The 117,087-nt window shown below is 47.8% G+C and overlaps 1 protein-coding gene across 1 annotated transcript; it reads left to right on the top strand.

Annotated features, from left to right (window-relative positions):
- Positions 1-45,733: 45,733 nt before the first annotated feature.
- F8 (coagulation factor VIII) lies at positions 45,734-114,956 on the top strand. Its single transcript, XM_077825545.1, has 28 exons — positions 45,734-45,882; positions 54,582-54,706; positions 56,912-57,034; positions 57,754-57,966; positions 59,022-59,093; positions 62,030-62,125; positions 63,754-63,975; positions 65,493-65,760; positions 68,111-68,285; positions 75,039-75,132; positions 75,557-75,559; positions 78,162-78,373; positions 80,968-81,118; positions 81,472-81,681; positions 87,468-88,134; positions 89,038-90,849; positions 92,497-92,662; positions 95,949-96,161; positions 97,381-97,609; positions 97,847-98,029; positions 99,064-99,180; positions 101,630-101,701; positions 102,687-102,772; positions 105,575-105,730; positions 106,542-106,686; positions 107,670-107,818; positions 108,912-109,088; positions 114,801-114,956. Exons 1-28 carry the CDS (start codon positions 45,734-45,736, stop codon positions 114,954-114,956), a joined length of 6,441 nt encoding a protein of 2,146 aa, XP_077681671.1.
- Positions 114,957-117,087: the final 2,131 nt, after the last annotated feature.

Here is a 117,087-nt window from a genome sequence, read left to right as displayed (position 1 = left end):
TGTTCAGCCTCTTGGCACTGGGTGCCGGCAACAGCTTTTGGCGTCCCTGGGTGGGCCAGAGGCTGCAAATTAGCCTTCCCTGGACCCCTCCTGGAGGTCGAGGATTGCGGCGAGAACCGACGCCCAGTGCGCACCAGTGAGTTCACCGTGGCCTCAAAGGAGACGCGATTTGATTGACCCCGGAGGGCACAATGGTGCAACGCACTCATATAGTGGAGAAGCAGTTGTGGACGGCGGTGAACAACCGGTCCCTTAGACATGGGGGAGGAGCAGCTGCAGGCCACAGTGAAGAACTGGTCGCTTGGATAAGGTAGGAACCTTTTGAAATCCGGATTGTATGCTCTGTTGGAACCTGGGGACGCCCAGAGTTGCCCTGTAGGTATGGGACAGGGACAGAGCTCAGGGGTTAGGGCACGGTGTACGCCCCTAGAGTGCATTCTAGCAAACTGGAAGGTATTTGGTGCGGATCCGATGACTAAGAGCCAATTAAAACGATTCTGTACAGTTGACTGGCCTCAATATCAACTAGAGGACCAGGAGTGATGGCCACCAGGAGGGTCAATTAATTACAACACGATCCTCCAATTAGTTTTGTTTTGTCAGTGAATGGGTAAATGGAATGAACATATGTATGTGCATTGTTTCTGACTTTATGTACTCGACCAGATATTTTACAGCACTGTAATCTGACTCTGACCGGTTCGGTAGCAGCTAATGTTAGTCCCCAGACCCCCACCCTAACTGTAATGGCAGAGCTGGTGTCCCCTTCGGCCCCTAGACCCACACCTTGTAAGTCCCCCGAGCAGACTCCAGGTGGATCCAAATGATCAAAGGGATATGACCCGCCTTACCTCCTATAAGGAGTTGCTTTTACATAGACTCCGTTACTCGGCTGTCCGACATAATAATTGGGCAAAGCCATATGAAGTAATGCAGGATTTAAAAGAAAGCCCAGGGGCCTTTCTACAGCGTATTCGGGACACCATTCTACAGAACACTGATGCAGACCCCGATGATCGGGCAAATGAGTCAATTATTAAGGGAATTTTTACGAGCAGAGCAGCCCCTGATATTAAGAGAAAGTTACAAAAAAAGGAGGATTTAATGGGCATGACCACGGCACAAATCTTAGAGACTGCAAACCGAGCTTATAGTCTGAGAGAGACAGAGAAGGAGAGAAACCAAGTGAGATTGATGGTAACAGCAGTACAGGCCGGCACTAAGAGAAGTGGCCGGGGAGGAAGGGGCCGTGGACGCGACCGTCCGGGCCCGCAGGAGAGACGACTGGGTCGCAACCAGTGTGCCCTGTGTCGACAGGAGGGACACTGGAAAAATGAGTGCCCAAAGAGGAAAGAAAAGGGGGGTTCCCCTATGATGGCAATGGCGGAGCAGGAATAGGGGTGTCAGGGGAGATGGACCACTCTACCCCCGGAACCCCGAGTAAAGATGCGGGTGGGAAGCTCAGAAAGAGATTTTTTAGTGGACTCTGGAGCGGCCCGAACTGCCGTAAATCAGCCTCTTCAGTTGCCAGTAGCAGATTCCCTTACTGTGGTGGGAGCCAAAGGCAGGGACACCAAGTGCCCAGTGTATGCCCCAGCGGAATGCGCTTTGGGAAACAGGACTATATCCCACAAGCTGGTATACCTCCCTGAGTGTCCAACACCTCTGCTGGGACGGGATCTACTTTGTCGCCTCGGTACCACCCTGTATTTTACTGAGGACAAAATAACCCTTACCTTACCCCCTGAGAATGCATGGATCATGACCCTTGCAGTTGAGCCCTCAGCCATGGAAGCCCCAGAATGGAGCCCGTGGGAAGACCAGGTGTACCCCCTCGTGTGGGCATCAGGGATTCCAGGAAAGGCCACCCACCAGACCCCCATTACTATTCAGCTCATACCAGGGAAAGGCCCAGTGCAAGTAAAACAGTATCCAATCAAGAGGGAAGCCAGAGAAGGTTTACAGGAAACTATAGATCGATTCCTAATGTATGGTATTCTCCGGGAATGTCAGTCAGTCTGGAACACTCCCATTCTACCTGTACAGAAGCCTGATGGCACGTATTGGCTGGTACAGGACCTAAGGGCAGTCAATGCACGGGTTAAGATTCTGCACCCTCTTGTCCCTAACCCATATACTTATTGGCTTCTATAGGGGGACAGTATACCCATTTTTCAGTCCTTGATCTGAAAGATGCTTTCTTTACCATCCAAGTTGCCACCCCATCACAGGAGATCTTCTCCTTCAAGTGGGAGGACCGAAAAAGGGTTAAAAAGCAACTTTGCTGGACAGTGTTGGCCCAGGGATTTAAAAACTCCCCCACCCTCTTTGGCCAGGCTCTGGCCAGGGACCTAGAGGAGTGGGATAATGAGGAGGCCCTCCTTCTGCAGTATGTAGATGATTTGTCAATTGCCACTGTGGGCCAAACACCCTGCCTTAAAGCCACCATGAGCGTCCTGAATTTTATTGGACTCCGGGGATATTGGGTAGCACGGAGTAAGGCTCAAATTGCCCTCCCAGAGGTACGGTACCTCGGGTTTCACATACGGCAAGGGGAGCGTCAGCTTTCAAGCAAAAGAAAGGAAGCTATCTGTCAAGTTCCTACCCCAAGTAACCGTAAGCAGCTCAGGGCATTTCTGGGTATGGCAGGCTTTTGCAGGATATGGATCCCAGAGTTTGGAGTATGGGCTAAACCCCTGTACGACTGTGTAAAAGGAGCAGATCATGACCCCTTCTATTGGACCCCAGAGGCTGACAGGGCGTTTAAAATCCTGAAAAGAAAATTGATGGAAGCCCCGGCTCTGGGCCTGCCGGATCTCTCTAAGCCGTTTCAGTTGTATGTACATGAACGAAGGGGGGTGGCCCTAGGAGTGCTCACACTGCTGTTAGGAGCATGGAGACGTCCGGTGGCTTATTTGTCTAAGCAATTGGATCAGGTTGCAAAGGGGTGGCTGGCATGTTTATGGGCGGTCGCAGCTACTGCCCTAGTGCTTGAGGAAACCGAGAAGCTGACATTGGGAGGGGTTATGCAAATCTATACTCCCCATATGGTCCAAGCCTTATTGGATGCAAAGGGAGGGCTTTGGCTCACCCAGGCTCGGATTGCTCGGTACCAGGCTAAGCTGTTAGAGAACTTTGAAGTCACCTTGCAGCCTTGCCCCTCCCTTAACCCAGCCACTCTCTTGCCAGAAACAGAGGAACAGAAACATGACTGTTTAGAGATCATAGATGTCCAGTACTCCAGCCGTCCGGATTTAAAGGATGTACCCCTCCCAATTGCAGATTATGAGTGGTACACTGATGGTAGCAGTACTGTAATAGATGGGCAAAGGAGGGCGGGTTATGCTGTTGTGACCCTCCATGACACTGTGGAAGCTGAAGGTTTGCCTCCTGGGACCTCTGCCCAGCTTGCCGAACTAATAGCCCTGACCCGTGCACTTGAACTGTCAAAAGGAAAGCGGATCAACGTTTTTACTGATTCAAAGTATGCTTTTGGTGTGCTGCATGCTCATGTTGGCCTATGAAAGCAAAGGGGAATGCTGACAGCCCAAGGCTCCCCAGTCAAGTACGGGCCCCAAATCCTCCAGCTCCTAGAAGCCGTACAACTTCCCTCGGAAGTGGCGGTGGTACACTGTAAAGCCCATCAAAGGGAGGATCAAGATGTGGCCAGAGGTAATGCCTGGGCAGATAGAGAGGCTAAGTATGCTGCCACCCTGCCATCCCCTCAGACTGAGAACGCCCATATGCATGCCCTTATCCCATCAGTAGGGGAGCTTCCAACCCCTCAGTACTCTGGGGAGGAGAGCTAACTGACAAACTCGGTCTCCAGGAAAAGGAGGGATGGCTCCATTCCCCAGAAGGGAAGGTCTTCTTACCAAAGGGCCTAATCCGGCCAGTGCTGCAGAAACTACATCAAACCACTCATGCTGGCAGGGAAGCACTTATCCAACTAAATGGGAAAATAATTTATCGCTTCCGGACTCCGACCCCTGTCTGCCCAGGTACAAGCGGACTGCTTAGTCTGCCAAAAGAATAACCCCCGACCGGGACATCCTGTGCCACCAGCTGCCCTAGAACCCACTCCGGGCCCTGGACAAGTGTGGCAAATAAACTTTACTGAGTTTCCCCGGACCCAAGGGTTCAAATATCTCCTTGTTATAGTGGATCGGTTCAGCGGATGGCCAGAAGCCTTCCCATGCCGTAACTGCACTGCCAGAACAGTGGCCCTCAAGTTTGTTAAGGAGATCATTCCTCGCTTTGGACTCCCCCTGTGGATGGAATCTGACAACGGGACACACTTCACGTCAAAAATCATTCAAAGCATCTCACATGCCTTACAGATCCCCTGGAAACTCCATACGCCCTGGAGACCGCAAGCCAGTGGGGTAGTGGAGCGTACCAATCAGACCCTTACACGGCATCTCTCAAAAGTGTGCCAAGAAGCCTCACTGCGATGGCCTGATGCTTTGCCCCTCGTCCTACTCCGTATCCGCGTTCTCCCAAAGGGTAGATTAGGGCTCAGTCCCTTTGAAATTATGTTTGGAAGGGCATGGCCTATGAATGGCACCCCGGTTCTGTCAGGGGAATGGGAGTTGGATAATGGTTTTTTGTCACAGTATATGTGTTCCCTGTCTGCTGTTCTCTTGTCTCTTCACAGGTATACCAAGGATTCCCAGCCTCTCCCCTTGGACACTCCCGTCCACTCCTTACAGCCCGGAGACTCTGTGCTTGTTCGCATCTGGAAAGACGAGCCTCTCCAGGAAAAGTGGAAAGGACCCTATACCGTCCTGCTGATCTCCCATACAGCAGCAAAGATCGAGGGACACAAGAACTGGATCCATCACTCTCTTCTGAAGGCAGTACCCGCCCCCTCGTCAGCAGAACAGTGGACCGTCCAACCTGCTGACTCCTCATCTAGTGATGATTTTGGGCTAAAGCTACTGTTTAAAAGACACAAATAGCAGGCACCTTAATGCTAAAATGGGCCCACCCAGGTACTGGAGACCCTGGGTTGGGAAGACTCTGGAGATAATTAATTGGGTAACATTGTTATTCTCTGTATTGGTATTTCCAAACTGTGCATATCGGGAGCATAACTCCTTTGTTTCGCTTGCGCACCATGTTGTTACTTTAACAAACCAGATTGATTGTTGGGTATGTGCTCCAACTCCACTGTCCCCCAAAACGGGAATGCCCCTTGACATGCTGCCCTTGACCCTAGCAGAATTAGCCACCACCAAAGAGCAGGAAAGAACAGACTCGCCATTCTGGAATAAGACCTCTTTACAGCAGGCCACCTATCAGGACCAGGAGTATTCAGTTGCAGTACTCACTGAGGGAGTGTTATGTTTTACCCGAAACCAATCTTATCACTATGGGCGTCCTGTGGGAAAGAGCTCCTGTGTTATTACACAGTGGGCTGATGGGTATTGGATAAAGACCAAAAGGGGAGGCCAGCAGTGTGGGTGTAATGGTTCCTCCCCTTTTAGGGAAACTCTTACAAATAATCTTACCACAAAAAAGGGGGTTTGGAAATGTAACTTGCTGTCCAGTTAACATCTCCAATGTAGCAAGCCAATGGTGGGTTTGTAGTGGTCCCTATGGCGAGTGTAATTTGAACGGCACAATTAGAAACGCCCCCACTTGTACCCAATCAGAAGGATGGAATGCCCCCCTAGGGGCATATGAACTGTTTAAAACAGCAGCCTTAAATATCCCAGGAATCCCCTTAAAAAACAGTCCTTACTGGGCCCTACAGGGTCACTATTTTGTATGTGGCCAAAAGGCTTACAAGGTGCTGCCAGCCAACTGGACAGGTAGCTGTTATATAGCTCATGGAGTTCCTCATCTGTCAATAGCTGCCACACTGCCCAAAGGAAAGATTAGAAATGCCCGAGACACCTCTGTTGAGTCACGAGAAAAGACCCTGTGGCGACTGACTATGGCATTGGAGGGCAAGATGAAGAATCCCCTCACAACCGAGAAGCTTGTAGGGTGCTCTGTACTGGGAATAGCGCCACTGGTTTCCGGGCCAGCCATGGCATGCATAGGCCGCTATACTGTAAGGCTGCAAATGGTACTTGAGAAAGTTGCCTTAGAGTTAGAGGACTCGGTTAGTGATTTAGGGTCAGCAGTAAAAACATTAAATAAAGAGGTACAGCAGCTCAGGATGTTTTCCCTCCAAAACAGGCTGGGTTTGGACTATCTCTTGGCATCCCAAGGAAGGGTTTGTGCCCTCGTCGGGCCCCGATGTTGTGTATATGTAAATGGTAGCAGTTATGAGATCTGTGAAAAGGTGGTACAGGCTAAGGCCCATGCCCGAGCCAGAGCACAGGTTGCCTATACTTCCCAGAGAATGATTGGTTGCAAACCTTGTTTTCAGGCTGGGGTTTGTCGTCTTGGCTTGGTGGTTTATTTAGCCTGCTATTGAAAATTCTCTTTCCTGTATTGCTTGTATTACTGGTATTATGCTGTGCAGTATCATGTGTTAGGGCCCTTTTGCAAAAGTTAATAAGTCATTCTCTTCAGGCTATCACAAAGTGCTTATGCAAAGTCCTATTGTAAAGAAATAAGTAGCCCAAGTGAGAAAACTCAGAGCCAAGGTTGTTGAGTGTTCTCAAAGGGAGGAGTTGTTGGGGACACTGGGGCATGGCCACTAGGTAACTCGAGGGGATGGAAGACCACGAGTGTCGATGAAGCCCCCTCGCACTAGGCCCAGGTGTCCTTGCCCCACCCTCCTGCCTGGAGGCACTCGCAGCAGCTCTGCGTACTAGGCCCAAGTGTCCTTGGCCCCCCCGCCTGGAGGCACACACAGCAGTTATGCTGAGGATCTGCAACAATATGCTGCAGAGTCAGACTGCCTGAAACTAAGCAAGGCCAAACAGGACAGAGATGGAAGAACAATGCTGAATAAAGCAGCTTTATGTATAGTTTAACCAATGATACAGAGAACCAGGGAACTAGCTGGGAACTGGATTGGCTGGCTATATGGATACTTGGGGCAGCTTGCTATTGGATAAGTATGCTGGGAAAAAGGATGTATAAAAGCCTGTGTGACTTCCTGCTCTGGGTACAGGATTTGAGATTCAAATCTCCCTGTACCTATTTGAAGCTTCAAATAAACTTTTCTGCTTCTCCACCCCGTTGTGATAACTGGGTGTAGCACACCGGGTAACGAACCAACTCAAGCTGTTGTTCAGCCTCTCAGCACTGGGTGCCGGCAACAATAACCACCCCCCCACCCCCCCACAGACACAGCTACAGCGCGGCATGTGACCCAGGCTCTGTGGGAGGCCCCACCTCAATGGGTTCTAATGGGAATCCCCCGCGTTCCTGCCTCCGCCCAGCACTGGAGGATGCCCTTGGCCTCTGCCCAGCGCCTGTGGGTGGGGGTAGGCTCAGTGATGAGCTGCCAAAATCTTAACAACCGGTTGGTTCCCTCCTCACCCCACAAGGGGATCCTGCTCCACAACCCGGGACTCCTGCCCCATCCAATCCCCTGTGTTCCTTGATGCCCCCCACCGGGACTGCTACCCCATCCACTCCCATCCCCTGTCCGCCCCCAGAACCGGGCAGGAGGGTCTCGTGGGCCACTGTAGTAGGTGCCCGTCCCGCCCCTAGGAGCCAGAGGGACCTGCGGAGGGACGAGGTCGGGAGTCCCGGCGGTGTTTATCTGGGGCGGCTCCCGGGAAGTATCCGGCAGGTTCCTCTGGCTCCTAGGTGCAGGGTAGCGTAGCTGGGGGGAAACAGGGGGAGGAGCCACTCCCCCCACTGATCACATCAAAAGTGGCGCCTTAGGGTGCTCTGGGGCTGGAGCCCCCATGGGGAAAATTTGGTGGGTGCAGAGCCCCCACCGGCAGCTCCCCGCCCCGCGCCCGGCCCCAACTCACCTCCGCTCCGCCTCTGCCTCCTCCCATGAACGCGCCACCCCGCCCTGCTTCTCTGCCCCCTGCCCCCAGCTTCCCGCAGATCAGCTGTTCACGTGGGAAGCCAGGGAGGGCTGAGAAGCAGGCAGTGGCTTCACGCTCAGGCCCAGGGAGGCACAGGCGAGCTGGGGCAGGGAGTGGTTTCCCTGCGTGCCCCCCGAGTTACCTGCTGTGGCGCGGGAGGCCCTCCTTGCGCCCCTCTGCTCCAGCTCACCTCTGCTCCACCCCCGCCTCCCTGAGTCTGAGCGCGAAGCTGCCGCCTGCTTCTCAGCGCTTCCTGGCTTCCCGCGCGAACAGCTGATTCGCAGGAAGCCAGGGGGGTGGAGAAGCAGAGAGGGGCAGCACGTTCAAGGGCGGAGGTGGAATGGAGGTGAGCTCGGGGCGGGGAGCTGCCGGTGGGTGCTCTGCACCCACCAAATTTTCCCCATGGGTGCGCCACTTTTGGCCGGTTGTTAAATTTAGAAGCCCTTTTGGAACCTGTTGTCCTGCAAGGGACAACCGGTTCCAAATGGGCTTCTAAATTTAACAACCTGTTCCAGCGAACCGGCTCCAGCTCACCACTTGGTAGGCTTAGCTTGCTGGGGTGGGCCCTGCCTGCGCCTAGTTCCAGGGCCCCAGGCAGGGCGGGTGGTGCCCACTGTGGGAACTGGCCCTCAGGCCTTCGCACCCGCCTGGGCTCTGGGTTGGGTTGGAGCTGGGCAGGCTGGGGCCGGGCAAGGCTAGGGCCTGACTCAGCCCCACAGCCTCTGCCTAAGTCTGCTTCCTATCCACGGAATGGGGCTTGTTTTGTTAAAAGTGGCTTTAATGTTCTGGACTCTAAGAGCCGTGGGGTTTGGGGCTTGTTTTATTTGGAAGCTACTTATTTGGGCTTTTTGTAATTGGTGACTTCAACACAAAGTTATGAGGGGGGGTTGGTGATTGACTGACTGATGTCAATGTGCCCCTCATTAGAATTTTAAAATCCTCCTATCCCCACTCCAATTCAATTAAGAAAACACACCCACATTGGTGAAACTTCTGCCCCACCCATATGACACATCCTATGTTCCAGTTTTTTGTTTGACCTGGGATATGTGTCAATAGTTCAGCAAGGGAATGTATCACACTGAGGATGGAAAGAGTGAGGATTTTGAATAATGTAAGTACACACAAATTTATTATTTTAATATTTTTATGTATAACAATGTTGAATGTAGCAAAACTAGAACTACTAAAAAAAAATAGAATTTGAATAAACACCCCCACTCTCCTCCCTTTGAAATGGGCTTGTTTTGAAAGGCAGTGCCACTTTTTTTTCTCATGAGACTTGTATGATGAAGCGGGACTGTTCTTAATGTTTCCTCTGAATAGTGTGGGGGTGCCTCAGTTTCCCCTATGCAGTTCTTAAGTATCTAGGGGGTGGGATAAGGGTGTATGATCGTTGCAGAGCCCTAGAGGGCAGGTGTGTGCAGCGGTCTGGACACAGAGAATGGCCAACACCCTGTTTCCTGGCAACTGATGGCCTGGCTCTTCCCCCCGCAAGGTGAGAGCTAAAGGGTTGAAGACAAAGAGATCGGGTGACCTCCTGGCCCGGGAAAGGGACAAAACCCAGAGGAGGAGGGGCTGGAGAGAGTTTTCAGTTTGGGGCTGGCTGGGGACATGGAGTGAAACGCAGATGTGGTTGTCTGGCTCACTGCCCCCCAAAATGGACCCGGCTGAGGGGTCCTGTTCTCTGCACCTACAAGCTCTGTTTTAGACCATGTTCCTGTCGTCTAATAAACCTTCTGTTTTACTGGCTGGCTGAGAGTCATGTCTGACTTCAAAGTTGGGGGACAGGACCGTCTGGCTTCTGGGAAACGCAAGGAGGGGCAGAGGATGCTGAATGCTCCGAGGTCAGACCCAAAAAGGTGGAAGTTGTGTGAGCTGTGTGTCCTGAAGACAGTCTGCTCACAGAAAGGAGACTTCCCCAGAGTCCTGACTGGCTTCGTAGGGAACATTTCCAGAGCATCGCCCGGGGACTCCGTGACAACTGGTGGAAGTGGTGAGATGTACTGCACCCCGTGGATGGCGAGAACAGGACCCCACAGCTGGGTTCATTTTGGGTGGCCCTGGGAGAGAGAAGGACTTTTGCAGTAACAGGGTTCCCCTGGGGATTGCAGCGAGCGGTCCCGGGGCGGAGGAGTCTGCAGCTCGACCCTGGCAAAGAGGTGGTGACCTTGAGAAGGGCTGGCACACTAGGGGTTCTCCCTGGAAACCATGGGGAGCTGAGAGCACACAGGTCTCTGAGTCCACAACAACTTGGGAAGAGTGGAGTGATGGCCTGTCACCATCTCCTTAAGAAGGACATTGTAACCCTGTGCAAAAAGAGAGGGTTGCGCATTGGAAAGTTCACCAAAGCACAGTTAATCGTGCAGCTGGAGGACGATGACCGCTCTAAGGAACATGTTCCTGACCCAAATGGGGCTATAGTAGGATCTGGGAGCAGCTGGAGTGGTAGCCAGGCATTCCCAAGACTCCTGTCCCTGACCAGACGGGGGTCTTCACGATCAGGTTCCCCATCGGGGGATTAGAGACGGACAGGATTGGAGCTGAGTCGAGAGAGCAAGAGGACTGTGAGAGACAGCGAGAGTCCAAGAAAGAGCTGCAGAAGCAGCAGCAGCATGAACTGGCGATGGTGGAGCGGTGAGGCTTAGCGGACCTCCCAGGGGTGAGTGGGGATAGATCACAGGGTGCCAGTTCCGCAGGGAACCTCGAGACTAAATTGCTGCCCCTGGTTAAGGGGGGGGAGGATGTAGATGCCTACCTCACTGCCTTTGAGCAGGCTGGTGATTTGAACCATGGGGACCCTGTGGAAAAACCCCAGTGTCTACCTCCCTTGCTGGGTCCCAAGGCTGTAGACTCCACCAGCCAGATGGGTGGGGAGGTGGACAGGCTCCCACTCCTGGTCCCAACCTGTATGTCTGAGTGGAGTTTCCTGGGGTCACGCCTCTCGGACCTCCAGTGGTAGCGGAAGGTGATGGTCAATGGGGAGACATTCCTGGGGTGGTGAGATCCTGGGACAGAGAGAACAGGACTCCTCAGCCGGGTCCATTTTGGGGGTCAGTGAACCTGACAACCACATCTGCACTTCACTCCATGTCCCCAGCCAGCCCCAAACTGAAAACTCTCTCCAACCCCTCCTCCTCTGGGCTTTGTCCCTTTCCTGGGCCAGGAGGTCACCCGATCTCTTTGTCTTCAATCCTTTAGCTCTCACCTTGCAGGGGGGAAGGGCCAGGCCATCAGTTGCCAGGAAACAGGGGGTTGGCCATTCTCTGTGTCCAGACCCCTGCACACACCTGCCCTCTAGGGCTCTGCAACGGTCATACACCCTTATCCCACCACCTAGATACTTAAGAACTGCATAGGGGAAACTGAGGAACCCCCACACTATTCAGAGGAACCATTAAGAACAGTCCCGCTTCATCACAACTTGATCCGTAGAATGGCTGACATAGGACAGCGGGAGATGCAGGCTCTTAGTGCCTCTCTTGATTGCACCCACCTGGTATCGTCTGCCCGTGTAGACTGATGCCCAACCCCTGCTCCTGTGCACTCCTCCCTTGGCTGTGCATTTGCCCAAACACCCATTCGTTCTGCCAGGGCACAACATGGAGAAAAATAAAATAATCAGATTATTAATAATAATTCCAGTGAAGTAATGTGACTCCTGCTACTGGGCCTCCCAGTGTAGCCTGTCTAAATTGTACTGACTCTGGGGCAGGCTAGGTGTTTGTCTTTTGTATAGGGCCAAGCACACTGATGGTACTTAACTAATAAATATAAAGTAGTGTAGGAGCAGCACCGCCAACTGGATGGCTGCATAAAGTGGGAAGGAGAAAATAACACCTAGCTCTAATATAGCATTTTTCATCAGTAGATCTTCAAGTGGTTTACACAGGAGGTTAGTATCATTATCCTCATTTTACAGATGGGGAAACTGAGGCACAGAAAGGGGAAGTGACTTGCCCTGGGGTACCTGCTAGGCTAGTGGTTGATTTGGGAATAGAATCTACCTCTTCTGAATTCAGGCCAGTGTGTGATGCGCTTGGCCATACTGACGCTCTGGAGATAATTTTTTGCATGGCTAACATTTTAACATGTTTTGTTGTATTCGTCAGTCACTCCAAAGTGAGCATTTCTTAAAAACTAAGCAGAAGTGCTTTGAAAACTAACATGCAGCAGCTCACTGTGCACCTAGGTGGCGCCTAACTGCTATGTTAAGAGGTACATTATTGCTTATAGATAGTAGGGCCCTACCAAATTCAGAGTCCATTTTGATCAATTTCACAGTCATAGAGTTTTAAAATTGGTAAACTTCATGTTTTCAGCTGTTTACATCTGAAATTTCACCCCCCACCCTGCCATGCAAGGGAAGGACAAGTCCTGTCTCTCCCCAGCCCTGCAGGGACTCACAGCTAGGAGCTCCCTGGCTAGGCTGCTTCCAGGAGCAGGGGGATATCAGACTCGCCTCCCCAAGTCTCCTCCAAAGCCAGGAACCTCCTCGGGTGGAGCTTCCTGCAGCGGGGGCGGCACTTGGATCTGGTCTGATCTCCCGCTGAGAGCCAGAGTGGGGAAGGACAAGTCCTCCTCTCCCTCCCCAGCCCAGCCGGGACTTGCAGCTAGGAGCCCCCTGACTGGGGTGCTCCCAGAAGCAAGGGGGAGATCAGATTTCACAGGGAAGGGCGTATTTCAAAGTCCGTGACGCATTTTTCACCTCGGTGAAATTGGTAGGGCCCTACTTATAGATAGCTTCTGTGAGTTGTTACAGGGTGTCATCCTTTCTCTGGTTGTCCTGCAGGTTTTAGTGTGGTCAGGGCAAAGTGACAATTGTCAGGTTTTTGAGCAAATTAGCAAAATAGATCAAAGATTTTAACCTTGTAGAAGTCCTCCAGCATTTCTGCTTGAGTTTACTGGTTCCTTATTTTTACAGAAGATCATTTTCCGCTTGCTAATGTTCTTTCTTTGAAGAGCAAAAGAACAGCCATACTGGGTCAGACCAATGGTCCATCAAGCCCAGTATCCTGTCTTCCAACAGTGGCCAAAGTCAGGTGCTTCAGAGGGAATGAACAGAACAGGCACTAATCAGCTGATTTATCCCCTGTTGTCTTGTTTATGTTACTTATCACAATTGGTGCCTACAGACCCAGAAGACATCCATAACAAAGAAGTTTATAGTTTGACTTTTAGAAGAAAAAGTTAAAACAGAAAGAGCAGCCACCAGTTTATTTGCACAAATTCTAAGGGATATGGATTTTATGTCTGGCTCCTCATTTGTGCTAAGAGTAGTGTTTCAAGGGAGGATGTGGTCAGTTGCGCGCGCGCGCTCTCCATGTGAGTGCGTGCGTGCAGGAACGTATGCCATTCCTGGGAAGTGGTTTTAAATGCTTTTCACAGATTCTGCATTTTATTTTTGGTGGGCCCAATCGAAATTATAATTATTTTTTCTTAGCAGTGCAAAGGTAGGCATAAAAAAAATGAGGAAATTCTGCATTAGATTAACACCCCCGAATACCATTGTTCTTTGTCTTTGAGGGTAAAGCTGCAGGACTGGAATTAATGGGGCGCTCTCTTGGGCAATGGTTGAAGAGGGAATTATGACTCTGATCATATTATTCTTGCTGGCAGTGAAGTCAGTGGAGCTACAGCAATCTATATCAGTTGATGACTCATGCTTCTACATATATCTTATTTTATGTTGTTAATTTAAAATGAATTTAGTACTGGTGAAAGGTCCTGGATTTAGATCTGGACCTAGAACAAAGTCCCCTATTTCAGTGTGGCAAGCAGCTCTATTCTGTCCGGTAATTTGCATCCACCCTAACTTGAAAGGGTCATCAGTAGGGGTGAGCTTGCCTAGTCTATCACCTTCCCTCTCTTAGCCCTGGTCAACACTACAAGGTTAGATCGAATTTAGCCACGTTCGGTTGATTTTGTAAGCAATGTGGCGACACAACCAACTCCATTCCATCAACCTAAAGGGCTCTTAAAATTGACTGCTGTACTCCTCCCCAATGAGGAGGGGAATAGCACTAAAATTCACCTTCCTGGGTTGGTGGTACTGGAGATTTGAGGTACTGTAGATGCAGCACTGTGAAATTCGATGGTATTGGCCTCCAGGAGGTATCCCAGAGTGCTCCACTGTGACCACTCTGGACAGCACTTTCAACTCCGATGCACTAGCCAGGTACACAGGAAAAGCCCTGGGAACTTTTGAATTTCATTTCCTGTTTGGTCAGCGTGGGGAGCTCAGCTCCACAGGTGACCATGCAGTGCCAGAATCGCAAACGAGCTCCAGCATGGAGCGAACGGGATACACTGGATCTGATTGTAGTATGGGGAGAAGAATCTGTGCAGACAGAACTCCAATCAAAAGGAAGAAATGCTAATATATATGCCGAAATTGCACAGGGCATGGTGGACAAAGGCTACACCAGGGACACACAGCAGTGCCGCGTGAAAGTTAAGGAGCTCAGGCAAGCCTACTACAAGACAAAGGAGGCAAACGGTCACTCCGGGTCAGAGCCCCATACATGCCACTTCTATGATCAGCTGCATGCCATTCTAGGGGGAGACCCCACCAGTACCCCACCACTGTCCGTGGACACCTGCAAAGGGGGAGTCTCACGCAATACGGAGGAGGATTTTGTGGATGAGGAGGAGAATGTGCAGCATGCAAGCGGAGAATCCGTTCTCCCCAGTAGCCAGAACCTTTTTATCAGCCTGGAGCCAATACCCTCCCAAGGTGGGTTCCCGGACCCTGAAGGCGGAGAAGGCACCTCTGGTGAGTGCACAGTTGTAAGTACGCTACAGGAGTTAAAAGCAATTGTGTTGAATGTTTGATTTGCCCTGAAGAATTGGGATGCATTCGTGGACAGTACAGCTACTGGAAAAGTCTGTTAACGTGTCTGAGGATGGAGCAGGAATCATCCAGGGACATCTCCATGAAGCTCTCCTGGAGGTAAAAGCCTTTGCAGACTGTTTCTGGGGAGGGCTGCCTTATTTCATCCTCTACGGTATGATGCTTTACCACGCCAAGCCAGTAGCAAGTAGTCTGGAATCATCGCAGCACAAAGCATGGCAGTGAATGGTCCTGATTTTTGGTCGCATCCATGCAACATTCAATCTTTGTCTTTCTGTGTCAGCCTCAGGAGAGTGATATCATTCACTGTCACCTGGTTGAAACAGGGGAATTTTTGTACGGGAACAGTAAGAGGACCCCGCTCACGCTGGGCTACTTTGCGCTTGGCTAAAAGGGATCATCCCGGAGAATAGCCACGCGGTGGGGGGAGGGGTGTGCTGCACATCCAACCCAAAACCGCAGCCCCTCTTTTTAAATGGCAAACCCAACCGGCACCGCTTGCCATGGGAAAGGAGGGCGCTGCAGTTTGAAACCATTGCCACATGTTATGAAGGCGGAAGAAGCCAACCCCACGTACCCTTTGGCTTACCATGGCTGCCTGGAAACCGAATTCTGTTGCCCAGCTGTGTGTGATGTGTCACCATACGGGCAGGCAAAGGACAGTGGCAAAGGACCATCCTTAAAGCGCTGCCGCAGCAGCACTTTAACGTCGCTGCCCCTCCCTCCCCTGCCCCCCCCGACAGCGGCTCTGCTGGTAGGGTCCGTACCGGCAGGGCCGCTGACAGGAGGCAAAAGGGGCAGGGTCATTAAAGCATTGCTGCGGCAGCGCTTCAGGGATGGTCCTCTGCCATGGCAGCGCCTTGACGTTGCTGCGCCCCCCACCCCAGTCAGGACCCTGCAGCGCTTTAACACCCCTGCCCCTTTTGCCCCCCCCAACCGCCAATGGGTGGGGTTCCTTTAAATTGCCACGGGAGCCCCGCGCAGCATGGGCCAGGCTGCCTGGCCCATGGCTGGCTGGGAGATGCTGACCCCCACCCCAGCCCCGCCCCTTCCGCCTGTGGCCTGGCCCCGGCCCCGTACTGGTAAGTGTCCTGAGTTACTTTCACCCCTGGTTCTGTCTATCGCCCCACCACAGTTAGGGAACCGTATTGCAGAAAACCATCCACTATGACCTGCACAATTCCCAGAGTCACTACCCTTGTGAGCAGAAGGTCACTGATTGCCTTGGCTACTTGGATCACAGCAGCCCTCACGGTAGATTTGCCCACTCCAAATTGATTCCCGACTGACTGGTAGCTGTCTGGCGTTGCAAGCTTCCACAGGGCTATCGCCACTCACTTCTCAACTGTCAGGGCAGCTCTCATCTTGGTATTCCTGCACTTCAGGGCAGGGGAAAGCAACTCACAAAGTTCCAGGAAAGTGGCCTTACACATGCAAAAGTTTTGCAGCTACTGGGAATTATCCCATACCCACAACACTTTGCGGTCCTACCAGTCTGTGTTTGTTTGCCGGACCCAGAATCAGCATTTCACTGTATCAACCTGCCCCACTGCCACCATGATGTCCCAACTGACACATTCTGTGCTTTCAGGAACATCTGTGTCCATGTCCTCCTCACAATCGTCCTTGTGCTGGCGTCTCCTAGCCAGGTCCTGCACATACTGCAGGATAATGTGTGAGGTGTTTACAATGCTCACAATGACAGTGCTGAGCTGAGCAGGCTCCATGCTTGCCGTGCTATGGTGTCTGCATGGGTAACCTAGGAAAAAAGGCGCAAAATGATTGTTTGCCATTGCTTTCGAGGAGGGAGGAAGGGAGGGGAGACTGACGACATGTACCCAAAACCATCCATGACAATGTTTTTGCCCCATCAGGCATTGGGAGCTTAACCCAGAATTCCAATGGGCAGCGGGGACTGTGGGATAGCTACCCTCAGTGCACCACTCCGTGAGTTGATGCTAGTCACGGTATTGAGGATGCACTCAGCTGACCTACTGCGCTTAGTGGGGCGTACAAAATCAACTGTATAAAATCGCTTTCTAAAGATCAACTTCTGTAAAAATCAACCTAATTTCGTAGTGTAGACATGCCCTTACTGAGACAATCAGCATAGGATGGCGATGACCATTTTTGTCTCCTAGGAATCGATCCGAGCCCTAGCAGCCCAGTTTAGATAGTTCAGCAAACAAGTAATTCCTTACTTGAGTTCTTGCAGCCTTGCTCTACTGGGCTCTGAGAAATAAAATCCAGCACATTTCACAGAAGAGTAAAGACTCTTGGATTAAACCCTCAAGAAAACAACAGGGATTGAAAAGAGCCTGTGTATTGTAACTTGTTCTGAAAACAAATTAAACCAAAGCACATCAAGCACGTATGCAGGATTGTTGGCCCAAGAAATCCTGCTAATGAACAATTTAACATCATGTTGCCCCTCCCAGACAAACACAGGGACGTGTTCAGAGAAGTAGCAGGTCATTTAGGCTGTTGTGCACAAACACATGTGTTTCCTGTGATACTGATTAAGGGAAACCAAAATAATCTGCACATGGGGCCAGCTTTGTGAAACCAAAACTCTGGAAAGCAAGAGGAGGCCTGTGCTGCCTGCACAGTGGCAGGTGGGACTGGAGCCTGGGGGACTGTTTCTGGGGGAGTGGGAGACTGTGACTGTTAACCATGAGCATGCTTAGTTAAAGAGTGAGTCTTACGGACCTAACAGCTCTCCCAACTGGCTGACATGCAGAGATGCCAGCATTTGCAAGCTGCTTCTGGTGTGACTGCTCTTCTTCTCTTGTACAGATAGATTTCATGTAACAAACCTGGAGGTTTCCTAAACATAAGTCCATGTTAGGGATGCAGGGAGAGGGAGCTGACGCCCATGTAACCTGGCTTGCACTAATGAATGTATTGGAAGGATCGAATGACAAAAGATGACATTTTTGCTGCAAATACTGTACAGTAACTTACCCTCCTCAACCCAAAGGCTGGATCTTGTTGGGGGGAGGGGAGGAGAAGGGTAAGGCAAACACTGCTTCCGTTAGGCTCATTCCCACATTGGGCTCTGGGTTAGACTTGATTCTATACTCCTGGCACAAAATGTGCCAGGTAAATCTATCTACTACAAAACAGTTAACTCTTCTTCCTTCCATTCCAGAGCAGTTTCTACTGCAAGACAAGTATCATTATTTCTATTTCACAGATGAATCTGGCTCACAGACAGATGACATCAGTTACCTGAGGTTAGCTAGCAGGCCAAGGACAGAGCCAAGAATAGAAACTAGGTCTCCTGACTCCTGTCCTGTCATCTGACCCAAGATATTTCTGGCTCAATATTAACATCTCAATTAGATTAGAGAGAAGACAGGGATCTATGTGAGACTTCTTGTGCCCCAAACAAAATCTTTGAGGCCAGATGAAGGATCATGAGCAGTGTGGGACTTCCATCCTGTCTTGCCTTACGAGTGATCAAGAGGACAACGCTGCAATCTGATTGGCTTGGTCCTTACAATGGTAATGAATAGTGTTTCATATTTACTATTTTTCCTTTCAAATGCATGTACCAATAGGAAGTACAAGGCTACAGCAGCTCTGGACTGAAGTAGTACAAATGGGTCAGAACTATAAAGTTCAAGTCCAGAGCCAACTCCCCTCTAGCTCAGGGGTGTTGATGTCTGGTTGGATTCAGCTTTATCATGAGGCAAGTATCCTCAGGCATAACTGGTAATTTAGTTAGCAAAGAACAGGTTCCATTGGAGACCCTCTGCCCTCCTGCCTTTTCTTCATGAACCAGGTTGTTCGGTTTTTTTATTAAAGTTTTCAGTATACCTAGAACATAACCTGTGTTTAGCTAGACCTGCCTTGCACATGTCTCTGGGATACATTGGGTTGAAATAATCTGTTAATGTCAATGGAGCCCCAATAACGGGGCCCATTCATATACACAGAAACAACAGTGAAGCTGTTAAGTCCAGGAGCAATATAGGTAAAAATATGGAGAGGCTAAAAATGTTTGTGAAGATGGAGAAGGGATTGCAACAGTGTGTGCACTGGAAGGAGGAGGATGTATGCAGGGCGTAGTACTTTATTTTTTCCCCTGGTAAAACTCCACAATTGTTCTTGCACAGCTCCCTAGAATAGGATGCACTGGGTTAGGTACAGCTGGTGTAGCATAGATGCATCTCTTGGGGACTAACAGGTGGGGCATGCTGGTTGCAGAAAACCCTGTCAGAATATCAGGTGCCCCTGACATGGTACAGCCAGGAATAACATGTGCTAAATATACACCATTGGGATGAAGTAGAAGAGTGAACCACATCCCCAAGGAGCCAGCACATAGTGCTCTACCCTTGCTGCTCACACCAAGGAGAGGGAGATCCAAACTAAGACAGTTCAGGTTGTCGTTGGATCAAACGAACAAATCCCATATGAAACAAGTATGTCTAACCATTAACAGGATTCTGTTCAGTTCTCTGTTCTGACCAGAGGGCTAACTGCAAAATGAGATCAACCCAAATAACCCAAAATGTGATATGGGAAATTTATTAGCTCCTTTTCAGCTTAGAAAGCTACTTGTGAAATTCCCACCAGGCACTGTACGTTTAGACACACTGTGGCGTTTAGAGACACTGGCCCAGATCCTCAGAAATATTTAGGCACCTAACTCCCATTGATTTAAATTAAATGGGAGTTTGGTGCCTAAATACCTGTGAGGATGTGGGATATGCTGCCCTTTAGAGTCAACAGGCTTGGGGTAAGCTACAAATGCAAGGTCAAACTCACACATGAACAAATGCTCTCAGCCTTGTTCTTTTCCCCCCTCGCTGGCTTTCTCTGTCGAAGAGCTCCAGTTGGCTGCAGTTTGATGATGCTATCAGTGACCCAGTAATCAGATGTAGCTGTTGGTAATAATGTCAGACAGATCCTACACCGACTACTGAGCAGCCAATTGCATCTAGGTTCTCCTGCTTCTCCATATCTCTTCAAGGGAAAGAGATGACTCCAAGTGGGACTTATTGTTAGCGTACTATCTTCACCCTGTGAAAACAAGACATGGTCCCAGGAGGGTGGTGACCACATGCAAAGCAGGACGTCGGATGAAAAGCAGCTATACAGGCACCTATGTTCCTGAAATGCACCCGTCTCTGTGTAAAAATACCAGTGTTGCAGTACAAAGAGGTTCGCGTGAAGCCCACACATTCAGGAGTTTCAGATCTCTCTTTTACACGGGGATCAGCCAGGGTCTTGAGAACCCCAGTTCACACCTACACCTCCCTCCCAATTCGTCACTGCTTTATACTGCCACCCACATTGTAGCCGCTCTCCTGGCCAAGGAGGACGAGTCAGGCTCTCTTTAGACCCTGTTGACAACTCTTGTTATTGGCCTAGTGGGGAGTGCCTAGCTGAGTCACATGAGCTGCTCCCAGCCTCTCCTGAGAAGGGAGAGACCAAAGCCAGACTTGGCCACTACCCTTTGTTTACCTCAGTGGGCTAAGGAGCGAGGTCTGAATTTCTTGGCTTTGGTAGGTTTTGGGCCAGCCATGTATGTCGACCCTTGGTATTTAATCCTGCGGTAGAACTAACTTACTCCCCTTCTGCCCCAGGAAAAGGGCACAAGTTACTTCGAGGCCATTGCTTTTCAGACTGTGCCACAGCACTTGGGGAAGGTTTGTGTTGGGGGGTTGACATGGTTTTGGGACCAGATTGGGCCACATTATCAAGAAAGAAGGGGAAGGGAAGGACTGGAAAGGGGGAGCACACAACAGCCAAAGTCCCCAGAGCAATCCTAGCTAACACAGCAAGAATTCCTCTAGGCCTCTGGGGACACGCAGGTCAGCCTGGACAGTCACTGCCCTTCCTTGGATTTTCTAGCAGGGCCCCTTTAAACACAGCCAGGGGTCCCCTAAGAGAGCCACTGAGAGGAAGCACTAGATCATCGCGGCCCTCACCATGCCCTCTTGCTGACCAGCCTGCATATTTTGCACACTACTGACTCTCTGCAGCCTTGACATAGTAGAGGGTGTTGCCACACCGCACCCTGCTCCACCGTTGTGGCAAGCTGGTGCAAACTCAGCAGGAAGTGGGGCCGATGACATGCTCAGCTTGCTTTTTCAGAACTTGCTTTTCTCTTTTAGGACAGAAGTGGCTGAAGACGAGCCACAGAGAAACCTGGGCTGTTCTGCATTGGTTCTTGGCCTCATCAACTTACCTTCGGCTTATCTTTCTCATCAACCCACCCACACCTCCCTGTCTCTTGTGGACACCTGCTTTCTCCCACTGCTGCAATTTCTCTTCCTGCTCTTCCTATCAGGTCTCTCACCAGCAGCTGCAGTCATCCCCTGGCTCTCAGCCTTACTATTTCTTTTGTCATTTTTGTAAGTAACAACGAGAAATCTCTTTTCCAGGCTTAACATACCTCTAATGAGCTGGGATCCTGTGAAACTCTCTAGGGAGAAGCTGATTGAACATTCCCAATTGTTCCAGTACCAACTTGAAATTCAGGGCCAGCCACCTTCCACTTAGAGCAAAGTTGTTCTGTGAAATAAACAAGCCTGAAAACACCTGTGTCTCTCCCAGCCCTCATGCAAAGCTCAGATAAGTAGGAGATGTAACTAGGGATCAGTGTGGGAGGGTACCTGTTCCATGCCCCTGGCATGGCCCTCAGCAGCTGTGCAGCCATATTGCTAATGCCACTGTAGCTGCAGTTGGAGCCCTATGTGGGGAGTTTATCCCTAGGGGTCTGCATTGTGGCATGCTCCTACCCCCCACTCTTCCTCCTGTGCTACTGGAGAGAGAGAGAGAGGCTCTGGAGTGCATGCGTGAAATGTCCTGCTGTGCAGCCTCTCCAGCCTGGCCACAATGGAGCTAGGGTGGTTCCACTCCCCTGAGGGTCTTCCCCAGCTGCATAGCAGAGGCAGTGTTTAGGAGAGGGACTCACCCGGAGCTGTTCGGGGCTCATACTGCACCTGTTTGCACGAGTGCTCAGCTACACATCCTCCCAGGCAATGTGGCTACCCCATCCTTCCTGCCGCACCGAGCCGATGAGTGAAATGTGTACAATCGCTGTGAGAGATGAGCACAAGGTGATCACGCAACTTCCTTCTCTGGGAAAAATAGGGGGTGAAATGCTTTGAATAGAGTTATACAGAGGTGTGCAGCATTGCTCTAACAGAAAGGCTACAGTGTTCTCCAGCAATACATCGGAATGCTCCAGCTTACTGCTATGCTTGAAGCATGACTGCAGAGCACTGTAGCATGATTGTTATTGCAGGGATGGTGGCTCATCACTGCAGATCTTTGTGACTTCTGTGCAATAAAAGGGAGATACATATTAACTGAGCACACAGGCACACTCAGATAGGGACAATATAGCATTTAAGGCATTCAGATGGAACCCAAACGCACACTTGGGTACACACATGCACATACAGATTGGGAATGGGAGATCTTATTTTTGCCAAATGTAGAAGCCACTTAGAAATAGTGGATTCTAGATTTACAGTAGAACTCAGGCCTGGCAAAAAGCCATCTCTAAGCTGCTGCTGCTGCTGTTTTTCTTATAGGTTATTCCACAATCACCCTCAAAGTATAGCAAGACTTTCAAACAAGAAACATTTTCCTAGCATAGATTAGAAATACTGCACAAGGATTTCTCCCCCTTTCAGATTAAATTTTCACTCAGAAAACAATGGTTTGCAAAATGCAAAACTTTGAAAGATGAACAAATCTGATCTTTAAAAAAGAAATAAAACCTCAAAAACTACTTGTTCCCTTAGCAAGTCACCGGCCCCTCAACCTCCACTTTAGCATGTGCTTAACTGTAAGCACATTAGTACTCCCATTGAAATCAATATGACTACCAAAGTTCCTTAAAGTTAAGCATGTGCTTAAGTGTTTTGCTCAGTTGGGCTACAGCTCAGCACGGGGGAGCCATTAGCTATTATTAAGAAAATAGCCTTTGAACCTGCACCTTATGGCTCTGATCCAGCAAAGCACTTAAGTGTGTGTTTAGCTTTAAGCAAGTGAGTCCCATTGACTTCAAATGGGACTGCTTAAAGTTAAGAATGTGCTTAAGTGATATGCTGGATCGGGGCCCCAGTGCTTAGCACCTTACAGGGTCGTCCCTATGGAGTAATCAGTGCACCGTCAGACGTGGTCACCATACCTTGCCATTTCTCTCAGTGAATCATAAAAAAAGTTTGCTCTTTTACAAAAGCAGGAACCAAAATGTTTTTTCCAGATGGGGCTCAGCCAGGTGAGGGTTACCCTTTGTCCACCAGACATGCTGCTCCTGGATGCTTTCTTAGAAAATGAAACACATTTTTGCTAACCACGTGTCCCCAGCCCAACTCCAGACTCAGCATTTTTAACAGAAGAAAAAAATTAAACAGAAGTGAAGAAAAAAAAAAGGAAGAGACAACAAGGCTTTGTAGAGCTTCATTTTCTTCCCCTGGGCTTACAGCTTCTTCCTCAGAGTAAAATCCAAAGGTAGCAGGGCAGCTGATGAAGTGGGAAGGAGGCCTGGGCACAACCCATGGTCTGAATCCCCAGTTTGGGTCATTATTGTGCTCCCTTCTTCGTGAACCTCTAGCCATCGAAGCTGCTCTCTGTTGAGCCAGGATGTAGGCAGAGGTGCTGCCGCTTTTATCAGTACTACAGCAAGCAGCTTCTGAATTCCCCTTCCCCCAGGATGGGACATTCATACTCTTCTTACTCACCTCCAGCAGGGACAGTCCCTGCGCCACAGGTTTGGGGCAATGACGAGGGCTCCTCTTAGATCAAACAAGAAACTGGGGATTTTTACTGGGTTTTCTCCCCTCCCCCCTCTCTTTCTTCTAATTTTCTGGAAACGAAGCACACTCAGTCTCCAGTTTTTCATGCCATTTGGCGCGTTTCACTGCTTTGTGGGGGCGAGGGCTCGTCTTTTTAGCCCTGACCACTTTCAGATAGGCTGTAGGGACTTTACAGCCTAGTTTGTCTCTTTCCCGACTTCCACTCAGCAAATAAAGGGACTTTCTTCTCCTCTTGCACTGACAGCTGGAATTTCTGATGATCTGGTTTAGTGAAAGCTTCGTGGCCATTTCCCAGTCAGGCTTTTCCCCTGCTCCTCACTGTACCTCGGCTGGGGTGACCAGATGTCCTGATATTAGGGGCTTTGTCTTGTATAGGCAGCTATTACCCCCACCTCCACCCCCAACCCAATTTTGCACACTTGCTATCTGGTCACCCTAACCTTGGCAAATCCATATAAAGGGTAGTTGTTTTCATATAGAGCCTGATCATATCTCCCATATGCTCTTAGTGAGCAGTTACTCATGCAAGGAACCCTGGGGATTTCAATGGGTCTACTTGAATGCATAGCTGCTCATCCAAATGAGTAAAGGATTCCTGCAAACTGGCCCTCAGGCATTACAAATAGTAAATAATAATAATCATTTATTATTAATCGAGGCAGACCTGAGTTCTGTTCCTCGCTGTGCTGTTGGCCTGTTAGGTGACCTCGGGCAAGGCCTCTTTGTACCTCAGTTTCCCTATCTGTAAAATGGGGATAATTATAATCTCTTTTGCCAAGCATTTTGAGATCTAGAGTTGAAAAGTGCATTATTAATTAAGTATAATTATATTTACATGTACTATATATGTGCAAGGGATATCCATGTTATAGTCAATATTTTTCTAGAAGATATGCTGTAGTTCACGTATAGCTAAAGGACCTGAAGCAGAAATTGATACAGGAAAATTCTGTGGCCTGTGTTATTCAGGAGGTCAGACTAGAAGATCACAACGACCCCTTCTGGCCTTAAAAATCTATGACAAAATTGCTGAGTCATGTGATACTTTGTATCTGCACCCTGCATCTTTGATCAGTTTCACCTGCACTTTGCCCACTGGAACTACTTCAAACAGTTGCTAAATGCAAAAATAAAAAAACTTGCCACAAAATCCAGCCCTGGACTGATGTGATGAAGTGGGAATTTTCTGTAATATTTTTATGAAGCCTATATGTGACTCAGTTTCCCCTAAATGCTGCATTGTTACCAAGTGGGGAAAGGGACTGTTTGCTCTCAGGGCATGCTAGGAGACATGGGCATGGATGTCCCCTAGCTGCCTGGCCTTAGTCACCATATCAGTGGCGCACCTGAGAAGACAATGACAAACCCAATAACCAGGACATTTGACACTTAGTAACCAATGACCCAGAGGGATATTGATTTTCCTCACCTCTCAGCAGGGAAGCTGAGCAACATCCCCAGCTGGAGAAAAAAGGACAGAGGTGAGAGGTGAGGGATAAGAGTTGGCTGCTGGAAGGAGCCAGGGCTCTCACTGGGAGTCTGACCAAGGAGGGACCAAAGCTAGAACAATGGGGTTCACTACAGCTTGCCTGGGCTCCCCAGAGTGGACTATGCATTAACCTTCATTCCTCTGTGTTAACCTAAGAACTTCCTGTGCTGTGTTCCAGTTCCTAATAAACCTGACTTTTGGCAATGCTATAACGTCACTGCAAATGCTGGGTGAGCTGCATTAATCCCCGCAGAGTGTACAAGAGTCTATTTCAGTTGGACTCACTGAACAGAGCTCACAGTATGAAGCAGGGACCTGAAGGCCCAGAAGCAAAGTCTAAGGAGGTGGTGAACCAATATGGCCTACCCTGAAGGAAGAGTGAGACCCCTTGGGGGTCTGGCACACTAACAGGGTTCTTCCTAGAGACTGTTCCATAGCTGGGGGCGTAGCACCAATCCTGTAGATCCTTGACAACCAGCGACAGATTTAAAAACTGAATATCTCATGAACAGATCAGGCTGGCAACAGGTGTTTAATCACACTGGAAAGAGACTGGGATCCCCCTTTTAATGTCTAGTCCTGGTAGGTTCCAGCTTATCAGTTCTTAAAATCATGAACCCCAATAGCTATTAGTATAGGTTTACGCGTGTGCACGCTGTGACACTCTGTACCTTGAGGGAACACCCAGCACCCCCTTGTTCATCCTTATAAAATGATTGCATGGTATCCAATGCAAAGTTTGTCTTGTCAGGTGTCTTTGGAAGGCTCATGATGTACTGAGCATTGTTGTTATAGTGATGTTATAGGTTATAATTTCACGTATATAGTTATGAGACTGAAAATGTATCCTCATGGCTTAAAGCAAGCCCAGACAAAAACTCTCCAAGAGCAGAGAGGCAGTTCATCATGGCAGGTATGGGACAAACCAAGCCCAGCCTCACAGGAAGAAAAGACGCTGGCTTAGGCAGCAACAAAAGAATCTGTTAGACTCTTGAAGGAGTCACCCCCCTTCCTTTGGTCAGTTTGGAACTGCAATGAGGTAATGCTCACCTGACTCTGAAGTGGGGGGCAAAGCCAAGAGGGAAGAAAGGACATGAAAAAAAGGGAAAAACATTTGCCATGCTCTCTCTCTCTCTCTTCCACCTACATCTACAGACACCACCACCAAGCGACTGAAGCACTGATCAAAGGGGAGAGCCTGGCTGAAAAGCAACCAGCCAGCCTGTGGTGAGAAGCATCTAAGTTTGTAAGGACATTAAAAGTGTTAAAAGCAGCTTAGAATGCATTTTGCTTTTATTTCATTTGACCAAATCTGACTTGTTATGGTTTGACTTAGAATCACTTAGAATCTATCTTTATAGTTAATAAATCTGTTTGTTTATTCTACCTGAAGCTGTGCGTTTGGTTTGAACCATGTCAGAGGCTCCCCTTGGGAGAACAAGCCTGGTACATTTCAATTTCTTTGTTAAACTGACAAACTCATATAAGCTTGCAGTGTCCAGTGGGCATAACTGGACACTGCAAGACGGAGGTTCCTAGGGTTGTGTCTGGGACTGGAGACATTGGCTAGTATCATTCGCTTGCAAGTAGCTGGGAGCAGCTTACATGCCAGAGGCTGTGTATGAACAGCCCAGGAGTGGGGGTCCTCACAGCAGAGTGAGGTAAGGCTGGCTCCCAGAGTCAAGGATTGGAATGGCCTAGCAGATCATCGGTCCGGATAACACCGGAGGGGAGCATTTCCCTCTGTCTCTCATAAACACACACACTCTCTCTCTCACTCACTCACTCATTCTACCTCCTTTATTCTCCTTAAATATTGGTTGGGAATATTTTTTTTCTGGGACATCCAAGTATCTTTGGAGCTTCTTTCCCTGTGGAATCACATTAAAAACCTGATGTTAAATACAGCCCTTTTTCGGCTTGCTGAAAACTAAGTTGGTGAGATGAACTGCCTGGCTCCCCAGGTGCTTGGGTAGTGCTAATAATGCAAAGAGCAGATTTCACCTTTTGCAAAGGGTAAGTTAATTCTCCTTTCAGTATGTGCTAGACACCAGGATTAAAGATAAAGGGCTTAGTTCTCAGTTACTCCATCCCTAAGCCTGGGGCTGTCTAACAGAGCAGGCTCCACTATCTGTCATAGAATCATAGAAGATTAGGGTTGGAAGAGACCTCAGGAGGTCATCTAGTCCAACCCCCTGCTCAAAGCAGGACCAACACCACCTCATCATCCCAGCCAGGGCTTTGTCAAGCTGGGCCTTAAAAACCTCTAAGGATGGAGATTCCACCGCATCCCTAGGTAACCCATTCCAGTGCTTCACCACCCTCCTAGTGAAATAGTGTTTCCTAATATCCAACCTAGGCCTCCCCCACTGCAACTTGAGACCACTGCTCCTTGTTCTGTCATCTGGTACCACTGAGAACAGCCTAGCTCCATCCTCTTTGGAACCCCCCTTCAGGTAGTTGAAGGCTGCTATCAAATCCCCCCTCACTCTTTTCTTCTGCAGACTAAACAAGCCCAGTTCCCTCAGCCTCTCCTCATAAGTCATGTGCCCCAGCCTCCTGATCATTTTCGTTGCCCTCCGCTGGACTCTCTCCAATTTGTCCACATCTCTTTCTGTAGTGGGGGGCCGAAAACTGGATGCAATACTCCAGATGTGGCCTCACCAATGCCGAATAGAGAGGAATAATCACTTCCCTTGATCTGCTGGCAATGCTCCTACTAATGCAGCCCAATATGCCATTAGCCTTCTTGGGAACAAGGGCACACTAGATTCCAGGTTCTCATCCACTGTAATCCCCAGGTCTCATCCACTGTAATCCCCAGGTCTTTTTCTGCAGAACTGCTCCTTAGCCAGTTGGTTCCCAGCCTGTAGCGGTGCATGGGATTCTTCCTTCCTAAGTGCAGGACTCTGCACTTGTCCTTGTTGAACCTCATCAGATTTCTTTTGGCCCAATACCCCAATTTGTCCAGGTCCCTCTGGACCCTATCCCTAGCCTCCAGTATACGTACCTCTCCCCACAGCTTAGTGTCATCCACAAACTTGCTGAGGGTGCAATCTATCTCATCGTCCAGATCATTAATAAAGATGTTGAACAAAACCCGTCCCTGGGGCACTCCACTTGATACTGGTTGCCAACTAGACATTGAGCCGTTGATCACTACCCATTGAGCCCGATAATCTAGCCAGTTTTCTATCCACCTTATAGTCCCTTCATCCAATCAATACTTTATTTAACTTGCTGGCAAGAATATTGTGGGAGACCATATCAAAAACTTGGCTAAAGTCAAGCTATATAACATCCACTGCTTTCCTCATATCCACAGAGCCAGTTATCTCATCATAGAAGGCAATCAGGTTGGTCAGGCATGACTTTCCCTTGGCGAATCCATGTTGACTGTTCCTGATCACCTTCCTCTCCTCCAAGTGCTTCAAAATGGTTTCCTTGAGGACCTGCTCCATGATTTTTCCAGGGACTGAGGTGAAGCTGACCGATCTGTAGTTCCCCAGGTTCTCCTTCCCTTTTTTAAAGATGGGCACTATATTTACCTTTTTCCAATTGTCTGGGACCTCCCCCGATGGCCAAGAGTTTTCAAAGATAATGGCCAATGGCTCTGCAGTCACAGCCAATTCCCTCAGCACCCTTGGATGCATTAGATCTGGACCCATGGACTTGTGCACGTCCAGCTTTTCTAAATAGTCCTTAACCTGTTCTTTCACCACTGAGAGCTGCTCACCTACTCCCCATGCTGTGCTGCCCAGTGCAGTAGTCTGGGAGCTGACCTTGTCTGTGAAGACTGAGGCAAAAAAACCATTCAGTACTTCAGCTTTTTCCACATCATCTGTCACTAGGTTGCCTCCCCCATTCATTAAGGGTCCCACACTTTCCCTGACCTTTTTCTTGTTGCTAACATACCTGTAGAAACCCTTCTTGTTACCCTTCATATCCTTTGCTAGCTGCAACTCCAGTTGTGTTCTGGCATTCCTGATTACACCCCTGCATGCTCTAGCAATATTTTTATACTCCTCCCTAATCATCTGACCAAGTTTTCACTTCTTGTAAGCTTTCTTTTTGTGTTTAAACTCACTGAAGATTTCACTGTTTAGCCAAGCTGGTCGCCTGCCATATTTGCTATTCTTTCTGCACATAGGGATGGTTTGTTCCTTTGCTCTCAATAAGGCTTCTTTAAAATACAGCCAGCTCTCCTGGACTTCCTTCTCCCTCATATTAGCCTCGCAGGGGATCCTGCCCATCAGCTCCCTAAGGGAGTCAAAGTCTGCTTTTCTGAAGTCCAGGGTCCGTATTTTGCTACTCTCCTTTCTTCCTTTTGTGAGGATCCTGAACTCAACCATCTCATGGTCACTGTCCTGCCATCCCATATTGTTACCAGATTTCCCTGTTACTTTGGGGTATGCTCATTTATTAGGGTTACTCTTCTGGGAGAGGGTGCTCTATAATTCTATCAATGTACTGCTTGTGTCACTTATGTTCTCATATGGAGCTCTACTTCTCCCTTCTGCAGGTTCCCTCCCAATGGAGCTATCCTGCAGGACCTAGGTTCCCCAGGGCTGGGTTCTTCGAGCCCCAGAATCAGATGAACACAGACATTAACAAAGGGCATCTGAGAGGACTGGGTTAATCAGCACTCGCAAGCTGACCCCTCATATGCCCCTGGACTCAGCAGAATGGGTCAAGCAGCAGCTCCAAGCTGTCACCCTCAGAGGCCCTTGGACTCAGCAGGTGGGTCGAACAGCACCTCCCAGCTGTCACCCCCGTGTGCCACGGGCACCGCACTGGCATAGAGCACGCCTGAGCAGGCTGGGTCGAGCAGCACTTTCAATCTGCCTCCCTCATATGCCCCTGGACTCAGCAGACTGGGTCAAGCAGCACTTCCAAGCTGCCACCCTCATATGCCCCTGGACTCAGCATGTCCCTATCCCCACTTTCACATTACAATCGTTCTGGTAGTAACCCACTTGATGAGCAAATTCCCCAGGGTTTTTGGGCACTACAGGGATCTTAAGCTTAGGTATGAGGAGCATTGTTGCAGAGCGAATGAGGAAGCCAAAAAACACCCACAATGGGGGTGGAGGGGAGGGAGAGAGAGAGGCAACCAGCTTAACCATGAAAGTTATTTATTGCCAGGTAATAACCATACAAAGGGAGGCAAACAAACAAAACAGTGATAATATTAAATCTAACTTACATTTGATTATAAAAGTCAGGTTTAGAAAACTATAACCTGATCACACAAGTCAGGGTCAGAAGGCTATACCTAGAGAGAGAGAGAGAGAGCTGGGTTCTTACCACTCCGTGAATCTTGAATCGATCGGGGGTCCCAGGTGGTGCGGAGGGTCCGGAGTGCTGGAGACAGGCAGAGCCTCCAGCATGATCAGTCAGGAGAAGATGAAGTCCCAATGAAACTGATGCAGATTTTGGATCCAGGCATCAGAGCACTTACTTGAGCATGGGCAGAGATTTTTGTAGGGAAAGAACAATGGCTCAAGGGAGAACACTAGATTTGTTTATAGGTAAAGTGATGGTTTAAGGGAGTACACCAAAGGTGTTTTGTTCAGGCTAGACAATAGGAGCTGATCATTCCTGGCTATGGGTGGTGTTTCTTTGAGGGAGCTCACAATGCAATTAGGCAACTTCAGTATTTTGGATACCAATAAAGGATTTATTACTAGAATTGGTCTGATAACTATTGAGCTGGGTGTGTGCAGGCGTGGGTTCATTAACATCTGGAGCAGAGATCCCCCATCATGCAGTGCTTTCCTGGTCCCATAGTTCAGTGCAGATCTTGCCTTGGAATCTCTGTTCTCCATTCCATATGCTAATGGGGATGCCTCCCTGTCCCATCTCCAATGCAAATGAGGCTAGGGGAGTTTCCTTAATCCTGTCACCCTTGTCCAAGGGGTTTAGGTGTGTCTCTTCTTGCCTTTTCATTGCTTTTTGTAATTCTTTCTTCTGATCAGCTTTGGTTCAAGCAGAGGTTGTTGTGGGGAGGGGGAAGGTCTTTTGTGAGTCAGACAGGCTGGGTACTGCGCCCTGGTTCCCCAAGAACACAGAGCTGATAGATAACAACACAGTCTTGAATTCCTCATTTGTTAATGCCTTTATGTGATGTATTCATGTTATCACCACCATCACAGTCCCATCCAGCCTTTTTATCTGCAACACTCTATCAGCCCTTTCTTCAGGGAACAGGAGAGCTCTCATCCTTCTGCGATGCCCTTCTCCCTCTACATTTGCTCCTGTGCTTTTTTAACTACTAGTCCCAGCTGATGGGACAATTAGCTCCTTAGAGCCCCCAGTCCACAATCTGGTCAAGTAATTAAGTAGTCCATTCCTCAGTCAAGTTTTCTCTGGGGTGGGGAAACTAACCAGAGCTTAAGTGACCAGAGTGCTGGGACAACTGTTAGCTCTCAGCACTCTGCCAAAAGCAGAGATGGAGGAAGCAAATGGGGAGAGCAAAGCTATTTTTGTACTTACTGTATTGTGAAGCTGTGCAGGCTTCTTCCTGGGCCCTGGCATAAATTAGAGTAGCCTCAGGAATTTAAAGATTATTATTTTGTATTGCAGTAGCACATAGGAGCCCCAATCATGGGTCAGGACCCACTGTGCTAGGTGCTGTACAAACACAGAACAAAAAGATAGTCCCTGCCCCCAAAGAGCTTACAATTTAAGTGTATGATGGGAGGTATCAGGTTGATACAATGAAACAGGCCAGAAGAGCACAAGGTAAAGGTGAGAAGAGTATGATTAGTGTAATAAGCACTGGTCACAGAGCACCAGCTGAGTCTTTTGTAGGCATCCTGGCAGAGGTGAGTTTTAAGGAGAGACTTGAAGGAGGAGGATGCAGTGTCATTGTGGATTATTACAGGGAACTACGCCCAGAGATAGGGGGCAGTGTGGGAAAAAGCATCAAGGTGATTGTGGGAAAATTTTCCTAATGGGTTGGCAACACTGGATAGCCATTGATGATCTGCACTCCCATATAAAAGTTATCTGCATTAATCTTACATTTTATGGGACAAGTCCAAATTAATAGGGTCCTTATAAAATAAAGCAAAGCACCACACCATCTTCTCTCCCCAGAATGCATGTCCCATCTTGCTTCTACTGCACAATACACTTCTGTGGGTTAGAAAGTATTTTGTCTTGAGTTTTGTCTTTGTTCTCCACCTATGTCATCCTAGGTATCTATCTGCCTGATTCATTCAGAAATGCCACAGATGTGAGAAAAAAAACTAGAAAGGAGAAATTACTGATCCAATTACTGTAGTGATTCAGAAGAAAGCACAGAAAGGACATGGCAAGTTTTAGGGGATTTTAGTAAAAGATAACACTTGATTAAATGGCTCATTCATGGTTCAAGCCAATATTCAAAGAAGTCAGGGAGAGTTCTATTAACTTCATTGGGTGTTGAAGAAGGTCCTGAGGTTAGAACATTGGGTCACAATCAGTGTAGCTCCATTGAAAACACTGAAGCACCTGAAGATCTGGCTTGTTGTATGAAACCTCCTGTGAGTTGGCAGGGAAGATCCCAGTCTGGGGCTCCTGTAGAAGGCTGTAACAATGATAAGTGGGTGTTAGCCAGCATGGTCTGATCTGGGGATCTTTCATGTGGAAGGGGGGAGGTAACCCATACCTGGCAGAGAATATATTTTTGACTTGATTAGGGTGATCTTTATAGAACACTAATGAACTAATGGCATTGTCATCATTATTATCTGACCGTTTCCTTTTGGTCCCCCATCAGTGTGGGGCATCCATCTGTTGTGTCTTGGATCACTCTGAGGCCAATCAGCCTCACTTCCATCCCTGGAAATATCATGGAGCAGGTCCTCAAGGAATCAATTTTGAAGCACTTTGAGGAGAGGAAATTGATCAGGAACAGTCAGCATGGATTCACCAAGGGAAAGCCATGCCTGACTAACCTAATTGCCTTCTATGATGAGATAACTGGCTCTGTGGATGAGGGGAAAGCAGTGGATGTGTTATTCCTTGACTTTAGCAAAGCTTTTGACACAGTCTCCCACAGTATTCTTGCCAGCAAGTTAAAGAAGTATGGGCTGGATGAATGGACTACAAGGTGGATAAAAAGCTGGCTAGATCGTCCGGCTCAATGGGTAGTGATCAATGGCTCCATGTCTAGTTGGCAACTAGTATCAAGCGGAGTGCCCCAAGGATTAGTCCTGGGGCCGGTTTTGTTCAATATTTTCATTAATGATCTGGAGGATGGCGTGGATTGCACCCTCAGCAAGTTTGCAGATGACACCAAACTGGGAGGAGTGGTAGATATGCTGGAGGGTAGGGATAGGATACAGAGGGACCTAAACAAATTAGAGGATTGGGCCAAAAGAAATCTGATGAGGTTCAACAAGGACAAGTGCAGAGTCCTGCACTTAGGAAGGAAGAATCCCATGCACTGCTACAGACTAGGGACCAAGTGGCTAGGCAGCAGTTCTGCAGAAAAGGACCTACGGATTATGGTGGACAAGAAGCTGGATATGAGTCATCAGTGTGCCCTTATTGCCACAAAGACTAACAGCATTTTGGGCTGTATAAGTGGGAGCATTGCCAGCAGATTGAGGGATGTGATCATTCCCCTCTATTCGGCACTGGTGAGGCCTCATCTGGAGTACTGTGTCCAGTTTTGGGTCCCACACTACAAGACGGATGTGGAAAAATTGGAAAGAGTCCAGCGTAGGGCAACAAAAATTATTAGAGGGCTGGAGCACATGACTTATGAGGAGAGGCTGAGGAAATTGGGATTATTTAATCTGCAGAAGAGAAGAATGAGGGGGGATTTGATAGCTACTTTCAACTACCTGAAAGGGGGTTCCAAAAGGGATGGATCTAGACTGTTCTCAGTGGTGCCAGATGACAGAACAAGAAGTAATGGTCTCAAGTTGCAGTGTGGGAGGTTTAGGTTGGATATTAGGGAAAATTTTTTCACTAGGAGGGTGGTGAAGCACTGGAATGGGTTACCTAGGGAGGTGGTGGAATCTCCTTCCTCAGAGCTTTTTAAGGTCAGGCTTGACAAAGCCCTGGCTGGGATGATTTAGTTGGGGATTAGGTCCTGCTTTGAGCAGGGGTTTGGACTAGATGACCTCCTGAGGTCCCTTCCAACCCTGATATTCTATGATTCTATGACTAAGATCATAAGCTCTTTGGGGCAGAACGTTCTGTTGTTCTGTATTTGTACAGCACCTAGCATCATGGGGCCCTGGTTCATGACAGTCCCCTGCTAGGCACTACAGTGATAATTAACAATACTTTCCAGTGGGAAAGGCTCTCCCAGCAAATTTCCTCATAGTATGGTCATGTATCTCAGCTGAAAGAGAACAGGCTCTCTCTCTCTCTGAAATCATCTGGGTTTACTTCCTTTACAGTGTAGAACCCCAAATGGATTTACTTTTCATGCCAAAGGGAGAGAGAAAAGAAACAAGAGACAAAACTTTTTTATTAATTTCCAAAATTGAAAACAACTTTTTAGCTAACATCACAAGGGAGAATTCCCTTGTATTGATTCTGTGCTCACTAACTAGTGAGCATCCATTTGCAAAAATCTCATTTCTTTCTTTATTGCTCAGCTCAGAATTAGTCAGCAGGATCCAAAATTGATTCCTCTAAGGTAGGTAGTAAGGGTTAGAGCCTCAGGTAATGTAAATTGGCATATGTCCATTCACGTCAATGAAGCAATGCTGGCATACACCAAGCTGAGGATCTGACCCTCTGTATGATAAACATCAGCTGCATGAATAAAATCCCCCTTTGGACAAGCCTGGGGAGGGGTGGGGGCTGACAAGATCCTTAGTTACATTGTTGGAAGGTATCTGGGTTGAAATGAAGCACGAGGTAGAGACTGGAGCACAGTGGAATAAAGGAAAATGAGTCAGGGCAAAACCTTTGAAGCTTTGCTATTACAGTGCACTCCTTTTATAGGAATCACATCCATCCTGCATGATTTGATTCTTATAAGCAGAGTATTTTAGGTGTAGGAATAATTTTGTCCCAGTGGTTTCAATCACTATATGTGGTTGATTCTTATATCAATGATTCTTATAAACGGAGTGCACTATTACAGTAGCACAATAGTTTGCATCCAATTTCAGGGCCCCATTGTGCTAGGCACTGTTCATAAGCATAATTAGAGACAGGCCCTGACTCAAACTGTTCACAGTCTGTACAGACAGAAGGTGGTAGAAAGGGGCAGCCCCTGAGTCACTTACATAGAAGAGATTAGACGTGGTTCACTTTTTTCTGAATAATGTTTACCCTACAAACCCTCTGTGTAACTGAGACCACACTCTGCAGGGAAACGAGCCGGGCTTTCTGTGCATACATGGGTACTGGGGTCTGTGTCTACGGTTAATGTCGCCCTCTTTGACATTGGTGCATGTGACTGTGCTCAGTGAGCGGCACTGACTCAGACAAAAAGCTTCCAGAACATTGTGCTGGGAGCACTGGCACCTCATTAAAGGCACAGTTTCAATGGGCATCTTTTCAATGTTGTCCTTAAATGTGTTTAATTAAGAGGGCAAAAATCAGGTGAGGGGTATGGAGCCTCTGGCCAGTTCATTCCCCCTTTGCGATCTCCAAGAGACATTGCTGGTGAGCTGGTCGCTGAACACAGCAAGCTGAGCCTGAAAGTGGCCAGGGGGTGTGAAGAGAAGAGGGGAACTTCCCTCCCCCAGACCAACTGGATGTTCTGGGTCCGGGAGACTCCAGACCCACTGGAACCCTTTCTGCTCACTTGGAACACTGGGCAGGCCCAGTGCTGCAGGACCCCGCAGTGTTGATCACCATCAGAAATTCGTGGTGATGAGCCTGTGTGCACCATCCGGATCCAGATTTCAATCACCCTAAACACTGAGGCTGGAGCAGGGCTTGGTTCAGACCCAGCTTATAGGAGGAGGAAGGCGAAAGAGCAGGAGCTCTACTCCTGTTCAGACAGCAAAGTTCCTCCACTGTCTAGCACTTCCCAGTGAGGCTTGCTTTAAGTGGCTGTGAGTTGCTAGAATTTTCCAGCTCATATAAAATTTGCCAGTTAGGTTGCAAATTCAGGGCTAAATCCCTGGTCCCCGTACTCCCATGAGGAGTCCCATTGATTCCACCCCATCCTGCTACTCAGCTCTGTGCAGGGGCAGAGGTTCAACTCCAGCACAAGCCAGCACAGTTGAATGAGTCTGGTCTAACTAGCCTCCCATACTAGCCTTCTTTCTGTTGCTTGCCTGCCCAACATCTAGCACAACGGGGCCCTGGTCCTTGGTTGGGCTCCCCAGGCAGTACTGATATACACATAATGGATCTTGGCTAGAGTTGTGCAAAACTACCAGCTCTGCCCCATTTTAAGGGAATCCATATGTTCCTTGCTGAGGCACCTTCTGTCCAAGGATCTCAAAATGTTTTACAAGCATAACAGCTAAGGATTAAGATCACCTCAGTGTCACAGATGGGGAAACAGATGAGGCACAGAGATGTTAAGTGACTTGACGAAGGCCAGAAACTGAGTCAGTGGGGAAGGCAGGAACAGCACACTGTTCTCCCAACTCCACAGTCTCTCCCTTAACCACAAGAGGACCCCTTCACGCTCCAGCCTTTAGTTGCTATTATTATTATTGTTTTATTTATTTGTGCAGAAGGGCCCCAATCAGAGATCAGGAGTGGAGCTCGGAAAAGTTTTGCAGGTTGCATTTTTTTGGAAAATTAACTATTAGTTACAGGGTGCGTGCAACTATTCACAAATCCAAGTCAAATTCAGCCAAGAGTTTCAGCTGAGGGGGAAAAGAAGAAAAAAAATCAAAACCTTTTGTTTAGACATTGTCAAAATGATCTGTTTTGACTGTTTGTTACAAAATGATCACTTGTTTTGAAATTTTGCTAGATTTATTTAAAAAGAATAGACAAAAAAACTAAATTAAATGAAAAAAGGGGCAAAATGTTTTGGGTCAAACAATTTTTTTCATTGTGGTCGAGAAAAATGAAAATATTTCATGTTGAGTCAAACCCAAACAAATATTTTTCCAGATTTTTCCATTTGATTCTATTTCTGGCTTAGCCAACATCACCCAGCAGGCCAGTGGCAAAGTCACTTTCTTGCTCCGTGCCTCAGTTTCCCCATATGTGAAATGGGAATAATGATTCTGCCCGCCTGTGTAAAGTGCTGAGAGATCTATGAATGAAAAGTGCCAGACAGCTGGGTATTATTCTTAGTTGTTAAAAACGCTTTACAAGAGATATAACACAGACAGCCCTCGCCCTGGAGTATATACAGCCTCACCAAGACAGATGCAGAGTTGACAGGATGTGTGGGAATGCCCACTAAATGCTTTTGCCCTAGTCAGATGTTTGCTGCAAAACATGTTTTTTAAAGAAAGCAAACCCCTTGGACGCAAGGCGAAAAGCTGCTGCAGCTTTTACTTGAACTTGAGGAATTGCTAGTTTTTAATTTCTCGGCTTTGAGCTGTGGGGAGGGTGTTTTCCGCCCAGGTTGTGAGCTTGCTGCTGTGTCAGCCATCCCCTTAGATAACGAGAAGGAAGGAGTGGGCAGTCCCCCAGAGGGCTGGGTTTTTTCACTTGTTAAAGGGGAGAGTCCCTAGAAAATTTTGCATCCGTAGCAGGAGCCCTGCTAGATAGTATCGTTGCTTGGAAGGTTTTCCCCTAAAGTGGCCAAATTCAATGTACTCACAATGGGAGGGAGTTATGCTGGGAAGAGAAGGGGTTCTCTGCCCCTCCTTCCTTCCCCCTCCCCCTCCCCCCTGAGATGCCTTGGGTGGCTTCTTCACTCCCACAGTGTCAACAGTGGTGAAAAACCACGGAGGGACAGAGCAGCTGGGGTAAATTGACATTGCTCCATTGACTACGGATGGGGCTCTGCCGAGTCACTTAAGCTGAGGGTTTTGCCCAGAGCACATCATGATGGGAGCACACAAGGATGGGGGAAGGGAGCCAAATGACATCAAAATGCTCTATATTGCAGAGGACAGGATAGCAGAATGGGGGAAATGGTAAAGCAAGATTGAGCCCTACCCAGCAGTTCCAGAAGCAGCTCAGACCTGGGGAACAATCACAGCAGCACCTGGAGTCTGAAATCCTTGCTCTGATGTCAGCTTTGCTGTTTAATCACTGTGTGGCCTTGGGCAAGTCACTTCCCCAATCCGTGCCTCAGTTTCCCCAGCTGTAAAAGGGGGATAATGCTGCTATGCCTCTCGGAGGGGCTGCAAGGCTGGAGCCCAAGAGGTGAATTCCCAGGTCTGGTCAGCAGAGGCGGATTAAGGTTTCCTGGAGCCCTGAGCCAGAATAAGTGGAGGGTCCCTCCCGACCCCTTCCACCTGCAGCCCTGCCCCGCCCCTTCTGCCTGCAGCCCTACCAATGGCCCCACCCCTTTCTGCCCCTTCCCCGGGCAGCCCTTGTTCCAGTTAGTGTCTCCCCCGCATTCTGCCCCCCTCTGCAGCCCCGCAACCCCTTTTGCTCCTTTCTGCCTCCCCACCCCACCCCATGCGGCCCCAAGACTGGAGAAGCTATGTCCCCATGCCGTGGCCCTGGGGCTGCAGTGTGGAGTGACAGCTCCTCCAGTCCCAGGGCTGCAGCAGTGGTTTGGGTGCTGGGGCTTCCCCCTCCACCCTCTGTACTTCTGCGGGAGACCAGGGAGGGGGCGCTGGGGCTTCTTCCACCCCACCTGCCCGACGCTTCTGCCGGAGAGTGGAAACAGGCACGGGGGCTTCCCCTGCTGGGGACAGGGTTGGGGGTCACTGAGGGAGGCTTCTCCCATCCTGTGGTTTCTGACAGGGAGTGGAGTTGGGGCGCAGGGGCTTCCTCTGCCCTGCCCATCCGGCGGTTTGGACTCCGCGCTTCCGCTGCCTGGTAGCAGATTTTTGCCAGGGTCCCCCAGTTGGCCAGGGTTCCTGGGCACAGGTCCCGTCGGCCCAGTGGCTAATCCACCACTGCTGGTCAGAGACTCATGTTAATTTCCTCCTTCCCCCTCTCCCTAGATTTCCCTCTTTCTTTCCTTCTTTCCGTTTTTTATTCCCTGCATTTCACTTTTAGAATTTGCATCAGTGCCAAGGAGATTCAAAGGGTGACATGAAGGGGAACAGAAAACGGAAAGAAAGAGGAAGAAAATATTTTCCATTGGGGAAAAGGGCAAGTTCTTGGTGTCTGGTGGGGAGACAAGGGCTGGGCTGGATTCCTGTTCCTTCCACTCAAGGAGCTGGGGCTCAGTGCTGTGAGTGCTGCCATGGGGCTCAGCTCCTGGGAGGAGCTCCATCCAGTGGCTTCTATTGGCTCAGTACCCATGAGCAGGGCCTTAACGAATAAATATGCGTGTGACTGAGTATAAAACCCACACCTACCACGGACTGTGGGATAAATGCTCTCCCTGGCTCCCAGGGTCCCCAGGGCCAGCCAAGCTGTGATTGACACAGGACCTGAGGGACAAAGGTATCTCTCAGGGCTGCTCTAATTTATTCTAGGGTGGGGGGAGGTGGGTGGTAAGTGGTAAGTGAGCCCTGAGTGTTGGACCTATCCAATGGGGACATTGTGTGCACCTCGATGCCATTGCCAGGACATGGAGTGCGTAAGTGTGAGCCAGTGTACCCCACAACTGGGCTCCAGTCCAGGAAGAGCCTGCACTCCTGTCATGGAGGACAAGCTCGGTGGCCCTCAGAGGAACAGCACAGGAGAGGTCAGCTCCACCCCACACTGCTCGCCAGAGATTCCCAGCCTGGCTTCTGTGTGTGGCATTGTTCAGAACTGAGCCTGTAGCACTGGTGATCATTAGAGGACAATGAGATGTCTTTCTTTGAGGGAGAAGAAAGCAGAGATCTGTCTTGATTAAATCTGTTGTGCCTTTGTGAATACAAATTCCCCCTGTGGCAGGCTAGCCCCTTGTGGGGCACCCTCCAGTGTCAGGCTGCAGCACAACAGATAGACCTGCCTCAGTTTCCCCTTTCTTCCACCCACAAATGGACCATATCTTTCAGTGTCTGACACAAAGCCCGCCTCAATTTATTCAACTACACCAGAGCAGTGATTCCCAAAAACCCCTGTAGTAAAACCATTCTCCAATTCCCATCATAAACATACCAAGATGCAATAGGTTTTCCATTCCCCTCTCTGGGGAGATCACCTGACGTCACCTACCCAAGAGTCAATTGCAGCATTGTGTTCCCAGGTCCTTTTCCTCCTCATGCAGGGCCCCACTCTCGAGGCTTCCTTGCCTGAGGGATCAGTCTCACAACTCCTTTACTACACAGTCCCCAAGTCAGGTCTCCTGCAAGAGGGCTCCCCACAGCATTCCCCTCCCCACACCTCCTTGCCTGTGCATCCTACCCTGGCTCAGGGATCCACCCTTCAGCAGCCATCCTCTTGCTTCCAGGCTTGGCTTCCCTTGACCAAGATGGCTCTTCCCCTTTTCCTGGGGGCTGCTCATCAGCTCCCCCAGCTGTGGCCAGTTCTCACCAATACTCCCGTTCCAGCTCTTGTGGGAACTCAGCTCTCTCTACTGGGTCTCCTACTGCTTTCTTCCAAGCAACTGCTGCCAGCTCTTCCTTGCTGCATCCTGTCTCTGAGTCTCAGACACCTCCTCCTTCTGGTTCCTCTCATGCTCTGACTCACCCCAGCAATAGATGCTGGAACGAGGGATGCGGGGGGTGCTGCAGCACCCCTGGCTTGAAGTGGTTTCCATTATATACAGGGTTTACAGTTTGGTTCAATGGTTCTCAGTACCCGCACTATCAAAATTGTTCCAGCACCCATTTTGGTTCAATGGTTCTCAGCACCCACAATATCAAAATTGTTCCAGTAACCATGACCCGAGCTCCTTCCCTCTAGGTCCCAGATGGCCTCTCTTAAGCCTAACTGGGGTTCAGCTGAGCAGTCAAGGTGCACTGGCCTCTTCCCTGCAGTCCCCCCACTCCCTTAGGTGCCTCAAGGAGCAGCCAAGGAGTTGTTCACCTTGCACGTGCATTACTTCAGAGAAGAGGCTTCCTAGGAATGACTCATGGAGCATTTCCCGCATCACCTCATTTGCATAGCAGAGGACAAAGCAAGGCAGGACCCTCACTCCTCATCTTCCTGCCTTTTTATTATTTGTTTACAGAGAGAAAAAAATCAATGAACTCAGAGTGGGGGGAGAATTTTCTGGTCCTTAAAAACGAGAAAGAAAAATGTGAACTTAAAAATAGTGAAAGATTTGCATAAAACATTTTGGTGAATCATTTATGAGCTGCTCTCCTAGACTCAGAGAGAGGAAAGTTGTTTGCTTTTGCCATGCAGAAGGTCACTAGGCATTGTGGCATGGGGTGTTTCCAACTCTCTTTCATTCTGTCACTCCATTTGGGTCCAGCCAAGTGGGTGTGTTCATAATGGATTCCCCATTGGGGGTGATTTTAAAGAAAGTGTGTGGTGGAATGGAAGTGTTTAAAGAGGGGTAGATGACTGTGTGGCATACATGTAGGAGACATTTGTGGATCGTCTTGTGGTCCTCTGTAACACCCAGAAAAGGGATTTCCCTTGAGCCTGTAATTGGGGTGGATGTGGTATGAAGCTAATCCACGTGATTTTTGCCCATGTTGGTATGTAGGATAGTCCATAGCAGAGGGGTGGCCAACCTGAGCCTGAGAAGGAGCCAGAATTTACCAATGTACATTGCCAAAGAGCCACAGTAATACGTCAGCAGCCCCCCATCAGCTCCCCTCCTCCTGCTCCCAGTGCCCACTGGCAGCCCCGCCAATCAGCGCCTCCACCTCCCTCCCCGTACCTTCCAATCAGCTGTTTTGTGGGGTGCTGGAGGCTTGGAAGGGGAAGAGCAAGGGCATAGCGGGCTCAGGGGAAGGGGCAGGAAGGGGTGGAGTGGGGGCAGAGCCTGTGGCAGAGCCAGGGGTTGAGCAGTGAGCACCCCCCTGGCACATTGGAAAGTTGGCCCCTGTAGCTCCAGCCCTGGAGTCGGTGCCTATACAAGGAACCGCATATTAACTTCTGCAGAGCCACAGGTGGCTCCGGAGCCACAGGTTGGCCACCCCTGCTATAGCAGTTCAGACTATGTAGACCAGCATCCAACCTGACTAATGCTCCAGAGGAAAGTGGAAAATAAATCCAGAGTGTACTTACTCAATAGTGCAGCCTTATTCCATGGACAGAAATGTCCTTTATGGTGATTAGCTGATGCCCAAAAACGTGAAGTTTGATTAGCCTTGTATTAGTATGTATAACCCTCTGTGTAGGGCCTGGTCCTGCTCCCACATAAAGCAAAACTCCTGTTGTCTTCAGGACCGGGCTCACTATTATCAGGCATAAACAAAGCACATTGTACTGGGAAGCGATTTTTATTCAGGATATTGTCAGACAGAGTTGATACCCAGATCTTGGCACATGTGCTCCGGCACACACACACCTTGGCATCAGGAGGTATCAAGGTTAAACTTCTCATAGGCTCATAGACTCATAGATATTAAGGTCAGAAGGGACCATTATGATCATCTAGTCTGACCTCCTGCATAGTGCAGGCCAGAGAGTCTCACCCACCCATTCCTGCAATAAACCTCTCACCTATGTCTGAGCTATTGAAGTCCTCAAATCGTGGTTTAAAGACTTCAAGGTGCAGAGAATCCTCCAGCAGGTGACACGTGCCCCATGCTACAGAGGAAAGAGAAAAAACCCCAGGGCCTCTTCCAATCTGCCCTGGAGGAAAATTCCTTCCCGACCCCAAATATGGTGATCAGCTGAACCCTGAGCATGTGGGCAAGTTTTACCAACCAGATACCCAGGAAAGAATTCTCTGTAGTAACTCAGATCCCACCCCATCTAACATCCCATCACAGGCCATTGGGCCTATTTACCATGAATAGTTAAAGATCAATTAATTGCCAAAATCATGTTATCCCATCATACCATCTCCTCCATAAACTTACCGAGTTTAATCTTGAAGCCAGATAGGTCTCTTGCCCCCACTGCTTCCCTTCAAAGGCTATTCCAGAACTTCACTCCTCTGATGGTTAGAAACCTTCGTCGAATTTCAAGTCTAAACTTCCCGATGGCCAGTTTATATCCATTTGTTCTTGTGTCCACATTGGTACTGAGCTTAAATAATTCCTCTCCCTCTCTGGTATTTATCCCTCTGATATATTTATAGAGAGCAATCATATCTCCCCCTCAACCTTCTTTTAGTTAGGCTAAACAAGCCAAGCTCCTTGAGTCTCCTTTCATAAGACAGGTTTTCCATTCCTCGGATCATCCGAGTACCCTTCTCTGTACCTGTTCCAGTTTGAATTCATCCTTCTTAAACATGGGAGACCAGAACTGCACACAGTATTCCAGGTGAGGTCTCACCAGTGCCTTGTATAACGGTACTAACACCTCCTTATCTCTACTGGAAATACCTCGCCTGATGCATCCCAAGACGACATTAGCTTTTTTCACGGCCATATCACATTGCCAGCTCATAGTCATCCTGTGATCAACCAATACTCCGAGGTTCTTCTCCTCCTTCGTTACTTCTAATTGATGCGTCCCCAGCTTATAACTAAAATTCTTGTTATTAATCCCTAAATGCATGACCTTACACTTCTCACTATTAAATTTCATCCTATTACTATTACTCCAGTTTACAAGGTCATCCAGATCCTCCTGTAGGATATCCCGGTCCTTCTCTAAATTGGCAATACCTCCCAGCTTTGTATCATCTGCAAACTTTATTAGCACACTCCCACTTTTTGTGCCAAGGTCAGTAATAAAAAGATTAAATAAGATTGGTCCCAAAACCAATCCCTGAGGAACTCCACTGGTAACCTCCCTCCAGCCTGACAGTTCACCTTTCAGTAGGACCTGCTGTAGTCTCCCTGTTAACCAATTCCTTATCCACCTTTCAATTTTCATATTGATCCCCATCTTTTCCAATTTAACTCCCCAGGTGGCCACCATATCAAACGCCTTACTGAAATCTAGGTAAATGAGATCCACTGCATTTCCTTTCTCTAAAAAAATCTGTTACTTTCTCAAAGAAGGAGATCAGGTTGGTTTGGCACGATCTACCTTTTGTAAAACCATGTTGTATTTTGTGCCATTTACCATTGACCTCAATGTCCTTAACTACTTTCCCCTTCAACATTTTTTCCAAGACCTCGCATACTACAGTTGCCAAACTAACAGTCCTGTAGTTACCTGGATCACTTTTTTCCCCCTTTCTTAAAAATAGGAACAATGTTAGCAATTCTCCAGTGAAATGGTACAATGCCTGAGTTTACAGATTCATTAAAAATTCTTGCGAATGGGCTTGCAATTTCATGTGCCAATTCCTTTAATATTCTTGGATGAAGATTATCTGGGCTCCCCAATTTAGTCCCATTAAGCTGTTCGAGTTTCGCTTTTACCTCAGATATGGTAATATCTACCTCCAGTCGTCCCATTCCCATTTGTCATGCTACCATTATCCCTAAGATCCTCATTAAAGACTGAGGCAAGGCATTGGATCAAACTGGTGTGGGATCGCTGAGAATCAAACAAGCTTCAGTCATCAAAAGTCACAGATGATCTGGGATTTTAGATACCCCAACTTTCACCCACTCCCTCACACACTGGAGGCAGCTGTCGCCATGAACAAAGGATTTCCCCGATAAGCAGTGGGGTTGGTCTCCATGGCCCATTCATTGTTTTGCTTCCCTATTGGAACAGCAGCTGTTGGAATGAGAGACCTGTAACTGTTGTGTATAAGCTACTCAACAGTCATCTGATGGCAATGACTAGTCTGGAAGCGTTTGGATCTGGAGCTTTGCTTTGGGTCCATCTTTAGTGTGGTTACACTATATGATGTCAGCAAGTGGTTACACTGTATGATGTCAGCATGTGAGGCTATGTTGATCACTAGAGCTAGACAGCCCTGCCTATCTGCAATAAGCCATATGTATCAATACCATAAGAGTGATGTTGGGAATACACTGTCCCCGGAATCTGCACTTCATGAACTTTCAGAGGCTGCAGAACCAGAACTTGGCTTTGAGTCCAAATTTCCTTCTTGGCCCCTGAATCTATAATGGGCTGGACCAAGCCCTGGATTTGAACAGTTTCCATATCTAGATGGAATCATAATTTTGCAGCTCAGGCTAGTCTCTGCTGGCTGCTTATTGCTATGAGAGAGTAAAGCACCTTGCTCTCTATGGACTGTGAGAGACTGAACTTGACCCAAGCCTTGCTTTTTTCCTTTGCAGCTGAGAGAGTAGGCAGAGACCACACCTAAATTCCCCTGGCCAACAAACCCCTCCCTTTCACAACTCACTCCAAGATTTTGACTCAGTGGATGCCTCGGAATACAAATAAACACCCTGCACCTGGAGTGCTGCAGACCAGGAAAAGTTTAAGTTTTGCTTGGCCTCCCTTTTCCCTTTGTTTTTTCCTCTCATCCTGTTGCTACTACCCAGAAGGGAGATCCCGTCACTTACGCATGTTCCCCTCTGCACTGCTCCGGTCACAATGACTCCGTCTCCTGATGTCCTCAGAAACCTTTCCAGAGGTTTGACTGAGCCAGTGGGGCCGGTTTCCCCTCATTTTTTCCTGTGGATTAAAGCTGCTGGATGGAAGATAAATCTTTTTCTTGTCAGAAATTTATTTTTTTAATCAGAAACTCTTCTGCCTCTCCAGTATGAGGGGCACCATGCCGGGAGGAGTCCTGTGCTGCTTTCTGCTGGGTTGTTTCTTTCAGGAGAGCTTTGGAATCACCAGAAGATACTACATTGGTGCCGTGGAGACGTACTGGGACTATGTGCACAGCAGCCTGCTCTCTGTGCTGCAGGCACCAGCTGGGTAAGGCCATTTGTACTGTAAATGTTCCGACTGTCATGTGATGTCCGTAGGGAGCTCTCATCTTGGCTTTGAGGAAGGTGGCACCCTGCATCACAGAGGTGATGGTGGCCCCCAGGGAAATATGGCAACTATAAAATATGTGTGTAAATGCAGCTGTATGTACATGAGTGTGTGTGCATCTGTTTGTGGGGGTATATCTGTTTGAATGTGCATGAGTGCATCTGTGCATGTGTGATTTAATCTGAGTGTGTGCATGTGTGTGAGGGCATATTTGTTTGTGCGCATCATATTGTGTGTATGTGTGTATACATGTGGACACACAAAATCTGATTCTCCCAATGCCTTGCACATTACATCATCACTGGTGTCTATGCAAAGTGGATGTAGAATGCTCCCAGCGGTGCAGGTGAGTGGAGAATTTTGATTTACTAGAATCCTCACACTTGCTTTGCACTCCACTTTCACAGGTGTAAATCATTGGACATGGTTCAAGGCAGGGAGAATCAGGCCCACAAACTCACTCTCGCACACACTCAGACATACACATACATTCATCCAGGCACACACACAGTGTGATTAGACATATGGGTTAATTCTGCACATGTAGCCAGCGAGAACTGCTTTGATGTTGGAGTTTTAGGTCGCGGTCATGTAGGGTAATTATTATTAACTATGACTTTAAAAACTATGCATTTTTCCATCCCAAATCTAGTTAATTTATTTGTGACTGAGACCTTGTATGATAAGATAAGAATTGCTTCTCCGGCTGGTATCAGATGAGTAACCCTTCCCTCACTCTACCCTAAGTAGGGTTCTGATTTGCTTTCTGATGAGTTAATAGCTGTGGACTGTGCTTTCCATGTCCCAAAGGTTACAAATGATATCGTCGTGACACCTTTAGGTAAGGTTGGCCAACACTTCCCATTAGAACTGTTTTCAGTTGCTTATAATTTTGCCAGACTGTAACTGTTTGGGCTGAAGTTTTCCATGCGTGGTGTCTGCCTCAAGTGGAATATTTTTAAACATTTCAGCAGAAGTGGTTTGGCCATTTCCAAGAATGAAATTAGGGGAAAATATGTTGTTTTGTCCATGTGAATGAATTGATTGTAAGAATTTTTTTGAGAAGTTCTAGCACCCAGGTACTTTGCAGCAGGACAGGACATTTGGCGGGGGAGTTGCCCTGAACTCAGGGATGTGCCTTTTTGCTTTTCCTGGGAAAATCTGTCCAAATTTGGCCAAGTCTGAGTCTTTGAAAAATTGCAGTTTTCACATGTTCTGTAGAGATTTGTTAGACTTTGACAGCTAAATTATCCGATGATGCCATCTGCACTGAGCACGTTCCAACCCCTCACAACTCCTACGTGTGACTGGACTGCATATGCGCCATCCCCCTCAGAGCGACTGAGCATGCTGCATCTGGGGGCTGCAGGACTCTCCCCGCAATTGCTATGCCAGGTTGGCCTGGTACCAGGCACCACAGCTGTGAGCAGGGAGGCTGTGCCTCCTGTTGCCTCAGTGTTCCCCCCGCTGGCGCCCAGGCAGCATGGAGGAGGGTGTGGCCTGAATGCAGAGGGATGAGGAATTGGGGTGGAGAATGGGGGAACACAGGAAGGGGGGATTACAGGAGCCAGAAAGTGGGGAGAAGTAGTGGGAGACAGGAACAGGGGAGGGGGATTGGATTGGATAGGAGCAGAGAGAGGGGTGGGGGCAAGGAAGATAGGAGCAGATGGGGGTGTGGAGGATAGGGGGCAGAAGAGTCTTCCATCACTAAAGCACACTCCCTCCAGAACCTGGAATTGAACCCAGGATATCTAAATCTCTCCAGTCCTCCACTCTCAGCAGATGTCTGTAAAACCCACTGGCAGAGTGTGTCTCGTCCCCCTCTGATGCCTGGTCCAGATACTCAGCCTGCTATTACTGTCAATTACTCTACTAGCTCAAGTAGCAGAGGTCTGTGCCAAGGAGCTAAAGGTCCGAACTCTGCGGCTGACCCAAACTGTGGGTCAATATGCTTTCAAGCTGTTTGCACAGTTTCTTTTAAATTGGGTCCTTGCTGCAATATAAGACTATTGCTTCTTGTCCTATCCTCAGAAGTTAACTACAACAATTTTTCTCCCTCCTCCTTGTGACAACCTTTTATGTACTTGAAAACTGTTATCATGTCCCCTCTCAGTCTTCTCTTCTCCAGACTAAACAAACCCAAACTTCAAACTTTCAAACTTCCCTCATAGGTCATGTTTTCTAGAACTTTAATCAATTTTTGTTGCTCTTCTCTGGACTTTCTCCAATTTGTCCACATCTTTCCTAAAATGTGACACCCAGAACTGGACACAATATTCCAGTTGAGGCCTAATCAGCGTGAAGTAGCATGAAAGAATTACTTCTCATGTCTTGCTTACAATATTGCTAATAAATCACTGAACGATGTTTGTTTTTTTTTTGCAACAGCATTACACTGTTGACTCATATTTAGCTTGTGATCCACTTTGACCCCCAGATCCCTTTCCGCAGTACTCCTTTCTAGGCAGTCATTTCCCCTTTCCCCTCAGGGGGACTGAGTCATCTACCTGTTGCCCCGACCGGGAAAACCGAGAAGTCTGCTGCTTGCCAGGAGCTAGGATTCATGATGTGACAGAGAAACTGCTGAGACTCATCAAGCCCTCGGATCGCTACTCCTTCCTGCTTCTCCACGTGGGCACCAACGATACTGCCAAGAGTGGATCACTGCAGACTATGTGGTTCTGGGAAGAAGGATAAAGGAGTTTGAGGTGCAAGTGGTCTTCTCGTCCATCCTCCCTGTGGAAGGAAAAGGCCTGGGTAGAGACCATTGAATCATGGAAGTCAATGAATGGCTACACAGGTGGTGCTGGAGAGAAGACTTTGGATTCTTTGACCATGGGATGGTGTTCCAAGAAGGAGGAGTGCTGGGCAGAGACGGGCTCCACCTAACGAAGAGAGGGAAGAGCATCTTCGCAAGCAGGCTGGTTAACCTAGTGAGGAGGGCTTTAAACTATGTTCACCGGGGGAAGGAGACCAAAGCCCTGAGGTAAGTGGGGAAGTGGGATACCGGGAGAAAGCACGAGCAGGAGCGCGTGAGAGGGGAGGGCTCCTGCCTCATACTGAGAAAGAGGGACGATCAGCGAGATATCTCAAGTGCCTATACACAAATGCAAGAAGCCTGGGAAACAAGCAGGGAGAACTGGAAGTCCTGGCACAGTCAAGGAATTATGATGTGATTGGAATAACAGAGACTTGGTGGGATAACGCACATGACTGGAGTACTGTCATGGATGGATATAAGCTGTTCAGGAAGGACAGGCAGGGCAGAAAAGGTGGGGGAGTTGCACTGTATGACTGCTCAGAGCTCAAGTATGAAACTGCAGAAAAACCTGAGAGTCTCTGGATTAAGTTTAGAAGTGTGAGCAACAAGGGTGATGTCATGGTGGGAGTCTGCTATAGACCACCAGACCAGGGGGATGAGGTGGACGAGGCTTTCTTTTGGCAACTAATGGAAGTTACTAGATCGCAGGCCCTGGTTCTCATGGGAGACTTCAATCACCCTGATATCTGCTGGCAGAGCAATACAGCGGTGCACAGACACTCCAGGAAGTTTTTGGAAAATGTAGGGGACAATTTCCTGGTGCAAGTGCTGGAGGAACCAACTAGGGGCAGAGCTCTTCTTGACCTGCTGCTCATAAACTGGGAAGAATTAGCAGGGGAAGCAAAAGTGGATGGGAACCTGGGAGGCAGTGACCATGAGATGGTCGAGTTCAGGATCCTGACACAGAGAAGAAAGGAGAGCAGCAGAATACAGACCCTGGACTTCAGAAAAGCAGACTTTGACTCCCTCAGGGAAATGATGGGCAGGATCCCCTGGGAGAATTACATGAGGGGGAAAGGAGTCCAGGAGAGCTGGCTGTATTTTAAAGAATCCTTATTGAGGTTACAGGGACAAACCATCCCGATGTGTAAAAAGAATAGTAAGTATGGCAGGCGACCAGCTTGGCTTAACAGTGAAATCCTTGCTGATCTTAAACACAGAAAAGAAGCTTACAAGAAGTAGAAGCTTGGACAAATGACCAGGGAAGAGTATAAAAATATTGCTCAGGAATGTAGGAGTGAAATCAAGAAGGTCAAATTAAACCTGGAGGTGCAGCTAGCAAGAGATGTTCAGAGTAACAAGAAGGGCTTCTTCAGGTATGTTAGCAACAACAAGAAAGTCAAGGAACGCAAGGAACTGAATGTGGGTCGCAACCTAGTGACAGAGGATGTGGAAAAAGCTAATGTACTCAATGCTTTTTTTGACTCTGTCTTCACGAACAAGGTCAGCTCCCAGACTACTGCACTGGGCAGCATAGCATGGGGAGGAGGTGACCAGCCCTCTGTGAAGAAAGAAGTGGTCCAGGACACATATAGAATCATAGAATATTAAGTCTCTTCCCCAGACTAAACAATCCCAGTTCCCTCAGCCTCTCCTCATAAATCATGTGTTCCAGTCCCCTAATCATTTTTGTTGCTCTCCGCCGGATGTTTTTTCAATTTTTCCACATCCTTCTTGTAGTGTGGGGCCCAAAACTGGACACAGCACTCCAGATGAGGCCTCACCAATGTCAAATAGAGGGGAACGATCACGTCCCTCAATCTGCTGGCAATGCCTCTACTTATACATCCCAAAATGCCATTGGCCTTCTTGGCAACAAGGGCACACTGTTGACTCATATCCAGTTTCTCATCCACTGTAACCCCTAGGTCCTTTTCTGCAGAACTGCTGCTTAGCCACTTGGTCCCTAGTCTGTAGCAATGCATGTAGCAGTGCAAGGGATTCTTCTGTCCTAAGTGCAGGACTCTATGCCATTATCTAAATCATTGATGAAGATATTGAACAGAATCAGACCCAGAACCAATCCCTGCGGGACCTCACTCATTATGCCCTTCCAGCATGACTGTGGATCACTGATAACTACTCTCTGGGAATGGTTTTCCAACCAGTTATGCACCCACCTTATAGTAACTCCATCTAGGTTGTATTTTCCTAGTTCGTTTATGCTTCTGAGAGTGCTGATTGGCAACCGATGAAGTTACCCCTTCTGGAGGCAGGATGACTGGAAGTGTTCACCAATTACACTGGTGGCTTTCATGGCCCATTTGGGCGTTTGAGTGGGTCCCTGAAGATGGGTGTGCTCTGTCCTCTCCCAGCTATGTTCCTGAAGGACTTTGATGTCTGAAACTGCTCAGATACACTAGCCTGCTGCTATCTAAACTAACTTCATCTAATGGAAACACACAGAACTTCTTATCTGTTACTTATTTCCCTTGTTTCTAATTCCTTTCCTGCATTCCAAGAGACTAAATCTATTTGGTGACTCCTGGTGGGTGACAGGCATTCCCTTTCCTGGGGTTGAGTGGAGTGGGGAACAGGGTCTCTGTGTGTCCTATCAAAGCCTTGAGAATCTCTTCTCAGCCTCCAAGCCTTTTGGCAAAGGAGGACTGGGTGGTAATTTAGGTCTTTAGTATGACAACAGTGCAGAGTGTTTACCTTGGCTGCCTCAGAACTCTGAAGAAATTAATAGATAAGGAAGCCTAACAATGCTGATGAAATGTTCCAGGCACTATCTGCCTTCACTTAGTCTGCTCTTAGGGTAAGAATTCCACTGTGATTTGATCTGATAAGAAGTCCTGGCAAAAATGCTTGGGCATCCAAACTCTTACTTCACCTCTGATCCAGAGCCAACCGGATTCTCCTTTGAATTTCTGGATTCTGCCCTGTTAACGATGCTTGCAGGGAATGCAAAAGGAACATTTGTGCAGCAGCAGCATCACCATGCATAACTGACTCCCCTTGGGCACAGTATTTAAGGACCAGAATCTATGCTAGTTTCCTGCTGGTGCCATTCCTTTGGCCTAGTGGAGTGGCTGCTGTCTTACAGTAGTATACATGAGATTAGAATCAGGCCCTACAGCGCTGAATGCTTTTTCAATTGTCACCAAAACCAGATTTTCTTGGCATAAAGATTCAAATAATCTGACTCATTTCAGTGGAATGACCAAAGCCTTTTATCTCTGAGGTACCAGCTCAAATCTGGGACATATCACCCAGTGAGTGCAAAATGGTACAATCTAATGACAGTACTGTGGCTAATGTGAAATGAGTTTGGTGGTCTCAATTGCCAGTGGTCAAGGAGCAACAGAAATCACAGCTATAACTGGAACTAACTGGCCAGTTCAGTAAAGAGGCCATTGACTGAATAAACTGTGGAGACTAAATTCATCTAATTTTCTCCAATCTGTCCAGACCAGGTTACAGGCATATTGGCTGGGTGGCATGGAGATGCTTGCACTGCTGCTATCTTGTTCTGTGGATTCAGGAGACAGTCACTCATCAGTAGAGCTTGGGGAAATTTTTCAGACGTATAGTTCATTGAATGTGTCTATAATCCTGGCCCTTGCCAGTTTTCTGTGTCACTCAGTCCCCCTTCATTTCCCCTTTAGGAAAAATTAAGCCAGCTAATGTTATTACAAATGAAGTATTAGTCATAAGGGAGAGAAATCTCTTCCATTTCTTCAAGGGGAAAAATAGCAACTGGCTTGTGTTCCAAAGAAAACAGCCTGCAGCAATCAGTGAGAGCATTCATTACTGGAAATGGTCTGTGGGCTGAGACTGATAAGGCATCCTCTACAATCCCTGGAGAAATTCAAAGCTTTGTTATCCTGAGAAATTTACTGGATTTCTCCTATATAATGAGTTTGTTAAGCAGCTTAAAAAAAATCAATAGTAGGTCTAGGTGGTGCAGTCAGTGTACTAAATCATTAAAGCTGCCTTCCATCTCACAATGAGATCACATCTCATTGCTAAGTGACCAGGGTGCAAATCCTAGTTCGGGTATAAATTAAATGAATTTCAGGACCTCACTCTAATCCCTAAGCAGAAATTCAAAAATCTATCCTGATCTCCCTGCCAGAGAGGACGAGAGCTGGAATACTGTACTGCCAAGGCACTGGACACAGGGCATGGCTATCTGGGGTGTCAAAGACTGCAATAACAGGGTGCTGCAGGTCAGAAATGACGTGCATCATTAACAGACTTTGATATCTGAATACTCAGCATCTAATCTCCCTCTCCTGAGCAAGCTCATTGGGAAGCTCGCCAAAGCTCACCTCCCCATGAGAAGGTCTGACACTTTGCAACCAGTAGAGGGCAGACAACCACATATATGTGTTTTGGCAAAGTTCACCGTGTGGAACCGGCAACGAAAAATTCTGTGCCTGACAGCCCCGATTGCAAATCAACCTATTTCTGTGCATATACTGGTCACAGGGGCTGCAGCTCCATGGCTTAGCATGTGGGGTTTGCAAGGGCTGCAGTATAACAAGGCTTGAAAGAAGTTGATCTTTCAAAAAATAATTTTGACAAATAATATCAATGTTTATTTTTAATGCATTTTTTCTATTTTTATCTATTTACATTTTCACAGGAAATTATGGGGTGAGAGTCTGGCAATAATTATTTAATGACGGTAGATGTTGAGAATAAAAAATGTTAAAGCTTTATAAACGTTAGAACACAAATTGTCAACATCATATGTCAAAATATACAAAGTAAATAGCCTTAAATGAAACTCTAATAAGTTCTCAAGCAGCATTTTTTTTACTTTGCTTATATGTACATTTTGATTATTATCAATGGAAATATTTTGGTGTTGGTTTGTGTGAGTACGTTGACATTGACATTTACTGACATTTACAGATAAAAATCTAATCCTTCCAACCCTAATTATAACCCAGTGGTAAATTCCCAGTCAAACTCATGGCACTGTACAAACATAGGAAGACAAGGGCTCTGTCCCCACAACCCTATAGTCTAATGCATGAAGGAAATCCATGATTTTAATCCACATGTCAGTCATTGTGAGGTTCTTTCTCTTTGGATGAATAAGGTACTTATGAAAAGCATTCCACAGCTGAGCAGGTGCATTATGAACTTCACTTTTCTGTAAAGCAGGAGAGACTGGCTCCTACAGATAAAAGGGTGCTAGATTAGATGGGCTAGGTGCTCTGAGCTGGTACAGTATATCTGATGTGCCTGCAGTTGAAAAGAGGTAAACATAAATGTCTGAGGAAATTGGGTCCTTGTATTATGCAAGATAATGGACCATATAGAGGATATGTTTCTTATCAAACTCTTACCACCTCAGATAGATAGATTCACATGTTCACAATCAATCGATCAATCATACTCATCAGTGGATCTTGTCAGCAAGTGTGTATTGTATAAAGTGGTAAGAAGTCTCATTATGATGCATCTTAATCCAGAATGACACATCATGTTATGTTATTACAGATAACTTAGTAATAACAGTTTAAAAACTCATGCAGCGGGTATTAGGAAATTTACAGGGTGTATTAGGTTTCAGAGTAACAGCCGTGTTAGTCTGTATTCGCAAAAAGAAAAGGAGTACTTGTGGCACCTTAGAGACTAACCAATTTATTTGAGCGTAAGCTTTTGTGAGCTACAGCTCACTTCATCGGATGCATACTGTGGAAAGTACAGAAGATCTTTTCATACATGTATTAGGGCAGGTATTGACTAGAACCGACACAAGGGTGTGATATTTTGGGGATGAGGGAGGAAAGGGGTATTTGTAAACACCTTATAGATGGATCTGTACAACCAGTGCTAATTTTTTCCTTCTTTAATGCAGAGATTCAGGGGTCCAAGGTCAAAAGTCACCTATGTCTGGCATTTCCACTCGGTACAAGAAGGCGGTGTTTGTGGAATATACTGATTCCTCGTTCACGCAAACTAAGCCCAAACCAGCCTGGATGGGTAAAGAGAATGATTGTTATCTATAGTCTAATGATCAATAGCTTGAAATACATCTAATGGTCTTTATTTATACTAGATTGTATGGTGAGGAGAGTGGTACAGGAACCTAGACAGATATAGTTTTAACTGGGGATATACTATATCATATACTACAATGATGAAGATAGATAGATAGATAGATAGATAGATCACCTTTCATCCCAAAGACTCCCGAAGCCCCTTACAAATTATACATAGCGATCACTTCACACACCATCAAAATGCAACCATCTCTGTTGCAAAATATAGTAATGACTTGCAATGCACTGCAGCATTAGTTTTGCAACGAACCGGCAAGTTCCCATGATGAGGCAATGGGGAAGAAATTACCCAGGGAACCAAGCTACCATCTGAACAACACAAACCTGGTACAAGGAGATGCAGTATCTTCTCAACTCAATTTTCCTTGGTCCAAGTCAACATTTCTACTGTTTTATTCCTGTATAGTAACATTTCTGAACTATCACAACTTTCAGTTGCTTAAAAAGAAACAATTATTTTAAACCTTAAGATGTTTATTTCTTAGTGGAAGAATGCATTTCTTCCTCTCCAACTGATCTGGTTTTTGCTCATCCTTAGCATGATGGACAAGCTTGGCAAGAAATCTATTCACATGCCATGTCTCGCTGGGTGCAGTGTTACTATAACTGTGTTGATCACCCACTTTGTCTCCCTCTTATCTTGCTGGAGTCTTTTGGGGTCTTTTTTGACACAGTATAGGTTGAAGTCAGTGACATGTAGCCTCTAAGGTTATTAAAAGTGCTCAATAAATTGAAGCCTCTACAAGCATATTGCTAAATTATATTCCCTTTACAGCGGTGCTGATATTGCTGTTATTTTAAAGAGTGTTTTTTCTTTAAAAAAAACCCTTCAATGTTTATTTTCAGATAATTTTTTTCTAGCTCCAGAGGACAAGTGGGATCTTGTTTCCTTTGGTCTTGGGGGTCAAATCTTCAAAAAGCTCCAGCCCCATTTTCAGAACTGAGTTAAGCACTTAGGAGTCTAGGGGTCTGTGCTCACTGCAATCAGAGGTGCGACTGCAGTGCGGGTAGGCATATCCAAACTAGCTTTGGTCTAGCTAGCTCGGACACCAATAGCACTGAAGCCGCATCTGTGCGGGCTGTAAAAACCATCCTGCAACTCTGGGTATGTATTAGGCAACTAGTTGGTACTGCTGCAGCATCACTGCTGTTGGCATCCAAGCTGGCTTGATTACAGCTAGCTCAGGTATGTCTACACATGCTGCAATCACACATCCAATTGCAGTGTAGATAGACCCTAAGTCTGATTGAAAGTCTATGGGACTTAGGCTCCTAAGTCAGGTGCTTTTGAAAATTTTACCCTGCGTCTGAGCTTTATATGCTTTTTAAGGGCACAACTCCTTCAATTCCCTCTCAGAGCCACAAGGATCACCCTGAATTTGCTTTTAATTTCTCCAGTCTCCATAAACACCTCAGGATGCTGTGACATGTGCTCTGGCTCTGGAAGGCTGCACATGGCTTCCTGCCAGTGTCCTCCCCCGCACACCACCTTAGTAACTAGGGAAGATTTATACCACATCATCCTAACTGACCGCTGCCTGTTGGGACAGTTTGGCTTGGGACCTGCAGAGTAACTCACATTCTGCTCATGGCATGTTCATTCATAGACTCATGAGTACTAGCCGGGATTGCCTGGCTTTGCTTCAACAGCACGTTACGCCATTGTAGTAGCATCATAGAGTCCAAGACCAGAAGGGACTAGCAGATCATCTAGTCTGACCTCCTGCATAGCTCAGGCCACCATCCACCCAGTACCCACACACTACACAGAATGTCCATCCAAACAACGTACAGAACCGGAGGCTGCAGGAGGGTAGCCTGTTCAATTCCGTCTGGAGAGCTCTGATGACTCCATGATGCCTCCATGATAAGATTATGACGGGTTGCATGTGATAGTAGGGACTGGACTTGTTGATTCAAGCGGTCCCTTCTCCAGTCCTAAGTTTCTAGGCCTCCCAGCGTGATGCCCCCACACCTCTAGCTATTTCTCCAGTTATCAAGTACCACACACTCCTGGGCCTCTGTGGTCCCTCTCCAGGATATGATCTACTCCCCTTGTGTCTCTGTTTTTAGCTCAGCTGCTTGTGTATACAGCACTTACCCTGCACTGTTCTTGCTCTTTCAGGTCTCCTGGGCCCCACCATCCGAGCCGAAGTCTATGACATGGTCGTTGTTACCTTTAAGAATCTGGCTTCCCGCCCTTTCAGCCTCCATGCTGTGGGTGTGACATACTGGAAAGCATCAGAGGGTAGGTCTGTCCTCTTATCTCTGGCTCTGTAACAGCTGTCACAGTGCTTGTTTGCAGGAGGGCAGAGATGTGGGAGCAAGGAGCAGAAGAATATTGTGCTGCATTCAGAGCTAAATGGAAAAGCAACCTCTTTGCCTAGGTTTTCCCATCATAAACCTCATTCTCATGGGTGCATTAAAAACAAACAACAACAAAACCCCACCTTACGACCCAGCCAGATTCCTGGTGGCAGGGAAGAGGGAAAGAGAGAGAGCATTGTCATATTTTTAACTTCTGGTGGGTGTTCAGAGACCACGGTGATTAGGACCATAGGCAGGTGGGTTGGGTAGATATATGGATAGGTGATTGGATGGTTAAAGGAAATTATCACAGGATTTCTAGTGCACCAGTTTGAAATCAGCAAATGTCAAACAGAAACTGTCCATCCAGTAACAAGCTGGTTTAAACTAAACAAGTATTCAGATAATGAACTAACCCATTACTTGGCTATTTAACACTGATATTCTGTTTGCACTAAACTAGCTGTCAGACAGAGGTATCAGATAGTAACCAGCTTCATGAATCTGGAGAGAGGCACAGAGAATGAGATGAGCTGCGGGCTGCCCAGACTGTTTTTAAGAATGATAATAATAAAACAAAGGGCAGTTGTGTGGTGACAGGTCATTGGTGCAGTGGAGATGAGGTCATCAGTGATGAGTGGGCTGCTCTTTTGGCTTTAGGGGCAGGGTATAAGGATGAAACCAGCCAGGCTGAGAAAGAAGATGACGAGGTGGATCCTGGTAAGACCCACACATATGTTTGGGAAATCCTAGAAGACCAAGGACCAACAGAGTCTGACGCGTCATGTCTGACCTACTCCTACTTCTCTTACACTGACAGCGTGAAGGACATCAACTCTGGCTTGATCGGAGCCCTGCTTGTCTGCAGGCCAGGTGAGGGGCATGGGGAATCGGAAAAGTAAGTGGGTGGTTTAATCCAATCAACCGTTTAGTATTTGGTCATGACTGAAAAGAAAACTGGAATCTTCCTTAAATTGGGTATGAAGCAAAGGCAGGACCCCTGGGAGAAACAGCATCTGTTGTGGACTGACAGATTTTCTGGTTGACACATTTTCCAAAGGGTGCCTTTATCCATTCCCAATCCAGAAAGTTAACACATTTTCGAGTGCCATGCTGGAAATAACTTGGTCATCTGTTTCCCTCAAAGAATTTCTTGTATTTCCCAGAGATTCCTAAGCAGTTACTGAGGCAATGGTATCAGGGTGTGAATGTTTGTCCACCTTTTTAGATGCTTTCACCTATGCCATGATTATTCAGTGTAAGTCTAGGTATTTTTTCACACAGATAAGTTGATTTTGGAAGACCAAATACAGATGGGGCCATGCCAGCATGGATTTAAAGATCACACACAGATGATGTAGGATGTGTAGTACCAAGCCAAATTTAGGATACTCTTGCCTATTCTATGCATGATCCTTCTGCCAGAATGGAGATTGACTAAAACTTGGTTCCCAGTAGTACCTGAAGTGCATAGGAGCAAAAAGTGATGCCAACTTAGCACAGATCTAGATAAGATGGGCTGTTTCAGGTGATTAAATAAAATCCTGTATGGTACAAGAGGGAGTCAGGATAGGACATATTGAACTATCCCTTCAGTACCTAGACCAGGGAGCCTTCGTGACAGCCTTTGCTTTTCCCCTAGGAGCCTTTCTCCTTAGGATCACCAGGCCACAGCACTGGCTCTTCAGATAAGGGGACTTCCTTATCACTCCATGCACTGGACAAAGACCATGAGCAATGGCAGGCAAGAATTAGGCTCCCTCCTGAGTACCCCTCCCAGATCAGCACAAACCCATGCAAGCCCTGGCAATGGCTTTGCTACCTCCAAGAGGTTGAACAAAAGGTCTCCAGGGGAAGAGCGAGATACAACACCACCCTTGCTGTTTCTTTAACAGTAGCATCATCTCTTTCTCTCCTCTTGCTTGTAGGAGCCCTGACCAAAGACGGAACCCAGGGCACATTGCAAGAATTCGTGTTGCTCTTCTCGGTGATTGATGAAGGTAAATGCATGGTATGAGGGCAGCCAGATCCTGTATCCTGGCTTAGGGTAGTCAGATTCTGCTGGTTGGGAGAATTTGTGCCACATCTGGAATATTACAAACAAAGCCAGCATGGCCGAACGCACCTTAGCGTAGCTGGAGTTCACGGTCTGGGTATTTCCTTCTTTGATGTATTTATTTGCTTTTAGGCTGGCAGAAGGTGCTGGATGGGCGGCCCTGGAGAACAAAGTCTCTTTTTTTTGATTGGCTGCAGAGCTGCCTCCTGAGCTGAGTCTGAACACACTGGGTGTGTTGACACTGCAATCGGAGGTGTAACTGCAGCACATGGGATAAACCAGAGCTAGCTTTGATCTAATAAGCAATGAATCCACAGCAACACAGGCTTGCTGCTTGAGCACGTACTCAGGCTCCTGAGTGAGGTTGTACAGCCCAAGCTGCTACCCTGGCAGTTGTGGATTCACTGTTATTTTTACCCGAGCTAGTTAGACCAAAGCTAGTGTGGGTCTGTATCCCTACGCTGCAGCCCCACCTCTGACTGCAGTCTAAACTCCCCACTCTGCCAGAGGGGTGAGACACCAGGACTGGTATTTGAAATCTGGTCTCCTGCATCACAGCTCTGGAAGATAACCTCCACCTGGCCATGAGGTTCAGTGTACTGGGACACTGGTTTTATTCTCAGAGCTGAACCCTCATGACTCTAAATCACTTGAAGATGTCCAGGTGCAAAGAATTTTTGCCAGCCCCTGCATTCCCCCTAGCATATGGAAAAAACAGCCTTCAGACAACAGGGCAGTCAAACCCATAGAGGAAATCTAGATTGTGATGAGCTTTACTGGTGCTGAGCGACCTCAACTCCTGTTGACTTCAGTGGGAATAGAGAGTACTTAGCACTTTGCAATGAAAACTGAGCACCTCTCAGGATCAGCCCCTTACTATCCCAGGCACCCCCATATCTATCTAATCTAATTGATCTATCTATCTATCTATCCCCTACAACCCCTCTATGTATGTATGTATGGATGGATGGATCTATCTGTCACCATACACACCCACATATCTAATCTAAGATAATCTAATTTTATCTAATCTAATCTATCTATCCCCATATACACTCTCTATGTATGTATATATGGATAAGTCCGTCCATCCATCCATCCATCCATCCATCCATCCATCCATCCATCCATCCATCCATCCATCCATCGCCATACACACCCACATATCTAATCTAATCTAATCTAATCTAATCTAATCTATCTATCCCCATGCACCCCCTCTATGTATGCCTGTATGTATCTATCCCCGTACACCCCCTCTATCTATCTATCTTAGCTAGTGCCATACACCCTTGTGATAAATGAAGTGTGGGGGGGCTCCCTTTTATGGACGCAGCCAACCAGTTAGCTATAAAATCCCTCTCGGTTGCCGTTCTCTACTTGCTTTACCTGTAAAGGATTAAAAGTCTCACTGCGATGCATAGGTAAAAGGAAGTGAGTGGGCACCTGGCCAAAAGAGCCAATGGGAAGGCTAGAACTTTTTAAAATTGAAACAAGACTCCCCTTTTATCTCTCTGTTGTTGTTCTTGGGGAGAAGCAGAGAGGGAGCAGTGATGCTGTAAGAAGCTTTGGGCCAGGTATGAAAAATCATCAGTATCATACCTAGAAGCTACTCATCTAAAACCCCAGATATGTAAGTAGATTAGGAAGTGTCTAGAAAGACGGGATTAGGTTTATCCCTTTTATTTTTTATGGCTTGTGGATTCCTCTGTGCTAACCCCACGTGTTTTTGTTTTGCTTTTAACCTTTAAGCTGGACCTCAAGAGAGCTATTTTTAATGCTTAATTCTTGTATTTGCTCTTTTTAAATCTAGCAATAGCTGGAGCTTTCAGATGTATTTTCTTTCTTTCTTTTTTAATAAAATTTACCTTTTTTAAGAACCGGTTTAGAGTTCTGTGTCTTAAGAGGTTTGAGCACATGTTGTTGTTTTTTATTAGCTGGTAGCAACAGCTGATTTTCTTTGTTTTCTTCCTCAGCTCTTCCCTGGAGGAGGGTCTGAAAGGGCTTGAGGGTACCCCACAGGAAGGAATTCCCAAGTGCACCTTCCTGGTTTATCAGAGTGGTTTTGCACTTGGGTGGTTTACCAATCCAAGGTCAGAAAAAAGCTGTAACCTTGGCAGTTTAATACAAGCCTGGAGTGGCAAGTATTAATTTTTAGCGTCCTTGTGGGCCCCCACCTTCTGCACTTGAAGTGCCAGAGTGGGGAATCAGCCTTGACAACCCTATCAAATTGAATCTAGCTATCTATCTAGTGCCATACCCCCCGCCCCCCCGCCCCCATACACTGCCTCTATGTAATCTAAGTATCTCGCTATCTCAGGGAATTGGAATCCACACATCATCACAGTATCCAAGTGCTAAGGCCCTGACCCAGCAAAGCACTTTGGTACATGCTTAACTTTAACTTGTCCCGCTGACATCACATGCTGCAAGTCATGCATGTCCTTGAGTTGCTTTGCTGCATCAAGGCCTCTCTGATTAGCACCCAGAACAACAGTGTGTAGGTGCTGTGCTGCAGTCACTCCAAATATACTGAAGGCAGAGCTCTGAAGGAGCCCTGTCCTTCACAGAAACACGCTGGACCCAGCACATCCAACCAGACAGGATAAATCAATCAGAATAAAAAATAGTGTTTGACCAGCAGCTTGATTGTGACCTGGAAAGGCCTGGCCGCATGACCTGGCGCCCCCAGTTTAGGAGAATGAACAGTTGAGGGACTGAGTGCCAGTGTGAGGGGCTCTCACCCGAGAGCACACTGCTGCCCGCTCCAGGATTCCAAGGCTCCAGACGCTGAGGCCTCAGCTCTCGCAGTAGATCACACACCATGAATTGCATTTGGCTAAAAACTCTCCAGCTGAACTTCTTTGTCTCTCTCCCCAGGGAAGAGCTGGTACCCAGAGCCCAACCGCACAGGAACTCCTCGGTCCTTGGCTCAGCTGCATGCTATCAACGGCTATATCAACGGCTCTCTGCCCGGTACTGGATGCTGAGGAGTGTGGGAAGTGAAGGGAGGATGAGGGAGAAGGAGGGTCTGGGAGCAGTGCAGGAGGGAGATTGCTTAGAGTGGCACAACAGGATTATAGGGTCACCTGAAGAGAAGGGATATTTAGACTGGAAGCCAGGAAAAAATTCCTGAGGGTGAGACTAGAGGGAATGATAGCTCAGTGGTTTGAGCATTGGCCTGCTAAACCCAGGATTGTGAGCTCAATCCTTAAGGGCGCCATTTAGGATCAGGGCAAAAATTGGGGATTGGTCCTGCTTTGAGCAGGGGGTTGGACTAGATGACCTCCTGAGGTCCCTTCCAACCCTGATATTCTATGATCTGCTAGGCTGTGCATTAGCCTCCCTAGGGATCCCTTTGTCTGTCTTATTTACCCTGGGAGCTCTCCAGGGTAGGGACTGTCTCCTACTAGAGTTTGCACTGAGTGTAGCACACTGGGCCCTGCTTGTAGTCTTTCCGCACTATACTAATGAACGGGTGGCAGTCTCAGCGCTGGGGATCTCTAACACTAGCGTAAAGGGAGCACTGAGGAAATATATCAGGGGATAATCCAGCACTGACCAGGGATGGAGTAGACAACACAGCAATATTTTATCTCGATTCCATCTTGAAGGGCCCAGTCACACTCCCATGGTAGTTAGCGGCAAAGTGCCCAGGTGTCTTTACCGATGCAGAGTCAAGAATTGTATCCCAAAAGTCTGCCTGAGGAAAAAGCAGGGGGAGAAGTGAAGAGGAACAACAACTGTTTCCAGATGGAGAGTCCTTTCCATCCCTAATTCCTACGGGCCAGAACTTGAAGTCCCTAATCAGGGCCTGACCCCATCTCCCATTAAAGTCAATGGCAAAACTCCCATTCACTTCAGGATTGGTCCCTCTTTTTTTGCTCAGTCCTTGCTCCCCTGGGCCAGATTCTGAGAGGTGTTGAGCATCTGCAGTTCATAGAATACCAGGGTTGGAAAGGACCTCAGGAGGTCATCTAATCCAACCCCCTGCTCAAAGCAGGACTAATCCCCAAATTTTGGCCCAGGTCCCTAAATGGCCCCCTCAGGGATTGAACTCACAACCCTGGATTTAGCAGGCTAATGCTCAAACCACTGAGCTATCCCTCCCCCCTGGTACCCTGTCTCCAACAGTGACCAGTACCAGCTGCTTCAAAAAAATGGTGGCCGGCAATGCATGAGCTGATCTCTGTGTGATTGCAAGGGTGGTCAGCAGGAGGGAGGAGTCAAGGAACAGCCACTTTATGTGGTATGTTCCCCTTGCTGGACAATGTGCCATATGATGCAAAATGAATCATAAGCAGGGCCCCATACATTTCATGATTGCAGAGTTTTCCCTTTGCTGGATAACTGCTCCAGAATGCAAAATTTCTTTAAAAGAAAAAGTGTATAGATTTTAAGGTCAGAAAGGACCATTATGATCATCTAGTCTGACCTCCTGCATAAGACGCAACAGAAGTCAGAGATCCTGGCACAACAGGTTTCCAGAGCTTAGCACCTGTCAGGGGTTGGCCCATTGGTGTCTCTGGGTGGAGTGGAGGCTATAACTGTGTGATTCTATGAGCTGTTCTCTCATTGGTGCATTTCCCCTCCCTTTCTGGCAGATCTCCAATTGTGCCAGAAAAGACCAGTCTATTGGCACGTCATTGGGCTGGGTACTGCCCCGGAAGTGCACTCTATTTTCTTTGAGGGCCACACATTCTTGGTGAGGAGCCACCGGCATACAACCTTAGAAATCTCACCGGCCACCTTCCTCACCGCTCAGACCATGCCCACCACCAGCGGCAGGTTCCTAATGTTTTGTCAAATCCCGGCCCACCAGCAAGGTAACATCCACCAGCCATCAGACTGGGAGGGATCAGGAGAGAGAGGATGGGCTGGAATCAGAGATGTGTGAGGTGACAAGACTCACAGCTCCCTCATGCTCAGTTAGACTCGCCTAGACCCAGTCACACCCCCTCTATTGATCTGCAAGGGGGTCTAAGGTTGATGTAATTGGCACACTGAGGAGCTGAAAGTGGGAGTGGGGCTATTTAACTTACACCTTTTCGTAGGCACCAACTCTGTGGGCACTCTGGGGCTGGAGCACCCACGGAAAAAAGAAAATGGGTGCTCAGCTAGAGTGACCAGACAGCAAATGTGAAAAATCGGACAGGGGTTGGGGGGTAATAGAATCCTATATAAGAAAAAGACCCAAAAATCGGGACCGTCCCTATAAAATCAGGACATCTGGTCACCCTATGCTCAGCACCCACCAGCAGCCCTGCCGATCAGCTCTTCTCCCTCCCCCCAGTGCCTCCTGCCCGCCGAGGATCAGCTGTTCAGCGGTATGCACGAGGAGTTGGGGAGGAGGGGAAAGAGTGGGGGCAGGAAGAGGCGGGGCGGAACGGGGGGGAAGAGGCGGGATGGTGGCAGGGCTTGGGGGAAGAGGTGGAGTGGGGGCTAGGCCTGGAGTGGAACAGGGTTGAGCACCCTCTAGGAACTCAGGAAGTCGGTGCCTCTGCACCTTCTTACCCCTGCCTACTGCTTTTCTTGCTACCATCCTCTCTTCCAGCCATTAGACTTGTGAGATTTGCCATCTTTGACTCCTTTAGGCCTGCGGGAAACTCAGAACTTCTGCTGTTGGTTACAAATTGATGAGTGGATGTGTAAGTCAGGAAATAAGCACATCTTAGAAGTCTAATGGGCTGTAAAATTAAAGCAGTGTCCTCTCCCTTACACTGGATAAATCAGTAGTGATTCCATGAATGCCAGTGGTATTATACCAATATAATACAGGTGTAAGAGGGAGGAGAATTACTGAGGCCCACCTGGAATTATTTAGCGTCATCTCTGAATTTGGTCCAGAATCTGTCCCAGATTTGTTTTTTCCTGTGTTATTTCAAGAAGCAAAAAGAACAACACAAATTTCTCCAGAAGTCTGCAGCAATTAATTGGAAGCTAACCCAGGCCTCAATGTAGAGTGTGTGTTATAGAGCTCCTTAAATGATCATTGGTATAATTAATTCTGTCTTTGCAGACGTAGTGGCTGTAATGCCTCTCCCATCTGGTTGCACTGGAGTCTGTTGGCTGTACATTTGTCTTATGTCATCTACGGATACATACGTATAAATCCCTGCCCTCCTCTACTAACCTATCTAATTCCTCTCCTAATCACTATCCTCATCTGTCTCTCCACATCAACCTACTTACCAAGACAGATATAATAGGGCTAGGTAGCTGTATGTCCATCTGATGTAGAGGCAGGTAAACCGGAGATACTAGTGAAACAATATCCAGAGCTGTGAGTGAGTGAGACAGACAGACAGACATTGATGTTTCTGCCTGGCCCATTTGAATCCAGCTGGCATGGAAGCATACATCAGTGTGGAAGTCTGCCTGGAAGAGCCCAAGATGAAGATGAGGCTGGCCATAGATGCACCAGAGGAAGACTATTATGATGACAGCTATGATCTGGACAACACAGTGATTATGTTTGATGAGAGTGACTCTTCCCCCTCGATTGGCGCACGTGCTTTCGCCAAGCAGGAACCTGTGACCTGGATCCATTACATTGCAGCTGAGGAGGTGGATTGGGACTATGCCCCAATAATGCCCACTTATTTGGACAGGTGAGAGCATATTAGCATGGCCAGGGAATGGGGCAAGTACAGGCTTGGCCAGCTGTTCCCTTTTCCCCCCTCTGAGTTTTCTTTCTCTTTCTCAAACCACCATGAAGCCTCAGCCAGACCCTTTCCAACAGCTGCTTACTTCTTCCTCATTAGGCTCAGGACAAGAAGAGAGTGGGCTATGTTTTTCTCTTAGGTATACTCGCCCAACCTCAGGGGAATGAGAGCTGAGTTTAGCCCTTATATTTAAGCTATATTCCTTGCTGCTGGCAGATGGTAGGCTGAGCCATACAAGTCACCAAAGCCATAATGTGGTTTACTTTCTGCCCATGGAACCTGATCTAAAGGGAACTGTTGTCATTAAGAATCCTATCTGAGGGTGTATTATATTAGACAATACCATCAACATCATGGCAAAAAGGACTACCCCAGAATAAAGGCTGGGTGAGCAATCTAATATAGCCCGAGGCAGCATGCACAGTACCGGAGCATGGGGCTCCGTTTGGTCCCTTGCCAAAGGTTGGGAAGGGTGTGGAAACGACACAGTCAGCTCCTGGGAGAAAGGGAATTGTTTGATCTACTGTACCAGTAGTCACTAGCTTTCCACAAGCCACTTACCAGTAGCATAGGTAGAGTTCTAGAGGGAACTGTGAGGTGCAAGTCCTCCGAACAGAGGGTTCTGTAGTTGGTGCTGAAATACCCAGCCCACCTTGCCCTCTTAAACTGTGAGGGTGCCATGGTGAGCCATGTGTGCTCCTGTGCTACCACTCTGCTGGTTTCAGTGGAGATACACCAGGGATCCCTTTGGCCCTATATTTTTGCAGATGAGAGATGTGATTGCATTGTCCTGAGAGGATGGATCTGTACCAGATACAAGACAAGATTAGCCCCTAATGATGCTCCACTTCCTTCTGGGTAGCAGTAATCTGAGAATTCTATCATAGCAGTGTCTTACTCAGCACTGCCTGGTAGTGACAGTTGTCACCATTCATCCCACTCGCTCTACTCACGCAAGCTTGCTTGGGTATTAAGCAGGGTCACAGGGTTTTGCTTTCCCATGGAGAGTCTCAGCCCAGCCCCCAAAAGACAAGTGTCAACCTCTCAAAACTCACTTTCCCAGTTAGCACTGATTGGGCCCCTTGTCTGCAGGGAAGCCGAGGGCTGAATGGGCTTCCAGATCAGGGTCAAGGCTTGCTGTCAGGGCAGTAAGAGGATGCTGCCTTGGCCAAACAAAGTAGTTACTCGGTCATGTGATTTTGGCACATCTGGCAGTGACCCCAGCACATGTGGGCAAGTGCCACGCTCACTGCTTTGCCACAGTAACCAGTTGCTACCAGGACCGGACACGGTTAACGAACCTCTTGTTGTTAAATTGTGTAGTCAATAGTGTGCCCACACTTGGGTCTGTTATGAAATAGACTCAGGAGTCCAGTAACCATTATCAGCCAGATTTATTGCTAAAAGCCAATACCGGAAAAATGGTTCAATACGATACCAATTTCTGGGATGCCGTATTGTTGTTAAATTCACCTTACATAGAAGGTATGCTGCCAGAGCTACATGTTTCAGCTGGTAGTATTTTTGGATGATTTTAGAGGTTACAAACCCCTTCACACTTCACTAAAACCCAAACATCAGTTTGTCCCCATTCCTTAACTTGTTCTGTACCTTCTTTATTAGCACTTCAGATACTGATCCAAGAAGGTATCTGTACCAGGGCAGAACATTAATGGATTTTGCCTTTGACAAGTTTGCTGTTTTCTAACTCCAAAGCTGACTTCAGCTTTGCAAACTGTTATGGGATACTTAGCATAAGTGAACAGGATTATAGAAAGACAAAGGCCGTTTTAGGCCATATAACTGCTAGAACTATATATATACAATATAATGTTATATTGATATTGTGTGCTTAATGCATATTAATACATCTGGTGTGAATAATGCATATTGATAATGTGATATATATATATACCCCAGGGTATATATATATTAATTAGCCCCTTGTATATTGGTCAACACTGTCCTACAACTCCATCTGGTGTAGGCTTCCTCTCTTATAGAAGTGATAGCCTGCATTTGAATCCAGTCTTAGGGTTGTGGAAAAGTTGTATTTTGTTGCATTGTTTTTCAGGGCAGGGACTTCCTTTTCATCCTGTTTCTGTACAATGCCTAGCACAATGTGGCCCTGATCCATGATTGGGGCCTGTGTGCACTACCATGATAACAAATTTATTATTATACAATTATTAATAATAATAATGATGGTGATAATAGTAAAAAATCAGCTCCTGTGCCCACCCCTGGCAATTCTGCCTGGGCTTACTCAGTTCTCCTTTCCCTCTCTCCCCTGTAGAAGTTACACAAGTCAGTTTCTGGAAGCTGGTCCTCAGCGAATTGGTTCAAAGTATAAGAAGGTGATGTTTGTGGAATATGGGGATGGGACCTTTAAGAACCGCAAGATATCAGATCAACGTGACACAGGAATTCTGGGACCTGTCCTTAAAGGAGAAGTTGGGGATCAATTTATGGTAAGAAAAAAAGAGAGACGGCTTTCTGGTAAGAGGGATGGGAAGGGTAAACTCATTACTGATTCATTACTGTTCTTCTTCCTGGTTCTCTATTCATGCCTATGGTCCAACACAGATTCTGTACTGAGTCCCTTGTAGTGGCTAGAGTCCACCAGAGAAGAGGACTTTCCTTCAATTGCTACTGAAATCTAGAGGTAAAAGCCTCATTGACTTCAGTGGAAATATACATGGGATGGATTTGGCCCAACGCTCTTGACTTGTCTTTAATGCAACCAGCTGTGCTTAGTAATCGTCCTAACCCATACATGGTACATGCCTCCCAACAGTTCACTTCCTTCCTTCAGTCTTCTCCAGCTATGTGTGGATTGCACGGGTAATTTAGGATGTACAGTACCTGGGGGAGGCTGCTTTGTATGCACAGTCTATCTCATTGTACCCTTTTATTAACCAGCTGCTTGACTTGTTTATCATTAGCAAGAGGCAGCGTGGGTTTCTGGTGAGAACAGGTTATGATTCAGCGGATTCTAGTTCTAGTCTCTTTGATTTGCTGTGTAGCTGACCGCAAGGAACTGAGGCCAAAGACTTCAAACTCGGGTGGCACTTATCTCCATATTTATTTGATTGGGCAGATGTTCAGAAATGCCACACACCCATTTGAGGTGGATGGCAGTTGTGGGTGCTCAGCACCTCTGTGAATCAGGCCACTTATTCAAGTCTCTTATGAATTCAGTGTCCAATTATGGGAACCCATGTTTTAAAAAATCAATCTCAGCCACTCTGGGGCTCACTTTTCCCATCTGTAAAATGGGTCTAAATAATATTTACCTACCCTCTAACTATTCTGCCATTTCCATGCTCTTCCACGGACGGACTGAAACTGGGACCTCAAAGAAAGTCAGGATCATAGCGTTTAAGGCCAGAAGAGACCCACTGGATCATCTAGTCTGACCTTCAGCCATCAGAGGCCACCAGCACCACCCAGCGCTCCCACACTAAACCTGACAACTGAAATGAGACCAAAGTATCACAGCCCACAGAAGACTAGACTGTTATGTGCCACAGACAGAGAACAGGAGGGACTGAGGTGCACCAGTGCCCGAGGCCCCCTGCAATAGCAAGGCAAAGTGTGCCTAAGACCAATCCAGAAAAGATGGAGACAATGCTGAAGATCATAGAATCATAGAGTATTAGGGTTGGAAGAGACCTCAGGAGGTCATCTAGTCCAATCCCCTGCTCAAAGCAGGACCGACACGAAGTAAATCATTCCAGCCAAGGCTTTGTCAAGCCGGGCCTTAAAAACCTCTAAGGATGGAGATTCCACCTCCTCCCTAGGTAACCCATTCCAGTGCTTCACCACCCTCCTAGTGAAATAGTGTTTCCTAATAGCCAACCTAGACCTCCCCCACTGCAACTTGAGACCATTGCTTCTTGTTCTGTCACCTGCCACCACTGAGAACAGCCTAGCTCCATCCTCTTTGGAACCCCCCTTCAGGTAATTGAAGGCTGCTATGAAATTCCCCCTCACTCTTCTCTTCTGCAGACTAAACAAGCCCAGTTCATAGAATCGTAGAATATCAGGGTTGAAAGGGACCTCAGGAGGTCATCTAGTCCAACCCCCTTCTCAAAGCAGGACCGATCCCCGACTAAATCATCCCAGCCAGGGCTTTGTCAAGCCTGACCTTAAAAACTTCTAGGGAAGGAGATTCCACCACCTCCCTAGGTAACGCATTCCAGTGTTTCACCATCCTCGTAGTGAAAAAGTTTTTCCTAATATCCAACCTAAATCTCCCCCACTGCAACTTGAGACCATTACTCTTTGTTCTGTCATCTGCTACCACTGAGAACAGTCTAGAGCCATCCTCTTTGGAACCCCCTTTCAGGCAGTTAAAAGCAGCTATCAAATCCCCCCTCATTCTTCTCTTCTGAAGACTAAACATCCCCAGTTCCCTCAGCCTCTCCTCATAAGTCATGTGTTCCAGTCCCCTAATCATTTTTGTTGCCCTCCGCTGGACTCTTTCCAATTTTTCCACATCCTTCTTGTAGTGTGGGGCCCAAAACTGGACATAGTACTCCAGATGAGGCCTCACCAATGTCGAATAGAGGGGAACGATCATGTCCCTCGATCTGCTGGCAATGCCCCTACTTATACATCCCAAAATGCCATTGGCCTTCTTGGCAACAAGGGCACACTGTTGACTCATATCCAACTTCTCGTCCACTGTAACCCCTAGGTCCTTTTCTGCAGAACTGCTGCCGAGCCATTCGGTCCGTAGTCTGTAGCGGTGCATTGGATTCTTCCATCCTAAGTGCAGGACTCTGCACTTGTCCTTGTTGAACCTCATCAGATTTCTTTTGGCCCAATCCTCTCATTTGTCTAGGTCCCTCTGTATCCTATCCCTACCCTCCAGCGTATCTACCACTCCTCCCAGTTTAGTGTCATCTGCAGACTTGCTGAGGGTGCAATCCACACCATCCTCCAGATCATTTATGAAGATATTGAACTAAACTGGCCCCAGGACCTACCCCTGGGGTACTCCACTTGATACCGGCTGCCAACTAGACATGGAGCCATTGATCACTACCCATTGAGCCCGACAATCTAGCCAGCTTTCTATCCACCTTATAGTCCATTCATCCAGCCCATACTTCTTTAACTTGCTGGCAAGAATACTGTGGGAGACCGTGTCAAAAGCTTTGCTAAAGTCAAGGAACAACACGTCCACTGCTTTCCCTTCATCCACAGAGCCAGTTATCTTGTCATAGAAGGCAATTAGATTAGTCAGGCATGACTTGCCCTTGGTGAATCCATGCTGACTGTTCCTGATCACTTTCCTCTCCTCTAAGTGCTTCATAATTGATTCCTTGAGGACCTGCTCCATGATTTTTCCAGGAACTGAGGTGAGGCTGACTGGCCTGTAGTTCCCAGGATCCTCCTTCTTCCCTTTTTTAAAGATGGGCACTACATTAGCCTTTTTCCAGACATCTGGGACCTCCCCCGATCGCCATGAGTTTTCAAAGATAATGGCCAGTGGCTCTGCAATCACATCCGCCAACTCCTTTAGCACTCTCGGATGCAGCGCATCCGGCCCCATGGACTTGTGCTCGTCCAGCTTTTCTAAATAGTCCCGAACCACTTCTTTCTCCACAGAGGGCTGGTCACCTCCTCCCCATGCTGTGCTGCCCAGCTGGTCACCTCCTCCCCATGCTGTGCTGCCCAGTCACCTCCTCCCCATGCTGTGCTGCCCAGTCCAGGCTCACCTGGAACAAAGCACACCCAGTTCCCACCCTTTTCAAACAACCAATCAAGCACACAGCACACAATCACACTGTCCTCACAACAAACACTCAGATACTCACCAACACAGCCTCCTTAATGCAGCCCTTAGCGTACCTCCTCTCAGGCAGATCCCAGGCAAACTCCTTTTCTTAGCTGTTAGTTCCCTCAGCCTCTCCTCGTAAGTCATGTGCCCCAGCCCCCTGATCATTTTCATTGCCCTTCACTGGACTCTCTCCAATTTGTCCACATCCCTTCTGTAGTGGGGGGACCAAAACTGGACACAATACTTGAGGTGTGGCCTCACCAGTGCCGAATAGAGGGGAATAATCACTTCCCTCAATCTGCTGGCAATGCTCCTACTAATACAGCCCAGTATGCCATTGGCCTTCTTGGCAACAAGGGCACACTGTTGACTCATATCCAGCTTCTCGTCCACTGTCACCCCAGGTCCTTTTCTGCAGAACTGCTGCTTAGCCAGTAGCCTGTAGCAGTGAATGGGATTATTTCCTAAGTGCAGAACTCTGCACTTGTCCTTGTTGAACCTCATCAGATTTCTTTTGGCGCAATCCTCCAATTTGTCTAGGTCACTCTGGACCCTATCCCAACCCTCCAGCATATCTACCTCTGCCTCCAGCTTAGTGTCATTTGCAAACCTGCTGACGGTGCAATTAATCCCATCATCCAGATCATTAATAAAGATGTTGAACAAAACCGGCCCCAGGACCAACCCCTGGGGCACTCCACTTGATACCGGCTGCCAGCTAGACATTGAGCCGTTGATCACTACCCACTGAGCCTGACAATCTAGCCAGCTTTCTATCCACATTATAGTCCATTCATCCAATCCATACTTTTTTAACTTGCTGGCAAGAATACTGTGGGAGACCATATCAAAAGCTTGGCTAAAGTCAAGCTATATCACATCCACTGCTTTTCTCATATCCACAGAGCCAGTTATCTCATCGTAGAAGACAATCAGGTTGGTCAGGCATGACTTTCCCTTGGTTAATCCATGTTGATTGTTCCTGATCACCTTCCTGTCCTCCAAGTGCTTCAAAATGGATTCCTTGAGGACCTACTCCATGATTTTGCCGGGGACTGAAGTGAGGCTGACTGGTCTGTAGTTCCCCGGGTTCTCTTTTTTCTCTTTTTAAAATATGGGCACTATATTTGCCTTTTTCCAATCGTCCGGCACCTCCCCTGATCGCCACGAAGTTTCAGAGATAGTGGCCAATGGCTCTGCAATCACATCAGCCAACTCCCTCTGCACCCTTGGATGCATTAGATCTGGACCCATGGACTTGTGCAAGTCCAGCTTTTCTAAATAGTCCTTAACCTGTTCTTTCACCACTGAGGGCTGCTCACCTACTCCACATGCTGTGTTGCCCAGTGCAGCAGTCTGGGAACTGCTTTGTCTGTGAAGACGGAGGCAAAAAAATCATTAAGTACTTCAGCTTTTTCCATATCATCTGTCACTATGTTGCCTCCCCCACTCAGTAAGGGTCTCACACTTTCCCTGACCTTCTTCTTGTTGCTAACATACCTGTAGAAACCCTTCTTGTTACCCTTCACATCCCTTGCTAGCTGCAACTCCAGTTGTGCCTTGGCCTTCCTGAGTACACCCCTGCATGCTCGAGCAATATTTTTATACTCTTCCCTAGTCATCTGTCCAAATTTCCACTTCTTGTAAGCTTCCTTTTTGAGTTTAAGCTCACCGAAGATTTCACTGTTAAGCCAATCTGGTCGCCTGCCATATTTCCTATTCTTTCTGCACATCAGGATGGTTTGTTCCTGCATCCTCAATAAGGCTTCTTTAAAATACAGTGAGCTCTCCTGGGCTTCTTGCCCCCTCATATTAGCCTCGCAGGGATCCTGCCCATCAGCTCCCTAAGGGAGTCATAGTCTGCTTTTCTGAAGTCCAGAGTCCGTATTTTGCTACTCTCCTTTCTTCCATTTTTCAGGATCCTGAACTCAACCATCTCATGGTCACTGCTGCCTAGGTTGCCACCCACTTCTACTTCCCCTACCAATTCTTCCCTGTTTGTAAGCAGCAGGTCAAGAGGAGCACAGTGTGACGTTGCACCCCATAATGCTTTGTAGAAATATGCTTATGAATGTAAATATAACATAACTGGAATATGTTTTACGCTACGTATGCCATGTAACATATCTCTGCAAAGGTTATGATCTACTGAATATATTCATCCTATTTGAATGTATGTATCATTTTTGTATTCATAGTTATGAATATCAGCTGTGTACTGTGTACTTGTTTGTTTGTTTTAAGTAGCCTCAGTGAAGCATTTGCTCAGCTTCTTGAGTAAGTGCCCAATCAAGAAACACTTAAGCTGACAATAGACTTTGATAGATGCCAATCCACATCTGAGCTTTCCTGGGAACATTCCTATAGAGAACTAAGTCATGCATGGACATGTGACTTGCCCAGGTGACTCCAAAATTCCATCTTGTAGAGGGGATTCTACACAGGGGGAAGGAGGGGGTTCCACCCACAAGAGAGAAACTATATAAAGCCCTGGGAGACCCCTCATTTTGTCTTCACCTGTCTCAAGAGATAGCCTCTCCATCCCCAAAGGATACCTGAAAGAAACTGGAACAAAGGACAGTAACCACAGGGGTGTGAGTGATTGCTGGACCCAGAGTAGAAGCAGACTAGTCTGTAAATGAAGCTTATTGGAACATCTCTGAGGGTGAGATTTCATCTGTAATCACTTTCTTACTGTATTAGGCTTAGACTTGTGTGTTTTATTTTATTTTGTTTGGTAATTCACTTTGTTCTGTCTGTTATTACTTGGAACCACTTAAATCCTGCTTTTTGTATTTAATAAAATCATATTAACTTATTAATTAACCCACAGTATGTATTAATAGCTGGGGAGGGCAAACAGCTGTGCATATCTCTCTATCAGTGTTACAGAGGGCAAACAATTTATGAGTTTACCCTGTGTAAGCTTTATACAGGATAAAACGGATTTATTTGGAGTTTGGACCCCATTGGGAGTTGGGTATCTGAGTGCTGGAGACAGGAGCACTTCTTAAGCTATTTTCAGTTAAACCTGCAGCTTTTGGGGAACGTAGTTCAGGCCTGGGTCTGTGTTTGTAGCAGGCTAGCATGTCTAGCTCAAGCCAGGCAGGGCACTGAAGTCCCAAGCTGGCAGGGAAAACAGGCTCAGAAGTAGGCTAAGCACATCAGGTGGCAGTCCCAAAGGGATTTCTGTGATACAACCCGTTACACATGGCCCCTAGTCAGTTCCTCCAGCACTTGTACCAGGAAGTTGTCCCCAGCACTCTCCAAAAACTTCCTGGATTGTCTGTGCACTGCTGTATTGTTCTCCCAGCAGATGTCAGCGTGATTGAAGTCCCCCATTAGAACCAGAGCCTGTGAATGACCACAAGGAAAGCTTTGAAGACACAGGGCTATAGACGCTAAGTGTTATTGTTGTGTGTTGTCATTTCAGATTGTGTTCAAGAATCTAGCAAGTCGGCCTTACAACATCTACCCTCATGGGCTCACCAGCATAAGTTCCTATCACCCAGTGAAGTCTTCTGAAGGTGAGATTGGCTGAGGAAGGACACTGGAATTTAGCAGAGCTGTTGGCAAAGATCACATACCTCAGAACAGGAGAGTTTTGTGAAGCCCTCAGTAAATGGGTTGTTTTACCTATTCGAAGTACTTGGGTACTTATGTCCTCTCAGACTGCATTAACTCTTGGGGAGAGACCCCTCTGCACTGTGGAACCCTCTCTTTCAGGGAGGTTTTGAGGACAGGGGCTGACAGGAGAGGTCCTGTTGATCAGGGAACTGAGGGTCAGCCAAAGGGGTCCAGGAGGCAGTGTGGAGTCCTCCCTCATGCAGATAGCTCTGGCCTCTCTAGGGCCCCCAAGATCTGAGAAGATCTGCATGTTCTGGAGTCCAGATCTCCTGCTGCTTCCAGTGAGAGGCCAACCCTGCCCCACAAATGCAGAATTCAGAGGAGGCTGTACAAAGGGAACCTCATGGGGTTTCCTTGCCTCTGCAGAAGTTCTGCAATGTACGATCACTCTCTGGTCTCATGTTCCCTCATGATGCTTCCAGACAACAGAACCGATCCCTCTGCTGCTGTTCTTCATCAGTAGCAGAGGAATCACCGAGCCTCAGACATCCTTGTCTTTACACAGGATTTCTTTAGCATATCAGATCATCCAAGTCAGTATCCCCCTCTGGCTGTGGCCAGCAATGCTTCGTAGGAAGGAAATACCCACTGCTATAATGCACCTTCTAGTGAGCGATGCCGTATACGTGCACTGGGGGAATTCGTTCCCATCCCATGCACAGTGATCAGCATATGCCTTGTATATTTCACTTTCTCCTCATTCCCTGGGCATTTCATACTGACCAGCCCTTCCAAAAACCTTCCTGGAACCACACAGCTATAAAATGGGGTTTAAATGGTAGCTTAAAGCAAAGTCAACTAAATAAACTTGTGTAGTTCTAAAAGTGTTTTGAATGATCAATTGGCATTTATTACAACATTCCTTAACATAAAACACTGCTCTATTAGCAGTGGTGTAGTAAGGTAGTGACATGGCTGTCAGCTGCAGTGTTTTGAGCCATAGCTGTAGGATAATGCAATATTTTTATTATATAATCAATGCCTAGCTCTTTTCAGCAGTAGATCTCAAAGCATTTCACAGTTTTTAATGTATTTAGCCTCACACAGCTGTGTGAGGCAGGGCCATGCTATTATTCCCATTGTACTCATGGGAAACTGAGGCACTGAGCAACTTGCCCCAGGTCACACAGGAAATGTGGCAAAATTGAACCAAGGTCTCCCAAGCCCTTGGCTAGTGCCCTAGCTGCTGGACCATCTGACTGGGGACAATGATAATCACTAATCCTCCTCCTCCTCCTGCCATTTTACTTAGTACAACCACCCAGTTATGCCACCTTCCCAGTGACCAGTACTGAAATCAACAGGACTGCTTCGCAGTCAGATGCTGCTCAGTGGATTGGAATCTTATCTCATTTATACCAGTGTAAATCAGGAGTAATTGCATTGAAGTCAGCAGAGTAACACTGTTGTAAAATTAGTGTGAGGGTGGCAGAATCAGGCCCTTTGTGGCATCAGTGAAATTCTCCCTGGGCAGGAATCCTCCGTTCTGATGCTGCCAGGATGGGTGAGCTGGGCACACAAGCGCTCTCCTGCTCTGCTTTAATTTGGGGTTTCCCTCTGGTTCAACTTACCCTCCTGGTACTGCTTCTTGTTTTCCTCTGTGCAGTTGCTAGGTTACCACCTGGCCTTCCAAACACTGCTGGACTGCTGCCTGGTGGGAATCTTTGGGAGACACTGTTACTTAGGAACCATCGTGATTCTTGGGTGGGCATCATGCACTTCTGTCTCCCTCCTCTTTCTTCCTTAAGGATTAAAACTATCTAGGGCAACAATCGCAGTGCATGAACAAGATCCTCTGCTGCTGCTTCTAGCTGGGATGGGAACCTCCAAGAAAAGGAGAGGAACCAGTGGCTTCAGGTTTCATAAAACTAGATCAGATTTGCAAGCTCCCCCTTTTTTTCCCCCCTATGATTTAATTTAAGCTAGTGCCTTCCTCCAGGACAGCTAGGTTCTGTTCCCGGCTCAGCCACTGACTCACTGCGTGACTGTTGGCAAGTCACGTCCATGCTTGGTGGCTCCGTTTCCCCAGCTATAAATTTGGCAGAACACTCACCTATCTTTGTGGGATCTCTGCCTAATGATTGTTGTGCCATAATTTAAGGGTGATCAATTAAATCCAAGTTTTTCTAGCAAGTTGGGCTCTTAATTAGGAGTGGATGAGCCCCCTTCAGAAGCATATTGGGCATAAGCAATTGCCCTGAGGAGGTATCATCACGGTATTTATTTGATGTTAGCGTTTTCTGTCTTCTAGCCAAACTTCTTTTCTCACAGTTATTCTGTATTTGTTTGTCATTCTGCCCTTCTCTGCATCACTCTTCACCCTATCTATTCCCTTGCCATTTCACCTATAATCCCCACTCAGCAAGACACAACCCAGATAAATTTGAGTTCAGATCAGACTCAGCCCATGACACTCATAAGTGGTTTCAAAATTAGGCACAAACCTTCCCTTTCATCCCTGACTCTGTTTGGCTCAGGCAAGTACTAGCACCTCCAGAGAAGTCTCCATACCTTCCCGCCATACTGTACAGGCCTTTTGGGTTTGCAAATGTGGTCCTGATTCAGGAAAGCACCTAAGTGTGTGCTGAACTTTAAGTGCCCTTCCTGAAGGGGAATGCTTTGTTGGCTCATGGTCTTGGGCTGAAAGTGTTGTGGGATCAGGCTTTCTCATGAGATTTCAGGAGCTCTGATTGGGGTTGGGCCAGCAGTCCCCACAAAAGAAGCCCCAATCATGGAATCTAAGTACTGTTGCTTCTGGACCTAGATGCTTGTCCTTGACCTTCTGTTGCTTCTACAGGATGCTTGTATGATCTTGATTCCTACTTGACCCATTCAATCCCTTCCTTCCTGCAGCCCATTTTATAAGTAGGATTACCCCCTCCTCTGAATGAATGCTAATGAATTGCTTTTGGGGGTTGTCTGTTACTAGATAAAGATGTGAAGGATATACCTATTGAGCCTGGCCAGTCATTCAAGTACAGCTGGAAAGTGACGACTGAGGATGGGCCAGCTGGCTCAGATCCTCGTTGCCTGACCCATTTCTACTACAGCTCCATCAACCCAGTCCGAGACACGGCCTCGGGGCTCATCGGCCCCCTCTTGATCTGCTCTAAAGAATCGATGGATCAGAGAGGGAATCAGGTGAGCTCTTCCCTTTCTGCGTAACCACCTGCCATTGCGGAGGTGGAGGTGTGGCCAAAGTGTGCTGGAGTCCCATTCCTTGTCTGTCTGAGCTGCAGGACAGAGCCATTGCAGTGCGACATAGTGACACTGCACCACAGCTTCCCAACATTTGAATTTTCCCATGGTGATAATGCATCATTGCTTGCTAATTTTTCATCCTTAGGGACAGATCCCAAAGCCCTTATGTAGGCAAATCTCCCATTGGCTCACGTGGGAGATTTGCTTGGTTAAAGGGCTGCAGAATTTAGTCTTTACTTTCCATGACACCAATATTAATCAGAACTGACAAAACACGTGTCTGTCCCCTGGATTTCAGTGTAGACATATGGTTACCTGCTCTGAACAGCTGGTTCTGCTGTCAGGTGCCTGGTCATATATCCATATGATGGGTAACTTACATTACTAAGGGATGCCCTTATATTTGAGATCAGAGCTGAGGTTACAGAAACGCAGCAGCTGAGTTATATGAAATTATTCATATTGTAACTCACACCTATGCTCTCCTGCCACTGAAGGATCTCAATGATTCTGGAATAATAATCATAATAATCCCTAGCTCTTTTCATCCATAGATCTCAAAGCACTTTACAAAGGAGTCATGATCATTATCCCCGTTGCACAGATGGGGAAACTGAGACACAGGGAGGGGAAGTGACTTGCCCAAGGTCACCCAGCAGGCCAGTGGCAGAACTGGGAAAAGAACCCAGATCTCCTAAATTGCAGTCTAGTGCTCAGTCCACTAGACTGCACTGCCTGAGAGGAAACAGCCTCATAAGTGCATAGGTCACTAACATATCCATGGCACCAGGTGCATAGTAGTGTAACAGCAACATTAAGAGTGAGGGAGTGTATTATAAGGCATGACCACCCCATAGCACTTCCTTTTGCCCAAGCATGGCACTGCCAGCACTCCCTGCCTCAGTTTCCTTCCCTGAGGTGGATCTCCTCAGCTCTCCAACATAGGTCTATGTTGGAGATGTGGCTTGGCCCTCCAGCCGTGTCACAATGAACATGACCCCTTCCAGGGTAACAACAATCCAGCTAAAAGTCCCAACAAACAAAAAGGTTCTTCTGCCCTCCATGGGAGTCTTTTTAGCCTACCCTTTGCATCCTGGTCCCAGCCCCTTTCTGGGTTATTTTGGTGTCTTCCCTGCTCCAACAGAGGGCACTCGGTCCCAGGCTGGTGCCCCTGGAGAACCCGGCCTTCTGCAAACCCTGGCTCATGGCCATACCACTCCCTGGGATTGCACATCCCAGACTGAGCTCTGTCAACCCTTTGATGAGGCCCACTGTCACCTGGCCCCCTGCCCCCTCAGGCTGGGAAGCAGCAAATCCTTATCGCACAGGTGGGGCTGGCCCCGTCTCCCCAGAGTATCACACACCCTGTTCATGAGACAGAGGATTTGTTTTTGTTCTGGTCCTGTCTCTGTGGCCCTGAGCAAAGGCCCAGTCCTACAGAGAGCTGACCCCTTCAATGTGCTTTTAAGACACTGGGAGTTAAAATTAATGAGCTCTGACAACAAAATTTATTGACGTTTTCTTAAATCCCCAATACATATGGTCAGTGACAGGGCTTTTGGCTACTGCCAGGGTTTCATTGGTGTCAGTGAAGGTAGAATTTGGCCCCAAAGGTTCAGATGTTTGCTTTGGATGAGCATCTAGCACATGTCTGCTCCTCCAGAGCCCACTCCTGGGCAAGGAGACTTGCAAGAACAAGCTTTCACGGTGCATTTCCAGTGCTTCTCTTTGGGTTGAGGCATGAGTTGTCCTTTCTGCAAAGAGCTTCTCCCAACCCTGATTGTAACATGAACACAAAGCAGCATCATGCTCAGCCTGGCTACTGTGGCTCACTCTGGAATCTACCATCTCTGAACTCACCTAATATAGCTGCTGCCTACATACTGTGAGGCTCTAGGTTGGAGTTTGGCAGCAGCCATATCCCGGCTACGTGCACGCACAGGACATGCAGCCACAGGACTCCACTAGCTGGCTGAGCGCGCTGTCATGCCCACCGGCTGAGGCAGCGAGGGGGCAGGCCAGAGCTGGAGTCAAATGTGTGCATGGTGATGGGGTAGCGGCAGGTCAGACTGCATCAGAGGTGGCCAGGACAATGGTCAGAGCTTTCTGGGGGTCAGTAGGCGAAAAAGCCAAGCCCCGTCACTGGGTCAGTGGGTTGGGGAGGTGAGGTCAGGCAAGGTAACAAGGCAGGGCTGGGAGAGGCAGCAAACAGCAGACAATGATATGTTGCTCAGACAGCTTCCTCTTCCTGTTGGGGCCTTTCTATAATCCAGGTACCCAGTGAGAGTGCTCCTGTCCCTCCAATCAGGGGCCCGTAGGCCTTTAGCAATCAGGCTGTTGGTCAGGGAAGGGATTAAATGCATTGCTGGGCACAACAGCTAAGGCTGCCACCTGGTGGGCCTGGGTGCAGTACCAACATCCTGCCCAGTCTTGGGTGGTAGTTGGCAGGCACACTGTGACCTCTGAGTATAAGTTTACATTCTGGCCAGAGCCATCCCAGATTATGAATAACCCCCTTCCTCTGTGATTCCCAGATGATGTCAGATGAGACGAGGTTTGTGCTGTTTTCGGTCTTTGATGAAAACCACAGCTGGTACCTGGCAGAAAATATACAGCGGTTCTGCACAGATGCAGCTATGGTGAACCCACAGGATCCTGAATTCTATGCTTCAAATGTTATGCACAGTGAGTATCCCAGGGTGGGAGCTGTAAGTGAAGGACTGAAGGAAAAAACAGGATTATCCATACATAAGGATCTATCTTATTTATTGGCTCAGCACAGTTATGTTAGATCAGTGTTAGCTGATACTAGCTAGCAATAGATGACCTGATCTTGGGTTCTTTCTTGGTTGTAAGCTGGTCATGACTGTCCTGATCTGGGCTCCTTCTGGAGCGGGAATGTGATCAACACCTGGTTGTTGACAGGGAGTGAACTGAAGTCTTAACTGTATTGTCACACCCAACTAAAATATAAAAGGTTAGCCGTCATGTGAGACCAAAGCACTGATAAAACTTCTCACACCCCATGTCTCTTCCAGGTATTAATGGGTACGTCTTTGACAACCTGCACCTGAAACTTTGCCTGCATCAAGTGGTGTACTGGTATGTCTTAAGTGTCGGTGCCCAGACAGACTTCCTGTCTGTTTTCTTCTCTGGAAACACCTTCAGACACAACATGGTCTTTAAGGACACGCTCACCCTCTTTCCACTTTCTGGAGAAACTGTCTTCATGAGCATGGAAAAGCCAGGTTAGTAACTTTAGTTGTTTTATAAATTACTTTGCCCAGCTGCTGTTTAGTATATGTTGACAAAGACAGGTCAGCATGTTACATTAGGAGCATTTTACGTGTATGACTGTAGGGATCAGCTAGAAAAATAACCAGCTTTATTAAGAGAAAAAGAGATAAATGAATCAAAACTCAACTGAAACTGCATGAGCAAGTAAATGGCAATTCCAGGTGCATCTGGTTCCTCACCCCCACTCACACTCCCCCTGCAACAGAGCTCTCCAGCTAGTGTCAAGTTACATCATCAGAACAAACTCTTACGGTGTGGCTATCTTACAGAAGTTTGCCACGTTTGAACATGGTTGTGAAGAATCAGCCTTGCTGGCCTGATGCTGACCATGACCTGGTGCCCAGTGTATAGATGAAGAAAAATCATATTCAGTATTGTGTGCTACCCACAGTCAAATCCTACACATTATAGATTCAGAGAAGGACCTCATCTCCAGTCTGTGAAACCTTTCTTAGGTGTGACCTGTTCCAGAGAAATAAGAGAGCAGAGCTGAGAAATACAAGACACGTTCACATTTTGTGCCTATTTTGGAAACTAACGAATGATGTGAAGAATGCTGAGATATGTAATGTTATTGTGAAGTTACCCCTATAAAAACTCTAAATTTAAAAAATAGTTAAACTTTTAAACTTTTTTTTTGTTTTGAACAAGGAACTCAGAGTAATTCCCACAGTATTTTATTCAGGTGCCAGAGGCAGAAGCTGATTGGTCATTCCCAAAAGACTTTAAAAAAGCCACAATCTCTCTTTTGGCCACTCTGATTCCACCCTTATGGAATGCAACAAGCACCCTTGTCAAGTTATTGACTTGAACTGGGACCATATAGAACATGGTTGCAACCCAGCTCCTGTAGTGGCACCAAATCTTATATAAAGGGGGTCAAATGAGGTGTCTAAGACAAGGTTATGGTTTGCTGGTTATGATTATGCTGTCTATGTGTGTATCATTTTTGTAGTTAAAGTTATGAATATTGGCGCTATACTGTCTGTATTTCAAACTTGTGCTATGCTCCTGGGTGACACCCCAGATAAGTTGGTGTCAGTTCTGCCTAGCCTGCTTGATGTCCCATTAAGGACTATCAGCTATACAAGTGACCTATTGAGAGAAGGCAGATACGCCTTGCGACTCAGCAAGGTATGCAGGGACATGCCTATGGAGAGAACGCTGAGGTTTTTCCAGGCCATGTCATGGACAGCTTGTCTTTGGAACAAAGAAAGAAAGACTACATGGCAGCTGGCTCATATCCAGAAGGAGATGCTCTCTTCTTTGGAAAGCTGCTGCAGCTCCTCCATCTTGTCTTCAGTCCTGCTTCATACCTCTGGAGGAACTTTGCTACACTGAAGCTTTGAACCAAAGACTGAAAGACCCATCCAAGCTGTGGATGTTTTCCAGAGACTTGATTTGAGCCTGCAGGTTATTCCATCACTGCTGCAAGCCTGAACCAAAAACTTTGCCATTACCCTATGTAGTTGATTCCATTTAACCAATTCTTGCTCTCATCTATATCTTTTTCCTTTTATAAATAAACCTTTAGATTTTAGATTCTAAAGGATTGGCAACAGCGTGATTTGTGAGTAAGATCTGATTTGCATATTGATCTGGGTCAGGGGCTTGATCCTTTGGGATCAAGAGAACCTTTTTTCTTTTACTGGGGTATTGGTTTTCATAACCATTTGTCCCCATAACAAGTGGTACTGGTGGTGATACTGGGAAACTGGAGTGTCTAAGGGAATTGCTTGTGACACTTGTGGTTTGCCAGTGGGGTAAAACCAAAGTCTTCTCTGTTTGGCTGGTTTGGTTTTCCTTGGCTTGCATAGAAACCCCAGCCTTGGGCTGTAACTGCCCTGCTTTAAGCAATTTGTTCTGAATTGGCACTCTCAGTTGGGTCCCACCAGAACCAGCATCATTACAACCCTTAACTTGCCATCACTACTCCCTGAGCTGCAAAACTAGACTGTTCCACTCCTACAGAATCCCATGTGGGATGGGTGATGGGACGCAGAGCCTTCTGCCTCAATGGGACTGGTTTGACAAGGTAAATACTGTTACTATCTGTCAGGGTTCCCTCCCCATTCTGAACTCTAGGGTACAGATGTGGGGACCTGCATGAAAGACCCCCTAAGCTTATTTCTACCAGCTTAGGTTAAAAACTTCCCCAAGGCACAATTTGTTCCCTGTCCTTAGACGGTATTGCTGCTACCACCAAGTGAGTTAGACAAAGATTCAGGAAAAGGACCACTTGGAGTTCCTGCTTCCCCAAAATATCCCCCCCCAAGCCCCTTCACCCCCTTTTCTGGGGAGGCTTGAGAATAATATACCAACCAAATAGGTAAACAAGGTGAGCACAGAGCAGACTCTTGGGTTTTTAGGACACTAAAAACCAATCAGGTTCTTTAAAAAAGAGAACTTTTTTCTTTATAATAAAGTAAAAGAAGCACCTCTGTAAAATCAGGATGGAAGGTAATTTTACAGGGTAATTAGATTTAAAACACAGGGGATTCCCCTCTAGGCAAAACTTTAAAGTTAGAAAAAACAGGAATAAACCTCCCTGTTAGCATGGGGAAAATTCACAAGCTAAACCAAAAGATAATCTAATGCATTTCCTCGCTATTATGTACAATTTTGTAATCTTAGATGCTTATTTCAGGTAGGGTTTTAGGAGATGTTTTTTTCATGCCCTGGTTCCTCTCTGTCCTGGAGAGAGCAACAAAGACAGCCCAACAAAACCTCACCCCACAGATTTGAAAGGCTCTTCTTCCCTTATTGGTCTGGTACCAACCAGGTTATTTGAGCTTAATCATAGAATATCAGGGTTGGAAGGGACCTCAGGAGGTCATCTAGTCCAACCCCCTACTCAAAGCAGGGCCAAGCCCCATTTTTTGCCCCAGATCCCTAAATGGCCCCCTCAAGGATTGAACTCACAACCCTGGCTGTAGCAGGCCAATGCTCAAACCACTGAGCTATCCCTCCCCTTATAGGTGGAGGAAGGATTTTATGCTACCCTTAGCTGTATGTTTATGACACCATCTAATGGTGATCTGCTGTCCTATGTGAAGTGCCCAGATGGCTTCGGTCCCATTTCTAGTGGCAATAAAAAGCTACCCTCAGCACTAGCCTCCTTGGTGGCCATCTGAGCACAGAGACAAATGACTCAGGCCTTGATCCACGAGGGAAGAGCTCTGTCTGTGCACAGCCTCATTGACTTCTCTGGGACTATGCAAGGGTGTAAGAATCTGCCCCCATAGATCTGGCAAGATCAGGGCCTAAATGAGCTGGAAAGAATGAACATACCTTTCTCTTCTAGGGGCGCCTCTCTGGGATACATTGACAAGGACAGTGTGGAAGAAGCATATGCTGCCTCTGCCTATACTGCATCTTGTCTATAATAAATACAGGCCTTCAATTCCCAGGGCTGTCAATCTGGCACATTTCACCCCCATCAAACGTACTTAAAACTGTATTAAAAATAGTTTAAAAAATACATCTGGACTGAGTCATGGTAGACAAAAGGTTTCACCATCAGGGGGTGCTGTTTCTATTCAATAATTTGTTTGTTTCTTGTCAAAGTGATCTGCACATAATTCTTTTTAAAATTAGGCTTGTGCCTTCCCCCCCCCCCTTATCATTTATAGAGAAGGCCTTGAATTTTTTAAAGTCACTATGGTTTCTGCTGGTTTTGCAAGGCCAGCATCATTAACTGTTTCACTGCTGATAGTTTTAGCAGAATTTCAGCTTTTCTGTAGTTGTGGGCAGAGCCTAGGTAGATTACCACCACATTTTTACCAGTCTGAGTCATGCCATTGCATGACACTGCAGGGAGATCAGCCCAGCATAGCACATGTCCACAGATTTAAATTTTAAAAGGCTGCACGAATGTTAGGTGCTGCCTTTTAAAAACTCAGAACAAATCTTACTGACAATATGTCTGGCTGGGGAACAGACTATATTTTAGTGCCTAGTTGAGATTTTAAGTGTTTTTGTTCTGTTATAATGCATGCAAATCTTTCCATATACGCTCTGTCAAGTTTGTTCCAGCCTCCCAACCCAGTTCCCAAATGATAGTGAATCCCAACGTGCTGGGCCTGTGGCTTTCTGCTGGTGTCGAGAAAATCACTCGAAGTGAGGGATGGAAACACTGCTGGGGACAATTCTGTGGAATGAGCCTAATTCTGTCTGGTGCATCTCAGCGCTGCAGTCCAGTTTCCTCCATATACACTGACAGATGAAATGTATCTGCTAAGCTGTTAAAATAAAAGTCACTGAACAGCTTGAATGTAGTAACTATAATCCCCATCATGGATCATGGCTGAGATTGCCAAAGCCACATCAAGGTTCCATTGGAATGAATGCCAATCCAGTGTCCACATCCTGTAGGCAACTAGCCAGATCTTAGCCCACATATTTAACTCAATCGTTTAATCTCACAATTTACCTGCTGGCCTTTCTTCGTCCTCATCCCTAACCTGCCTGTCACACTCACTGGGTCAGACACTCCCAGCGGAGTCTAGTCACAGAGTTTTATGGGAGTTGGGTTAGGCCTGTTATGATGCTAGTGTGCTGTGCAATCAATGACAACTGCCCTTGAGCTTTTTCCTGTTTTTGATTTGAAACAGCCACATGGGCACTGGCAACTCAGAGTTGTGCTTGTGGCTTTAACCCTTGGCCCTTCGTCCACCCTGGGGAGAGTAAGAAAGTGGCATAACTGTATTTATGTAAGTGAATTTAGAACGAGTGAATGGCACCAGCCTATTTGGTGACCAGGATGAGCACAGCCCCCCAAAGCAAGAGAAGGCCCTGTCCTCTCTAGTGAAGGGACGAGGGGGAACCCAGAAATCAACAGTTCATGGGGAGAATTATCTAAACTTAGATTATTGTTGTTATATCCAGTCTTGACAGTTCAGAGTTGACCAGGCAGGAATGAGCTGGTCAGAGCAGAGGGGTAGGAAGAGGGGCGTTGTGACAGAGGGGCTTTGATTTCTTTTACCTTGAGCAGAAGAGAAATGGTGACTGGGACTCAAGAGATCAGCATATGCAGAAGACATTCTGCACCATAGATTCAAAGGCCCTCCTGCAGAACACAGGCCAGAGAACTGCCCCATAATATTCCTGTTTGAACTAGAGCAGATCTTTTAGAAAAACTGACCGTCTTGGTTTAAAAATTGCCAGAGATGGAGAATCCACTGCCACCCATGGACAACAAACCAAGTATTGGCTCTTCTGAGATTTGTGAACTCAGATGACTGGATTCAAAATCCAGAATGGTGACCATTATACCATAGAACCAGTATAGTGTATCTGACAGCACCAACCAAACCTTTGATGGGTTGATTCTGGAATCCCACTGGCACTTACATGTAAAGTTGCAGCCATTTTATTGACCACTTCATAGCTACTCTCCACTGAAGCCATTGTGGGGACATACCAGGTAAAGGTGATGGTACCAGGGATGCATTCAATTCATTAGGTGTGTTAGGGAGCATTAAAGCAGTTAAAAATCCTTGCCAGGGATAATTCTAAACACTGCCAGAAATGTTGCAGCACATGGAGACATGCATGACAGGTGAACCCAGTGTGTGATAGATTTCAGTGGGAGTGGAAACAAGAATGTCATTGGCTTATGTCAGAAGCATTCTTAAAATACAGAACTTGCTAATGAGGGAGCACCAGCTGGGTGATAACTCTTGAAATTTCCTGGTATATTGAACTAATGCTGTTCTTTTGTCCTTCTCTGGGATAGGCGTATGGATGCTGGCATGCCTGAATCCTGACTTCAGAGACAGAGGAATGTGGGCAAAGTTCACAGTCTCTGAATGTAACACTGATCCAGAACTGTATTCCTATGGGGAAGATTATGATTTGATACCGGAATACTTGACAAATGAGGGCAATGGCCTTCAACCTAGGGGCTTCCCCAGGAATAAGAGATGGCGCAGGCTGTGTCTGAGGAAGCATCATAATGTCACCTCTCCCAAAAAGGAAACAGAGACGCTTAACCCGCAGCTAACACTCTGCTTGAGAAAATCCAGCCAGCTCCTCAAATTCAATAACAGACTTCAAAACAGCAGGAATAATTCCATGGATCCCTCTTCCAACAGCACATCAGTGCTGTCTGATCTACATGGCCTTTCACTATCTTCTCAAACAGAGTCTAACTTTGAGCCAATATCTTATGATTCCTTCTCAGAAGAGGCAGGTTTGTCAGAAATGATCAGCCCTGACCAAGAATTTGGACACCCGTCTCCTGAAGGAAACTCAACAAGCTTAAGTGACATGGTCCATCATAACACACGCTCAGCCAGCGCTGCAGCAGCTGGCTCATATCCAGAAGGAGATGCTCTCTTCTTTGGAAAGCGTAGACCAATTCAAGCTGTAGAGATGGTTAAAGAGAATTTAGAGCTGCACAAGTCAGTGGACAATGTGATGTCCCAACCAACTGCTCCATTAGCCAACTTAGAAAAATTTCTTAAAGGGAATGTTACTTTGGCACAATTAAAAGAGTCAGCACGTGTGATGGGCCATCAGGAACCTTCCTTTAATGCTGAAGAAACTGGTCTTCGAGGGAATGATAGTTCACTGCAACTGAATGACTCAAAACATGATTCTAGGTTTCAAGAAAGGATTCCATTAGATGAAGAAATGCCTCTAGAATTGAATATTACATCTTTAGAGCCACACATACCACTGAATGATACAATAACTACAGATAACACTTTCGTTAAAGGGAATAGTACTTCAGCATCATTAGACAAGTCAGCAGATAACACAAGTATACATGTCATCACCTATGTGAACAGTGGGAAAGCATTTCTTAAAAGCAATGGTGCACCGATTAGGTTAGAAAATGACACCAGACTTCAAGAAGAGGCTTCGCTGGGCTTTTATGAAACTTCTCAAGAAGGAAAGTTAAATAGCCCAGCACATGATACCATGCTTCAAGAGAACACATCCACTACAAATGGAGACGTATTCTTTGAAAAGACTGTAGAGAAGTCTTCAAATGATACAGGAATTCAAAGGACCCCTGCACCACATCAGGAAGATCTTCTCCTTGGTAGGACTAACATATCGCTGTTAGATATCAATGATACAGCAGATCTGAGGCTTGCAGGAAACCATCCGTTGGACCATGAGACAAGGAGTGTTACACCGCTAAGACAGGATAAATCTGGTGATGGCCTGGGTCTTTCAAACGTAGAACATTCCTTGTCTGCAGAAAGTAGCATCAGGCTAGCCCCAGATAAACTTACCAATGTTTCTAGAAGGCTTGTACCAACATTTCTGGGCCGCAATGACATTTTTGCCACCAGCTATGTTACTACACAAGAAAGCGATGAATTAATATTGGGGACAAAGTTTCAAGAAGCTACAGAAAACGAAGAAATGTCTGAAATGGAGAACGTTGACTTACTCAAATTAAATGTTATGGCCAACGAGAGGAAGCTCGAAAAGGCCCCTTTACAAAGCAGCAAGGACACATTTCTGAAACACAAGGTTACTGTGCTAAGTTTAGATGGGCCAACAAATGAAGACAACAGCTTATTAGATAATGAGGAAGTTTATCTCAACGGGAAAGTGCCTCCAGCAGAGCTAGTGGACTTGATAAATGGTACACATCTCCTGGAGGCCAATTCATCAGACAAAGAAGGAACACTCCATAAAAATAAGAGAATGGAGCTGGACTCGGACAGCCAGACCCCTGGAAAGCTAGTGCAAAGGACAGCTTTCAAGCCCTGTGATCAAAACTCTCAGGGATGCAGCACTCATGTAAAAAAGAGGTCCCTGGAATCACATGGAACTTCACTAGAAGAAACAGAGGTGCAGCAAGGACTGGAGGATAAAGCCAGAGCATTGAAGGGAAGGCAGAGCTCTGGTAAACATACAGGAGGAATTGGAGATGTGCTCAGAGGCACTATCAAGATAATCTACAATGACAGAGCAAACCACCTTGCTGCTAGGCCACTCTTGGTAGACACAACAGCAAGAGATCATAGAGCAACTGGCACTGATAACCCCACAGGATACATCAGAGGTGTGTCAGCTTCTCTTCCATCAAGCCCTAGCCAAGCGGATGCACTATCATACCATGCCAGCAGTCATGAGCCACCAGCAGTAGAGGGACACTATGACAACCAAGGTGAAAGTGATACAGCTCAGAGAGGAGGTAACTCCTTTCTGAAGGTGGAAGAGTCAGAGGAGGAGAAAACTAGTGCTACCTCTGCCTATTCAAGTGAGAAAACTACCAAAGAGGAACAGGAGGTAGGAACTGAGGCAGACACAAAGCCCACTGCATCAGCAGTAGAGCGAACAACAAGTATGGTCTCCATCTCAACACAGGTTGTGGGGCAAGTGAGTGGAATTAAGACACCTGCAGTAACTCCAATGCAGCGTAAAAGGGGTGTTGATTGGGAGGCACATTTGAGCTTGCAGCCCAAGGGAAATGTGACAGATGGGGAAGTGAGCACCTTGGACCAGCTGGAGCTGAAGGAAATGAGGATCTTCAGTAAACTGCAGCAGGATATTGAATCTAGTGCTGTTAAGGACCAAGTATTAGGAACTGAATCTAAGGATTTTCCAGCAAGCAAAGAGGTCTCAGAGATCCTGACAAAACGGGCCTCCAAAGAAAACTATCCACTTCCCCAAGATGGCGTGGCTCTCAATCAGACTCTTAAAGGGGACCAATGGAAGCTGAAGCACAGCCAGCAAGAAAATCAAGTGTTTAAAGAAGAAGACGCCATTCCTCTCTCAGGTAGTAAAATACAGACACCAGAATGGAAGGAGGTGGTGCAGGAGGTAGATGGGACACAGAGCAGCAGGGAAAGCACCAGCAAAGCAAAGAACAGGAGCTCCTCTCCTGGATCCGAGGAATATTTTGACACCTCTGGAGAACCCAATGCCCTAAACAACATGGTCAAGTCCAACATCTCAATGCCCCAGAAGGAGAAATCAGACTATGACGAATACAGCGAACCTGAGAGAGACACTGAAGAGTTTGACATCTATGGGGAGGAGAACCAAGATCTGCGCACCTTCACTGGGAGGGTCCAGCAGTATTTCATTGCAGCTGTCGAGGTGCTGTGGGAATATGAGAGCCAGAGACCCCAACACTTTCTAAAATTGAAGTAAGTTTTACCAGACACATCCTTCCCCTTGCACGAGACATCTTTCCCACCCTACTGATTGCTTTCCCTTCTATAGAGCAGCATGGATGAACAGACAAGGCTTAGATCAGTGGTTCTCAAACTTTTGTACTGGTGACCCCTTTCACATAGCAAGCCTCTGAGTGTGACCCCCCCTTATAAATTAAAAACACTTTTTAATATATTTAACACCATTATAAATGCTGGAGGCAAAGCAGGGTTTGGGAGGGAGGCCGATAGCTTGTGACCCCCCATGTAATAAGCTTGAGACCTCCTGAGGGGTCCCTACCCCCAGTTTGAGAACCACTGGCTTAGATCCATCCAGGGTACAGGCCCCACCACGAGACAGACATTGAGTTCCAGCCCAGCCTGTCCTACTTACAGCGCTCCACCCCAGTAGAGTCTTGTCTTTCTCTTGAGTCCTTGATCTTCCTTCGAAGTGTAGCAGCCCAGCTGGCAGCAGTCAACTGAGTTCTGCCCTGCTACTCCACTTTGTTGAGGAGTTCAGATCCTCCCTAGCTTGATCTCAAAGATTCTGGCTCTAATGTGTCCTCCCAGTGGTTTGCAGTATCAGTTTGCCTTACCAGGTGAGGGGCAGGAGTTGGAGCCACAGACTTAGTCATTGGCTTCCTATAGACCTGGCAGTGCTAAGGAGATGTAGGAGAGGAATGACCAACATCTTGGTCTGTGGTTAGTCCCCTACTTGACAGTTTGTCCACACTGCTGGGGGACTCCAAAGGGAGCATCCTCCATGAAGCGCTGTGTGGCTGCTGAGCTGGCCACAGCCATGTCCAAAACAATCAACTCAGAGGAGGAGCCAGGGAGATGAAGATAGGGGCACTCTCACATACCTCCTCTGCTCTCAGTCTGAGTGCTACCTCATAGAATCATAGAATATCAGGGTTGGAAGGGACCTCAGGAGGTCATCTAGTCCAAACCCCTGCTCAAAGCAGGACCAATCCCCAACTAAACCATTCCAGCCAGGGCTTTGTCAAGCCTGATCTTAAAAACTTCTAAGGAAGGAGATTCTACCACCTCCCTAGGTAGCGCATTCCAGTGCTCATAGCCACGCTGGAGAGCTAATCCACTAAACATTGAGAATCTAGAGAGGGTCAAAGACAGCAAAGGCTGGAGCTTCTGTAAGTACCTGGCTGTACCTCAGCCCCTGGGCTTCTGAATGGGGTCCAGTCAAAGAAGAGCTGCACCAGAGAGACTATGCCAACATGTAGAGCTCCGTGCTGATACAATTTGTATCCGCAAAACAGTCCGTAGATATAAAGCGGATATTCACAGATTTGCAGGGCTCTACCAATATGTCTTGGCAGCTACATAGATCTCTCTGTCACAGTCAGCTCATGCTTTGCCTCTTGAAGGCCAGTCGGAGCCCTTTGGTGGCTCCTGGCTTGGCTCTACATTCAGACTCTCTGCCTGAGCAGGTATGTAGCTTGATATCACGATGCCAACCGAGATGCTCATTTGGGGTGTTAGCAGAGGGACTAGAGCTGTGATGGGAGTTGGGGTGAAGAGAGGCATTAGAGCCCAGACTCCAATGTCCATGCCTCAAGCCTTCCACTCAGTGAGCATGGCTGGTGCCTTCCCACAGGATGTGGTCCTTTCTTGTTCTTGCAGAGGCCCAAGTAGGGGCTGGAGGAAGCCCTTCCAGCCATACAAGAAAGTGGTTTTCCGAGGGTACCTGGACAACTCTTTCACCCAGCCGCTGGCGCGTGGGGAGCTGGACGAACACTTGGGAATCCTAGGGCCATACATCAGGGCGGAAGTTGATGATGTCATAATGGTGAGTCAGACTGAAAAGGAAAATCCCCATTTCCTTAAAAGGAGTTAGGACATTCCCAGTGCAAAGCTTCCCCTCTAGTTCTAGGTGGGTCTTCCTGCTACCTCTTGTGCCGGGACCCGTTAGCACTAAAGGCCTGTCTTGCACCATAGGCTGCAGTTAGAAAACTGCCAACCAAGGGCCATGGCTGAGATCTGTCACGTTCACTTTACTCCCTTGTGGTTCCCTGGGTATGTTGTCTCTCATTGCACTGACAATGCAAGGATATTCTGTGGGGAATTATTATTTATGCTAACACCATCCCAGCTCCCTAAGGTGTTCATAGAATCATAGAATATGAATCATAGAATATCAGGGTTGGAAGGGACCTCAGGAGGTCATCTAGTCCAACCCCCTGCTCAAAAGCAGGACCCATACCCAATTAAATCATCCCAGCCAGGGCTTTGTCAATCCTGACCTTAAAAACTTCTAAGGAAGGAGATTCCACCACCTCCCTAGGCAACGCATTCCAGTGTTTCACCACCCTCCTAGTGAAAAAGTTTTTCCTAATATCCAATCTGAACCTCCCCCACTGCAACTTGAGACCATTACTCCTTGTCCTTTCCTCTTCCACCACTGATACTAGTCTAGAACTATTCTCAGTGGTGGAAGAGGACACCTAACTCCCATTGATCAGCACCTAGATAGCTGTGAGGAGCTGGGCTGTGGTACCTAGAGGCCCCCACTGAGATCAGGGCCCCTTTGTGCTGCTGAGAGCGAGAGATGGTCCCTGCTCCAAAGAACTCACAATGCACATAGACAAAGGCTGAGAGGGGAAACTGAGGCACAGAGCAGGGAAGTGGCTCAGCCAAGGTCATTTAGCAGGTCTAAGTCACAGATGAGGGTCTCCTCATCACAAGAGCAGTCTCTGTAGAAATACCATATGGCACTTCTGGGAAAAAGCCTCTGAAAAGGCAGAAGGAGGTGGGAAGGGAAGAAAGCTAACTGGGATTCAGAATGGCTCCCAAGGGAGACACACGAGTCCCCAAGTTCAATCAGGCTCCGATTCATCCTCCCTAAAGAGCAGGGTACCAAACTGAGGAACTGTGTATAAACTCAGGCCTTATAGAATCATAGATTGTCAGGGTTGGAAGGGACCTCAGGAGGTCATCTAGTCCAACTCCCTGCTGAAAGCAGGGCCAATTCACAATTTTTGCCCCAGATCCCTAAATGGCCCCCTCAAGGACTGAGCTCACAACCCTTAGCAGGTCAATGCTCAAACCACTAAGCTATCCCTCCCCCCACATGGCAAACTGCATCGGTTTAATAGATTGCTAAACCTTTCTATTTAGTGCAGACTCCTGTGTGGACACTCTTATTTTGGTTTGAGAGGGGCCTGTTTCAGTTTAGCATCACCTTGTCCCAACTGGACTCAAGCTAAAACCAAATAACAGCATCCACAAAAGAGTTTGAAATTGGATCAGCTTCAGTTCACACCTTAGGCTAAACAGTGCAATTTGCTCATGCAGACAAGGCCTCTTTTCCCACACAGCTCCAGCTGAGCTGGGTGATAGTGTGAGTTTGGCTGGGGTCCATTCTTGCTGACCGGCTGAAACTGAGTCCAAAGACACACCCCAGTCCAGTGTGGATTGGACCTGTACTCATCATATGTATCAAGGAAGAGGGAAATTCTTAGCATATGTAACCCTTCTGCCAGGTGGAGCCAGCAGCAACAAGTGCCAGGTTCAGTATCTAGGGGTTCCTTTTCAACAATACAACAAAGAACCATCTCGAGCCCCCACTCGTTTCCTGGGACAATTACACAACACCTCCGGGCACCTTTAAGAGGAAATACTTCCTGTCTCATAAGCACAGACTCTGAGTGTAGGAAAAACTTTTAATAAAAGGAGGGAAGTAACTCAGCCTTAATTTGGGAAAACCCCACAACTAGGGTTCATAAACATAAACCATGAGCAAAAGACCCACCTCCAAGTAAGTTGGGCAGTGTCCTTTTCCCCTAAGGTTCTCAAGTCCAGCAACCCAAAAGCCCCTTTAACATGCTCATCCCTTCTCTGCACCCCACTCAAGTTGCTGTCTTTTGGCAAGTGCAGCCTCAGAGTTCAGAGGTTCATCTGCAGAGTTTACCTCCCACCCTGGGTGGAAGGGGGGATAAGGAGGCACCTTACACGCTCCGCTACTCAGGCATACGCTTGTCACCCTGCTAGCCAATTGCCACACCTCTCTGCAGGGCTTTGCTCTGGTCCTCTCTGCCAGCCGCACTGCTGGCTGCTTTCCATGCCTCTCCACCAGCCACCTAGCTGGCCACTCACCAAGATATCTTCAGGGCCCACCACTTAACACAGCTCTCAGTGATTTCAGCTGTTAGCAGGAGGGCATCACTGCTGGTGCACAAGGGGCAGTCTTTTGCAATAGAGACACTGTCCCAAAGTAGGTCTAATACTTAGACCTAGGTATCAGTGATTTCAGCTCTGTAGCACATAAAAAAACTCTCAACTGAGTCTAAATTAGCTCTTTTATTATACCAGGGAGGAAAAAAAGGGTCAAGTGATGCTTAGGACCTTTAAACAAGACCCACACCACCAAATACAAGTACCTCTCACCACCCTTTCTTAACTCCTTGGGCTTTGGAACCCATGTTCCCTGCCTAGCGAGTGCCATTGAGTTGAGAGTGAGTCCTTTATTACTCCTGCCCCAATAACAAGGAGACTGGGGATCCAACACCAGCCACAAGTGATCATTTGGACAAGCAATCATAGAAGATTAGGGTTGGAAGAGACCTCAGGAGGTCATCTAGTCCATGATCACATCATGCTGAGCACCTAGGCAGGGTGGGTGTGTCCATGCAAATGAGATCAGCTCCTTTTCCACAGCTCACCACTAAATGTCAGGGGAGAGTTCATTCAGACTCTGTTTACACATGTAATAGGGGGTGGCACAACCCTGAACTGGGGAGGAAGAAAAGACCAGATAATATGGATTCAGAAGGCTGGAGCTGGGGGAAAAGGCAATGGCAGGGACTGACCTGTGTTTGACTGACACTGTGGAGAAAACACACATCTTGCCCATAAAAACACATGTGCCTTTCCCAACAACTCCAGTGAGGGATGCACAAGCAGAACTGACGCTAGGATCTGTCTCACTGAGCTTCACTAAAGAACAACAGCAGGAAGGGTATGGGGCATAGCCAGTGCCCCACACAGGGAAGGAGTGCAGGCAGGGCCCTGGCTCCAAGTTTTCCCCCCACAAGGAATGTAACCCTTCTCTTTGCTTCTTTCCCTCCACGGTGCAGGTTAGCTTCAAGAACCTAGCTTCCCGGCCTTACTCCTTCCATTCCAACCTCCTGCCCTACCAAGGAGGCCTGGGGGAAAACAGCACACCCAGCCAGGAAGCGGTGCAGCCTGGCGAGCTCCGCGAGTACTCCTGGAAGGTGCTGCCCCAGATGGCACCCACTGTCAATGAGTTTGACTGCAAGGCTTGGGCTTACTTCTCCAGTGTTAACCTGGTAGGTGGGAACCATTTATGAGAAACCTGTTGGTCTCTCTGCTAGCCATCTCTGCCCTCAGCTGCCTCTCAACCAGAATCCCAGCTCCCCTGTTCCGTGCAGACCCAAGGGGACTGTGCCTGGGACACTACTGCATAGGATATTTCTGTGACACATTGATGGGGGCTTTCATCAGGCCATTTGTGAATGGGTCCGAGAGTGTATAGAAATAGAAACGTAGGGGTGGAAGGGATATCGACAGGTCATCAAGTCCAGGCCCCCGTAGGACCAAGGAACTCTAGACCAGGTGTTAGTTCCACCTGGTCTTAAAGACCTCCAGTGATGGGGATCCCACAACCTCCCATGGGGGCCTGTTCCAGAGCTTAATCACCCTGAGAGTTAGAAAGCTTTTCCTACCACCTGGATAAGTCACATTTCACAGGCCAGATCCTCAGCCCCTCTCTGGCTGCTTGTGGGACCCAGAGGTACAAAACTCCCCCTGCCTTGGTGATGCCTTAGGCAGTGCAGAGCCACTCAGGGGGGATGTCTGGGGCATCCTTATGCCCTGGCAGTCCGTGACATGACTGGCCCCATGCAGGCTATGGATAGAGCAGCCATCAGACTTAAAAGTCTGGTCCTTCTCAGCCACAGACTGACTAATGCTCACAACATCCTGTACCGTTGTCCAAAGTGTTTCAGGTGGGGCAACTGAGGCACAGCAGGATTAAGTGACTTGCCCGAGGTCAGGCACTGCGTCAGCAGCAGAGCTGGGAAGGGAACCCAGCGAGTCAGAACTACAAATCAAATCAGAGCAATTCTAAGTGTGCATTCCTCCCCCATGTCAGATTGGGATCGAGAGGAAGGGGGCTTCTGCCCCCTTCTGAAACCCAGCATGCCTCTCCAACTCCCAGCACCAGTGCCAGGCTCTGCACACACCTTGCTCCTCTCATTTTTGGCTTTTCAGCTGTAAGCTGGGAGCATTCATCACCAAGGCCTCTTCCCCTATCTGTCTAGTCTGAGGCCACACATGCTTCTGGAGTTGTGGTTGGCACTCACAGGGCGGTGCTGGAGTTTGACAGGCACAGAGAGAGCAGCCCTGGGACGAAGCACACACTTCCAAAGTCCTGCCTGACGGTGGTTAATGTTGTTCTGAGTAGCCACATTGTGGCATTGTGGATGGGGTGGAAGTTAGGAGTGGACTCTACATTCCCATTACACTCTGGTTATTTTCCCTTCCTAGGAGAAGGATCTGCACTCTGGCCTGGTTGGGCCACTGCTTATCTGCCGCCCTGGCATCTTGAGCCCTGCCTTCGGGAGGCAGCTGGCGGTGCAGGAATTCTCTCTGCTTTTCACTATCTTTGATGAGACCAAAAGCTGGTACCTCGCCGAGAACATGGAGAGGAACTGCCCACCCCTCTGCCAGATCCAGCCAGACGATCCTGATTTTAGAAGAAGCAGCTACTTCCCTGGTAAGAGCTCCAGCTCCTCTCCCCTCCCTACCCAGCCATCCCACATAGAAGGGAAACTCTGTAGGGTCTGCTGTTAGAGCAGAGCTTCAGATCAAGGGCTTCAGAATCCCCTTCCTTGCCCATCCCCTGGGTAACAGCAAGAGTGACCTCAGCTCACTCCAGCATGGCTGCTGCTGTCTGCAGACTTTGAACCTCTCCCCTGCCACAGCACGTCCCAAGTGTGCTCTTCTCCTCCAGCTATCAACGGCTACGTGATGGATGCACTGCCTGGGCTGGTGATGGCTCAGCACCAAAGGGTGCGATGGTACCTGCTGAATGTGGGCGGCACTGAGGACATCCACTCAGTCTATTTTCATGGGCAACTGTTTGCCATTAGGACGAACCATGAGTATCGAATGGGAGTCTACAACCTCTATCCTGGTAAGAGTTGACCCAGGTGCTGGGAGCTAACCTGTCTCCTGGAGAGGACTGATGCAGGAGAAGCCAGCAGCCTAGCTCCAAAGAGTGCCCACCTAGCTTAGTGCAGCTGATGCACTCTGATTAGGGTGGACATGGCACCAACCTGACATCAAGGGGTAGCTAAATAGACGAGTGCCTCTCAGCCTGAGAAATAGGCCCTGGACCAACACTGCCTCAAATATTTGGATCCAAATGGCCATTAGCTAGTGACGCCTTACTGGCTTTGAAGAGTCTTGTTTTGTTTGTCCAGCACTTCCCACAATGAGCTCCTTGTCCGTGACTAGGGCTCCTAGGAATGAGTGGTGGAAGTGTCCTAAAAGTGGGGCGGGCCACAGGTCCCCAAACCATGGCCCCATCCCAGAGCTGCACTACCCCCAGGCCCAGCCCCTGCACCGGCCCTTCCCACCCGAAGCTCTGCCCTCGCACCACTCATTCCCCCTGAAGCCCCACCCTCACACAGTCCCTTCTCCATGAGCCCCTGCCCTCACACTGTCCCCGCCCCTGCACTGCCTCTTCCCCCAAGACCCTAGCCCCCACTCACTCCTCTCCACCACCTTGCTCCTGTCGCTCAGCTCTATGGCTGGTAAAAAGTGATGGGGCCATGGCCCCCTGGCTCTCCCATTCCAGTGCCCCTGCTCCTAAGTGCAATGTAATACAAACAATTCATATTTTTGTTAATTATTTTTATCAAATTCAAGTGCATTTATTGGGCCAAACTCATTCCTGTCTAACGGTACTGGCTTTGATGAAGTTACACCAGGGAACAATTTGACCCAGTCAATGTGCTATTAAGGCTCAGGAAGCACCTGGCACCCATACCCACCTTGGGCAGTACTTTACTCTGTGAGTAGTCCAGTGCAATTGGCATCATGGCAGCACAATCTGCCCTCAGCATGAGTGAAGCAGGAGTGGGTGTAGCCACCACAGGCTTCTCTTTTAGCCGCTAGAAATAAATAATCCTTTGTTCTGCCCTCCCTCCCCTTCTTCTCACCCAGGTGTCTTTGGAACGGTGGAAATGCGCCCCTCCCACCCGGGGATCTGGCGGGTGGAGTGCGAGGTTGGAGAGCACCAGCAGGCTGGAATGAGCGCCCTGTTCCTTGTGTATGACCTGAGTGAGTGACTCTTCTCCTTGTTCTACAGTTGCCTTCACTGACTCTTCATTCACCTCCTGAGAATTTCATGTAGACAGCATGGGGGAGCATTTTCACAGGTGCAGAAGTACCCGCCTAAGGCACTCTGGAGAACAGGGCTCAGGCTCCTCCGGTCACTTAGGTGCTTTTGAAAATTTTGCCCTCATGGCCCTCAAACATGGACACGCCAGTTTTCACCCTCAGTCAGCTCTGGGCGAAGGAGAGTTACAGCGCTGAACAATCGAACCACCTGACCAAACCTACGGAAGAGACAGCAGGATAGCTAACTGCCATCATTCACACCTGCAGTGAATTACACCCCCATCTAAGAGGGGGCATGTGACTATGGGTGCAAAACTGGAGGCCGGCTTGAACCACCTTGAAAAATTTGCCCCCAGCAGCCTGATTTTCAAACCCTAAGACGCTATGGGCCACGCACAAAAATGTGCATACTCTTATCACCATGTCTGCATGCGCCCATCCAGCTGGCTAACGGAATAGGGAAATACCCATTTGTAGATCGGTAAACTGAGGCACAGAGAGGCAATGTGACTCACCAAGGGTCACAGAGGCTGGCCACAGGTGGTCATTTTCAGCAACACTCTTTACCATGTAAAGTGGTGCAAAATCTGTTGGGAATTGCAGTAAAGTCTTTGCCAGCTCAAGAGTGTAAATCAGTTTCCACCTCATTTTAAATACTAGTTTCAAAACAGAAGGAAAGGATTGATTTGTTATACTTAAGAGAATCATAGAATCACAAGGGTCATCTAGTCTAACCTTCTGCCAAGATGTAGGATAGTTGGCTTTACATAGTAAAGGTCTTTTTCCTCTTCTTAAAGGAGCATTAAATGTGAGCCAGAAAAGCTTTGTTTAAAGATAAATTAAAAAGCCGCTTAAGATTCAAAATCCACTTTTTACTAGAAAGGGCTTGACGTGAAAAGAGTCAAGTACTATGATTTTTTAAGAGTCTAAGTTATAATGGAAATAAACACCGCAGTGCTCCACAGATCAGCAAAGGGACTTTAAAAAATAGGAGGTGTCAGCCAAGATGTTCTTAGAAACATGAAGATTTGTGTTTAAAAGACACTGCCTAGCAACAAACAGGCCTGGGAGCCAGACATCAGTACACAGAAGAGACATTTGTCAACACAGCTGTCATACCAGTGATCCAAAGAGAGGAGATGTATCAGAGGATCTCTGAGAGGCGGCTGTGAATTGTAATATATACCATCCCGGATTGGCTTATAAACCAATAATAAAAGCTGATATCACCCGCAAGGGTCAAAATTAGGAACAAGGGTCTGTAAGGGGCAGATTTAAAAATTTGCAAAGAATTTTTTAAAATGCTAGAAAATCAACTCCTGCCTTACTTACATGCCAGGACCTGAGTTCAGGCTTTTGGAGTCCTCCTGTGAAAGCTGTAGCAGTTAGGGTCACTAACAGCTAAGGCTGGATGGAGGTGTTCTCTCGTTTTGCAGCTCTTGCTGTATTTAGGACTGTCCCTACAGTGCTAGCAAAAAATCAGGGTTCATGGTTCTATCTCCCCTTTAAAGCGAGTTTAAGATCTCTGACACTATGTTTAAATTCAACACCTGTCAAAACTTCCAGGAGATACTTGTCATGTCACTGCACTGTGATGCCTCTTGACATCTGCACTGCACAGTGACTATTAACACAATTGATCTGCAGCATTGCATTGTCACATGGCGACATTGTAGCACAATGAAGTGGCACTGGCTCTAAGGATATTGCCATCCTGGGATGCTTTCAATACCCTGGCTGCGCAGGGTGGTAGGTCACAGATAGCAGGACCTGGTCAGAACTGAGATGGGGGGGGAGCTTGGCCATTTGAATTCTCCAGTGTTGGCACAAGCCGTTGTCTGTCTTGGTTCATATGGGTCCCCACATCCTGAGTTTCAATTTGGAATCCAGGTTTCAATGAATCAAGAAGTTCAATGGTGCTCAGCTGAATCTGCCAAGTTGGCCTGGTTCCTAGTTGAAACTACTAGGTATCATGTGATTTACTCTCCAAATCTTGAACGGCCCACCCCCGAAGCCTAGCAGTGGCTGGAAACTTGGCCCAGGTTCACACGAAGCCCCACAGAACTTGGTGCACCTTTCAGCAAGCCTGGCCTGACCTCTGGGTTGGTAACAAGCCCACACTTGTCCTGGGTTGTGGGTTTGTTCTGAAAGGCTGGCCCAGCACTAACTGAGCGCCCTTATGGCAGGTGATGTCACCTGAGTACAATGGCCACCAGCCCCAGGGAAGGCTCCAAAGCAGTGGCTGCGTGGGCTCCCTGGCTGCTGTGCCAAACCAGACTTGGGAACCTAACTCAGCGTCCAAAACTGAAGGCTCACCTAGGCCTTAGCTTCAAAGGCCAAATGAAATAGCCCATAAATCTTCTTTCCTCTCTCTTCCCCTTTGTTGCAGAGTGCCAGAACCCCCTTGGCCTAGCTTCCGGGAATATTGCGGATGCTCAGATCACAGCTTCAGGGCAGTATGGTGAGTGCTGGACTTTTTGGCCTTGTGACCAGGAAGAAGGTCAAGTTTTCATCAGGCTTAGCCAACACATGCTGGCAAGACCTGACCTACTCAATCAACTTTCCTAGTCGAGACAAAGCCTTTTTTATGGAGTGGTTCCTACTTCCCGCTGGATACCATCCCGGCATTGAAGGAGTTGTGGAGGGAGCAGACAGGGGCTGGCAAAGGCCATACCATTGGCTCTGAGGACCCAGCTCTAGAATGCCTTCTTCCCTGGGCCCATTCAACTGAGTTTCAAATCCTTTCTTGATTCCTAGAGGCCTCAATATGCTGCATTGCTTTGCCTTGGTGATTTTATCCCTTGCCTTCTATGCCTGGGATGATTCCATTGTAACCACAGTTAGATGAGGCATCTGCAATAGACTGGTGCCTTGAAACATCCTTGCTGTTTAGTTCACTACTTCATCTCAAGTTCAGCTCTCCCTGCCTGCGGTGGCCAGCGAACACCTCTTCTGTCAGCTGAGAGCAACCTCCTCCAGCCCCCAGAGGAGTCCAGTGAGAATCCATTTTTTAGCCATTGTTATAGCAGAAGTGTGGCCAAGATGCTTGTTTCTCTACACAAGAAGATATGGCCCCTTACAGTCCAGACAGCATGTGATACACGGGGAGACCCTGTCCCTTGGCAGGATGGTGGCCACTGTTAAAGAGAGGGTAAATGGGAGAAGTAGGTCTCTGTCAGACAAGGATGCCTGAGTGGGGTTACCCAGACTCTGTGTTTCTCTGTCTTTTTAATCTGAGCCCAGATTTTACCAGCGCAGAGCTCTCTGATACCTGCACTTCCCATCTGACAGTGAACCAGGTCTGAACAGTGAGGGGCAGGCAGACAGACCCACTGAGGGATGTGCTCTGACTCTGCTGCTGGTGCTGTAGTCATCACACCTGTCTGTCCATGTCAGTGAGTGAACTCACGCCATGGCTTCCCCATCTCTCTTGTGTTCTTCCACAGGTCAATGGGCGCCTAGGCTGGCCCGGTTAGATCGTTCTGGGTCTGTCAATGCTTGGAGCACTGACAGCGGCAACTCCTGGATTCAGGTAGGTTTCACTTATGGAGGAAGGAGACATTGTTAAGTGAAATTAATAGTAGCCTCTGATGCCTGCAGGCACCAGCCATTTGCCCTGTGGAAGAGCTACAGAAAGAGGCAGTGAGCAATTCAGTCTGGGCAAGCCCCTCAGTTTCTCCACCACCACATCTACAGTGCCCTCAGGCTATTCAGGCCATTGCCAGATTGGGATGTTTCACTCCCCTCCAAACTCCCTACACGCACAGACACACAAGCACACCCCTCCAAACCCCCTACACGCACAGACACACATACACACTCACTCACTCCTCCAAACCCCCTACACACACACACACACGCCCCTCCAAACCCCTACACACATACACATAAACGCCCCTTCCAGCCCCCTCCACACATACACACACATGCACGCACCCCTCCGAACATCCTATACACACACACGCAGCCCTCCAAACCCCCTCCACACATGGATATACACCCGTCCCTCCAAACCCCCTCCACACACACACACACACACACACATGCCCCCTCCACACATACACACACATGCATGCACCCCTCCAAACCCCCTACACACACCCACACCCACATGCACCCCTCTAACCCCCTACACACACACACCCCCCACCAAACCCCCTACATACATGCATATACATCCATCTGTCCAAACCCCCTCCACACATACACACACATGCATGCACCCCTCCAAATCCCCTCCACACACACACACACACACCCCTCCAAACCCCCTCCACACACACACACCCACATGCACCCCTCCAAACCCCCTCCACACACACACACACGCACACTTTTCCCTGCAGGTTCAGGTTTCCCTTTTCCCCACTTGTCCCCTCCTGCCAGACTCTGTGCCCCCATTCTGACCTCAATGTCTGGTGCCGCATGTTCTGCACCCTCTGGAGCTAACCTCAGTGCCCCCAGACGGGTCTGCTGCTGGAGTGAGAAATAGCATGTGACTCCCAGTGCTGCAGAAAGGGTCCCCTCCTCCTGCCTACCCCCTCCCTGCACCTTGTGCCTAGCATCTCACCCACAGGCTGGTGAAGTCAGTAGTATCTGCCTCCCTCGGATGGAGAAAACAAGAATATTTCATGTTGCACAGAGAGAAAAATAGCAGATTCCTTTTTGGTGAGAAGTTTCCTATTAATGAACAGAACAGATGAGCTGCCCTCCATGTTTATTTTTAATGTGGATTTTCCTGCATTGATATAACACGCATAACAGTGGTTAAGTGATGCACTGTAACATTGCAACCCTCAAAGTGGATTCTCAGCTCAAACTGCTGTGTGTGAGGATGCTAGCCCTAAGAATAGGAGCAATCCCCCAGCTTTAATAGTTAAAATCTTGACAAGTATTGTAGCTAGCCTTGCTTTAGTCAGCACTAATCATCCCCGATTCACATAAACACCAGATCAACCCTCACAGGTAAACAGGAATCATAGAATATCGGGGTCAGAAGGTCATCTAGTCCAACCCCCTGCTTAAAGCAGGACTAATCCCCAATTTTTGGCCCAGGTCCCGAAATGGCCCCCTCAAGGATTGAGCTCACAATCCTGGATTTAGCAGGCTAATGTGCAAACCACTGAGCTATCCCTCCCCCCTGGTATCCTGTCTCCAACAGTGACCAGTACCAGCTGCTTCATAGGAAGGTGCAAATTCCCCTACCAGACAACTTTGTAATAACCTAGCCATAAGGGAAGAATCTTCCTGACCCTTATCAGTTAGGGGTTGACTTGTGCCCTGAAGTCTCAAAGTTGATATTCCTTATACTATTTTATCCCATCTAATATAACTTTGGGTATTCTTATTATTAATATAAATGTCTAATCCTTTTATCAATCCTGCTACACACTTGGACTCCATCATATCTTGTGGCAATGAGTTCCAAAGGTTAATGATCGACTGTTTCCTTTTACCAGTGTTAAATTCATCCCTTTTCAATTGCATTGAGTGCCCAAAACTATGCTGTGAAAATGTGAAGGGAAATGTAAACCCACAAAAGTCACTGTCATGTTAAGATAATTATAACAAAGCAAATAAAACTGTAATGTGCCAGCACAGTGTCTGTGATAATCTCCTGACAATACACACACAATAATAATACTTTTATAGCATGCTCCATCCAAGGATCTCAGAATGCTTCACAAATAGTCATTCAACCTTTTAGCAACCCTGTATATTATCGCTATTGTATGGATGGGGAAACCGAGGCTTGAAGTGACTTGCCTATGGTTACTCGCAGGTTTGGTAGAGCATGAGTCCTGAGTCACTACCCTGTTTTTTTAAACCCGAAGACCATGTCCCCTCCCTTTGAGGCTCCTCTTTCCCCAGAGGCGGTAATAATCTTTGGTCCATTCAACCATACTGGTGGGTGTGATTTTCCTAATGCTGGTTAATATTCGTGCTGGCTGTGAGAGACTGCGGCCACTGGGGCTGCAGGGTGAGTGGAGAGAGGTAGATTGGCACATTTCTTAGGGGCTGTCAGTGCCATTGCAGAAGGTTGTTTTGGTTTGAGTAGCAGAGGGGAAGATGATGAGAGGGTGGACTGAGGTCTCCCAGTGGCCCCTGCAATCACTGATGGTGTGGGATACCCCAGCCTGGTCCTGACAAATTATCCTTGCTCAATGAGCCAGGGTTCTGCAACACCCTCCCCAGATATATCAAGGAGGGAAGCTCCTCCCCAACCCCAAACCTGGGAGGAGTCAAACCCGGTGCGCAAGTTGCACTATCGTTGGGAGTGGATACCAAATGGCAATCATCCTATGGGAAAAGAATCTCTATATTCCCTCGGTAGGTGGATCTGCTGCGTCCCATGATCCTTCATGGCATAAAGACCCAGGGGGCCCGGCAAAAGTTCTCCAGCCTCTACATCTCCCAGTTCATCATCTTCTATGGTCTTGATGGGGAGAGGTGGAAGAGATACAAGGGGAATGCCACCAGCTCCCAGATGGTGAGTAAAAGAGAGAGGATAGGATCTGAAAAGGATGCTGCATCGTTCTAGAACTGACTGATAGGCCAGGATGTGATGAAGGCAGGCATCCTGTCTTCTGCAGTGGCCGGAACCCCTTTCAATTCATGTAATTATACAATGTTGTCTCAGGGGGTAAATATCTTCCTAATCCCAGCAGGTGATACATTTCTATCCTGAAGCATGAGGATTCATTGCTCCAGTAATTGCATCCTAGTTCATGTCATGGCAGATGTTTTTGTCCATATAAGTGTCTGACCATTTGTAAACCTACTCTTCAGTGACATCATGTGGCAGTGAGTTCCAGGGGTTAATTTTGGGTTGTGTATAATAGTATTTATTAGTATCCATTTGAATGGTGTTTCATATTTATTTCATTGAGCCCTTATTCTTGTGTTATGAAGCTGGTAAGGTTAATAAGTGCCAGACTGAAGTGACCATCTCCTTGCCACTCATTATTGGTAATGGTCTCAAGTTGCAGTGGGGGAGGTTTAGGTTGGATATTAGGAAAAACTTTTTCACTAGGAGGGTGGTGAAGCACTGGAATGCGTTACCTAGTGAGGTGGTGGAATCTCCTTCCTTTGGGGTTTTTAAGGTCAGACTTGACAAAGCCCTGGCTGGGATGATTTAGTTTGGGATTGGTCCTGCTTTGAGCAGGGGGTTGGACTAGATGAACTCCTGAGGTCCCTTCCAACCGTGATATTCTATGATGCTATGATTATTTTGTAGACCTCTGTCCTCTTCCTTCTGCAAGCGCTGGAGAAACAGGGCCCCATCTGTTCCCTTCCTGCAGGTGTTCTTTGGGAATGTGGATGCAACAGGGGTGAAAGATAATCGTTTCAACCCCCCAATCATAGCCCGGTATATCCGCCTCCACCCCACACACTACAGCATTCGGACCACTCTGCGCATGGAACTCATTGGCTGTGATCTGAACAGTAAGTCCCACCATGAGGCCGTGATCTGAACAGTAAGTCCCACCATGAGGCCCTCTGCTCCTGGCTCCTCCTCATGCCCTCTAAAATCTAACTCTGGAGCAGAGGGGGACAGGGGCCTGCACCTGTGAGGTGCTAAACTCTCAACTCCCGCTGATTTCAGTGAGAGACAAGGGTGCTCAGGGCCTGGCAGGGTTAGACCATGTTGGTGGTGGGGCTGGCACCAGACACACCAAGATTAGCTGCAGGGGACAGGAAGAGGGAGTGACATCTGGCAGGTAAGTGATGCTTGAAAATCTCCTTATTGGCTGATGGCTATGGCTATCCTGGGAAGAGCGCAGAGCTAGCTCTCGGTGCTGACGCTGCAGCTGTGGGTGGGTGTGTTAGCCACGCTGAGAGTGCCCTCCTAGAAAGAGTGTCTGATCCTCACCTGTTTTAAGGAACCCTGTTTGCTTTTGGTTTTTAGTCAGCTGCCATTTCAGTCTAGGGGGAGCAGGTGAGCAGATGGAGTCCCCCCCTCCCACACACACTGGGGCTGGATATGTGGAGGCACGTTGGGGAGTGAAGGACATTTCCTCCTGACAGGTTTCAGAGTGGTAGCCATGTTAGTCTGTATCAGCAAAAAGGACAAGGAGTACCCTCTAAGGTGCCACAAGTACTCCTTGTTCTATTTCCTCCTGAGTGACTCAAGGAGAACAGACCCCCCTCCCTCCCGGCAAGAGCACGCTGGAGGGAGCAGGAGCTGCTTTGGGTATTGGGTGTGTGTCCAATGCACAGGACTGTTCTGGAGACATGGGAGCTGGGCTGGCAGGGGATTGCAGAAGCTGAAATATAGCCAGGTAAGGTACGTGCACAGCAGGACTGTGACAGGTGGTCTTGATGTGATAACAGATGCTGCCTCCCATATGTTGGCCAGCAGGCCACCAAATGGGAGTAATGGGCAACCAGAAGGCATCTTGGTTTCTATTGCTTCAACTCTCTTCCAGGCTGCTCCATGCCCTTAGGAATGGAGAACAAAAGTATCTCCAACCAGCAGATCTCTGCCTCCTCCTACAGTGAGAACATGTTCTCCAGCTGGGCTCCCTCCCAAGCCCGACTTAACCTGCAGGAGAGGACTAATGCCTGGAAGCCAAAGGTAATCATGGGGCATGCCCCACTTTTAAATGGGGGTTTCCCAGCCCACAGGAGCACTGAGCTAGTGACAGAGCACTGGCTCGCCACACTCCCCACCTCTCCCGACAGGAGTCCCTGTGGAGAATGGTAGAGGAGCAGTAGCTGTGGGTCAATCATAGCTGCTCCAGTCTGAGCAGGAGGTGCTGTATGGCAGGGTGCAGGAGGTCTGGCTGTGGGTCAGATCATAACTACTCCAGTTCTGGCCTCTCCAAGGAGGATGCGCTACAGAGATGAGAGTAGGAACAGTGAGTGCACTTAACATGAGCTGTGATCCCTGGCCTGGTGTTCAGAAATGTTGAGTACTCACCATTCCTTCCCACTGACATTAGTGGGACGTGCAGGGGCTCAGCCCCTCTGAGAGTGAGGCCAGTTCAGTTCAAAGTCTCTTTGGATCCAGCAGCTCCTTGTAGAACATTAAGGCCCCATCCACAATACAAGTAAACTGTGACTGCGACACTCTTGTCTGCCATGCTTACAACACACCAGGCTGAGTTGTGTCCACACAGCAGCCTTTTTCGCAACACACATGTGTCTCCAGTGGGTTTGTGCATCTGTACCGATCATGCTCCTTGCCATGTTTGTATCAGGGCACTGTGGGAAAATCAGGGTAGCTATCCCACAATGCCTCAGCGGAGCACATGAAGCAATGCATTTTGGGATTCCCTACTGCAAAGAGTCTGGGAAGGAGTGCTGGCCAACCTGATGACACAGATGCTGTGAGGAGATCCTACCCACAAAGGAAATAAGTGTCCTCATTTGGTTCCATGAGCATGCTATGTGCCAGTCTAGCAGGGCAACACCTGGTTAGCTGAGATTGTTCCGAAGTTTTAGCACCAACCATGTCCAGAGATGGTTACCAACTTGGTTCAAGGTTACGGCATAGAAAGGGTTTTGGCCTGTCTGCTCCCTGGCGCTGAAGACATTCTGAGAGTAGTGGGAGGGACTGGACATGGCTAAGTAAAAGTTCTGACATGTTGAGAGCTGAGGGGACCATTTGCACTGTGTCTGGTGGGTATTTCTGAAGGGGACATGAAGGCTGGTGTGTCATTCCCCAGGTGAACAGCCCCAATGAGTGGCTGCAGGTGGACTTTGAGAAGATCATGAGAGTCACTGGAATCGTAACCCAGGGCGCCAAATTCATCTTCAGTAAAATGTTCGTGAAGGAGTTTGCTGTCTCCAGCAGTCAGGACGGCTCGCGTTGGACTCCAGTTCTCCAGAATGGCGAGGAGAAGGTAAACAGATCCAGGCTGGTGCCTGGGATACCAGGGAAAGCCCAAGGGATCACAGACACTGGTACTCAGGGTTGTCCTTAGGCATACCCAGCTATGTTGCGTAGGACATCCAAAAATATGGGGCACCCCTGGGTCTTAGTGTCCACCCGCTACCTCTTCCTATCCCTGTTCTGACCCTTTCTGCAGGCTCCGACCACAGCTGGCTGCTGCAGCCTGGCGAATCTTCCTCTGGAGGGGATCTAGTACTTAAAAGTGAAAAAGATCAGGCTTGACAAAGCCCTGGCTGGGATGATTTAGTTGGGGATTGGTCCTGCTTTGAGCAGGGGGTTGGACTAGATGACCTCCTGAGGTCCCTTCCAACCCTGATATTCTATGATTCTATGAAAAGCCTTCCAGCCTGCCAGACCTATTAGGACAACACTGAATCTGTTAAAGAGCCATTCAAGTGGTAATGAAGCAATTTAACAGGCATTTGCCAAACCCCAGGTATATACTGTCAGTTTCTGAATTTTACTGACAAAAACAGTTGTGCATTACTGTAATATTTACTCAGAACATGTTAGTCTACAGGATCTTAGTTTAAAATTTGCTTTAAAAATATTTCATTAGTGTGTTGCTGAAGATTATAAAATCACATCTCTAAAAAATCCTCGCACATATGTTTAGATGCACAATCTGGTATTCATCTTTAGCCTTAAATGCTTGGATCTTCAGGCATATAATTTTTTTAATAAATCCTTCAAAAGACCACCTTTTCTAAAATATACATGCAAGCCCGAGCTGCCATCGGGCATAGGGCACCAGTTTAATAATACTGCACAGAGCCCCATAAATCCTAAGGATGGCCCTGCTGGCTCACACTTGGAGAGGGGCTTGCAACCCCTCTGTATCCTTTATTTAACCAACAGCAACTCCTGGGGCTTTTGTCATGGGCAACTCAAGGACCACTTGGCAGTGATGTGCTGCCAGGGTTGTGATGGTGTCTCTTTGGATGGAGGAATTAGTCAGTGTTTGGGGCCTTGCAGGGTTTTTTCTGCTAGGATGAGAAGTTGGTGCTAGGAGTCAGGTCTGTTCTTGGTGCAATCCTGTTTATCTACCAAGAACACACACACAGTCCTCGTTCTCTCAAAAGGTAGAAAGAAACAACAGCAGGCAGTTTCTTGGCTGTAAAATTCCCAGGTCTGCCCCTCCAGTAGGGGGCCACTCACTCATTCCTGAATACTGGACATTCCAGTACTTCTGGGAATGGCGTGACCCTGCCCCTGCCAGTGTGACCCTACCCGCACTGGTCGGACCTTGGACGCACAGTGCACACAAGGTCATGCTGCATGGGGCAGCGGGGGACAGGCCATTGTTAAGAGCACACTGCTTTTCAGAAGGGCGTCCCACATCCAAACTAAACCATGTCCGTTTTTTTCTGTGCAGAAGTGGGACATACCCTAGAAAAGTAGGACTGCCTGGTTTAATACTGGATAGCTGGGTTCTTATCCTCCAGTGAGCTCAGCTTCCTCTCAGGATCACACTCACAGCTTCTCCAGTCATCCTGCTGGCTTTCTTCCGCTAACACACGCAGGCGTCCAAACCAGTCTCCTAGCCCCTGAGTTTGTACTCAGCCCACTGAACTGCCAAGTACTTTGGGCAAGCCCTCCATTGTCTCTGCTGCATAAAGGGTGTTGTTTGCTCCTTCCATTGAGCCTAAAAAAGAGCGCTTGGCACAACCATTGGCTTTACCAGGGTCTGTATTTGCTTTGGATCAGACTCATTAGTCAGAGCCATCAGTAGCTTTCAGCCCCCCTCAGCCAGCTGTGAACCCCTATTCCAGGATAAGGGCTGGTCTACACTAGAAAATTAGTCAAACGTTGCTCAGGGGTGTGAAAAATCCTTGAGTGACCAGTTAAGCCAATCTAAAAGTCCTTTTGTAGACAGCGCTAAGGCTTGTCTACACTACAAATTTATGTCGACCTAAGAGCAGGTCTACATTACAAATTTGCATTGGCGCAGCTCCAGCCTGTCTGGTGAAGATGTTCTAAGCCGATGGGAGAGAGCTCTCCTGTCAGCTTAATAACTCCACCTCCGTGAAAGGTGGTCACTGTGTCGGCAGGAGAAGCTCTCCCTTTGACATAGCACTGTCTACAGAGGTTGGCAGAACTACATCGCTCAGGGTGGGTGTATTTTTCACGTAGTTATACTGAAGTAAGTATGTAGTGCAGGGGTGAAAGTAAGTCTAGGGACTTACTGGTACGGGGCTTGGGCTGGCTCTGGCCCCTGGAAGGGGCAGGGCCGCAGGCGGAAGGGGCGGGACTGGGGGGTCAGAGCCAGCTCCGGGCCACCCTGTACCAGTAAGTGCCTGCTTCCCCCTCCATTCCCCCCGCCGGGGTAATAGCGGCAGCCGGGGGCTCTGGCAACGGTTTAAAGGGCCCGGGGCGGTAGCGGCGACCGAGCCCTGGGCCCTTTAAATCGTCCCCAGAGCCCCACCACCGCTTCTCCAGGGCTCCGGCAGCAGGGCTCCGGGGACAGGGCTCCAGCCGCCACTACTGCCCCGGGCCCTTTAAATCATCCCCAGAGCCTGCTACTGCCCCGGGCCCTTTAAATCGCCGCCCCAGCCCCGCCGCCGCTACCCCAGGGCTCTGGCAGCAATTTAAAGGCCCAGGGGCTCCAGCCGCTGCTGAGAGCTGCAGGCCCTTTAAATTGCGCCTGGGGAAGCCGATGCACCCCGGTACGGTGTACCAGCTCTTGCCGGTAGGCTGTACCGGGGCGTACTGGCTTACTTGCACCTCTGATGTAGTGTAGACCAAGCCTTAGTTATGTACCAAGTCATTGCACAGTAATTAAATCACTTTTGTTCCTTGTGTTGGCGGTGCATGTCCTCCCCAGGAGCGGTTGTACCAATTGTACTGTCAGTGTGAGGCATTGTGGGATGGCTTCTGAAAGCCAGTAACAGTCAATGTAAGCTCCACACTGACCTGCGTCAACCTAACTACATCAACATTGACTCTACGCCTCTCACGGACTCAGTGTAATGGGGCAGTTACATCAATGGGAGCAAAATTTTAGTATAGACGCTTAGAGTTAGGTCAAGCTGCCTTGTGTGTGTCGACCTAACTCTGTAGTGTAGACCAGGCCTAAGTCAATGGATGAATTCTTCCGTCGACCTAGCTATAGCCTCTCAGGGAGGTGGATTTACTGCAGTGATTGGAGAGCCCCTCCCGTCAGTGAAGGTGCTGTCTATGCTGATGCACTGTGGTGCTTTAAAGGGCAGACATAGCCTGAGTGTGCTGCAGGGTGCTATGGGACTACGGTAATGCATCTGCTCTACCATTGAAACAAAACTGTCTTCTCAGGGCACTAGCAAAGGAGAGGTGCAGCAGTCCCACTTGGCAAACAAACATTTCCTGAGTTGCACTCGCTAGGAGTGCCTGGGGTGGTTCCTGCATGTGGATAGCATAGCACAGTGCTGCTGGAGGCGGAGGGAGGATAGCCTTGTTGCAGGGCTGGGCATATTTTTCCCCATTTGAAAATACCTTGCCCAAACCAAAACTTTTCCATTTGTTCCAAAGATTTTCTAACCCTTTAAAAATAAAATTGAAGCAAAATTTGAAACAAAAAGTCATTTTGAATCAAAATATCTATTTTCCATTTTTTTCCATTTTTTTCTTGAGCAGAACAATTCAGAGAATTTGACACAAATGTATGAGTTTTGAGATGAGAGAGTTTTGTCCAAAAAATTTCACCCAGCTCTAAGGTATTGTTTCCTGCCATTGTGCCCATTGGTGCTTGCTCCATTATGAAGCCTTGCAATGGCACAGAATTCCATCAGCCCTGCTTGTAACTGCATCAGCCCTTGTGCCACCTGGTCCGTCAGAAAGCAAAGTACAGGGACTTGTTGAAAACACACATCACCCACAAATTAGAAACCTGCAGGCCAGAATAAGGGGCTTTGTAAAATCCTGACTGTGCAATGGCCCTGGGGGATGGGGATAATGGAGGAGAACTGATTACCCTGTGTACTGCAGCAGCTGGGAGATGGGAAGAACTCATGATACAGCAACAGTCTATTAGTATGTGTATTCCCTCTGTGTATAAGAATCATAGAATCATAGACCCAGAGGGTTAGAAGGGACTGCAGGGGCCATCTGATCTAACCCCCTACCACGATGCAGGATTTGTTGTGTCTGACCCATTCAAGACTATCCAGCCTTCTTTTGAAAACCTCCAATGAAAGAGCTTCCACAACATCCCGAGGAGTCTGTTCCATTGTCCTACTGTTCTTACAGCTAGGGAGTTTCTCCTGAGACTTAATCTAAATCTGCTGTGCTGTAGTTTGAACCCGTTGCCTCTTGTCCTGCCCTCTATGGCAAGAGAGAACAAATTTTCTCCATCTTTTTAATGGCAGCTTTCAAATATTTGAAGACCGCTATCACTTCCCCCCCGCAATCTCTTCTCTTCCAAACTAAACATATGCAGTTCCTGCAGCCTGTGCTCATACAGCTTACATTCCATCCCTTTGATTATCTTTGTCGCTCACCTCTGGATCCTTTCCAGTTTCACTAAATCCTTTCTATACATTTCAGAGCAGCAGCCGTGTTAGTCTGTATTCGCAAAAAGAAAAGGAGTACTTGTGGCACCTTAGAGACTAACAAATTCATTTGAGCATAAGTAGCTCGCGAAAGCTTATGCTCAAATAAATGTGTTAGTCTCTAAGGTGCCACAAGTACTCCTTTTCTTTCTATACATTGGTGACCAAAACTGGACACAGTACTCCAGCTGAGGCCTAACCAGCGCCGAGTAGAGCGGTACTGTCACCTCCCGTGACTTGCATGCTATGCCTCTGTTAATGCAACCTAAAATTGCATTTGCTTTTTTTGTAACAGCATTGCATTGCTGACTTATGTTGAGGTTGTGATACATCACAGCTCCCAGATCTTTCTCAGCAGTGCTGCTGCCAAGCCAGTTATCCACCGTTCTGTATCTGTACATTTGGCTTTTCTTCCCTAAGTGCAGCACCTTCCATTTGTCTTTGTTGAATTTCATTTTGTTGTCTATAGCCCAGTTCTCCAATTTATCAAGATCCCTCTGAATTTTAGCTCTATCCTCAAAAGTGTTGGCATCCGCCCCCCAGCTTTGAGTCATCTGCACATTTCATCAGTATGCTCTCCATACCTACATCCAGGTCATTAATAAAGATGTTAAACACCACCCCATACACTGCCTCCCCATATAGTAGACCTGGGCTGTAACAGAAAGATAGAGAAAGCCTTTTAGAGCAATTAGCTGTCTGCACCCAAGCCAGTGCAGAATTGATTCCTCTAGTTTATTCTCCAGATCTTTGTCCTGTTTATTTTTAAATTTCCCAAGTGATGAAGCTTCTACCCCTTTCCTTGGGAATCTCTGCTGCAATCTGATAGACCCTGTTGTTTAGAACCCTCCCCCTCATCTGTTATCTTCCTTTGCTTCCTTTCTTCCCACTCCTCCCAGGTATATCCTCTGCTTGCACCACCTGAAATAAGTCCCCTCCTGTGCCCTTCAGATACAGGGATCGCCTTCCTTAGCATTGTCCTACCCCCAGCTGAGTGAGATTCCCACCTAGAGTAACTCCACTGACATCCAGGGGCTGGTTCCTGGGATGAATCTCTGAATCTTTCCCCCTGGGGGAGTGAGCAGCCCTGACATGGCAGAGCAGAGAAAGTGCCAACTATTTCTTCCTCCTTTCAGATCTTCAAGGGCAACCAAAATCACTTCAGCACCGTGGTGAACTCCCTGGATCCTCCGCTCTTTGCCCGGTATCTAAGGATACACCCCCGCCGGTGGCAAAACCACATTGCCCTGAGGATGGAGTTCTTAGGCTGCGACGCCCAGCAAACATACTGATGGGCTGATAGCTTTGGATTAAAGGACCTAGCTTTGGCTGGACACTGAACCATCACCAAGCCTGGAGAGATCCAAAGAGGAAGATCTTCCAAAGCCCATATGAAGGGCCACATTCACTGCAGGTCTAAGCAGAAGCAGCACCATTCACTTCCGTGGAGTTTTATGCATTTACACTAGCTGGGTTGGGAATGTGGCACAGAGGATTCCAAGTGGTCGGAAGAAAGGGGCCTGCAAAGGTTTATGGGTCGCCTGCCCTTCCCCTGTCTTTCTCATATACTGTGTGCCATATAATCGGAACATAGCACTAAATAATTAAACAGTAATTTTCCAGCAAACATCTGCTGCCACCCCCCACCCCTGTCTTCCCCAGCTCAGCCAGCCTTGAAATCCCCATGGGGCTTAGAGTCAGCATTCATAGCAGCTAATAATTAATTAGCCACTGAGATCTGCTTCGTTATTTTCCATAAACTCTCAGTGACCTGGCCCTGGCTATGGCCCCAGCACAAGTGATGGAGGGTGTGGTCTGGAGGGAGAGATAAGAACATCGCCCAAGGGCCACATTTTGCAATCAGCTGGGGTTCAGCGCACCCAGTGGCCCCTGCCAGAGTCCAGGCTGGGGCTGTGCTAGCTTGGTGCAATGCCTGAAGCCAGCAGCCATGCAGCCTGACTCAGGGCTGTGGGATTTGCCCCACATGCCCTTTTGTTTCCCTTCCTTTGCTGAGTCAATAGTGCTCCTGCACTGTCATGGCCCAGTGCCACCATTCTGTCTTCAGCAAGTTGCTCTCTTGTTGGCAGTCATCTCCTGGAGCAAACCCTCCTCCTCCTGGGGCTTTTCTCCCTTTCTGTGCTCTCGGTAGCCTGCTATGGGACTTTGGCCCCTCATGCCGACACCATGTAGAGTGCAGCCCAGGCAGGCTCTCAGATTGTCACAAACAAGGATACTTCCTGTCGCACACACATACCCACGCCCACCCAGAGACTCTGTCAGGCCAGGGGCCATTGGAGGTTGGGGACATTTTACAGTAAGGCCATCTAGCCCAGATTGCTTCTTCACACTGAGCCCCATACGTTAGGGGAATCTGGAGTGGGAGCTGGATTTGGCTGTTATGCTCTTTCTCTGCTTTGGCTGAACCCAGTGGCTGCTTTCCCATTAACTTTAGGTAGACTGGGCCTGGATCCAAACCGCAGGACTTGGGCCCATCTCGGCTTATGCTAGTGTCTGCTGCCAGCATATTAGAAACAACAATGCTTGGAGCTCTATGATTAGACTGCCAGGCTGTGATCCAGTCCCTTTCCCAGGCTGCACTATAGACACTGGCCACATGCTGTGTAGAATCCAAACTCGCCGCGTCCTGATAGTTGGCTTTATTAACAAGGCCACAATAAGATAATGTTCAGCTCAAACCTTCTCCCCTGGCTTGGCTGCTCCTAAGGCTCCTCCTTCTTTACTACTCAGCCTACACCCCAGATCCTTGGTCCCCAGAGGGCCCGTCCTACCTCCCTTATAGCCAAGTGGGGTAATGAGTTACCTGCCTTGGAGACTCAGGAGAACACAATTAACCCTTTCCCAGCAGGGTCTCCAGGGTGGAGTATTTCAGTCAAACACTGCGAGCCTGTGACAGGCACAGAGACGGACTGACCCCACCTCTGGAGCACAGCCAGTCAAAGAGCAGGCATGGACCTCTCAGTATTATGGTCCTGGTGTGGGTTCTGGTGTTTTCAGATGGGTGCCCACCTACAATGACCTTTTCACTTCTTCCCCCAGCACATTTTGTTGGGGTGTTACAACTACCAAATCCCCAAACTGTGCAGACATTGTTTAAATTGAACTGAACAAAAATAAAATCGATCTTACTGATGTAATCCTAATAAAGTCCAGACTCCAGCCAGATGGCACTGTGCTTGCTTTCAGGGTTTGCAACCAATCCAAGTGCTCGCTACTGGAAGCCAATGCCAGCAATGCAGACCACATAAAAGCTCTCACCCCCAAATAAAGTTTAGCAGCAAAATATTTTTAAAAAGAAAAGAAAAGGAAGACTTGTGGCACCTTAGAGACTAACCAGTTTATTTGAGCATAAGCTTTCGTGAGCTATAGCTCACTTCATCGGATGCATAAAGTGGAAAATACAGT

This window comes from Eretmochelys imbricata, chromosome 9, assembly GCF_965152235.1.
Source record: "Eretmochelys imbricata isolate rEreImb1 chromosome 9, rEreImb1.hap1, whole genome shotgun sequence".
Taxonomy (NCBI): domain Eukaryota; kingdom Metazoa; phylum Chordata; order Testudines; family Cheloniidae; genus Eretmochelys; species Eretmochelys imbricata.
Note: the sequence above shows the minus strand (reverse complement) of the source record. Positions and strands in the feature narration are given on the sequence as shown.

Coding starts and splice junctions, on each gene's coding strand:
- F8 (XM_077825545.1), top strand. CDS start 45,734: ATGCCGGGAGGAGTCCTGTGCTGCTTTCTGCTGGGTTGTTTCTTTCAG. Junction 88,135..89,037: donor GAGAATTTAGAGCTGCACAA/GTCAGTGGACAA, acceptor TTTTGCCACCAG/CTATGTTACTACACAAGAAA. Junction 97,610..97,846: donor AAGAAGCAGCTACTTCCCTG/GTAAGAGCTCCA, acceptor CTTCTCCTCCAG/CTATCAACGGCTACGTGATG.